At 45.8% G+C, this 143,203-nt stretch overlaps 5 protein-coding genes, 5 long non-coding RNA genes and 2 pseudogenes across 47 annotated transcripts in view; all 12 read left to right on the top strand.

Moving 5' to 3' along the window:
- Positions 1-243, top strand: part of LOC123136473 (probable glutathione S-transferase GSTU6) — a 1,102-nt gene extending 859 nt beyond the window's left edge. The window contains exon 2 of the mRNA XM_044555841.1: positions 1-243. This exon is cut by the window's left edge and continues 257 nt beyond it. Within this exon, the coding sequence (XP_044411776.1) occupies positions 1-112 (112 nt within the window). The 3' untranslated portion in view covers positions 113-243.
- Positions 244-1,079: 836 nt separating this feature from the next.
- On the top strand, positions 1,080-8,846 carry LOC123136471 (uncharacterized). 8 transcript variants are annotated; one of them, XR_006467008.1, is made up of 8 exons: positions 1,080-1,564; positions 1,895-2,052; positions 2,165-2,324; positions 2,679-2,822; positions 2,907-3,014; positions 3,136-3,227; positions 4,993-5,065; positions 7,126-8,846. It is a non-coding gene; the product is annotated as an uncharacterized lncRNA (long non-coding RNA). The 8 variants fall into 8 exon arrangements; XR_006467009.1 differs by having other exon boundaries at positions 3,136-5,065; positions 7,126-7,207; positions 7,295-8,846; XR_006467005.1 differs by having other exon boundaries at positions 4,993-8,846.
- A 14,223-nt stretch (positions 8,847-23,069) lies between these two features.
- On the top strand, positions 23,070-24,180 carry LOC123136468 (probable glutathione S-transferase GSTU6; annotated as a pseudogene). The gene is made up of 2 exons (XR_006466986.1): positions 23,070-23,478; positions 23,578-24,180. The product of XR_006466986.1 is annotated as a probable glutathione S-transferase GSTU6 (transcript).
- A 773-nt stretch (positions 24,181-24,953) lies between these two features.
- LOC123136470 (uncharacterized) lies at positions 24,954-31,487 on the top strand. Of its 7 annotated transcripts, none has more exons than XR_006466999.1 (6): positions 24,954-25,397; positions 25,728-25,885; positions 25,998-26,157; positions 26,513-26,656; positions 26,741-26,848; positions 26,970-31,487. It is a non-coding gene; the product is annotated as an uncharacterized lncRNA (long non-coding RNA). The 7 variants fall into 7 exon arrangements; XR_006467001.1 differs by having other exon boundaries at positions 26,513-26,848; positions 26,970-27,061; positions 28,823-31,487; XR_006466998.1 differs by having other exon boundaries at positions 26,741-31,487.
- An 8,257-nt stretch (positions 31,488-39,744) lies between these two features.
- Positions 39,745-40,765, top strand: LOC123136466 (probable glutathione S-transferase GSTU6). Its single transcript, XM_044555839.1, has 2 exons — positions 39,745-40,166; positions 40,266-40,765. The coding sequence occupies exons 1-2, from the start codon at positions 39,843-39,845 to the stop codon at positions 40,632-40,634; spliced, it is 693 nt and encodes a 230-aa protein (XP_044411774.1). The 5' UTR covers positions 39,745-39,842; the 3' UTR covers positions 40,635-40,765.
- An 864-nt stretch (positions 40,766-41,629) lies between these two features.
- LOC123136469 (uncharacterized) lies at positions 41,630-49,342 on the top strand. 8 transcript variants are annotated; one of them, XR_006466993.1, is made up of 8 exons: positions 41,647-42,086; positions 42,417-42,574; positions 42,687-42,846; positions 43,201-43,344; positions 43,429-43,536; positions 43,658-43,749; positions 45,513-45,585; positions 47,085-49,342. It is a non-coding gene; the product is annotated as an uncharacterized lncRNA (long non-coding RNA). The 8 variants fall into 8 exon arrangements; XR_006466992.1 differs by having other exon boundaries at positions 41,630-42,086; positions 43,201-43,749; positions 47,085-47,696; positions 47,784-49,342; XR_006466991.1 differs by having other exon boundaries at positions 41,640-42,086; positions 43,429-43,749.
- Positions 49,343-77,046: 27,704 nt separating this feature from the next.
- Positions 77,047-78,067, top strand: LOC123136465 (probable glutathione S-transferase GSTU6). Its single transcript, XM_044555838.1, has 2 exons — positions 77,047-77,468; positions 77,568-78,067. The coding sequence occupies exons 1-2, from the start codon at positions 77,145-77,147 to the stop codon at positions 77,934-77,936; spliced, it is 693 nt and encodes a 230-aa protein (XP_044411773.1). The 5' UTR covers positions 77,047-77,144; the 3' UTR covers positions 77,937-78,067.
- An 872-nt stretch (positions 78,068-78,939) lies between these two features.
- On the top strand, positions 78,940-86,363 carry LOC123136464 (uncharacterized). 5 transcript variants are annotated; one of them, XR_006466985.1, is made up of 8 exons: positions 78,955-79,388; positions 79,719-79,876; positions 79,989-80,148; positions 80,503-80,646; positions 80,731-80,838; positions 80,960-81,051; positions 82,817-82,889; positions 86,135-86,363. It is a non-coding gene; the product is annotated as an uncharacterized lncRNA (long non-coding RNA). The 5 variants fall into 5 exon arrangements; XR_006466984.1 differs by having other exon boundaries at positions 78,948-79,388; positions 80,731-81,051; XR_006466983.1 differs by having other exon boundaries at positions 78,952-79,388; positions 80,503-80,838.
- Positions 86,364-100,905: 14,542 nt separating this feature from the next.
- LOC123136463 (probable glutathione S-transferase GSTU6) lies at positions 100,906-101,911 on the top strand. Its single transcript, XM_044555837.1, has 2 exons — positions 100,906-101,312; positions 101,412-101,911. Exons 1-2 carry the CDS (start codon positions 100,989-100,991, stop codon positions 101,778-101,780), a joined length of 693 nt encoding a protein of 230 aa, XP_044411772.1. The 5' UTR covers positions 100,906-100,988; the 3' UTR covers positions 101,781-101,911.
- An 849-nt stretch (positions 101,912-102,760) lies between these two features.
- On the top strand, positions 102,761-110,520 carry LOC123136462 (uncharacterized). Of its 9 annotated transcripts, none has more exons than XR_006466974.1 (8): positions 102,761-103,232; positions 103,563-103,720; positions 103,833-103,992; positions 104,347-104,490; positions 104,575-104,682; positions 104,804-106,732; positions 108,263-108,874; positions 108,962-110,520. It is a non-coding gene; the product is annotated as an uncharacterized lncRNA (long non-coding RNA). The 9 variants fall into 9 exon arrangements; XR_006466979.1 differs by adding an exon at positions 103,811-103,832 and having other exon boundaries at positions 103,919-103,992; positions 108,263-110,520; XR_006466976.1 differs by having other exon boundaries at positions 102,763-103,232; positions 104,804-104,895; positions 105,771-106,732; positions 108,263-110,520.
- A 14,485-nt stretch (positions 110,521-125,005) lies between these two features.
- Positions 125,006-133,320, top strand: LOC123136460 (probable glutathione S-transferase GSTU6). Of its 4 annotated transcripts, none has more exons than XM_044555835.1 (3): positions 125,006-125,085; positions 132,069-132,402; positions 132,502-133,320. In XM_044555835.1, the coding sequence occupies exons 2-3, from the start codon at positions 132,079-132,081 to the stop codon at positions 133,018-133,020; spliced, it is 843 nt and encodes a 280-aa protein (XP_044411770.1). In that variant the 5' UTR covers positions 125,006-125,085; positions 132,069-132,078; the 3' UTR covers positions 133,021-133,320. The 4 variants fall into 4 exon arrangements, with proteins under 4 accessions (XP_044411770.1, XP_044411769.1, XP_044411771.1 ...); XM_044555834.1 differs by having other exon boundaries at positions 125,010-125,043; positions 132,029-132,402; XM_044555836.1 differs by lacking the exon at positions 125,006-125,085 and having other exon boundaries at positions 131,980-132,402; positions 132,502-132,705; positions 132,919-133,320.
- Positions 125,017-126,041, top strand: LOC123136461 (probable glutathione S-transferase GSTU6; annotated as a pseudogene). Its single transcript, XR_006466969.1, has 2 exons — positions 125,017-125,419; positions 125,519-126,041. The product of XR_006466969.1 is annotated as a probable glutathione S-transferase GSTU6 (transcript).
- Positions 133,321-143,203: the final 9,883 nt, after the last annotated feature.

Genomic DNA, 143,203 nt, shown 5'->3' with positions numbered 1-143,203 from the left:
ATGGGTGGAGCGCTTCAGCGAGCTCGACGCGGCCAAGGTGGCCCTGCCAGACGTGGGCAGGCTGCTTGAGTTCGCCAAGGCACGAGAGGCTGCCGCTGCACCGTCTAACTGAGCCAGCACACATCCAGAATAACTAAAATTTGCTATTTTTAAATGTTGTTTGTTTGGCTGCTTGATGTAATAATGTAGCAGTAACTCATGTCATCCATTTATTCAGTATTGATTATGTCCTTGAGTTTTTAATATTTTGCTTTTGTGTGGAGTTCCCAAATTTTATAATGCGTGCATGTATTAGCTGAGGTTCTCTTTCTGATTCAAGAGATGAGTTCGACAGTTTTTTTAATCTACCAGCAAAATGCTTACAAATTGAACTTTATGGTAAATTTGGTCTGAATTTATATATATTCATTCATCGTTGTGATACTTGAGCTAGACCAAGTAAAGGAGAAATAGTCAATATTTCTTCGCACCTTTGCTATGGAAATGCAGATATATTTGAGTGACCGTTTGTTGATCAATCATGCTGTTGTAGTTCATAAGAAGTTTCAAAAGAGGCACGCAAAACCCCTCAGATTAGCCTCAATCCAGCAAAAATGATTTCTTGAAAGACTTCTCAATCGAGGTAATTTGGTCAGCCACCTCAAAAATTGAATATATAAACCCTCCTAGAATACCCGCCATTCCAGCATCCTCGCACTTTCAAATTCATCCTGTATGTTCGGTTCGCACTGCTGTCCATTGACATCGTACTTTTTATCGCCGTGGTAAACATCTGGAGCTCGTTCTTTTGAACGCCGCAGAATCGGGCTAGAGTGACTGATGCATGGGCCAACTTTGCGCGCGGGCCAGCCTGGCAGCGACACGGTGTGTGCGTGGCTGTGTCCGGGTGAAAGCGGGGGCGATCGATGGTGGGTTGCCAGTGGCGTTCGTGGGTTGGCAGGGCGTTTTTTTACCGTCCTCGTTTGCACCCAGTGGCGGCGCCTCCGCTCCAGCCGTGGCGGGCCCATCTGTCATTCTCGTGGGTGCGCGGCTCAGAGAGAGCAGCGAGCGAGCGGGCGGCCTGGAGAGCAGGCACGAGACAAAAGAAAAGGAGAAGCGGCAGCGAGAGAAAAGAGGAAAAGCAGTCAGACCTAGCCCGCGCCCCCGTAGCCGCCTCCTCTCCTGCCGCCGCCGCCTCGGCCTTGTTCGCCTCCTCTCCTGCCGCCGCCACCGCCTTGGCCTCGGCGCCCGTGCTCTCCCGGCGCCCGTCGGCCTCGATCCGGCCTCAGCAGGAGGAGCTCGGCCTCGAGACTCGGGAGGAGGAGCTCGCCCTCGAGTAGGACTCAACAGGAGGAGGGGAGCAGCAGCTGCGCCCCATGCTCTCTCGCCACCCTCGAGGTGAAGGTAATGGATGAAATCCCATGGACGAGCTCGAGCTGGAAGGACGCGGACGGCAGCGGCTTGGACCAACATCGTCCTGCCGGTGCCTTGCCGGTGAGCGCCACACATGGTGCAGCAGGCGGCAGGCACGACTTTGGGAGCTGCGCATCGAGCGACGACTACTGCATCTGCCGCCAGCACCAAGGTGAGCTTCCTCTCTCCGTGCGGCCACCTCCCCTGGCACCGATTTGTTGGTGAGGTGTTCCATGGTGAGGTATGAAGAGACGATGTCCCATCTTCTGCATAAAAATAGTTTTTCTTTCCTCATGTGATTATTTTGGGATCTAGCTCTATGTAACCACTTTTCTAGATTAACTTCACAAAATGGCGGCAGCAGTTAGTTGAATGGTTGAAGTAGTAGTCAATTTGGTTCATATGCTTTGAATAAAATTGTGTTCATAGATCATGTTATGCACTTTGAATGAAATTGTGTTCAGTATACCAAGGATATTAAGAATTCGATTCATAAATGCAGCCAAGATGTAGAGCGGTGGTCGACGGCGGCAACCTGCTCCCAAGTTGCAAGTGATGTTGCCAGATAGCAGTATACCAAGGGTTCTAAGAATTTGATTCATAAATGTAGCCAAGATGCAGCGCGGTGGTCGACGGCGGCGGCCTGCTCCCAAGTTGCAGGTGAGAAAGTGATGCGGCAGTTGTTGGTTTGCATACATATTGATCTATTCTGTGAATATTTTGTGAGGTATCCTGATTGGCGTATCACAGGTTGCTAATGCTGTTCAAACAGGTGCGTGCATGGACATCTTCATGATTACTGATTATAAGATCTTCATGATTACTGATTATAAGTGAACACACGTATCTTCTCTCGAGGTTCTGAGTGTTGAGAGTGGTTGCTCATTGTTTCTGTATTCAAATACTGATGAATCAACACTTCGAAAAGATATGTAAGTTCAGTCATCATCTCTGACTCTGTGCTGTGTAATTTTTTTTATTCAGCAGTCCAACTGCATCTCAACAACTAAAATACAGTATATCATAAAGTGTTTCATCTCTCAAGCCACTGTTTGGCATGGGTACAATATTTGCTTCCTCTTTCTAGGGTAGTCAAATTGATAGGATAATGCATGATCATGCTTTGTACAGAGCGGACCTCACATGGAACGTCCTACCCATCTTAAACTTCACCCAGCCTTGTTACACTTGACCCTTTAATTTCCTAGAAAATTTCGTCTTTGTTTGTTCAAATATTGTTTTATTTGTCATACTCTTATACATTGAAGTTACATTTTGTCCTACAGACTGATGGCCAAAGAAGATTGGGGAAGTTCCACTATGTTCCTACAGACTGTTGGCCAAAAAAGATTGGGGGAAAATAGCTCTGGAGAAGGATTGAGATGAAAATGGGATTGTGATCTCACTTCGCAATGCATTGAAGAATCATGGTAGAACTTTTTATATTGCTGACTGAGATGGCGATTAGGATTTATTGCTTTTTACTAATTTTTTATTTTTTCTACTTTGCTCAGATAATTTTTACAGGCTGTTCTTTCTTTAGTACCAATGAATAACTTGGTTACACAATATACTTGAAGATTGCATTAGGAACAAAATGCTTAGCAGACCAAACTAATTAGGTAAGCTGAGAACTGATTGGTCTAACCCTAGAATAATTGGTTGCCAGTCATAGAATCATCTTGTACTGTTGTACATAACTAATTTTGACTTGAACTTTGGTGTGGTCGTGTATCTTTGAAGTTTTCTGGAGACAGACTACTCTTGCATCATTATGTGCAACCCACAGGTATCTCACTCGGCGAGACATGCACACCTATGCCACATCTTTACATGTAAGTTTGTTTTGCTTAGCCATGGACAGTGAGGTCCCCCTTCTCTTCATTCCCAGTTCATTTATTTAATATCAATATCTTTACTCTAGGATTTATGTCCTTGCCAACTCTACAATTGTTCATTGCACACTCAGAGTCTAGATATTGAATTAGCTACTTTTGCGATCCCTGGACTATACGAGTCAAGTATTTCTGGATTGCCCATTTTTCAGCTGAGTTAAGGCTTTTTCTATTGTTTGCAAATGAAAATTATTTGATGTACCCCTGGTATGATACAAGAAGAGTTTGCTCTTTCCCTTTGTAAAATTTTCTGCACACGATGTTGTCGAGGATGATTTCAGAATTTATATGCTCATTGCTTCCATTGCTTCTTTCCCCATTAACTGATATTAGACAGTGGTCTATAAATGTTGCACCTGACTCTGTTTTCCAAGGAAATACGAATGAAGTTATAGTACTTGCAAACTGCGACTCTTCGCTGAACAAGAAAAGTAAAAATGATAACATATCAGGCAGTAAAATTACATGGCTGATCTCTGTTTTGTGCATGTCAGGTGAGCATTATGAGTTGTTCTACTTCCCTTAAGAGAGTGTACTTTCCTCTCATCAGATGCTCACTCTGGAATAAACAAATCTTTTGGGATGTAACCTGTTCTTAGTTTTGATGCCTTACCGTCTGCCTTCTCCTCTCCTTTATGTTGTTTTTTGTAAATTATTTGTCTAGGCTACTACCATAACTTGTTGGTTTAGTTTAGGTGTGTAGGAAAAATTTGCAGATGAATCACGCTATCAGGTTTAGGCGTGCACATGGCCACTAATAATAATAAAAATTGATATTTGATGAAGCCATCATCATGTCATGTAATTACTTGCAGAACAACTATATTATTTTTTGGGGCGGTAAAGCGGAAACGATAGGACTCTGCAACTCATGTGAGTGTTGTTTGATTATTTACTTTTTCAAGCGTGTGGATGTCGTTGGCATGTTTAGTATACGCACGAAGATATGCAAAGTGTAAAAATGGTTTCCTGGGAACGTCATATTTTTTTCTCCGGGGAACGAATGAACTGTTCGTCAGGGAGCGATCACTCCACCGAACGTTTTTGTTCGATCTGGGGGAGGAGCTGGAGCGGACGATTCACCCCAGGCCCCCATGCAAACAGTTGCCCATGCAGGCAAAAACAGAACCCTGACTGGGCCTTTACGACCTCCAATTAGGCCAAAAAATGGCCCAGTTTTTTGTGACGCCTCAACACTTGGGTCATCACTCGAGGTTATCGCTTTTGAGTTTCAGGTGATATTTTTTTAATTGATTTTTAGGAAATCATGATGCTAAATATATGGATTGTGTCAGTTAGCTAATCTATTGGCTCTTTGATGTGTATGATGACATGATGGCAATGAAAATACATTTTCGAACTGAAAGTATTTGTGTAGTTTAATTTTGACAGAGTATAGGAGCATACTCAATGTCTTCCGCTTTGTGTATGATGGCGGCTTTTCTTGCTTATAGTAATCAGCTAAATAAATATGTGGGCATTTAAAAATATCTTTGCAATTAGGCCAGGCGTGAGAAAAAAATATTCAAAGACGACGATCTCTTTTGGTGTATTTCTATTCTCCCTGTTCCAAATCTTTTTGTTTGGATGCCACCGGCACACCACATGTTGTTCTGAAGATATCATGCTATGGGACTTTTCAGCAGAATAAAAACAAAAGGAAGCTATGGTGTTACTTGCATCTCAGTTTTCACATTCTTCTCAGGTTTCACAAAAACATAAACATGATCGGATGGGCGTCCTTGCCGGCGACCTCGCTATCTCCAACCCATCCACAGGTATTGCAGCTCCTTCTCATCCAATTTATTCACTTTTCGTCCTCTTTGCTGTGATTTGGTGGTTGAAATTAATTCGTCTGGATAGGGAGGAGCAATTCACTAATCATTTACACCATGTATACTTCATTTTATTTCATGTATAATCTGTATAAGAAAGAAAAGTGGGGTAGCTCCTCCGTTTCAGTGCTTTAGCCTGAAAAATATTGAGTTTCCCTTCAGATAATTTGAGTGATGTTGATATGATAGTTAATCATATAACCTCCATTTCATGTATAACATTACTTGAAAATTTATAGCATGTGGATCACCACAAAGAATAATCTCCCTTTAGATAATTTGAGTGGATACCCATTTGATAGTTAATCAATTATGCTAATAACGAGGGCGTCCGGACCAATCTGCCTGCCTCCAAGAGCGCCTTTTTTAGGGGTATCATGACAACCTGTGTATTTCCTGTGATAGGTTGATGTAGTAGATCTGAATTTATGGGATTGGTTCTGAAATTTGGGATTCGGTGACTCTGCATTTTAGAGTAGCGGCATAAAGCTATAAGAATACCCATGTTCTGAATTTATCTTTAGCCTATGCTTCAGTTCAGGTGCATTCTTCTTGATTGTAGTCGGTGTTGTGTTGCTCCTGCGATAAGTTGTTATTTGGATTTACGGTATTAAGTTACCTCTTTCTCTATTTGTTTTGTTTGGTGCTTGTCTTGCCATAGAAATTGCGCACCTGAACATGCCCTTTTTTGTACCATTTTTGCAATATTCATCAAAAGAACATATGCAATTTACTGATTCTGTATACCTTGTTCGATCAGTGTTGTCATGGTTCGCCTTCTCCTTCAAATAAGTTTATCATGCCCTATTAGTTTGCATCTCGTGCTGGTTTGTGCTTAGATAATCCCTTTAGGTGTGTAAGTTCTACACAATCATATGACTTATAGAATGCCAAAATCTTCAGACCTTTTCTTCCGTAGTTTCGCCAAAATGTACTATGGTAACTGCAGGCATAAATCCATGGTTTGCATACTTCAATGGCCCATCTGCTTGTTATTTTAATGCATCCTCTCTTGATTCATTTTCGTTTGACTGGATCTCCTCGCCTTGTCATCTGATTGCTCTTCGTTTGCTGATCTGCTTACCAAGGTTGGTGTTTGCTCTTTAGAATTCCCTATTACTCCCGGTCTTTCGTATTGGGTGCCTATTTCAATTTCACTTTATGAAGTATTTCACTGATTACATATATATCGCCTATCTCACAACGAGTTCACCTTCTGTACCTACTTTGGTGAACACATGTATTTCATCTATCTCACTCATTGTCGTGCCTACTTCAGTTTCACATATCTAAATATGTGTGATCTGGTCACCTTAGGTTGAGTTACATGCATTCTGTTGCACACTCTTTTTTCGATCTATTTCGCCCTATAGGATGCATTTGTTTTTCTTGTTCTCCTTTTGTTCTTGTGCCATTTTCATAACTGGGATCATAACACTCACTCTTTTTTGGGTGTAATATATGGTCACCCAGAAAATACCAAAGGAAGTAGCTCGTCGTTTGAATATCCCAAGCACGGACTGGTGGGACTACAGTTTGGCAAACAACGCTTCACTAGCTAGGACCGAGTATGACGAACAATCACATGATGTCTGCATCTTGATTAACATGGATACAATAAATTTCTCCTAAAAACAGGACTTGAGGTTGGTATGGATGTCCTGCTTACATTCAAGATGAACGTTGGCAATGATCTGTACATGATAGTTTGCTTCGATGACATCTGAGAGGTTTATAGGTCCTAATTGAGGTTGTCTTCAGTTCATTAGTTTTTATCTCTGCTATGTTAGCTCTTTTGTGAGGGTCCAGTTTGCTGACCACCTTAGAAGAAACACGCACTTAGATCAAAAGATTTTCTTATGTTAGGAGGTTTCCATCCAATCTTCTGAAGATAGTTTGTTAATATATGTGATCATGTACCATGTGTTCCATTGCATATGACAACTTTGTATTGGACATATGTGGCCAAAGATCTATACTGAAACATCTTGAGAAATCATCAGGGAGAATACTATGAATGAGAATGGACTAAGAGATTGTGATACACCTTCCTTTAGGTGCATTTTCATTCAGATGGTGATCCAGGTTTGTTGGAGCAGTACATGCTAACCACCAATTTGTTTTCTGATCTTTTTAGTACAAGGCTTTACCAAACTATCAATTGAAGTGCAGGTCAACCAAGACTTCATATACATAGGCTGAAAGATGAAAACTAAAGACCATGGAGAAGATCACACCATCTTTATCCCAGGAAAAACAACTGCATGGTCACTTGACTTTATAGACAACACGCTGCACTATTAACTTTGGTTTAATTGATCGACAATGCGTCTTTGTTATTAGTTATATACTAAGGAACATGCCTATGAGTATATACTTAGGCTATGTGTGAGACCAGATTGTTAACATAATACTCTTAGTGAACCCCTAATTTATGTTGTCCCTATGCTTTGGGAGGTTGCAGCTGACATCCTCGACAAAATACCTCCTTAACAATCGTTCCCGCTTTTCTTTACTTGAAATTGTTTCTCTGCTCTAGGTGCAAGGATCTGGGATAGGTGTATTTAGTTCTGCAATGGCGATGACACATGTAAATTAAACCATTTGTTGTTTGTATGTTGGATCTTCCTAAAAACCAGAGGATGTATTTTTCACAGGAAATAAACTTTGTATTGTCAAACTTAGTTGAATAACTCCCAGATTTTATCTACTTCACTGTTTTTGTGACACTCATAGGCTGTTTGATAATAGGCCTAAAAACCTAGATGTCTGATAATAGGCCTAAAAACCAAGATGTTTGATAATAGGCCTAAAAACCAAGATAAACTGATGTTTTCACACCTTTGCTTTGCATCTGTTTTGACCAGAAGAAATTGCTTACAGAGTACCTTTCTTACAAAACCTTTCCTCTGCAATTGTATTAAGTTACTTTTGATACCAAACTTTTGTTCTAACCTCATTAGCAAACCTGATGACCTGATCCAATTACTTACCTGTGTAAAGTGCAAACTTGTGTGCTCACTACCTATTCTTCTCTTACTGGAGATGCATTCACCTGCGTTCCATTCAAGAAACAGATAGATGTTACTAATTCTATCCATGGTGATTGCAGGCATAGTTAACTTATCCTTTGTGTAGTATGATTATTATACACACTCTTTTCATTTCTGTTTTCTCCTCCTAAGCCATTTATTCTGTCTACCGCAGGTTGCTTGGTGTCCTCTCATCGTGTCTATTGGTGCAGTATCACATATCCTCTCTCGAAGAGATGAGATAAGGATTACAGGGCTACCAACAACCCACCTCACCTATAATGGAAGACATCCTGATTCATTGTTGCAAGCTAGAGAACAATAACTATCATGTTGGTGATTTCCTTGATATATGGTTCTACACGTGTGTCATATGGACCAATGAAAGCAAAGATATTCCGGAGATAATAACTATATGGGCTACTCCAAATGGAGTGGCAGTGGAACCAACACCTTTTATAGGCCTTCAAGTACCTGTGTGGAAGTCTACCATGCAAGCATTATCCGACGACTAACACTTTCCTTATGTGTACATATCCTCTGAAGACCACAACCAGACTAAGAAGATGTCTAAATAAGCTGTGAGGCTGCCTATATATAAGTCTATTTCTGTAAATTGATATCAGTTATTCTACTATCTGTAAACCAATTTAAGTCATTCTACTGTCTGCAATACAATCCACATTGCATTATCTTTCCATCTACATCTCTTACTCTCCACTAACATTGCTTCTAATTGGCTTCTTGCGCCATTGGCGCAACCGGGTCATCTAGTAAAATAAAAATAGCACCAACACCTCCAACTTTTGGCAAGACCCCAAACCTCTCAATGCAGAGTAGAAAACAAGTTGGGGCCTTAAATTTTGTAGCAGTCGAAAGTCTAGGAAAATATATTTTGGTGTAATTCGCTAAAGAGAACCAAATGCCTCTCAACCATACATCGATGATTAGATGACAGACATACGGGAAACAATCCATCATACTACTACCTAGCATGGTTGTGGTAGGTCTGTAGAAAATTTCCAATCTCTTAGAGCAACTCCAATGCGACGACCCATTTGGTCCGGCCGCATCCGTTTATGTCCGCCCGGACAAAAAAGATGCCCAAGCGGACATCCATTTCCATTTTATGTTCATTCTGTTTGCGTTTGGACGCATTTTCGTTGCAAATTGGGTCAGATTTGGGTCCGAAGCGGACACAACCGGACTTATTCTGCGTCCTCCTTGTCCGAATGTCCGCTGCATCTTGAGTAAGACAAGGGCTATGGGCCGGATTAGGAACGGTTTGTTCCTTCCCTTTGGAGGTTTTGGTAACAATGGTTTTTGGTTTCTCGGCAATGGTTTGATCGACATACCCATATAGCCCTGTCCCCATGGTCTGGGAGCGAGCTTGGGCTCGCGATATAATATAGTTGGTTCTTGTGAGAGGCTCGGAGATGGTATTGTTCAGGCCGGTGGAGATAGTTTGGCTGGAGAAAGAAATAGTGGGTGTGATGGGAAGATGGGAGGCTGGATGATGCGATTGAGAAGATGGTTGCTAGATGCAGTGGAAGAGGGAGGCTTTGATTACCATGTGAAGATTGTGGAAGCATCTCAACTCTCAAATAGAGGACTCGCATTGGTTTATATTGATCTGATCGAGAGATGTCTCTCGTAGGTTACAGTATTCGGCAGCCAGGCTAACCGCAGGAGGACTACAAGGGGAGATAGAGACAAGAGATTAGCTTAAACAGAATATCACTAACTATCTGTCGTGGTTGTAAGTCTGACAGTAAGAGTAGGGGGTACGTATGAGGAGGCAAGGCCCTAGTTACGGCGAGATTGTACGCACAAGTTTACGAGTTCAGGCCCCTCTTGAAGGAGGTAAAAGCCCTACGTCTCGGTGCCCTAAGACGGTCGACTGGAATATGGGTGTGTGTTACAAGGGGTGCGAACCCTTGTCCCAGAGGAGGGGGTGGCTTATATAGAGTGCGCCAGGACCCCAGGCGTCCTCCGTTACAGGGGTTCAATGTACATTAAGATAGAGCGTTACTGGTAACGCCGGCTATAAAATGCTATTAATGATCTTTAAGACTACAGAGTGAATGCCTGACCGTTGCCATCATGAGTGACTCTAGGTCTTTTGTACTCTGAGTGGTTTCCTGTATGGTCAAATGACTCCATCCAGGTCGAGTGAAATTGGTGTTGGGGAACGTAGTAATTTCAAAATTTTCCTACGCACATGCAAGATCATGGTGATGATATAGCAACGAGGGGAGAGTGTTGTCTACGTACCCTCATAGACCGAAGTGGAAGCGTTGACGCAACGTAGAGGAAGTAGTCGTACGTCCTCCGGTTCAACCGATCCAAGTACCGTTACTCCGGCACCTCCGAGTTCTTGACACGCGTACAGCTCGATGACGCACCCTCGATCTCCGATCCAGCAGAGGCGCCGAGGGGGAGTTCCGTCAGCACGACGGCGTGGTGACGATCTTGATGTTCTCCTGTTGCAGGGCTTCGCCTAAGCACCGCTACAATATGACCGAGGTGTAATATCGTGGAGGGGGGCACCTCACACGGCTAAGGAACGATCAATGATCAACTTGTGTGTCCTAGGGTGCCCCCTACCCCCGTATATAAAGGAGGGAGGGAGGAGGTGGCCGGCCCTAGGGGGGGCGCGCCATGAGGAGGGGGAAACCTACTCCAAGTAGGTTTCCCTCTCTTTTCCTTATCTTATTTGGAGGGGGAAGGAAAGAGTACTAGTATTAGGAAGTAGTACTAGTAGTAGTAATAGGAAGAGGGGGAAGGAGAAAGGAAAGGGGGGGCCGGCCCCCTCCCCAATTCGGATTGGGCTTGGGGGGGCACGCCCCCTCCCTTGCTCCTTCTCTCTTCCTCCTACATGGGCCCAATAAGGCCCATATACCTCCCGGGGGGTTCCGGTAACCTCCCGGGGCTCCAAACTTCTCCGGAACCTTTCCGGTGTCCAAATATATCCGTCCAATATATCAATCTTTATGTCTCGACCATTTCGAGACTCCTCGTCATGTCCGTAATCATATCCGGGACTCCGAACAACCTTCGGTACATCAAAATACATAAACTCATAATATAACTGTCATCTAAAACTTTAAGCGTGCGGACCCTACGGTTCGAGAACGATGTAGACATGACGGAGACACATCTCTGGTCAATAACCAATAGCGGGACCTGGATGCCCATATTGGTTCCTACATATTCTACGAAGATCTTTATCGGTCAAACCGCATAACAACATACGTTGTTCCCTTTGTCATCGGTATGTTACTTGTCCGAGATTCGATCGTCGGTATCCAATACCTAGTTCAATCTCGTTACCGGCAAGTCTCTTTACTCGTTCCGTAATACATCATCTCACAACTAACATATTAGTTGCAGTGCTTGCAAGGCTTATGTGATGTGCATTACCGAGAGGGCCCAGAGATACCTCTCCGACAATCGGAGTGACAAATCCTAATCTCGAAATACGCCAACCCAACATCTACCTTTGGTGACACCTGTAATGCTCCTTTATAATCACCCAGTTACGTTGTGAAGTTTGGTAGCACCCAAAGTGTTCCTCCGGTAAACGGGAGTTGCATAATCTCATAGTTATAGGAACATGTATAAGTTATGAAGAAAGCAATAGCAACATACTAAACGATCGGGTGCTAAGCTAATGGAATGGGTCATGTCAATCAGATCATTCAACTAATGATGTGACCTCGTTAATCAAATAACAACTCATTGTTCATGGTCAGGAAACATAACCATCTTTGATTAACGAGCTAGTCAAGTAGAGGCATACTAGTGACACTTTGTTTGTCTATGTATTCACACATGTATTATGTTTCCGGTTAATACAATTCTAGTATGAATAATAAACATTTATCATGATTATAAGGAAATAATAACTTTATTATTGCCTCTAGGGCATATTTCCTTCAGTCTCCCACTTGCACTAGAGTCAATAATCTAGATCACCATGTGATTAACATCGATAGTTCACATCATCATGTGATTAACACCCATAGTTCACATCGCCATGTGACCAACACCCAAAGGGTTTACTAGATTCGGTAATCTAGTTCATATCGCTATGCGATTAACACCCAAAGAGTACTAAGGTGTGATCATGTTTTGCTTGTGGGAGAATCTTAGTCAACAGTCTTTCATATTCAGATCCGTTATGTATTTTGCAATTTTGTATGTCTACAATGCTCTGCACGGAGCTACTCTAGCTAATTTCTCCCACTTTCAATATGTATCTAGATCGAGACTTGGAGTCATCCAGATCAGTGTCAAAACTTGCATCGACATAACCCTTTACAGCGAACCTTTTTTTTTCACGTCCATAATCGAGAAATATATCCTTATTTCACTAAGGATAATTCTGACCGATGTCCAGTGATCTACTCCTAGATCACTATTGTACTCCCTTGCCAAATCAGTGGTAGGGCATACAATAGATCTGGTATACAGCATGTCATACTTTATAGAACCTATGACCGAGGCATAGGGAATGACTTTCATTCTCTTTCTATCTTCTGCCGTGGTCGGGCTTTGAGTCTTACTCAACTTCACACCTTGTAATACAGGCAAGAACTCTTTCTTTGTCTGCTCCATTTTGAACTACTTCAAAATCTTGTCAAGGTATGTACTCATTGAAAAAACTTATCAAGCGTCTTGATCTATCTCTATAGATCTTGAAGCTCAATATGTAAGTAGCTTCACCAAAGTCTTTCTTTGAAAAACTCCTTTCAAACACTCCTTTATGCTTTGCAGAATAATTCTACATTATTTCCGATCAACAATATGTCATTCACATATACTTATCAGAAATGCTGTAGTGCTCCCACTCACTTTCTTGTAAATACAGACTTCACCGCAAGTCTGTATAAAACTATATGCTTTGATCAACTTATCAAAGCATATATTCCAACTCTGAGATGCTTACACCAGTCCATAGATGGATCGCTGGAGTTTGCATATTTTGTTAACACCTTGACAAAAACTTTTGGTTGCATTATATACAACTCTTCTTTAATAAATCTATTAAGGAATGTAGTTTTGTTTATCCATTTGCCAGATTTCATAAAATGCGGCAATTGCTAACATGATTCGGACAAACTTAAGCATAGATACGAGTGAGAAACTCTCATCGTAGTCAACACCTTGAACTTGTCAAAAACCTTTTGCGACAATTCTAGCTTTGTAGATAGTAACACTACTATCAGCGTCCGTCTTCCTCTTGAAGATCCATTTATTCTCAATTGCTTGCCGATCATCGGGCAAGTCAACCAAAGTCCATACTTTGTTCTCATACATGGATCCCATCTCAGATTTCATGGCCTCAAGCCATTTTGCGGAATCTGGGCTTACCATCGCTTCTTCATAGTTCGTAGGTTCATCATGATCTAGTAGCATGACTTCCAGGACAGGATTACCGTACCACTCTGGCGCGGATCTTACTCTGGTTGATCTACGAGGTTCAGTAGTATCTTGTTCTGAAGTTTCATGATTATCATCATTAGCTTCGTCACTAACTGGTGTAGGTGTCACAGAAACAGTTTTCTGTGATGTACTACTTTCCAATAAGGGAGCAGGTACAGTTACCTCGTCAAGTTCTACTTTCCTCCCACTCACTTCTTTCGAGAGAAACTCCTTCTCCAGAAAGTTTCCGAATTTAGCAACAAAAGTCTTGCCTTCGGATCTGTGATAGAAGGTGTATCCAATAGTTTCCTTTGGATATCCTATGAAGACGCACTTCTCCGATTTGAGTTTGAGCTTATCAGGATGAAACTTTTTCATATAAGCATCGCAACCCCAAATTTAAGAAACGACAGCTTAGGTTTCTTGCCAAACCATAGTTCACACGGTGTCGTCTCAACGGATTTAGATGGTGCCCTATTTAACGTGAATGCAGCTGTCTCTAATGCATAACCCCAAAACGATAGTGGTAGATCGGTAAGAGACATCATAGATCGCACCATATCTAATAAAGTACGGCTATGACGTTCGGACACACCATTACATTGTGGTGTTCTAGGTGGCATGAGTAGTGAAACTATTTCACATTGTTTTTAACTGAAGGCCAAACTCGTAACTCAAATACTCTTCTCTACGATCAGATCGTAGAAACTTTATTTTCTTGTTACGATGATTTTTCACTTCACTCTGAAATTCGTTGAACTTTTCAAATGTTTCAGACTTATGTTTCATCAAGTAGATATACTCATATCTTCTCAAATCATCTGTGAAGATCAGAAAATAATGATACCTGTCGCGAGCCTTAATATTCATCGGACCACATACATCAGTATGTATGATTTCCAACAAATCTATTGCTCGCTTCATTGTTCCGAAGAACAGAGTCTTAGTCATCTTGCCCATGAGGCATGGTTCGCAAGCATCAACTGATTCATAATCAAGTGATTCCAAAAGCCCATCAGTATGGAGTTTCTTCATGCGCTTTACACCAATATGACCTAAACGGCAGTGCTACAAACAAGTTGCACTTATCATTATTAACTTTGCATCTTTTGGTTTCAATATTATGATTATGTGTATCACTACGATCGAGATCCAACGAACTATTTTCATTGGGTGTGTAACCATATAAGGTTTCATTCATGTAAACAGAACAACAATTTATTCTCTTACTTAAATGAATAACCGTATTACAATAAACATGATCAAATCATATTCATGCTCAACGCAAACACCAAATAACACTTATTCAGGTTCAACACTAATCCCGAAAGTATAGGGAGTGTGCGACGATGATCATATCAATCTTGGAACCACTTCCAACACACATCGTCACTTCACCCTTAACTAGTCTCTGTTTATTCTGCAACTCTCGTTTCGAGTTACTAATCTTAGCAACTGAACTAGTATCAAATACTGAGGGTTTGCTATAAACACTAGTAAAGTACACATCAATAACATGTATATCAAATATACTTATGTTCACTTTGCCATCCTTCTTTTCCGCCAATCACTTGGGGTAGATCCGCTTCCAGTGACCAGTCCCTTTGCAGTAGAAGCACTTAGTCTCAGGCTTAGGACCAGATTTGGGCTTCTTCACTTGAGCAGCAACTTGCTTGATGTTCTTCTTGAAGTTCCCCTTCTCCCTCTGCCCTTTTCTTGAAACTAGTGATCTTGTCAACCATCAACACTTGATGTTTTTCTTGATTTCTACCTTCGTTGATTTCAGCATCACGAAGAGCTTGGGAGTTGTTTTTGTTATCCCTTTGCATATTATAGTTCATCACGAAGTTTTACTAACTTGGTGATGGTGACTAGAGAATTCTGTCAATCACTATCTTATCTGGAAGATTAACTCCCACTTGATTAAAGCGATTGTAGTACCCAGACAATCTGAGCACATGCTCACTAGTTGAGCGATTCTCCTCCATCTTTTAGCTATAGAACTTGTTGGAGATTTCATATCTCTCAACTCGGGTATTTGCTTGAAACATTAACTTCAACTCCTGGAACATCTCATATGGTCCATGACGTTCAAAACGTCTTTGAAGTCCCGATTCTAAGACGTTAAGCATGGTGCACTTAAACTATCAAGTAGTCATCATATTGAGCTAGCCAAACGTTCATAACGTCTGCATCTGCTCCTGCAATAGGTCTGTCGCCTAGCGGTGCATCAAGGACATAATTCTTCTGTGCAGCAATGAGGATAAACCTCAGATCACGGATCCAATCCGCATCATTGCTACTAACATCTTTCAACACAATTTTCTCTAGGAACATATCAAAATAAGCATATGAAAGCAACAACGCAAGCTATTGATCTACAACATAGATATGCTAATACTACCAGGACTAAGTTCATGATAAATTAAAGTTCAATTAATCATATTACTTAAGAACTCCCACTTAGATAGACATCCCTCTAATCATCTAAGTGATCACGTGATCCAAATCAACTAAACCATGTCCGATCATCACGTGAGATGGAGCAGTTTCATTGGTGAACATCACTATGTTGATCATATCTACTATATGATTCACGCTCGACCTTTCGGTCTCCATGTTCCGAGGCCATATCTGTATATGCTTGGCTCGTCAAGTATAACCTGAGTATTCCGCGTGCGCAACTGTTTTGCACCCGTTGTATTTGAACGTAGAGCCTATCACACCCGATCATCACGTGGTGTCTCAGCACGAAGAACTTTCGCAACGGTGCATACTCAGGGAGAACACTTCTTGATAATTTAGTGAGAGATCATCTTATAATGCTACCGTCAAACAAAGCAAGATAAGATGCATAAAAAGATAAACATCATATGCAATCAATATAAGTGATATGATATGGCCATCATCATCTTGTGCTTGTGATCTCCATCTCCGAAGCACCGTCATGATCACCATCGTCACCGGCGCGACACCTTGATCTCCATCGTAGCATCGTTGTCGTCTCGCCAATCTTATGCTTCCACGACTATCACTACCGTTTAGTAATAAAGTAAAGCATTACATCGCGATTGCATTGCATACAATAAAGCGACAACCATATGGCTCCTGCCAGTTGCCGATAACTTGGTTACAAAACATGATCATCTCATACAATAAAATTCAGCATCATGCCTTGACCATATCACATCACAACATGCCCTGCAAAAACAAGTTAGACGTCCTCTACTTTGTTGTTGCATGTTTTACGTGGCTGCTACAGGCTTAAGTAAGAACCAATCTCACCTACGCATCAAAACCACAACGATAGTTTGTCAAATAGACTCCGTTTTAACCTTCACAAGGACCGGGCGTAGTCACACTCGGTTCAACTAAAGTTGGAGAGACAGTCGCCCGCAAGCCATCTATGTGCAAAGCACGTCGAGGGAACCGGTCTCGCGTAAGCGTACGCGTAAGGTTGGTCCGGGTCGTCTCGTCCAACAATACCGCCGAACCAAAGTATGACATGCTGATAGGCAGTATGACTTGTATCGTCCACAACTCACTTGTGTTCTACTCGTGCATATAACATCAACATAAATAACCTAGGCTCTGATACCACTGTTGGGGAACGTAGTAATTTCAAAATTTTCCTACGCACATGCAAGATCATGGTGATGATATAGCAACGAGGGGAGAGTGTTGTCTACGTACCCTCGTAGACCGAAGCGGAAGCGTTGACGCAACATAGAGGAAGTAGTCGTACGTCCTCCGGTTCAACCGATCCAAGTACCGTTACTCCGGCACCTCCGAGTTCTTGACACGCGTACAGCTCGATGACGCACCCTCGATCTCCGATCCAGCAGAGGCGCCGAGGGGGAGTTCTGTCAGTACGACGACGTGGTGACGATCTTGATGTTCTCCTGTTGCAGGGCTTCGCCTAAGCACCGCTACAATATGACCGAGGTGTAATATCGTGGAGGGGGGCACCGCACACGGCTAAGGAACGATCAATGATCAACTTGTGTGTCCTAGGGTGCCCCCGTACCCCCGTATATAAAGGAGGGAGGGAGGAGGTGGCCGGCCCTAGGGGGGCGCGCCATGAGGAGGGGGAAACCTACTCCAAGTAGGTTTCCCTCTCTTTTCCTTATCTTATTTGGAGGGGGAAGGAAAGAGTACTAGTATTAGGAAGTAGTACTAGTAGTAGTAATAGGAAGAGGGGGAAGGAGAAAGGAAAGGGGGGGCCGGCCCCCCTCCCCAATTCGGATTGGGCTTGGGGGGGCGCGCCCCCCTCCCTTGCTCCTTCTCTCTTCCTCCTACATGGGCCCAATAAGGCCCATATACCTCCCGGGGGGTTCCGGTAACCTCCCGGGGCTCCAAACTTCTCCGGAACCTTTCCGGTGTCCAAATATATCCGTCCAATATATCAATCTTTATGTCTCGACTATTTCGAGACTCCTCGTCATGTCCGTAATCATATCCGGGACTCCGAACAACCTTCGGTACATCAAAATACATAAACTCATAATATAACTGTCATCTAAAACTTTAAGCGTGCGGACCCTACGGTTCGAGAACGATGTAGACATGACTGAGACACATCTCTGGTCAATAACCAATAGCGGGACCTGGATGCCCATATTGGTTCCTACATATTCTACGAAGATCTTTATCGGTCAAACCGCATAACAACATACGTTGTTCCCTTTGTCATCGGTATGTTACTTGTCCGAGATTCGATCGTCGGTATCCAATACCTAGTTCAATCTCGTTACCGGCAAGTCTCTTTACTCGTTCCGTAATACATCATCTCACAACTAACATATTAGTTGTAGTGCTTGCAAGGCTTATGTGATGTGCATTACCGAGAGGGCCCAGAGATACCTCTCCGACAATCGGAGTGACAAATCCTAATCTCGAAATACACCAACCCAACATCTACTTTTGGAGACACCTGTAATGCTCCTTTATAATCACCCAGTTACGTTGTGACGTTTGGTAGCACCCAAAGTGTTCCTCCGGTAAACGGGAGTTGCATAATCTCATAGTTATAGGAACATGTATAAGTTATGAAGAAAGCAATAGCAACATACTAAACGATCGGGTGCTAAGCTAATGGAATGGGTCATGTCAATCAGATCATTCAACTAATGATGTGACCTCGTTAATCAAATAACAACTCATTGTTCATGGTCAGGAAACATAACCATCTTTGATTAACGAGCTAGTCAAGTAGATGCATACTAGTGACACTTTGTTTGTCTATGTATTCACACATGTATTATGTTTCCGGTTAATACAATTCTAGTATGAATAATAAACATTTATCATGATTATAAGGAAATAATAACTATATTATTGCCTCTAGGGCATATTTCCTTCAATTGGGGTATCCGGGTGAGGTGACTGGTCGAGTGGATTGCACTCGACGGCTTCAGTCAGTACTTCTTGCTATACTTTGAATGTCCTTGACTCTAGGGTAGTGACCTTGGGTAGGGCGTATAGGTCAGACCTATGACCCTATCGTAGGTTCATGGCATCGTCATTAGCCCCCGAATGGATTGAGGTCCGATAGCGAGTTGAAGTTGACCTTGACTTGACTCTTATGCTTTATAGGCATTCTTGTTGAGCTCGAGGTTCATGCTGAAACTTCGACTTCATTTCAGTCGCCTTGATCGATTCAGAGGTTGTCGAGTGAACTTATGCTGGCAACCTTCGAGTGTTGATATGGTGTGAAATCTTCGGCACGATTGGTTACTGCGGTTCCCGGATCTCACGGGATCTGAAAATTTGGGGAAGCGCGCGAGGTGGAGCGCGCCACAGTAAACGGGACGGATAGACATGGGCGCCTTGATTTCTGTGCCACCTTTTTCGCCACGTATTCGGTGCGTGACTATTGCGGGATTTGACAAGATCGCTCGGGCCCACTCGTCAGCCACTCGGAAGTAGGCCCATAAAAGGTGTCAAGGCCGATGCATTTGCACAGTGCACTCCCATTCCCCTTCTTCTTCCTCTGCTTCTCCACCACATCCTCTTTCGCCCTTGACGCCATCGCTCCGCCCGTGCGCAGCCCGCCACAGTGGTGAAGGATAAGACGGCGGCACTGGAGTGCGCGAAGAAAGCGACGGCGACAGCGAAGGGCAAGAAAACGAGTCGGGGATCATCGTCAAGGTCTGGGATGCCGCCTGGTTGGATCCAGGGGGACTGGATCCGATCCACGCTCCGGCCAGAGGATCTGGAAGATCTGGCCTCCATGGGCTTGATTGCCGACGGGACTTCGAGGCTGCCGGGGGACGAGATAGAGCCTCAGCCGCGGGCGGGTGAGTGCGTCCTCCTTGCCACCCATGTCGACCGTGGGTTCTCCCTTGCCCCGCATCCTTTCTTACGGGGTTTTCAGAACTTTTTCGGTGCTCAGCTTCACCATTTCTCTCCCAACACCATCACATACCTTGCTGCATTCGTTTCTATGTGCGAAAACTTCTTGGGCTGTAGACCGCACTGGGGTCTCTTCAAACATATTTTCACAGTTCGTTCCCAAACCGTGAAGAAGGAAAATCCGACTGACGAGAGGATGCATGTGATTCAAATGTGCGGGGGTTTAGGGATTCAAATGAGGAAGAGGAGCACTTTTCCCCCTTTGACCCTTCCTGAGTCGGTTAGGGGCTGGCAGTTGACCTTGTTCTACCGCCAGACATTCCGACCCCCGGTCAGTCGACCGATCTTCCTCCCTTTACCCTAGATCGAGTCCAGCAACCTTGTTCACTGATTGTGACCAAAGCGGAGAGAGTAGAGACAAACATGTTAGTCGAGAGGGTAGTTCAGTTGGTCCGTCAGGGCGTAACTGACATGGATTTATTGGAAGTGTTTCTCAGTCGATGCATCTAGCTGCTACAAGCCCGTGATCATTCGATGTGGATGTACTTGGGCTCCAATGACACCGCTCGGGTCCACCCAGAGGAGGTCCCCGACGAGATGGTGGCCCTGTGGCTGAAGAGCATTACCGAAAACAAAGATAACCCTAGGGGGGCCAGGAAAGTCGATCCATTCGACGCTGACAACCAGCCGGACAAGGTCCGATCCTTATTACCGAGTGTACTTCATTCTGTCTTGCAACCGTCTTTGAATATGACTGATGTTTGATTAACTTCTTGCCTTGCAGGTCTATACTAAGATGTATTCGATGTCGAACAGGGAGCAAGCCCAGGAGCAAGTCCAGGAGGAAGCGGATAGCGCAGAGGAGAGCGCCGACTGGCAATCTTCTGATGATGATGATGAGGAAGAGAGTGATGAGTCAGACGACGAAGAAGAGGAGGTCGACTCACCACCTCGCACAGAGCGCCGATCCAAGCAGTCTCATGATCCAGCGGGTGGCCGCAACAAGGTTGTGGCTCTGAGCACGCAAGTGCATAAGCGCACTCGGACCGGAGCCGTCAGAAAAGGTCACCAAGCAGCCCAAGGTTGCCCCTTCAAAGCCTCAGAAGACCTTACCCAGGATCAAGATGGATGTTCCCGTCGCTTCTGCGTGAGTGTTCTGTCTCTGTGTTCTCCTACTGACTCATACTTCTGCTATGACCGAGTGGGCTATGAATTTTTCAGTGCTGCAACTTCCGGGACTTCCATGGATATTGACAAGGCTTAAGATGATGAGGAGACTGAAGATGCGGCTACTTCCAAAGCTGGTACGATCCTGTAATCTTGTGCTTGTTTTGTCGACTGAATTGCTGGTCAATTGAGCCTCTATGGTTGCATTTTGTGTAGCCCCACGGGACGTCATTGAACTTCCAGACGACGATGAAGAAGCGCCTTAGAAGAATACAGGAAGGAGGGGCAGGGCTTCGAGCGGGAGGACGGTTGTAGGCCAGGAGCCTCAGTCGACATCGGCACCAGAGACGGTGGTCCAGTGATTCGGAGATCCGACTCGGGCCACTGTTTCTTTTGCCAATCTTGTGTCGACTGACCGTCCCTCGGCGTTGATTGCTCAAGTCTCTGCTTCTCCTACACAGCTCCATGCTTCAGATCCTGTGATTGCTCTGACTGTACTGCCATCGTCGCTCTTTGCTGCACATCACACTCCAAATGACCCGGCGGGTGCCGCCAAGGAAGCCATACTCCAAGCAAACGTTATGATGGAGCAGATGAAGGTGGTGCACGAGGCCAGCCAGGCTGCCCACAACGCCAGCTCTGCTCTGCATGTTAATGTCAAGGTCAGTTGATTTCGGACTGATCTCTCAATTTGATCCCGAAGACCGCCGTCAGATGTTTGATTCGACGGGGGTCTTTGTCGAATGTCACTTCATTGTTCTTTCACTCGGTTGAATAGCTTGTTTCGAGTGGAATCCAGACCAGCGGGGGCACGCAGAGTGCACCAACTAGGTGTAGTCCCGGAGACCACGGTCGACTGCTGGTAGTCGGCTGTGGTCTTTGAATCCCTCTATTTTTTTGCATACTCATGCTTGGCAGACCATGCTGAGTGGTAAACTGGACCAGTGGGGGCACGCCAAGTGCATCCACTTGGCGTAGTCCGCGAGACTACTGTTGAATATTTTGATTCAGCGGTAGTCTTAGAACACTTTTTTTTGCTGAGATTAACCTTTGTTTCTGTAGACTGACGTGCCTTGTTTGCTGACCGCAGAAATCTTGTGAGCTCGGGGCCCGGTTTGCTGAGTTGGAGAAGAAACAGATCAGCCTCAACCTTGATCTGGAGCTGGCCAAGAAGAATCTTCAGAAGGTTTGGATTGAGCGAAATCGACGAAAAGCAACAAAAAAAGGCAACCGTTGAATAGGTGGTCTCTTTAAATTATGTCATTGAAATTTTAAGGTTTTGTCTGCCCTAATTATTGCACATCTAAGCGAGTCAATTAAACTAGAAAGAAAGGAAAAAGACAAAAGAAATGCTTGCATGAGTCTTAGATAAAATCAATGACATAGTACTAAGATGTGCAATCCTTAGAGCACATCTAGATGTGCTTTAGCAGAACTGAAATTTTAATTCAGATACAACCTCCACATTCAGTGACAAATGAGGCGAATTTTATTGTAAATACTCTCTCCATTGGGAGATACTTGACGAAGAAATGATTGTTTCTGAACGTATTTTAGTTCTAAATATATTTATTTTATATCTATTTTTATGACAAGTAATTCCGAACGAGGGTAGCTACGGTATTTTTAATCATCTGCTCGCAGCAAAGTCGAAAAATTGACATCTGGATGGACGGTGTGCTGACGGAAGGGCTTGCGCGAAGGGAGGCAGCAGCAGGTGGTGCATAAAAAATACTAGTAATTAAGACAGACTCATCTCCAGTCAAGCATGATTGAAGGAAACTGATTTTTAGTAAAAGTTTTAAAAATTCATAGCCGGACTAGTAGGCACATGCTCATATGCTCATCGCCCAGGCATCACGGATGACACTGTGCTCGAAGTAGCATCAGGGATGACGCATACATATGTTGTCCATAGACACTATATAAACAGTTTATCCACCTGTGAAACATCCATCGAAAATAAGCACAAGCACAAGCAGCTAAAGCAATCTCAGTGGTCTTCAAAACACACACACACACACACACAAAACATCGATCGAGGTAGTTAGAGATGGCCGGACGAGATGACCTGAAGCTGCTCGGCACATGGCCAAGCCCGTTTGTTACCAGGGTGAAGCTGGCACTCGCCCTGAAGGGCCTGAGCTACGAGGACGTGGAGGAGGACCTGTACAAGAAGAGCGAGCTTCTCCTCAAGTCCAACCCGGTGCACAAGAAGATACCAGGCTCATCCACAACGGCGCCCCGGTCTGCGAGTCCATGATCATTCTGCAGTACATCGACGAAGTGTTCGCCGGCACCGGCCCGTCCCTTCTCCCAGCGGACCCCTACGAGCGCGCCATTGCTCGCTTCTGGATGGCCTACGTTGACGACAAGGTTTAAATTATCTTCACTTACTTGAACTACTTGTCTCCGTTCCTTTACTTTTAGATATCCAACGAGCAACTTTGACCATTATTTTTCTCCGTGTTTCAGCTGGTAGCCCCATGGAGGCAGTGGTTGAGGGGCAAGACAGAGGAGGAGAAATCCGAGGGAAAGAAGCAGGCGTTCGCGGCGGTGGAGATTCTTGAAGGGGCCCTGAGGGAATGCTCCAAGGGAGGGGCTTCTTCGGCGGCGACGGCCTCGGGCTCGTCGACGTTGCGCTGGGAGGCGTTCTGTCGTGGATGAAGGTGACCGAGGTGTTGTCCGGTGACAAGATCTTCGATGCCGCCAAGACCCCGCTCCTGGCCGCATGGGTGGAGCGCTTCAGCGAGCTCGACGCGGCCAAGGTGGCCCTGCCAGACGTGGGCAGGCTGCTTGAGTTCGCCAAGGCACGAGAGGCTGCCGCTGCACCGTCTAACTGAGCCAGCACACATCCAGAATAACTAAAATTTGCTATTTTTAAATGTTGTTTGTTTGGCTGCTTGATGTAATAATGTAGCAGTAACTCATGTCATCCATTTATTCAGTATTGATTATGTCCTTGAGTTTTTAATATTTTGCTTTTGTGTGGAGTTCCCAAATTTTATAATGCGTGCATGTATTAGCTGAGGTTCTCTTTCTGATTCAAGAGATGAGTTCGACAGTTTTTTTAATCTACCAGCAAAATGCTTACAAATTGAACTTTATGGTAAATTTGGTCTGAATTTATATATATTCATTCATCGTTGTGATACTTGAGCTAGACCAAGTAAAGGAGAAATAGTCAATATTTCTTCGCACCTTTGCTATGGAAATGCAGATATATTTGAGTGACCGTTTGTTGATCAATCATGCTGTTGTAGTTCATAAGAAGTTTCAAAAGAGGCACGCAAAACCCCTCAGATTAGCCTCAATCCAGCAAAAATGATTTCTTGAAAGACTTCTCAATCGAGGTAATTTGGTCAGCCACCTCAAAAATTGAATATATAAACCCTCCTAGAATACCCGCCATTCCAGCATCCTCGCACTTTCAAATTCATCCTGTATGTTCGGTTCGCACTGCTGTCCATTGACATCGTACTTTTTATCGCCGTGGTAAACATCTGGAGCTCGTTCTTTTGAACGCCGCAGAATCGGGCTAGAGCGACTGATGCATGGGCCAACTTTGCGCGCGGGCCAGCCTGGCAGCGACACGGTGTGTGCGTGGCTGTGTCCGGGTGAAAGCGGGGGCGATCGATGGTGGGTTGCCAGTGGCGTTCGTGGGTTGGCAGGGCGTTTTTTTACCGTCCTCGTTTGCACCCAGTGGCGGCGCCTCCGCTCCAGCCGTGGCGGGCCCATCTGTCATTCTCGTGGGTGCGCGGCTCAGAGAGAGCAGCGAGCGAGCGGGCGGCCTGGAGAGCGGGCACGAGACAAAAGAAAAGGAGAAGAGGCAACGAGAGAAAAGAGGAAAAGCAGTCAGACCTAGCCCGCGCCCCCGTAGCCGCCTCCTCTCCTGCCGCCGCCGCCTCGGCCTTGTTCGCCTCCTCTCCTGCCGCCGCCACCGCCTTGGCCTCGGCGCCCATGCTCTCCCGGCGCCCGTCGGCCTCGACCCGGCCTCAGTAGGAGGAGCTCGGCCTCGAGACTCGGCAGGAGGAGCTCGCCCTCGAGTAGGACTCAACAGGAGGAGGGGAGCAGCAGCTGCGCCCCATGCTCTCTCGCCACCCTCGAGGTGAAGGTAACGGATGAAATCCCATGGACGAGCTCGAGCTGGAAGGACGCGGACGGCAGCGGCTTGGACCAACATCGTCCTGCCGGTGCCTTGCCGGTGAGCGCCACGCATGGTGCAGCAGGCGGCAGGCACGACTTTGGGAGCTGCGCATCGAGCGACGACTACTGCATCTGCCTCCAGCACCAAGGTGAGCTTCCTCTTTCTGTGCGGCCACCTCCCCTGGCACCGATTTGTTGGTGAGGTGTTCCATGGTGAGGTATGAAGAGACGATGTCCCATCTTCTGCATAAAAATAGTTTTTCTTTCCTCATGTGATTATTTTGGGATCTAGCTCTATGTAACCACTTTTCTAGATTAACTTCACAAAATGGCGGCAGCAGTTAGTTGAATGGTTGAAGTAGTAGTCAATTTGGTTCATATGCTTTGAATAAAATTGTGTTCATAGATCATGTTATGCACTTTGAATGAAATTGTGTTCAGTATACCAAGGATATTAAGAATTCGATTCATAAATGCAGCCAAGATGTAGAGCGGTGGTCGACGGCGGCAACCTGCTCCCAAGTTGCAAGTGATGTTGCCAGATAGCAGTATACCAAGGGTTCTAAGAATTTGATTCATAAATGTAGCCAAGATGCAGCGCGGTGGTCGACGGCGGCGGCCTGCTCCCAAGTTGCAGGTGAGAAAGTGATGCGGCAGTTATTGGTTTGCATACATATTGATCTATTCTGTGAATATTTTGTGAGGTATCCTGATTGGCATATCACAGGTTGCTAATGCTGTTCAAACAGGTGCGTGCATGGACATCTTCATGATTACTGATTATAAGATCTTCATGATTACTGATTATAAGTGAACACACGTATCTTCTCTCGAGGTTCTGAGTGTTGAGAGTGGTTGCTCATTGTTTCTGTATTCAAATACTGATGAATCAACACTTCCAAAAGATATGTAAGTTCAGTCATCATCTCTGACTCTGTGCTGTGTAATTTTTTTTTATTCAGCAGTCCAACTGCATCTCAACAACTAAAATACAGTATATCATAAAGTGTTTCATCTCTCAAGCCACTGTTTGGCATGGGTACAATATTTGCTTCCTCTTTCTAGGGTAGTCAAATTGATAGGATAATGCATGATCATGCTTTGTACAGAGCGGACCTCACATGGAATGTCCTACCCATCTTAAACTTCACTCAGCCTTGTTACACTTGACCCTTTAATTTCCTAGAAAATTTCGTCTTTGTTTGTGCAAATATTGTTTTATTTGTCATACTCTTATACATTGAAGTTACATTTTGTCCTACAGACTGATGGCCAAAGAAGATTGGGGAAGTTCCACTATGTTCCTACAGACTGTTGGCCAAAAAAGATTGGGGGAAAATAGCTCTGGAGAAGGATTGAGATGAAAATGGGATTGGGATCTCACTTCGCAATGCATTGAAGAATCATGGTAGAACTTTTTATATTGCTGACTGAGATGGCAATTAGGATTTATTGCTTTTTACTAATTTTTTATTTTTTCTACTTTGCTCAGATAATTTATACAGCCTGTTCTTTCTTTAGTACCAATGAATAACTTGGTTACACAATATACTTGAAGATTGCATTAGGAACAAAATGCTTAGCAGACCAAACTAATTAGGTAAGCTGAGAGCTGATTGGTCTAACCCTAGAATAATTGGTTGCCAGTCATAGAATCATCTTGTACTGTTGTACATAACTAATTTTGACTTGAACTTTGGTGTGGTCGTGTATCTTTGAAGTTTTCTGGAGACAGACTACTCTTGCATCATTATGTGCAACCCACATGTATCTCACTCGGCGAGACATGCACACCTATGCCACATCTTTACATGTAAGTTTGTTTTGCTTAGCCATGGACAGTGAGGTCCCCCTTCTCTTCATTCCCAGTTCATTTATTTAATATCAATATCTTTACTCTAGGATTTATGTCCTTGCCAACTCTACAATTGTTCATTGCACACTCAGAGTCTAGATATTGAATTAGCTACTTTTGCGATCCCTGGACTATACGAGTCAAGTATTTCTGGATTGCCCATTTTTCAGCTGAGTTAAGGCTTTTTCTATTGTTTGCAAATGAAAATTATTTGATGTACCCCTGGTATGATACAAGAAGAGTTTGCTCTTTCCCTTTGTAAAATTTTCTGCACACGATGTTGTCGAGGATGATTTCAGAATTTATATGCTCATTGCTTCCATTGCTTCTTTCCCCATTAACTGATATTAGACAGTGGTCTATAAATGTTGCACCTAACTCTGTTTTCCAAGGAAATACGAATGAAGTTATAGTACTTGCAAACTGCGACTCTTCGCTGAACAAGAAAAGTAAAAATGATAACATATCAGGCAGTAAAATTACATGGCTGATCTCTGTTTTGTGCATGTCAGGTGAGCATTATGAGTTGTTCTACTTCTCTTAAGAGAGTGTACTTTCCTCTCATCAGATGCTCACTCTGGAATAAACAAATCTTTTGGGATGTAACCTGTTCTTAGTTTTGATGCCTTACCGTCTGCCTTCTCCTCTCCTTTATGTTGTTTTTTGTAAATTATTTGTCTAGGCTACTACCATAACTTGTTGGTTTAGTTTAGGTGTGTAGGAAAAATTTGCAGATGAATCACGCTATCAGGTTTAGGCATGCACATGGCCACTAATAATAATAAAAATTGATATTTGATGAAGCCATCATCATGTCATGTAATTACTTGCAGAACAACTATATTATTTTTTGGGGCGGTAAAGCGGAAACGATAGGACTCTGCAACTCATGTGAGTGTTGTTTGATTATTTACTTTTTCAAGCGTGTGGATGTCGTTGGCATGTTTAGTATACGCACGAAGATATGCAAACTGTAAAAGTGGTTTCCTGGCGTCATATTTTTTTCTCCTGGGAACGAATGAACTGTTCGTCAGGGAGCGATCACCCCACCGAACGTTTTTGTTCGATCTGGGGGAGGAGCTGGAGCGAACGATTCACCCCAGGCCCCCATGCAAACAGTTGCCCATGCAGGCAAAAATAGAACCCTGATTGGGCCTTTACGACCTCCAATTAGGCCAAAAAATGGCCCAGTTTTTTGTGACGCCTCAACACTTGGGTCATCACTCAAGGTTATCGCTTTTGAGTTTCAGGTGATATTTTTTTAATTGATTTTTAGGAAATCATGATGCTAAATATATGGATTGTGTCAGTTAGCTAATCTATTGGCTCTTTGATGTGTATGATGACATGATGGCAATGAAAATACATTTTCGAACTGAAAGTATTTGTGTAGTTTAATTTTGACAGAGTATAGGAGCATACTCAATGTCTTCCGCTTTGTGTATGATGGCGGCTTTTCTTGCTTATAGTAATCAGCTAAATAAATATGTGGGCATTTAAAAATATCTTTGCAATTAGGCCAGGCGTGAGAAAAAAAATTCAAAGACGACGATCTCTTTTGGTGTATTTCTATTCTCCCTGTTCCAAATCTTTTTGTTTGGATGCCACCGGCACACCACATGTTGTTCTGAAGATATCATGCTATGGGACTTTTCAGCAGAATCAAAACAAAAGGAAGCTATGGTGTTACTTGCATCTCAGTTTTCACATTCTTCTCAGGTTTCACAAAAACATAAACATGATTGGATGGGCGTCCTTGCCGGCGACCTCGCTATCTCCAACCCATCCACAGGTATTGCAGCTCCTTCTCATCCAATTTATTCACTTTTCGTCCTCTTTGCTGTGATTTGGTGGTTGAAATTAATTCGTCTGGATAGGGAGGAGCAATTCACTAATCATTTACACCATGTATACTTCATTTTATTTCATGTATAATCTGTATAAGAAAGAAAAGTGGGGTAGCTCCTCCGTTTCAGTGCTTTAGCCTGAAAAATATTGAGTTTCCCTTCAGATAATTTGAGTGATGTTGATATGATAGTTAATCATATAACCTCCATTTCATGTATAACATTACTTGAAAATTTATAGCATGTGGATCACCACAAAGAATAATCTCCCTTTAGATAATTTGAGTGGATACCCATTTGATAGTTAATCAATTATGCTAATAACGAGGGCGTCCGGACCAATCTGCCTGCCTCCAAGAGCGCCTTTTTTAGGGGTATCATGACAACCTGTGTATTTCCTGTGATAGGTTGATGTAGTAGATCTGAATTTATGGGATTGGTTCTGAAATTTGGGATTCGGTGACTCTGCATTTTAGAGTAGCGGCATAAAGCTATAAGAATACCCATGTTCTGAATTTATCTTTAGCCTATGCTTCAGTTCAGGTGCATTCTTCTTGATTGTAGTCGGTGTTGTGTTGCTCCTGCGATAAGTTGTTATTTGGATTTACGGTATTAAGTTACCTCTTTCTCTATTTGTTTTGTTTGGTGCTTGTCTTGCCATAGAAATTGCGCACCTGAACATGCCCTTTTTTGTACCATTTTTGCAATATTCATCAAAAGAACATATGCAATTTACTGATTCTGTATACCTTGTTCGATCAGTGTTGTCATGGTTCGCCTTCTCCTTCAAATAAGTTTATCATGCCCTATTAGTTTGCATCTCGTGCTGGTTTGTGCTTAGATAATCCCTTTAGGTGTGTAAGTTCTACACAATCATATGACTTATAGAATGCCAAAATCTTCAGACCTTTTCTTCCGTAGTTTCTCCAAAATGTACTATGGTAACTGCAGGCATAAATCCATGGTTTGCATACTTCAATGGCCCATCTGCTTGTTATTTTAATGCATCCTCTCTTGATTCATTTTCGTTTGACTGGATCTCCTCGCCTTGTCATCTGATTGCTCTTCGTTTGCTGATCTGCTTACCAAGGTTGGTGTTTGCTCTTTAAAATTCCCTATTACTCCCGGTCTTTCGTATTGGGTGCCTATTTCAATTTCACTTTATGAAGTATTTCACTGATTACATATATATCGCCTATCTCACAACGAGTTCACCTTCTGTACCTACTTTGGTGAACACATGTATTTCATCTATCTCACTCATTGTCATGCCTACTTCAGTTTCACATATCTAAATATGTGTGATCTGGTCACCTTAGGTTGAGTTACATGCATTTTGTTGCACACTCTTTTTTCGATCTATTTCGCCCTATAGGATGCATTTGTTTTTCTTGTTCTCCTTTTGTTCTTGTGCCATTTTCATAACTGGGATCATAACACTCACTCTTTTTTGGGTGTAATATATGGTCACCCAGAAAATACCAAAGGAAGTAGCTTGTCGTTTGAATATCCCAAGCATGGACTGGTGGGACTACAGTTTGGCAAACAACGCTTCACTAGCTAGGACCGAGTATGACGAACAATCACATGATGTCTGCATCTTGATTAACATGGATACAATAAATTTCTCCTAAAAACAGGACTTGAGGTTGGTATGGATGTCCTGCTTACATTCAAGATGAACGTTGGCAATGATCTGTACATGATAGTTTGCTTCGATGACATCTGAGAGGTTTATAGGTCCTAATTGAGGTTGTCTTCAGTTCATTAGTTTTTATCTCTGCTATGTTAGCTCTTTTGTGAGGGTCCAGTTTGCTGACCACCTTAGAAGAAACACGCACTTAGATCAAAAGATTTTTTTATGTTAGGAGGTTTCCATCCAATCTTCTGAAGATAGTTTGTTAATATATGTGATCATGTACCATGTGTTCCATTGCATATGACAACATTGTATTGGACATATGTGGCCAAAGATCTATACTGAAACATCTTGAGAAATCATCAGGGAGAATACTATGAATGAGAATGGACTAAGAAATTGTGATACACCTTCCTTTAGGTGCATTTTCATTCAGATGGTGATCCAGGTTTGTTGGAGCAGTACATGCTAACCACCAATTTGTTTTCTGATCTTTTTAGTACAAGGCTTTACCAAACTATCAATTGAAGTGCAGGTCAACCAAGACTTCATATACATATGCTGAAAGATGAAAACTAAAGACCATGGAGAAGATCACACCATCTTTATCCCAGGAAAAACAACTGCATGGTCACTTGACTTTATAGACAACACGCTGCACTATTAACTTTGGTTTAATTGATCGACAATGCGTCTTTGTTATTAGTTATATACTAAGGAACATGCCTATGAGTATATACTTAGGCTATGTGTGAGACCAGATTGTTAACATAATACTCTTAGTGAACCCCTAATTTATGTTGTCCCTATGCTTTGGGAGGTTGCAGCTGACATCCTCGACAAAAATACCTCCTTAACAATCGTTCCCGCTTTTCTTTACTTGAAATTGTTTCTCTGCTCTAGGTGCAAGGATCTGGGATAGGTGTATTTAGTTCTGCAATGGCGATGACACATGTAAATTAAACCATTTGTTGTTTGTATGTTGGATCTTCCTAAAAACCAGAGGATGTATTTTTCACAGGAAATAAACTTTGTATTGTCAAACTTAGTTGAATAACTCCCAGATTTTATCTACTTCACTGTTTTTGTGACACTCATAGGCTGTTTGATAATAGGCCTAAAAACCTAGATGTCTGATAATAGGCCTAAAAACCAAGATGTTTGATAATAGGCCTAAAAACCAAGATAAACTGATGTTTTCACACCAAATATACTTATGTTCACTTTGCCATCCTTCTTTTCCGCCAATCACTTGGGGTAGATCCGCTTCCAGTGACCAGTCCCTTTGCAGTAGAAGCACTTAGTCTCAGGCTTAGGACCAGATTTGGGCTTCTTCACTTGAGCAGCAACTTGCTTGATGTTCTTCTTGAAGTTCCCCTTCTCCCTCTGCCCTTTTCTTGAAACTAGTGATCTTGTCAACCATCAACACTTGATGTTTTTCTTGATTTCTACCTTCGTTGATTTCAGCATCACGAAGAGCTTGGGAGTTGTTTTTGTTATCCCTTTGCATATTATAGTTCATCACGAAGTTTTACTAACTTGGTGATGGTGACTAGAGAATTCTGTCAATCACTATCTTATCTGGAAGATTAACTCCCACTTGATTCAAGCGATTGTAGTACCCAGACAATCTGAGCACATGCTCACTAGTTGAGCGATTCTCCTCCATCTTTTAGCTATAGAACTTGTTGGAGATTTCATATCTCTCAACTCGGGTATTTGCTTGAAACATTAACTTCAACTCCTGGAACATCTCATATGGTCCATGACGTTCAAAACATCTTTGAAGTCCCGATTCTAAGCCGTTAAGCATGGTGCACTTAAACTATCAAGTAGTCATCATATTGAGCTAGCCAAACGTTCATAACGTCTGCATCTGCTCCTGCAATAGGTCTGTCGCCTAGCGGTGCATCAAGGACATAATTCTTCTGTGCAGCAATGAGGATAAACCTCAGATCACGGATCCAATCCGCATCATTGCTACTAACATCTTTCAACACAATTTTCTCTAGGAACATATCAAAATAAGCATATGAAAGCAACAACGCAAGCTATTGATCTACAACATAGATATGCTAATACTACCAGAACTAAGTTCATGATAAATTAAAGTTCAATTAATCATATTACTTAAGAACTCCCACTTAGATAGACATCCCTCTAATCATCTAAGTGATCACGTGATCCAAATCAACTAAACCATGTCCGATCATCACGTGAGATGGAGCAGTTTCATTGGTGAACATCACTATGTTGATCATATCTACTATATGATTCACGCTCAACCTTTCGGTCTCCGTGTTCCGAGGCCATATCTGTATATGCTTGGCTCGTCAAGTATAACTTGAGTATTCCGCGTGCGCAACTATTTTGCACCCGTTGTATTTGAACGTAGAGCCTATCACACCCGATCATCACGTGGTGTCTCAGCACGAAGAACTTTCGCAATGGTGCATACTCAGGGAGAACACTTCTTGATAATTTAGTGAGAGATCATCTTATAATGCTACCGTCAAACAAAGCAAGATAAGATGCATAAAAAGATAAACATCATATGCAATCAATATAAGTGATATGATATGGCCATCATCATCTTGTGCTTGTGATCTCCATCTCCGAAGCACCGTCATGATCACCATCGTCACCGGCGCGACACCTTGATCTCCATCGTAGCATCGTTGTCGTCTCGCCAATCTTATGCTTCCACGACTATCACTACCGTTTAGTAATAAAGTAAAGCATTACATCGCGATTGCATTGCATACAATAAAGCGACAACCATATGGCTCCTGCCAGTTGCCGATAACTTGGTTACAAAACATGATCATCTCATACAATAAAATTCAGCATCATGCCTTGACCATATCACATCACAACATGCCCTGCAAAAACAAGTTAGACGTCCTCTACTTTGTTGTTGCATGTTTTACGTGGCTGCTACAGGCTTAAGTAAGAACCAATCTCACCTACGCATCAAAACCACAACGATAGTTTGTCAAATAGACTCCGTTTTAACCTTCACAAGGACCGGGCGTAGTCACACTCGGTTCAACTAAAGTTGGAGAGACAGTCGCCCGCAAGCCATCTATGTGCAAAGCACGTCGAGGGAACCGGTCTCGCGTAAGCGTACGCGTAAGGTTGGTCCGGGTCGTCTCGTCCAACAATACCGCCGAACCAAAGTATGACATGCTGATAGGCAGTATGACTTGTATCGTCCACAACTCACTTGTGTTCTACTCGTGCATATAACATCAACATAAATAACCTAGGCTCTGATACCACTGTTGGGGAACGTAGTAATTTCAAAATTTTCCTACGCACATGCAAGATCATGGTGATGATATAGCAACGAGGGGAGAGTGTTGTCTACGTACCCTCGTAGACCGAAGCGGAAGCGTTGACGCAACGTAGAGGAAGTAGTCGTACGTCCTCCGGTTCAACCGATCCAAGTACCGTTACTCCGGCACCTTCAAGTTCTTGACACGCGTACAGCTCGATGACGCACCCTCGATCTCCGATCCAGCAGAGGCGCCGAGGGGGAGTTCCGTCAGCACGACGGCGTGGTGACGATCTTGATGTTCTCCTGTTGCAGGGCTTCGCCTAAGCACCGCTACAATATGACCGAGGTGTAATATCGTGGAGGGGGGCACCGCACACGGCTAAGGAACGATCAATGATCAACTTGTGTGTCCTAGGGTGCCCCCGTACCCCCATATATAAAGGAGGGAGGGAGGAGGTGGCCGGCCCTAGGGGGGCGCGCCATGAGGAGGGGGAAACCTACTCCAAGTAGGTTTCCCTCTCTTTTCCTTATCTTATTTGGAGGGGGAAGGAAAGAGTACTAGTATTAGGAAGTAGTACTAGTAGTAGTAATAGGAAGAGGGGGAAGGAGAAAGGAAAGGGGGGGCCGGCCCCCCTCCCCAATTCGGATTGGGCTTGGGGGGGCGCGCCCCCCTCCCTTGCTCCTTCTCTCTTCCTCCTACATGGGCCCAATAAGGCCCATATACCTCCCGGGGGGTTCCGGTAACCTCCCGGGGCTCCAAACTTCTCCGGAACCTTTCCGGTGTCCAAATATATCCGTCCAATATATCAATCTTTATGTCTCGACCATTTCGAGACTCCTCGTCATGTCCGTAATCATATCCGGGACTCCGAACAACCTTCGGTACATCAAAATACATAAACTCATAATATAACTGTCATCTAAAACTTTAAGCGTGCGGACCCTACGGTTCGAGAACGATGTAGACATGACTGAGACACATCTCTGGTCAATAACCAATAGCGGGACCTGGATGCCCATATTGGTTCCTACATATTCTACGAAGATCTTTATTGGTCAAACCGCATAACAACATACGTTGTTCCCTTTGTCATCGGTATGTTACTTGTCCGAGATTCGATCGTCGGTATCCAATACCTAGTTCAATCTCGTTACCGGCAAGTCTCTTTACTCGTTCCGTAATACATCATCTCACAACTAACATATTAGTTATAGTGCTTGCAAGGCTTATGTGATGTGCATTACCGAGAGGGCCCAGAGATACCTCTCCGACAATCGGAGTGACAAATCCTAATCTCGAAATACGCCAACCCAACATCTACCTTTGGTGACACCTGTAATGCTCCTTTATAATCACCCAGTTACGTTGTGACGTTTGGTAGCACCCAAAGTGTTCCTCCGGTAAACGGGAGTTGCATAATCTCATAGTTATAGGAACATGTATAAGTTATGAAGAAAGCAATAGCAACATACTAAACGATCGGGTGCCAAGCTAATGGAATGGGTCATGTCAATCAGATCATTCAACTAATGATGTGACCTCGTTAATCAAATAACAACTCATTGTTCATGGTCAGGAAACATAACCATCTTTGATTAACGAGCTAGTCAAGTAGAGGCATACTAGTGACACTTTGTTTGTCTATGTATTCACACATGTATTATGTTTCCGGTTAATACAATTCTAGTATGAATAATAAACATTTATCATGATTATAAGGAAATAATAACTTTATTATTGCCTCTAGGGCATATTTCCTTCAATTGGGGTATCCGGGTGAGGTGACTGGTCGAGTGGATTGCACTCGACGGCTTCAGTCAGTACTTCTTGCTATACTTTGAATGTCCTTGACTCTAGGGTAGTGACCTTGGGTAGGGCGTATAGGTCAGACCTATGACCCTATCGTAGGTTCATGGCATCGTCATTAGCCCCCGAATGGATTGAGGTCCGATAGCGAGTTGAAGTTGACCTTGACTTGACTCTTATGCTTTATAGGCATTCTTGTTGAGCTCGAGGTTCATGCTGAAACTTCGACTTCATTTCAGTCGCCTTGATCGATTCAGAGGTCGTCGAGTGAACTTATGCTGGCAACCTTCGAGTGTTGATATGGTGTGAAATCTTCGGCACGATTGGTTACTGCGGTTCCCGGATCTCACGGGATCTGAAAATTTGGGGAAGCGCGCGAGGTGGAGCGCGCCACAGTAAACGGGGCGGATAGACATGGGCGCCTTGATTTCTGTGCCACCTTTTTCGCCACGTATTCGGTGCGTGACTATTGCGGGATTTGACAGGATCGCTCGGGCCCACTCGTCAGCCACTCGGAAGTAGGCCCATAAAAGGTGTCAAGGCCGATGCATTTGCACAGTGCACTCCCATTCCCCTTCTTCTTCCTCTGCTTCTCCACCACGTCCTCTTTCGCCCTTGACGCCATCGCTCCGCCCGTGCGCAGCCCGCCACAGTGGTGAAGGATAAGACGGCGGCACTGGAGTGCGCGAAGAAAGCGACGGCGACAGCGAAGGGTAAGAAAACGAGTCGGGGATCATCGTCAAGGTCTGGGATGCCGCCTGGTTGGATCCAGGGGGACTGGATCCGATCCACGCTCCGGCCAGAGGATCTGGAAGATCTGGCCTCCATGGGCTTGATTGCCGACGGGACTTCGAGGCTGCCGGGGGACGAGATAGAGCCTCAGCCGCGGGCGGGTGAGTGCGTCCTCCTTGCCACCCATGTCGACCGTGGGTTCTCCCTTGCCCCGCATCCTTTCTTACGGGGTTTTCAGAACTTTTTCGGTGCTCAGCTTCACCATTTCTCTCCCAACACCATCACATACCTTGCTGCATTCGTTTCTATGTGCGAAAACTTCTTGGGCTGTAGACCGCACTGGGGTCTCTTCAAACATATTTTCACAGTTCGTTCCCAAACCGTGAAGAAGGAAAATCCGACTGACGAGAGGATGCATGTGATTCAAATGTGCGGGGGTTTAGGGATTCAAATGAGGAAGAGGAGCACTTTTCCCCCTTTGACCCTTCCTGAGTCGGTTAGGGGCTGGCAGTTGACCTTGTTCTACCGCCAGACATTCCGACCCCCGGTCAGTCGACCGATCTTCCTCCCTTTACCCTAGATCGAGTCCAGCAACCTTGTTCACTGATTGTGACCAAAGCGGAGAGAGTAGAGACAAACATGTTAGTCGAGAGGGTAGTTCAGTTGGTCCGTCAGGGCGTAACTGACATGGATTTATTGGAAGTGTTTCTCAGTCGATGCATCTAGCTGCTACAAGCCCGTGATCATTCGATGTGGATGTACTTGGGCTCCAATGACACCGCTCGGGTCCACCCAGAGGAGGTCCCCGACGAGATGGTGGCCCTGTGGCTGAAGAGCATTACCGAAAACAAAGATAACCCTAGGGGGGCCAGGAAAGTCGATCCATTCGACGCTGACAACCAGCCGGACAAGGTCCGATCCTTATTACCGAGTGTACTTCATTCTGTCTTGCAACCGTCTTTGAATATGACTGATGTTTGATTAACTTCTTGCCTTGCAGGTCTATACTAAGATGTATTCGATGTCGAACAGGGAGCAAGCCCAGGAGCAAGTCCAGGAGGAAGCGGATAGCGCAGAGGAGAGCGCCGACTGGCAATCTTCTGATGATGATGATGAGGAAGAGAGTGATGAGTCAGACGACGAAGAAGAGGAGGTCGACTCACCACCTCGCACAGAGCGCCGATCCAAGCAGTCTCATGATCCAGCGGGTGGCCGCAACAAGGTTGTGGCTCTGAGCACGCAAGTGCATAAGCGCACTCGGACCGGAGCCGTCAGAAAAGGTCACCAAGCAGCCCAAGGTTGCCCCTTCAAAGCCTCAGAAGACCTTACCCAGGATCAAGATGGATGTTCCCGTCGCTTCTGCGTGAGTGTTCTGTCTCTGTGTTCTCCTACTGACTCATACTTCTGCTATGACCGAGTGGGCTATGAATTTTTCAGTGCTGCAACTTCCGGGACTTCCATGGATATTGACAAGGCTTAAGATGATGAGGAGACTGAAGATGCGGCTACTTCCAAAGCTGGTACGATCCTGTAATCTTGTGCTTGTTTTGTCGACTGAATTGCTGGTCAATTGAGCCTCTATGGTTGCATTTTGTGTAGCCCCACGGGACGTCATTGAACTTCCAGACGACGATGAAGAAGCGCCTTAGAAGAATACAGGAAGGAGGGGCAGGGCTTCGAGCGGGAGGACGGTTGTAGGCCAGGAGCCTCAGTCGACATCGGCACCAGAGACGGTGGTCCAGTGATTCGGAGATCCGACTCGGGCCACTGTTTCTTTTGCCAATCTTGTGTCGACTGACCGTCCCTCGGCGTTGATTGCTCAAGTCTCTGCTTCTCCTACACAGCTCCATGCTTCAGATCCTGTGATTGCTCTGACTGTACTGCCATCGTCGCTCTTTGCTGCACATCACACTCCAAATGACCCGGCGGGTGCCGCCAAGGAAGCCATACTCCAAGCAAACGTTATGATGGAGCAGATGAAGGTGGTGCACGAGGCCAGCCAGGCTGCCCACAACGCCAGCTCTGCTCTGCATGTTAATGTCAAGGTCAGTTGATTTCGGACTGATCTCTCAATTTGATCCCGAAGACCGCCGTCAGATGTTTGATTCGACGGGGGTCTTTGTCGAATGTCACTTCATTGTTCTTTCACTCGGTTGAATAGCTTGTTTCGAGTGGAATCCAGACCAGCGGGGGCACGCAGAGTGCACCAACTAGGTGTAGTCCCGGAGACCACGGTCGACTGCTGGTAGTCGGCTGTGGTCTTTGAATCCCTCTATTTTTTGCATACTCATGCTTGGCAGACCATGCTGAGTGGTAAACTGGACCAGTGGGGGCACGCCAAGTGCATCCACTTGGCGTAGTCTGCGAGACTACTGTTGAATATTTTGATTCAGCGGTAGTCTTAGAACACTTTTTTTGCTGAGATTAACCTTTGTTTCTGTAGACTGACGTGCCTTGTTTGCTGACCGCAGAAATCTTGTGAGCTCGGGGCCCGGTTTGCTGAGTTGGAGAAGAAACAGATCAGCCTCAACCTTGATCTGGAGCTGGCCAAGAAGAATCTTCAGAAGGTTTGGATTGAGCGAAATCGACGAAAAGCAACAAAAAAAGGCAACCGTTGAATAGGTGGTCTCTTTAAATTATGTCATTGAAATTTTAAGGTTTTGTCTGCCCTAATTATTGCACATCTAAGCGAGTCAATTAAACTAGAAAGAAAGGAAAAAGACAAAAGAAATGCTTGCATGAGTCTTAGATAAAATCAATGACATAGTACTAAGATGTGCAATCCTTAGAGCACATCTAGATGTGCTTTAGCAGAACTGAAATTTTAATTCAGATACAACCTCCACATTCAGTGACAAATGAGGCGAATTTTATTGTAAATACTCTCTCCATCGGGAGATACTTGACGAAGAAATGATTGTTTCTGAACGTATTTTAGTTCTAAATATATTTATTTTATATCTATTTTTATGACAAGTAATTCCGAACGAGGGTAGCTACGGTATTTTTAATCATCTGCTCGCAGCAAAGTCGAAAAATTGACATCTGGATGGACGGTGTGCTGACGGAAGGGCTTGCGCGATGGGAGGCAGCAGCAGGTGGTGCATAAAAAATACTAGTAATTAAGACAGACTCATCTCCAGTCAAGCATGATTGAAGGAAACTGATTTTTAGTAAAAGTTTTAAAAATTCATAGCCGGACTAGTAGACACATGCTCATATGCTCATCGCCCAGGCATCACGGATGACACTGTGCTCGAAGTAGCATCAGGGATGACGCATACATATGTTGTCCATAGACACTATATAAACAGTTTATCCACCTGTGAAACATCCATCGAAAATAAGCACAAGCACAAGCAGCTAAAGCAATCTCAGTGGTCTTCAAAACACACACACACACACACACAAAACATCGATCGAGGTAGTTAGAGATGGCCGGACGAGATGACCTGAAGCTGCTCGGCACATGGCCAAGCCCGTTTGTTACCAGGGTGAAGCTGGCACTCGCCCTGAAGGGCCTGAGCTACGAGGACGTGGAGGAGGACCTGTACAAGAAGAGCGAGCTTCTCCTCAAGTCCAACCCGGTGCACAAGAAGATACCAGTGCTCATCCACAACGGCGCCCCGGTCTGCGAGTCCATGATCATTCTGCAGTACATCGACGAAGTGTTCGCCGGCACCGGCCCGTCCCTTCTCCCAGCGGACCCCTACGAGCGCGCCATTGCTCGCTTCTGGATGGCCTACGTTGACGACAAGGTTTAAATTATCTTCACTTACTTGAACTACTTGTCTCCGTTCCTTTACTTTTAGATATCCAACGAGCAACTTTGACCATTATTTTTCTCCGTGTTTCAGCTGGTAGCCCCATGGAGGCAGTGGTTGAGGGGCAAGACAGAGGAGGAGAAATCCGAGGGAAAGAAGCAGGCGTTCGCGGCGGTGGAGATTCTTGAAGGGGCCCTGAGGGAATGCTCCAAGGGAAGGGGCTTCTTCGGCGGCGACGGCCTCGGGCTCGTCGACGTTGCGCTGGGAGGCGTTCTGTCGTGGATGAAGGTGACCGAGGTGTTGTCCGGTGACAAGATCTTCGATGCCGCCAAGACCCCGCTCCTGGCCGCATGGGTGGAGCGCTTCAGCGAGCTCGACGCGGCCAAGGTGGCCCTGCCAGACGTGGGCAGGCTGCTTGAGTTCGCCAAGGCACGAGAGGCTGCCGCTGCACCGTCTAACTGAGCCAGCACACATCCAGAATAACTAAAATTTGCTATTTTTAAATGTTGTTTGTTTGGCTGCTTGATGTAATAATGTAGCAGTAACTCATGTCATCCATTTATTCAGTATTGATTATGTCCTTGAGTTTTTAATATTTTGCTTTTGTGTGGAGTTCCCAAATTTTATAATGCGTGCATGTATTAGCTGAGGTTCTCTTTCTGATTCAAGAGATGAGTTCGACAGTTTTTTTAATCTACCAGCAAAATGCTTACAAATTGAACTTTATGGTAAATTTGGTCTGAATTTATATATATTCATTCATCGTTGTGATACTTGAGCTAGACCAAGTAAAGGAGAAATAGTCAATATTTCTTCGCACCTTTGCTATGGAAATGCAGATATATTTGAGTGACCGTTTGTTGATCAATCATGCTGTTGTAGTTCATAAGAAGTTTCAAAAGAGGCACGCAAAACCCCTCAGATTAGCCTCAATCCAGCAAAAATGATTTCTTGAAAGACTTCTCAATCGAGGTAATTTGGTCAGCCACCTCAAAAATTGAATATATAAACCCTCCTAGAATACCCGCCATTCCAGCATCCTCGCACTTTCAAATTCATCCTGTATGTTCGGTTCGCACTGCTGTCCATTGACATCGTACTTTTTATCGCCGTGGTAAACATCTGGAGCTCGTTCTTTTGAACGCCGCAGAATCGGGCTAGAGCGACTGATGCATGGGCCAACTTTGCGCGCGGGCCAGCCTGGCAGCGACACGGTGTGTGCGTGGCTGTGTCCGGGTGAAAGCGGGGGCGATCGATGGTGGGTTGCCAGTGGCGTTCGTGGGTTGGCAGGGCGTTTTTTTACCGTCCTCGTTTGCACCCAGTGGCGGCGCCTCCGCTCCAGCCGTGGCGGGCCCATCTGTCATTCTCGTGGGTGCGCGGCTCAGAGAGAGCAGCGAGCGAGCGGGCGGCCTGGAGAGCGGGCACGAGACAAAAGAAAAGGAGAAGCGGCAGCGAGAGAAAAGAGGAAAAGCAGTCAGACCTAGCCCGCGCCCCCGTAGCCGCCTCCTCTCCTGCCGCCGCCGCCTCGGCCTTGTTCGCCTCCTCTCCTGCCGCCGCCACCGCCTTGGCCTCGGCGCCCATGCTCTCCCGGCGCCCGTCGGCCTCGATCCGGCCTCAGTAGGAGGAGCTCGGCCTCGAGACTCGGCAGGAGGAGCTCGCCCTCGAGTAGGACTCAACAGGAGGAGGGGAGCAGCAGCTGCGCCCCATGCTCTCTCGCCACCCTCGAGGTGAAGGTAACGGATGAAATCCCATGGACGAGCTCGAGCTGGAAGGACGCGGACGGCAGCGGCTTGGACCAACATCGTCCTGCCGGTGCCTTGCCGGTGAGCGCCACGCATGGTGCAGCAGGCGGCAGGCACGACTTTGGGAGCTGCGCATCGAGCGACGACTACTGCATCTGCCGCCAGCACCAAGGTGAGCTTCCTCTTTCTGTGCGGCCACCTCCCCTGGCACCGATTTGTTGGTGAGGTGTTCCATGGTGAGGTATGAAGAGACGATGTCCCATCTTCTGCATAAAAATAGTTTTTCTTTCCTCATGTGATTATTTTGGGATCTAGCTCTATGTAACCACTTTTCTAGATTAACTTCACAAAATGGCGGCAGCAGTTAGTTGAATGGTTGAAGTAGTAGTCAATTTGGTTCATATGCTTTGAATAAAATTGTGTTCATAGATCATGTTATGCACTTTGAATGAAATTGTGTTCAGTATACCAAGGATATTAAGAATTCGATTCATAAATGCAGCCAAGATGTAGAGCGGTGGTCGACGGCGGCAACCTGCTCCCAAGTTGCAAGTGATGTTGCCAGATAGCAGTATACCAAGGGTTCTAAGAATTTGATTCATAAATGTAGCCAAGATGCAGCGCGGTGGTCGACGGCGGCGGCCTGCTCCCAAGTTGCAGGTGAGAAAGTGATGCGGCAGTTGTTGGTTTGCATACATATTGATCTATTCTGTGAATATTTTGTGAGGTATCCTGATTGGCATATCACAGGTTGCTAATGCTGTTCAAACAGGTGCGTGCATGGACATCTTCATGATTACTGATTATAAGATCTTCATGATTACTGATTATAAGTGAACACACGTATCTTCTCTCGAGGTTCTGAGTGTTGAGAGTGGTTGCTCATTGTTTCTGTATTCAAATACTGATGAATCAACACTTCCAAAAGATATGTAAGTTCAGTCATCATCTCTGACTCTGTGCTGTGTAATTTTTTTTATTCAGCAGTCCAACTGCATCTCAACAACTAAAATACAGTATATCATAAAGTGTTTCATCTCTCAAGCCACTGTTTGGCATGGGTACAATATTTGCTTCCTCTTTCTAGGGTAGTCAAATTGATAGGATAATGCATGATCATGCTTTGTACAGAGCGGACCTCACATGGAACGTCCTACCCATCTTAAACTTCACCCAGCCTTGTTACACTTGACCCTTTAATTTCCTAGAAAATTTCGTCTTTGTTTGTGCAAATATTGTTTTATTTGTCATACTCTTATACATTGAAGTTACATTTTGTCCTACAGACTGATGGCCAAAGAAGATTGGGGAAGTTCCACTATGTTCCTACAGACTGTTGGCCAAAAAAGATTGGGGGAAAATAGCTCTGGAGAAGGATTGAGATGAAAATGGGATTGGGATCTCACTTCGCAATGCATTGAAGAATCATGGTAGAACTTTTTATATTGCTGACTGAGATGGCGATTAGGATTTATTGCTTTTTACTAATTTTTTATTTTTTCTACTTTGCTCAGATAATTTATACAGCCTGTTCTTTCTTTAGTACCAATGAATAACTTGGTTACACAATATACTTGAAGATTGCATTAGGAACAAAATGCTTAGCAGACCAAACTAATTAGGTAAGCTGAGAGCTGATTGGTCTAACCCTAGAATAATTGGTTGCCAGTCATAGAATCATCTTGTACTGTTGTACATAACTAATTTTGACTTGAACTTTGGTGTGGTCGTGTATCTTTGAAGTTTTCTGGAGACAGACTACTCTTGCATCATTATGTGCAACCCACATGTATCTCACTCGGCGAGACATGCACACCTATGCCACATCTTTACATGTAAGTTTGTTTTGCTTAGCCATGGACAGTGAGGTCCCCCTTCTCTTCATTCCCAGTTCATTTATTTAATATCAATATCTTTACTCTAGGATTTATGTCCTTGCCAACTCTACAATTGTTCATTGCACACTCAGAGTCTAGATATTGAATTAGCTACTTTTGCGATCCCTGGACTATACGAGTCAAGTATTTCTGGATTGCCCATTTTTCAGCCGAGTTAAGGCTTTTTCTATTGTTTGCAAATGAAAATTATTTGATGTACCCCTGGTATGATACAAGAAGAGTTTGCTCTTTCCCTTTGTAAAATTTTCTGCACACGATGTTGTCGAGGATGATTTCAGAATTTATATGCTCATTGCTTCCATTGCTTCTTTCCCCATTAACTGATATTAGACAGTGGTCTATAAATGTTGCACCTGACTCTGTTTTCCAAGGAAATACGAATGAAGTTATAGTACTTGCAAACTGCGACTCTTCGCTGAACAAGAAAAGTAAATATGATAACATATTAGGCAGTAAAATTACATGGCTGATCTCTGTTTTGTGCATGTCAGGTGAGCATTATGAGTTGTTCTACTTCCCTTAAGAGAGTGTACTTTCCTCTCATCAGATGCTCACTCTGGAATAAACAAATTTTTGGGATGTAACCTGTTCTTAGTTTTGATGCCTTACCGTCTGCCTTCTCCTCTCCTTTATGTTGTTTTTTGTAAATTATTTGTCTAGGCTACTACCATAACTTGTTGGTTTAGTTTAGGTGTGTAGGAAGAATTTGCAGATGAATCACGCTATCAGGTTTAGGCGTGCACATGGCCACTAATAATAATAAAAATTGATATTTGATGAAGCCATCATCATGTCATGTAATTACTTGCAGAACAACTATATTGTTTTTTGGGGCGGTAAAGCGGAAATGATAGGACTCTGCAACTCATGTGAGTGTTGTTTGATTATTTACTTTTTCAAGCGTGTGGATGTCGTTGGCATGTTTAGTATACGCACGAAGATATGCAAAGTGTAAAAGTGGTTTCCTGGGAACGTCATATTTTTTTCTCCTGGGAACGAATGAACTGTTCGTCAGGGAGCGATCACCCCACCGAACGTTTTTGTTCGATCTGGGGGAGGAGCTGGAGCGAACGATTCACCCCAGGCCCCCATGCAAACAGTTGCCCATGCAGGCAAAAACAGAACCCTGACTGGGCCTTTACGACCTCCAATTAGGCCAAAAAATGGCCCAGTTTTTTGTGACGCCTCAACACTTGGGTCATCACTCGAGGTTATTGCTTTTGAGTTTCAGGTGATATTTTTTTAATTGATTTTTGGGAAATCATGATGCTAAATATATGGATTGTGTCAGTTAGCTAATCTATTGGCTCTTTGATGTGTATGATGACATGATGGCAATGAAAATACATTTTCGAACTGAAAGTATTTGTGTAGTTTAATTTTGACAGAGTATAGGAGCATACTCAATGTCTTCCGCTTTGTGTATGATGGCGGCTTTTCTTGCTTATAGTAATCAGCTAAATAAATATGTGGGCATTTAAAAATATCTTTGCAATTAGGCCAGGCGTGAGAAAAAAAATTCAAAGACGACGATCTCTTTTGGTGTATTTCTATTCTCCCTGTTCCAAATCTTTTTGTTTGGATGCCACCGGCACACCACATGTTGTTCTGAAGATATCATGCTATGGGACTTTTCAGCAGAATCAAAACAAAAGGAAGCTATGGTGTTACTTGCATCTCAGTTTTCACATTCTTCTCAGGTTTCACAAAAACATAAACATGATTGGATGGGCGTCCTTGCCGGCGACCTCGCTATCTCCAACCCATCCACAGGTATTGCAGCTCCTTCTCATCCAATTTATTCACTTTTCGTCCTCTTTGCTGTGATTTGGTGGTTGAAATTAATTCGTCTGGATAGGGAGGAGCAATTCACTAATCATTTACACCATGTATACTTCATTTTATTTCATGTATAATCTGTATAAGAAAGAAAAGTGGGGTAGCTCCTCCGTTTCAGTGCTTTAGCCTGAAAAATATTGAGTTTCCCTTCAGATAATTTGAGTGATGTTGATATGATAGTTAATCATATAACCTCCATTTCATGTATAACATTACCTGAAAATTTATAGCATGTGGAATTTGAGTGGATACCCATTTGATAGTTAATCAATTATGCTAATAACGAGGGCGTCCGGACCAATCTGCCTGCCTCCAAGAGCGCCTTTTTAGGGGTATCATGACAACCTGTGTATTTCCTGTGATAGGTTGATGTAGTAGATCTGAATTTATGGGATTGGTTCTGAAATTTGGGATTCGGTGACTCTGCATTTTAGAGTAGCGGCATAAAGCTATAAGAATACCCATGTTCTGAATTTATCTTTAGCCTATGCTTCAGTTCAGGTGCATTCTTCTTGATTGTAGTCGGTGTTGTGTTGCTCCTGCGATAAGTTGTTATTTGGATTTACGGTATTAAGTTACCTCTTTCTCTATTTGTTTTGTTTGGTGCTTGTCTTGCCATAGAAATTGCGCACCTGAACATGCCCTTTTTTGTACCATTTTTGCAATATTCATCAAAAGAACATATGCAATTTACTGATTCTGTATACCTTGTTCGATCAGTGTTGTCATGGTTCGCCTTCTCCTTCAAATAAGTTTATCATGCCCTATTAGTTTGCATCTCGTGCTGGTTTGTGCTTAGATAATCCCTTTAGGTGTGTAAGTTCTACACAATCATATGACTTATAGATTGCCAAAATCTTCAGACCTTTTCTTCCGTAGTTTCGCCAAAATGTACTATGGTAACTGCAGGCATAAATCCATGGTTTGCATACTTCAATGGCCCATCTGCTTGTTATTTTAATGCATCCTCTCTTGATTCATTTTCGTTTGACTGGATCTCCTCGCCTTGTCATCTGATTGCTCTTCGTTTGCTGATCTGCTTACCAAGGTTGGTGTTTGCTCTTTAGAATTCCCTATTACTCCCGGTCTTTCGTATTGGGTGCCTATTTCAATTTCACTTTATGAAGTATTTCACTGATTACATATATATCGCGTATCTCACAACGAGTTCACCTTCTGTACCTACTTCGGTGAACACATGTATTTCATCTATCTCACTCATTGTCGTGCCTACTTCAGTTTCACATATCTAAATATGTGTGATCTGGTCACCTTAGGTTGAGTTACATGCATTCTGTTGCACACTCTTTTTTCGATCTATTTCGCCCTATAGGATGCATTTGTTTTTCTTGTTCTCCTTTTGTTCTTGTGCCATTTTCATAACTGGGATCATAACACTCACTCTTTTTTGGGTGTAATATATGGTCGCCCAGAAAATACCAAAGGAAGTAGCTTGTCGTTTGAATATCCCAAGCACGGACTGGTGGGACTACAGTTTGGCAAACAACGCTTCACTATCTAGGACCGAGTATGACGAACAATCACATGATGTCTGCATCTTGATTAACATGGATACAATAAATTTCTCCTAAAAACAGGACTTGAGGTTGGTATGGATGTCCTGCTTACATTCAAGATGAACGTTGGCAATGATCTGTACATGATAGTTTGCTTCGATGACATCTGAGAGGTTTATAGGTCCTAATTGAGGTTGTCTTCAGTTCATTAGTTTTTATCTCTGCTATGTTAGCTCTTTTGTGAGGGTCCAGTTTGCTGACCACCTTAGAAGAAACACGCACTTAGATCAAAAGATTTTCTTATGTTAGGAGGTTTCCATCCAATCTTCTGAAGATAGTTTGTTAATATATGTGATCATGTACCATGTGTTCCATTGCATATGACAACTTTGTATTGGACATATGTGGCCAAAGATCTATACTGAAACATCTTGAGAAATCATCAGGGAGAATACTATGAATGAGAATGGACTAAGAAATTGTGATACACCTTCCTTTAGGTGCATTTTCATTCAGATGGTGATCCAGGTTTCTTGGAGCAGTACATGCTAATCACCAATTTGTTTTCTGATCTTTTTAGTACAAGGCTTTACCAAACTATCAATTGAAGTGCAGGTCAACCAAGACTTCATATACATAGGCTGAAAGATGAAAACTAAAGACCATGGAGAAGATCACACCATATTTATCCTAGGAAAAACAACTGCATGGTCACTTGACTTTACAGACAACACGCTGCACTATTAATTTTGGTTTAATTGATCGACAATGCGTCTTTGTTATTAGTTATATACTAAGGAACATGCCTATGAGTATATACTTAGGCTATGTGTGAGACCAGATTGTTAACATAATACTCTTAGTGAACCCCTAATTTATGTTGTCCCTATGCTTTGGGAGGTTGCAGCTGACATCCTCGACAAAAATACCTCCTTAACAATCGTTCCCGCTTTTCTTTACTTGAAATTGTTTCTCTGCTCTAGGTGCAAGGATCTGGGATAGGTGTATTTAGTTCTGCAATGGCGATGACACATGTAAATTAAACCATTTGTTGTTTGTATGTTGGATCTTCCTAAAAACCAGATGATGTATTTTTCACAGGAAATAAACTTTGTATTGTCAAACTTAGTTGAATAACTCCCAGATTTTATCTACTTCACTGTTTTTGTGACACTCATAGGCTGTTTGATAATAGGCCTAAAAACCTAGATGTCTGATAATAGGCCTAAAAACCAAGATGTTTGATAATAGGCCTAAAAACCAAGATAAACTGATGTTTTCACACCTTTGCTTTGCATCTGTTTTGACCAGAAGAAATTGCTTACAGAGTACCTTTCTTACAAAACCTTTCCTCTGCAATTGTATTAAGTTACTTTTGATACCAAACTTTTGTTCTAACCTCATTAGCAAACCTGATGACCTGATCCAATTACTTACCTGTGTAAAGTGCAAACTTGTGTGCTCACTACCTATTCTTCTCTTACTGGAGATGCATTCACCTGCGTTCCATTCAAGAAACAGATAGATGTTACTAATTCTATCCATGGTGATTGCAGGCATAGTTAACTTATCCTTTGTGTAGTATGATTATTATACACACTCTTTTCATTTCTGTTTTCCCCTCCTAAGCCATTTATTCTGTCTACCGCAGGTTGCTTGGTGTCCTCTCATCGTGTCTATTGGTGCAGTATCACATATCCTCTCTCGAAGAGATGAGATAAGGATTACAGGGCTACCAACAACCCACCTCACCTATAATGGAAGACATCCTGATTCATTGTTGCAAGCTAGAGAACAATAACTATCATGTTGGTGATTTCCTTGATATATGGTTCTACACGTGTGTCATATGGACCAATGAAAGCAAAGATATTGCGGAGATAATAACTATATGGGCTACTCCAAATGGAGTGGCAGTGGAACCAACACCTTTTATAGGCCTTCAAGTACCTGTGTGGAAGTCTACCATGCAAGCATTATCCGACGACTAACACTTTGCTTATGTGTACATATCCTCTGAAGACCACAACCGGACTAAGAAGATGTCTAAATAAGCTGTGAGGCTGCCTATATATAAGTCTATTTCTGTAAATTGATATCAGTTATTCTACTATCTGTAAACCAATTTAAGTCATTCTATTGTCTGCAATACAATCCACATTGCATTATCTTTCCATCTACATCTCTTACTCTCCACTAACATTGCTTCGAATTGGCTTCTTGCGCCATTGGCGCAACCGGGTCATCTAGTAAAATAAAAATAGCACCAACACCTCCAACTTTTGGCAAGACCCCAAACCTCTCAATGCAGAGTAGAAAACAAGTTGGGGCCTTAAATTTTGTAGCAGTCGAAAGTCTAGGAAAATATATTTTGGTGTAATTCGCTAAAGAGAACCAAATGCCTCTCAACCATACATCGATGATTAGATGACAGACATATGGGAAACAATCCATCATACTACTACCTAGCATGGTTGTGGTAGGTCCGTAGAAAATTTCCAATCTCTTAGAGCAACTCCAATGCGACGACCCATTTGGTCCGGCCGCATCCGTTTATGTCCGCCCAGACAAAAAAGATGCCCAAGCGGACATCCATTTCCATTTTATGTTCATTCTGTTTGCGTTTGGACGCATTTTCGTTGCAAATTGGGTCAGATTTGGGTCCGAAGCGGACACAACCGGACTTATTCTGCGTCCTCCTTGTCCGAATGTCCGCTGCATCTTGAGTAAGACAAGGGCTATGGGCCGGATTAGGAACGGTTTGTTCCTTCCCTTTGGAGGTTTTGGTAACAATGGTTTTTGGTTTCTCGGCAATGGTCTGATCGACATACCCATATAGCCCTGTCCCCATGGTCTGGGAGCGAGCTTGGGCTCGCGATATAATATAGTTGGTTCTTGTGAGAGGCTCGGAGATGGTATTGTTCAGGCCGGTGGAGATAGTTTGGCTGGAGAAAGAAATAGTGGGTGTGATGGGAAGATGGGAGGCTGGATGATGCGTTTGAGAAGATGGTTGCTAGATGCAGTGGAAGAGGGAGGCTTTGATTACCATGTGAAGATTGTGGAATCATCTCAACTCTCAAATAGAGGACTCGCATTGGTTTATATTGATCTGATCGAGAGATGTCTCTCATAGGTTACAGTATTCGGCAGCCAGGCTAACGCAGGAGGACTACAAGGGGAGATAGAGATAAGAGATTAGCTTAAACAGAATATCACTAACTATCTGTCGTGGTTGTAAGTCTGACAGTAAGAGTAGGGGGTACATATGAGGAGGCAAGGCCCTAGCTACGGCGAGATTGTACGCACAAGTTTACGAGTTCAGGCCCCTCTCGAAGGAGGTAAAAGCTGTTGGGGAACATTGCAGAAAATAAAAATTTTCTATGCTTCACCAAGATCAATCTATGAAGTTCATCTAGCAACGAGAGATAGGAGTGCAGCTACATACCCTTGTAGATCGCGAGCGGAAGCGTTCAAGAGAACGAGGTTGAGAGAGTCGTACTCGTCTTGATCCAAATCACCGAAGGTCCTAGTGCTGAACGGACACCAACTCCGCGTTCAACACACGTACGGTTGGGGAAGACGTCTCCTCCTTCTTGATCCAGCAAGGGGGAAGGAGAGGTTGATGGAGATCCAGCAGCACGACGGCGTGGTGGTGGATGCAGCAGCGATCTCGGCAGGGCTTCGCCAAGCACTACGAGAGGGAGAGGTGTTGCGGAGGGAGAGGGAGGCACCAAGAGCATGGGTGCGGCTGCCCCCTCCCCCCTCTTTATATAGGGCCCCTAGGGGGGGCGCCGTCCCTAGGAGATGCAATCTCCAAGGGGGGGCGGCGGCCAGGGGGGAAACTTGCACCCCAAGCCAGGTGGAGGCGCCCCCACCCCTAGAATTTCCAACCCTAGGCGCAGGGGGGCCCAAGGGGGAGGGGGCGCACTAGCCCACCAGGGGTTGGTTCCCCTCCCACTTCAGCCCATGGGGCCCTCCGGGATAGGTGGCCCCACCCAGTGGACCCCGGGACCCTTCCGGTGGTCCCAGTACAATACCGGTGACCCCCGAAACTTTCCCGATGGCCGAAACTTGACTTTCTATATATAATTTTTCACCTCCGGACCATTTTGGAACTCCTCGTGACGTCCGGGATCTCATGCCGGACTCCGAACAACTTTTGGGTTACTGCATACTAATATCTCTACAACCCTAGCGTCACCGAACCTTAAGTGTGTAGACCCTACGGGTTCGGGAGACACGCAGACATGACCGAGACGACTCTCCGGTCAATAACCAACAGCGGGATCTGGATACCCATGTTGGCTCCCACATGCTCCTCGATGATCTCATCGGATGAACCACGATGTCGAGGATTCATGTAACCCCGTATACAATTTCCTTTGTCAATCGGTACATTACTTGCCCGAGATTCGATCGTCGGTATCCCAATACCTCGTTCAATCTCGTTACCGACAAGTCACTTTACTCGTACCGTAATGCATGATCCCGTGACCAAACACTTGGTCACTTTGAGCTCATTTTGATGATGCATTACCGAGTGGGCCCAGAGATACCTCTCCGTCATACGGAGTGACAAATCCCAGTCTCGATCCATGTCAACCCAACAGATACTTTCGGGGATACCCGTAGTATACCTTTATAATCACCCAGTTACATTATGACGTTTGGTACACCCAAAGCACTCCTACGGTATCCGGGAGTTACACGATCTCATGGTCTAAGGAAAATATACTTGACATTGGAAAAGCTCTAGCAAACGAACTACACGATCTTGTGCTATGCTTAGGATTGGGTCTTGTCCATCACATCATTCTCCTAATGATGTGATCCCGTTATCAACGACATCCAATGTCCATAGTCAGGAAACCATGACTATCTGTTGATCAACGAGCTAGTCAACTAAAGGCTTACTAGGGACATGTTGTGGTCTCTGTATTCACACATGTATTACGATTTCCGGATAACACAATTATAGCATGAATAAAAGACAATTATCATGAACAAGGAAATATAATAATAATCATTTTATTATTGCCTCTAGGGCATATTTCCAACAGTATCCCACTTGCACTAGAGTCAATAATCTAGTTACATTGTGATGAATCGAACACCCATAGAGTTCTGGTGTTGATCATGTTTTGCTCGCGGAAGAGGTTTAGTCAACGGATCTGCGACATTCAGATCCGTATGCACTTTGCAAATATCTATGTCTCCATCTTGAATGTTTTCAAGAATGGAGTTGAAGCGACGCTTGATGTGCCTGGTCTTCTTGTGAAACCTGGGCTCCTTGGCAAGGGCAATAGCTCCAGTGTTGTCACAGAAGAGAGTGATCGGCCCCGACACATTGGGTATGACTCCTAGGTCGGTGATGAACTCCTTCATCCAGATTTCTTCATGCGCTGCCTCCGAGGCTGCCATGTACTCCGCTTCACATGTAGATCCCGCCACGACGCTCTGCTTGCAACTGCACCAGCTTACTGCCCCTCCATTCAAAATATACACGTATCCGGTTTGTGACTTAGAGTCATCCAGATCTGTGTTGAAGCTAGCATCGACGTAACCCTTTACGACAAGCTCTTCGTCACCTCCATAAACAAGAAACATATCCTTAGTCCTCTTCAGGTACTTCAGGATATTCTTGACCGCTGTCCAGTGTTCCTTGCCGGGATTACTTTGGTACTTGCCTACCAAACTTACGACGAGGTTTACATCAGGTCTGGTACACAGCATGGCATACATAATAGACCCTATGGCTGAGGCATATGGGATGACACTCATCTCTTCTATATCTTCTGCCGTGGTTGGGCATTGAGCCGAGCTCAATCTCACACCTTGCAATACAGGCAAGAACCCTTTCTTGGACTGATCCATATTGAACTTCTTCAATATCTTATCAAGGTATGTGCTTTGTGAAAGACCTATGAGGCGTCTCGATCTATCCCTATAGATCTTGATGCCTAATATGTAAGCAGCTTCTCCAAGGTCCTTTATTGAAAAACACTTGTTCAAGTAGGCCTTAATGCTGTCCAAAAGTTCTATATCATTTCCCATCAAAAGTATGTCATCTACATATAATATGAGAAATGCTACAGAGCTCCCACTCACTTTCTTGTAAACGCAGGCTTCTCCATAAGTCTGCATAAACCCAAACGCTTTGATCATCTCATCAAAGCGAATGTTCCAACTCCGAGATTCTTGCACCAGCCCATAAATGGATCGCTGGAGCTTGCATACCTTGTTAGCATTTTCGGGATCGACAAAACCTTCCGGCTGCATCATATACAGTTCTTCCTTAAGATAGCCGTTAAGGAATGCCGTTTTGACGTCCATTTGCCATATCTCATAATCATAGTATGCGGCAATTGCTAACATGATTCGGACGAACTTCAGCTTCGCTACGGGAGAGAAAGTCTCATCGTAGTCCACCCCTTGAACTTGCCGATAACCCTTAGCGCCAAGTCGAGCTTTATAGATGGTAACATTACCATCCGCGTCCGTCTTCTTCTTAAAGATCCATTTATTTTCTATCGCTCGCCGATCATCGGGCAAGTCTGTCAAAGTCCATACTTCGTTTTCATACATGGATTCTATCTCGGATTGAATGGCTTCAAGCCATTTGTTGGAATCTGGGCCCGCCATCGCTTCTTCATAGTTCGAAGGTTCACCGTTGTCTAACAACATGATTTCCAGGACAGGGTTGCCATACCACTCTGGTGTGGAACGTGTCCTTGTGGACCTACGAAGTTCAGTAGCAACTTGATCCGAAGTACTTTGATCATTACCATTAATTTCCTCTCCAATCGGTGTAGGCACCACAGGAACATTTTCCTGAGCTGCACTACTTTCCTGTTCAAGAGGTAGTACTTCATCGAGTTCTACTTTCCTCCCACTTACTTCTTTCGAGAGAAACTCTTTCTTCAGAAAGGACCCGTTCTTGGCAACAAAGATCTTGCCTTCGGATCTAAGGTATAAGGTATACCCAATGGTTTCCTTAGGATATCCTATGAAGACGCATTTTTCTGACTTGGGTTCGAGCTTTTCAGGTTGAAGTTTCTTAATATAAGCATCGCATCCCCAAACTTTTAGAAACGACAGCTTAGGTTTCTTCCCAAACCATAATTCATACGGTGTCGTCTCAATGGATTTAGACGGTGCCCTATTTAAAGTGAATGTAGCTGTCTCTAGAGCGTATCCCCAAAATGATAGCGATAAATCGGTAAGAGACATCATAGATCGCACCATATCCAATAGAGTGCGATTACGACGTTCGGACACACCGTTATGCTGAGGTGTTCCAGGCGGCATGAGTTGTGAAACAATTCTACATTTCCTTAAGTGCGTACCAAATTCGTGACTTAAATATTCTCCTCCACAATCTGATCGTAAAAACTTTATTTTTCGGTCACGTTGATTCTCTACCTCATTCTGAAATTCCTTGAACTTTTCAAAGGTCTCAGACTTGTGTTTCATCAAGTAGACATACCCATATCTACTTAAGTCATCAGTGAGAGTGAGAACATAACGATAGCCTCCGCGAGCCTCAACGCTCATTGGATCGCACACATCAGTATGTATGATTTCCAATAAGTTGGTTGCTCGCTGCATTGTTCCGGAGAACAGAGTCTTGGTCATTTTGCCCATGAGGCATGGTTCGCATGTGTCAAATGATTCATAATCGAGAGACTCTAAAAGCCCATCAGCATGCAGCTTCTTCATGCGCTTGACACCAATGTGACCAAGGCGGCAGTGCCACAAGTATGTGGGACTATCATTATCAACCTTATATCTTTTGGTATTCACACTATGAATATGTGTAACATTACGTTCGAGATTCATTAAGAATAAACCATTGACCAGCGGGGAATGACCATAAAACATATCTCTCATATAAATAGAACAACCATTATTTTCGGATTTAAATGAGTAGCCATCTCGCATTAAACGAGATCTAGATACAATGTTCATGCTCAAAGCTGGCACTAAATAACAACTATTGAGGTTTAAAACTAATCCCGTAGGTAAATGTAGAGGTAGCGTGCCGACGGCGATCACATCGACCTTGGAACCATTCCTGACGCGCATCGTCACCTCGTCCTTCGCCAGTCTTCGCTTATTCCGCAGCTCCTGCTTTGAGTTACAAATATGAGCAACCGCACAGGTATCAAATACCCAGGAGATACTACGAGTACTGGTAAGGTACACATCAGTTACATGTATATCACATATACCTTTAGTCTTGCCGACCTTCTTGTCCGCTAAGTATTTGGGGCAATTCCGCTTCCAGTGACCCTTCCCTTTGCAATAAAAGCACTCAGTCTCAGGCTTGGGTCCATTCTTTGACTTCTTCCCGGTAACTGACTTACCAGACGCGGCAACTTCCTTGCCGTCCTTCTAGAAGTTCTTCTTACCCTTGCCTTTCTTGAACTTAGTGGTTTTATTGACCATCAACACTTGATGTTCCTTTTTGATTTCCACCTCCGCTGACTTCAGCATTGAAAATACTTCAGGAATAGTTTTCACCATCCCCTGCATATTGTAGTTCATTACAAAGCTCTTGTAGCTAGGTGGGAGTGACTGAAGGATTCTGTCAATGACCGCCTCATCCGGGAGGTTAATGTCCAGCTAGGAAAAGCGGTTGTGCAACCCAGACATTTTGAGTATATGCTCACTGACAGAACTATTTTCCTCCATCTTACAACTATAGAACTTTTCGGAGACTTCATATCTCTCGACTCAGGCACGATCTTGAAAAACCATTTTCAGCTCCTCGAACATCTCATATGCTCCGTGTTGCTCAAAACACTTTTGGAGCCCCGGTTCTAAGCTGTAAAGCATGCCGCACTGAACGAGGGAGTAATCATCAGCACGTGACTGCCAAGCGTTCATAACGTCTTGGTTCTCTGGGATGGGTGCTTCACCTAGCAGTCCTTCTAGGACATATGCTTTCTTGGCAGCTATGAGGATGATCCTCAGGTTCCGGACCCAGTCCGTATAGTTGCTGCCATCATCTTTCAGCTTGGTTTTCTCTAGGAACGCGTTGAAGTTGAGGTTGACATGAGTGTTGGCCATTTGATCTACAAGACATTTTTTGCAAAGGTTTTTAGACTAAGTTCATGATAATTAAGTTCATCTAATCAAATTATTTAATGAACTCCCACTCAGATTAGACATCCCTCTAGTCATCTAAGTGTTACATGATCCGAGTCGACTAGGTCGTGTCCAATCATCACGTGAGACGGACTAGTCATCATCGGTGAACATCTCCATGGTGATCGTATCTTCCATACGACTCATGTTCGACCATTCGGTCTCATGTGTTCCGAGGCCATGTCTGTACATGCTAGGCTCGTCAAGTTAACCTAAGTGTTTATGCATGTGTAAATTTGTCTTACACCCGTTGTATGTGAACGTTAGAATCTATCACACCCGATCATCACATGGTGCTTCGAAACAACGAACTTTCGCAACGGCGCACAGTTAGGGGAAACACTTTCTTGAAATTATTATGAGGGATCATCTTATTTACTACCGTTGTTCTAAGTAAACAAGATGCAAAAACATGATAAACATCACATGCAATCAAATAGTGACATGATATGGCCAATATCATATAGCTCCTTTGATCTCCATCTTCGGGGCGCCATGATCATCTTCGTCACCGGCATGACACCATGATCTCCATCATCGTGTCTCCATGAAGTTGCTTGCCAACTATTACTTCTACTACTATGGCTAACGGTTTAGCAATAAAGTAAAGTAATTACATGGCGTTTGATCATTGACACGCAGGTCATACAATAATTAAGACAACTCCTATGGCTCCTGCCGGTTGTCATACTCATCGACATGCAAGTCGTGATTCCTATTACAAGAACATGATTGTGACACTCCAAAATTTTTATTTGGTTTTTATCAAAAACTTTGTGGTTTTAATTTGTTTTTTTAGTGAAGCTCTATGAAAATTTGGGATTTTCTTATCTTTGAGGCCACCCTTGGCTTTGTATTTTTGCCCATGAGATAAAACCCCTCAAAAACCTCCCCTCCCCCTTGTGATCAACCTAAATTCTCTGTCCCAACTAATCCAAACTGGTTTTGGATTCTATTCTAATTATTTTTCCCCCTCAATTCAATTCTGAAAATTATTTGGAGCCTGAGGGATTTTCAAAGCAAGTACACTCTTTCATTTGAGTTTCGACCTCAAACCAATTCTCCTGGATTGTCCTTCGAACCCACGACCCAGAACCATCTTGATCCACTCCTCCTCTGTTCAAATTTTTCAAAATACAGTCTCTGCAAGTTTGGACCAGTTTTGCCAAATTTGGTGAAATTCATATCCACACTGCTCCAAAAATTCCACCAAAAATCATGCAGCCTACTTGAGCAAGGAGAAGCCACTCCACCAAAAATCAGCTCAAGGAAAAATCACCAGAGGCCAATTTCATTCGGTCGAACACCTTGTGGGCACTGTTACTGTTCAAAGTTCAGAAAATTCAGTTTCAGTGTCATCTTCCGTCCGTCAGTTTCAGTCACGCGGCCACAGTGCCCTTGGCACGTTCCTCGCCGCCTCTTCCTCTTGTCCGAAGCTTCACACGCGTGCGTGGAGCCTTCCTGGCGTCGGTAGCGCGCTGGCTCGCCCTCGCCGGCGTCTTCTGCGGCGTCGGGACCTCCCGTGGCGGCCGACAGGAGGCACACCACGGCAGAACGCCGTTCCGTGCCGCCCATCGCTCCCTGGCTCTCCGCGTGGCCTCATGCACGCCAGCGCACGACCGTAGCACAGCCACCGTGGCCGGCAAGCACGGAACGCGCTCTTCGCCGCCGACGGGCCCGCGCCATCACCGTTCCGTCGAGCTCGCCCTTAACACCCAAACCCCGGCCAGTTTAACACCAAAACGGACCCATTGAACCTCCGTGATGACGCTCGACCCCCTAACCACCCTGACCGAGCACTGCGCCACCGTAATCGCTCGCCGGTGATCCTCGTTCACGGCAACCGCCTCGGACCGCCTATATAAAGGGGTCCCGAGCTCACTCTCGTGCACGCAGCACCTCCACTACTCACCAACACCCCGCCAGGCCACTAGGGAGACCTCGAGGAGGTCTCCTCCCCCAGCTCCGGCCGCCTCGCCCCGCCTCGGCCTCCAGCCCGATTCGTTCTGGTGAGGCCATCTCCGGCGCTCAAACCCCGTTCGTTACCCTCTCTAGCTGCCAGGAGCATGACCCCCTCTTCAATTTAACCTTTGCAGCAAAGCTCGCCGTCGACGTGGTGCTCGCCGACCGACTCCACCACCATCAACTGACGCGGAAGGGTGCCCTGGGCATGGAGGTACTCTCCGATCCCTCTGCCTCGCCTGGATCGCCGCCGGCGACCACCGCGGCTCTCGGGCGCCGGCGAACTCTGCCGCCCCGTTTGAACATTTGAACCTGACAGGTGGGACCCCACCGTCAGCCTCTCTGCTCTCTCTTTCGAATCGTTTTCTGGAAGCGCCTTCGGGCAGAATGCGTTTTCTCTTCGGGCTGGCGTAGTCGCTACCGAAGCGTTTTCTGTTTTTATAAACTAGCCCCTGGAAATCTTCTGTTTCATTACAGATAAGTCCCTGGACAAAAACCCTTATAACTTTTAATCAGAAAAGTATTTTTGATTGATTTTTTTTCTGTTCTCTTTAAAATTTTGTCTAGTTTTTTTATCAGATTTATTTGAAAAATATTTGGTTCACCTTCTGTGCACTCCTTGGTATTTACGTTAGCGCATATATTTTCTTTAAACCGTAGATACCGAAGGGGTGACGGAGCCGCGAACTTCACCGAGCTAGGCTCCGACTACTCCGAACCAGGCAAGCATGTTTGAACTTTTGATATGATGAGTGTCTTGGCATGTTTTGCATTTAGTTAGTTTCATGGCATGTTGGAGAGCATACCGATGAACGTTATTTTATGTGATAATAAGGTGAGTGAGTTCGATGATCCATACGTGGATGAATGTGAATATGAATGGCCATGTGTTGGCATGAGGATGGGTACGATGGCAGTGTTGTAGCATGCCAGTCTTACGCCAGACTATGTGACTTCAGTGTCAAACCATATCGGTCCAGTACCTATCATTTCCTTCCTTGTACTACCACATGTTTTCCGCAAGGAATATGGTTTAGTAAGTTGCAAACCGCTTTCATGGTACACACCAAAGAGGAGAGGCCGTGATGATGGTTCCATGGCCCTGGATTAAAGTCAGTCATCCGGTCAGGGGGCATGGGTGTTTCCGGTTGGGACCGAGAGGGGGGCACCCCTTAGAGCGCACGTATATAAATTTGATCCCATGCTATTCGAGATTGTGATCTCCCCGTCTCAAAAGTTTTTCTTGGACGATGACTAGGGTGATTCCTAGCATCGAGAGGTAGGATGGGTGTGTACCGGTTAGCTGTGTTTTCTTCCGAAATACCATAAACGGAACTAGTCTTTCGTGACTACGGAAATCCGTTGGCTATGGGAAAAATTTTGTACAAACTCTGCAGAGTCATATATTCCTCCAAATCATCTCTTCCATGTCAAGTTTCGTTCCATCTTATCCTAATCAATTGTCAGCTTTGATGACAGAGACTCCGGTGAATCGCATAAGTGATAAGTCCGGTTGAATGATTATCTCTGTGGATGGACTAACCCGTTTATTCTCATGGATTGAATGTTTATTATGAGTATTATTTACTGGTGAATTTAAAGCCCTTTCTGCGATGTCGCTCAGACGTCCGACTGTGGCATTTCATTTAAAGCCCTTTCTGCGATGTCGCTCAGACGTCCGACTGTGGCATTTCTTTTAAAGCCCTTTCTGCGATGTCGCTCAGACGTCCGACTGTGGCATTTCTTTTAAAGCCCTTTCTGCGATGTCGCTCAGACGTCCGACTGTGGCATTTCTTTTAAAGCCCTTTCTGCGATGTCGCTCAGACGTCCGACCGTGGCATTTCTTTTAAAGCCCTTTATGTGGTGGCGCTAAGATGCCCGACTGTGGCATCATTTCCTTATTCTTATTTGTTCACCTTTCGAGGCGTCGCTTCAGACACCCGATCGGTCCTTATTTATGCTCTGTGGAATTTCAGGCGGACTACCGCCGTTTCCCTTTTTACTTACCTGTTATGCCAATTTTATTTATTGTGCATTAAGGAATTAATCATGTTGCATCCATGCACGCATTTGTTATATCTTACGTCTGAACTGTCTTGCGAGTACTTTCAAAGTACTCACTGGCTTGTTGATTTGGCCAGATGCTGACGAAGGCGATCTCATGGATGAAGAGTTCGATAGCGAGTCCGACACTTAGAGGAGTCCCAGTCAGTCTCGTGCGACCCTGGATTTGGTCACTGTTTTATATCCGCTTCCGCTACCAAATAAATTTATCGAGCCTCACCTCGACGTTCGATGAAATGATATTCTTAGAGTCTTGTATTTCCCTTCCCGCTGTGCTTTTCCACCACCAACCTATCCATGAGTCAGTAGTATGTCTCCACACCACTGTGTCCTGTCCGCCATTATGTATGATTATTGGCGTGCTTGTAATAATTTGGTTGAGCGACCGCAGTTCAACCCTGTAATATATTTTATGCTACTGGCTTATTGTATCAAGAAATTGTCTACCAGTGAGGAGGATTTCTCTCATACTGGACTCAAAAGACTGGTTTATCAATAAATATTTTTATTGGAAAACCGGCCGTGACAAGCTTGGTACCAGAGCCAGGCTGACTGTAGGAAGCCACTAGGTGCGATCGCTAATTAGTTATTAGCATGACAGGGCTATTTTATGCTTTTGCAATTGTAGTCATTTTCTGTCAGTCAGCATAAATTTATGATCTGACCCTGCAGAATTTTGCCTACTTTTGTAGATGGCCGACGTCAGCTGCGAGTCTCAGACCTTCGCCAACGTGCCCGATGGGTTCGTCAAGCTTCTTTCTTCCATCGTTCAGGTCGCGATGGGGCCATCCGTGCGCCCAGTCTTCACACTCTACCAGCACCGAGTCAACGACAGTCTGACCATGCACCAGGCCGCGGTGCAGTTCAGGGGAGGGCGTGGTGAGTTACGCCGCTTCCGGTTCGTGGGAAGAGCCATGCCTACAGAGAGGCATGCTATGCAGATGGCAGCCTGCGAGGTGATAGCTCGTCTCAGGGATGTCCTTCCCGTGATGAAGACTCGTTGTTACCGTTATCTTCCGTGCCATGTGCCTTACACCTGTCACTACGCATACTCCTGCCCCAGAGGAGAACGAGACGAGGCTTTTGAGATGCTCATTGAGTATCTCCGGGCCCTGGAGGCAGCCTTCGACAACCTGGTGGACGACTTCGTAGCTACCCGCATGGACTCAGTCCATGGCTGTGCTGCCAACAGGAGGGAGCTCCTACCCATCGCTCCGCCACCGACTTTTGTCTCGTCATCAACATCTTTTACGCCTACTCGTCGCCTGCCTTCTACCGAAGAATTTAACCAAGTCATTGCACCCACTCCAGCGCGCACTACACCAACCTTCGCGCCCACTCCTGTACGTGTTGCTCCGCCCCTGGCAACCGCTCCGTCCGCTCTGCGCAACACTACACATATGGAGCCCATTAGCGAGGAGGAAGTCGAGTCCCCAACCTCGCTACGCCTCGCCCTCGGCAGGGCAAAGGAGGTCGTCAACGTCTCTGCCTGAGTACGCTTAGCTGCCATGTATTGTACCGCTTTGTAAGATATGTGCATAGGTTGTGAGAAGTAGCCTGTTTGCGCATCATGTAGGATCTGGAGAAGTGCACTAGCCTTAATAACATGTCAGGATTATGTACGCATATCCTGAGTGATGTACTGTATAATTACCGCCCGCGTGTAAGATATGTAATGAGCAGTCCTTCTCCGTGCGCAAGTCGATTTGTTTTTCTTAAGTAAGCTTGGGTATTTAATAATATCTGCCAGCTTTATGCATTTATGGTTTATTTTTGCGACTCTTTCCGCTTTTCTTAAGAGTTTTACAAAAATATTTTTTTCCCAGAGTGAAAAATGTCTCGTCCTTGGACACGTTCCATGCCAACTCCACCAGAGGAAATTCATGATACTCAACCCAACAATGAGTTCACTCAGGGACAGTCAAGCCAACAAGGCAGTGAATCGGCACTTTCACAAATGTGCCGCCTTTATGAACAGAGTCAGCAACAACATCGCGAGATGATGAACCAAGTCATCAACATGGGGAATCATCATGGACAGTATCAGCAACATTCCAAGTTATCTGAGCTACAGAAGACACGTCCTCAAACATTTTCTCACACTGACAAGCCTCTTGAAGCCAAGGACTGGCTTCGAGATATGGAGAGAAAATTAATTATTGCAAAGTGTTCAGATCTCGAGAAAGTACTATATGCTCCACACTATCTCACAGGAGCAGCCGCATCGTGGTGGGAAAATTTTCTGCACATGCATCCCAACGAAAATGACATAACCTGGGATGATTTCAAGGAAGGTTTCCGTGGTGCACATATTCCTAAGAGTATTATGAAAATCAAGAAGGGAGAATTTGATGACCTCAAACAAAGGAACATGACAGTGTCAGATTACAACAGTCAATTTACCCTATTATCCCGCTACGCCAATGAGGAGCGTATGACTGAAATCAAGAAGATGGAGAAATTCCTTGACGGTCTGGCGCCCGCGCTTAAATGCCAACTGGTCATGCACACTTTTCCTGATTTTAAAACGCTGGTGGACAAGGCCATTACTCTGGAAAATGAGAGACGCAATCTGGAAGATATCCGCAAGCGAAAAAGGGACCAGACTAATCACACTCGCAATCACCGAAGCAAGATAGATTTTAAAAAGGGTGGGACACCCAAATTCTCATCCAATGTCTCACGCCCAATCAAGAATTTTCATGCAAGGGACAAGGAATTCACCTATCGCCCCGGCGTTACTTGTTACGCTTGTGGAGAAGAAGGGCATTATGCCAAACAGTGCCCCAAGCCAAGGAACTCAACCCCAAAGCCGAACAACGGCGGCAATAATTCAGCGCCCAAACAAAACAATTTCAATCCCAACAATAACCACAGGAAGGGTCATCTGAACCACGTAACCAAAGAGGAGGCACAAAATGCTCCGGATATCGTACTCAGTATGTTTCCTGTCAACACAATACCTGCAATGGTTTTGTTTGATTCTGGAGCTTCTCACTCTTTCATCTCGAAAAGTTTTGCTTTGCAAAATAATTTTTCGATGCTTCCTTTGGAGAAATCCATAATAATCAAGTCCCCCGGGATTCAGCAAGTCTCTCAGAATTACTGTCAGAATGTGGTCATTGAGTTTGAAGGATTGGAGTTTTACGCAAATCTTATTGTATTGGAAAATAAAGGACTGGATGTCATCCTAGGGATGGATTGGCTAACCACCAATAAAGGTTTTATCGACTGTTTCAACAGGACCGTGATTCTCACACACCACCAAGGGAAGACAATAAGAGTATCAGCCAAGGAAGGAAAAAGACCCCGGCAACCGAGATTAAATAAGGTGGACGTTTCTGAGCTAAACAAGGTTCCAGTAGTGTGTGAATTTCCAGATGTATTCCCTGAAGAGCTGCCAGGCATGCCACCAGATCGAGAAATAGAATTCCGCATTGAGCTAGCACCAGGAACCACCCCGATATACAAGAAACCATACAAAATGGCACCATCCGAGTTGATCGAATTGAAGAAGCAAATAAAGGAATTACTGGAAAAAGGATACATTCGAGCCAGCTCCTCACCTTGGGGATCACCAATTTTATTTGCCAAGAAGAAGGATGGAACGCTGAGATTGTGTATCGACTATCGAGCACTTAACATGGTCACAGTCAAAAACAAATACCCGATGCCAAGGATAAACGATTTGTTTGATCAACTTGCTCAGGCCAAGGTATTCTCAAAAATTGACTTAAGGTCAGGATACCATCAATTGAAGGTACGAATGGAAGATATCCCCAAAACAGCCTTCACCTCCAGATATGGACTGTACGAGTTCACAGTGATGCCATTTGGATTAACTAACGCCCCGGCATATTTTGTTCACCTCATGAACAAAGTATTTATGAAGTTTATGGACAAATTCGTCGTAGTATTCATCGACGATATTCTGGTATACTCCAAAACACCAGAAGAGCACGCAGAACATCTCAGGATTGTACTAGGAGAGCTAAGGAAACACCAATTGTATGCCAAGTTCAGCAAGTGCGAATTTTGGCTAAGACAAGTAGGTTTCCTAGGCCACGTGCTGACTCAAGACGGTATAGCAGTGGACCCAGAGAAAGTCAAGGCCGTACTTGACTGGAAGTCACCAGCCAGCGCAACAGACATACGAAGTTTCTTGGGAATGGCAGGATATTACCGCAGATTTATTGAAGGATTTTCCACCATATCCAAGCCTATGACACAGTTACTCAAGAAAGATAAGAAGTTTGAATGGACAGAAGCCTGCGAGAAAAGTTTCCAAGAGCTAAAGCGGAAATTAACAACAGCACCGGTATTAATTGTACCCGATATACACAAGAATTTTGAAGTATTTTTTTGTGACGCATCCAGAAAGGGTCTCGGATGCGTGTTGATGCAAGAAGGCAAGGTTGTCGCCTACGCTTCAAGGCAACTTCGCAAACACGAGGAAAATTATCCCACTCATGATTTAGAAATGGCAGCAGTTATTCATGCACTCAAGGAATGAAGGCATTTCCTACTTGGGAATCGATGTGAGATATATACGGATCACAAAAGCCTCAAATACATTTTTACGCAGCCAGAACTAAATTTACGGCAACGCCGCTGGTTGGAATTGGTAAAGGATTATGATGTTGGTATCCATTACCATCCAGGGAAAGCAAACGTAGTGGCCGATGCCCTGAGTCGGAACCCCAGCTCCGACGGGAACTATCTGCACAGCTTGAGGCCCGAATTCCATCAAGAATTTGTCAAGCTCAACTTGATAATGGTAGCAGAAGGCACCATATCAAACTTGGAAATACAACCACACCTTGTGGAGAAAATTAAAGAGGCTCAGTCCGGTCACCCCAGCATTGAAGGAATTAAAAGGAAGTTGAGTATGGGCAAGGCCTCGGAATTCGTCATAGACAATGAAGGAATATTACGGTACGGAGAAAGGCTATGCGTGCCAAACATAGAAGACCTTAAACAGCAAGTTTTAACTGAAGCACACACCACTCCATATTCGATCCACCCTGGAGGAACCAAAATGTATAAGGATATTCAGGAAAGATTTTGGTGGCACGGTATGAAGAGGGACATAGCCGCCTTCATTGCATGTTGCGACTCATGTCAACGCATAAAAGCTGAACATCAGAGACCAGCCGGACTACTGCAACCTAACAAAATACCTGAGTGGAAATGGGATGAAATAGGGATGGATTTTATTGTCGGATTACCTCGGTCACGACACGGGAATGATGCCATATGGGTCATCACTGACAGGTTGACCAAAGTGGCACACTTTATTCCAGTGAAGACAACCTACACCACTCAGAGGCTTGCCAGGATTTATCTTTCCCGCATAGTCTGTCTGCACGGTGTCCCAAAAACTATAATTTCCGACAGAGGCACTCAGTTCGTCTCAAGATTTTGGGAGCAATTACAACAGGCTCTGGGAACCCAACTAGCCTTCAGTACCGCATACCATCCACAGACTGATGGACAAACAGAACGCGTAAACCAAGTTTTAGAAGACATGCTGAGAGCATGTGTCCTCACCTATGGAACCAGTTGGGAGGACAGCCTGCCATATGCCGAGTTCGCATACAACAACAGTTTCCAGGCCAGCATGCAAATGGCTCCTTTCGAAGCCCTATACGGAAGGAGATGTCGTACCCCGTTAAATTGGTCAGAGACCGGAGACAGCCGCATCTTCGGACCAGATATGCTCAGAGAAGCCGAGGAAAAAGTCAAGCTAATCAGGGACCGACTTAAGACCGCTCAAAGTCGACAGAAAAGTTATTATGATCAGAAACATCATAGGGTCAGCTTCGAACCCGGTGAATTCGTATACTTGAGAGTATCCCCGATGAGAGGATTGCAACGGTTTAAGATTAAAGGAAAATTAGCACCAAGATTCATTGGACCATTTTGCATAGTGGCACGAAGAGGCACTGTAGCCTACCAGCTAGACTTACCCGAAGACTTGTCCGACATTCACGACGTGTTCCACGTCTCTCAATTAAGGAAGTGCGTAAGCAACCCAGAGAAACAAGTATCTCATGAGAACATTGACGTACAGCCAGACCTCACTTATCGAGAACGTCCCATAAGAATATTAGAGGAGTCTGAAAGGAGGACCCGACAGAAAACCATCAAGTTTTTCAAAGTCCAGTGGAGCAATCACACCGACAGTGAAGCAACTTGGGAAAGCGAGGATTTTCTTCAGACAGAGCATCCACACTTATTTAAGGATCAGCTGAAATCTCGGGGACGAGATTTTTCCTAAGGGGGTAGGTGTTGTGACACTCCAAAATTTTTATTTGGTTTTTATCAAAAACTTTGTGGTTTTAATTTGTTTTTTTAGTGAAGCTCTATGAAAATTTGGGATTTTCTTATCTTTGAAGCCACCCTTGGCTTTGTATTTTTGCCCATGAGATAAAACCCCTCCAAAACCTCCCCTCCCCCTTGTGATCAACCTAAATTCTCTGTCCCAACTAATCCAAACTGGTTTTGGATTCTATTCTAATTATTTTTCCCCCTCAATTCAATTCTGAAAATTATTTGGAGCCTGAGGGATTTTCAAAGCAAGTACACTCTTTCATTTGAGTTTCGACCTCAAACCAATTCTCCTGGATTGTCCTTTGAACCCACAACCCAGAACCATCTTGATCCACTCCTCCTCTGTTCAAATTTTTCAAAATACAGTCTCTGCAAGTTTGGACCAGTTTTGCCAAATTTGGTGAAATTCATATCCACACTGCTCCAAAAATTCCACCAAAAATCATGCAGCCTACTTGAGCAAGGAGAAGCCACTCCACCAAAAATCAGCTCAAGGAAAAATCACCAGAGGCCAATTTCATTCGGTCGAACACCTTGTGGGCACTGTTACTGTTTAAAGTTCAGAAAATTCAGTTTCAGTGTCATCTTCCGTCCGTCAGTTTCAGTCACGCGGCCACAGTGCCCTTGGCACGTTCCTCGCCGCCTCTTCCTCTTGTCCGAAGCTTCACACGCGTGCGTGGAGCCTTCCTGGCATCGGTAGCGCGCTGGCTCGCCCTCGCCGGCGTCTTCTGCGGCGTCGGGACCTCCCGTGGCGGCCGACAGGAGGCACACCACGGCAGAACGCCGTTCCGCGCCGCCCATCGCTCCCTGGCTCTCCGCGTGGCCTCATGCACGCCAGCGCACGACCGTAGCACAGCCACCGTGGCCGGCAAGCACGGAACGCGCTCTCCGCCGCCGACGGGCCCGCGCCATCACCGTTCCATCGAGCTCGCCCTTAACACCCAAACCCCGGCCAGTTTAACACCAAAACGGACCCATTGAACCTCCGTGATGACGCTCGACCCCCTAACCACCCCGACCGAGCACTGCGCCACCGTAATCGCTCGCCGGTGATCCTCGTTCACGGCAACCGCCTCGGACCGCCTATATAAAGGGGTCCCGAGCTCACTCTCGTGCACGCAGCACCTCCACTACTCACCAACACCCCGCCAGGCCACTAGGGAGACCTCGAGGAGGTCTCCTCCCCCAGCTCCGGCCGCCTCGCCCCGCCTCGGCCTCCAGCCCGATTCGTTCTGGTGAGGCCATCTCCGGCGCTCAAACCCCGTTCGTTACCCTCTCTAGCTGACAGGAGCATGACCCCCTCTTCAATTTAACCTTTGCAGCCCTCTCCGACGAGCCCCTCGACCACCCGAGCCGCCGTCCGCCGGAGCAAAGCTCGCCGTCGACGTGGTGCTCGCCGAGCGACTCCACCACCATCAACTGACGCGGAAGGGTGCCCTGAGCACGGAGGTACTCTCCGATCCCTCTGCCTCGCCGTGGATCGCCGCCGGCGACCACCGCGGCTCTCGGGCGCCGGCGAACTCTGCCGCCCCGTTTGAACATTTGAACCTGACGGGTGGGACCCCACCGTCAGCCTCTCTGCTCTCTCTTTCGAATCGTTTTCTGGAAGCGCCTTCGGGCAGAATGCGTTTTCTCTTCGGGCTGGCGTAGTCGCTACCGAAGCGTTTTCTGTTTTTATAAACTAGCCCCTGGAAATCTTCTGTTTCATTACAGATAAGTCCCTGGACAAAAACCCTTATAACTTTTAATCAGAAAAGTATTTTTGATTGATTCTTTTTCTGTTCTCTTTAAAATTTTGTCTAGTTTTTTTATCAGATTTATTTGAAAAATATTTGGTTTACCTTCTGTGCACTCCTTGGTATTTACGTTAGCGCATATATTTTCTTTAAACCGTAGATACCGAAGGAGGTGACGGAGCCGCGAACTTCACCGAGCTAGGCTCCGACTACTCCGAACCAGGCAAGCATGTTTGAACTTTTGATATGATGAGTGTCTTGGCATGTTTTGCATTTAGTTAGTTTCATGGCATGTTGGAGAGCATACCGATGAACATTATTTTATGTGATAATAAGGTGAGTGAGTTCGATGATCCATACGTGGATGAATGTGAATATGAATGGCCATGTGTTGGCATGAGGATGGGTACGATGGCAGTGTTGTAGCATGCCAGTCTTACGCCAGACTATGTGACTTCAGTGTCAAACCATATCGGTCCAGTACCTATCATTTCCTTCCTTGTACTACCACATGTTTTCCGCAAGGAATATGGTTTAGTAAGTTGCAAACCGCTTTCATGGTACACACCAAAGAGGAGAGGCCGTGATGATGGTTCCATGGCCCTGGATTAAAGCCAGTCATCCGGTCAGGGGGCATGGGTGTTTCCGGTTGGGACCGAGAGGGGGGCACCCCTTAGAGCGCGCGTATATAAATTTGATCCCATGCTATTCGAGATTGTGATCTCCCCGTCTCAAAAGTTTTTCTTGGACGATGACTAGGGTGATTCCTAGCATCGAGAGGTAGGATGGGTGTGTACCGGTTAGCTGTGTTTTCTTCCGAAATACCATAAACGGAACTAGTCTTTCGTGACTACGGAAATCCATTGGCTGTGGGAAAAATTTTGTACAAACTCTGCAGAGTCATATATTCCTCCAAATCATCTCTTCCATGTCAATTTTCGTTCCATCTTATCCTAATCAATTGTCAGCTTTGATGACAGAGACTCCGGTGAATCGCATGAGTGATAAGTCCGGTTGAATGATTATCTCTGTGGATGGACTAACCCGTTTATTCTCATGGATTGAATGTTTATTATGAGTATTATTTACTGGTGAATTTAAAGCCCTTTCTGCGATGTCGCTCAGACGTCCGACTGTGGCATTTCATTTAAAGCCCTTTCTGCGATGTCGCTCAGACGTCCGACTGTGGCATTTCTTTTAAAGCCCTTTCTGCGATGTCGCTCAGACGTCCGACTGTGGCATTTCTTTTAAAGCCCTTTCTGCGATGTCGCTCAGACGTCCGACTGTGGCATTTCTTTTAAAGCCCTTTCTGCGATGTCGCTCAGACGTCCGACCGTGGCATTTCTTTTAAAGCCCTTTATGTGGTGGCGCTAAGATGCCCGACTGTGGCATCATTTCCTTATTCTTATTTGTTCACCTTTCGAGGCGTCGCTTCAGACACCCGATCGGTCCTTATTTATGCTCTGTGGAATTTCAGGCGGACTACCGCCGTTTCCCTTTTTACTTACCCGTTATACCAATTTTATTTATTGTGCATTAAGGAATTAATCATGTTGCATCCATGCACGCATTTGTTATATCTTACGTCTGAACTGTCTTGCGAGTACTTTCAAAGTACTCACTGGCTTGTTGATTTGGCCAGATGCTGACGAAGGCGATCTCATGGATGAAGAGTTCGATAGCGAGTCCGACACTTAGAGGAGTACCAGTCAGTCTCGTGCGACCCTGGATTTGGTCACTGTTTTATATCCGCTTCCGCTACCAAATAAATTTATCGAGCCTCACCTCGACGTTCGATGAAATGATATTCTTAGAGTCTTGTATTTCCCTTCCCGCTGTGCTTTTCCACCACCAACCTATCCATGAGTCAGTAGTATGTCTCCACACCACTGTGTCCTGTCCGCCATTATGTATGATTATTGGCGTGCTTGTAATAATTTGGTTGAGCGACCGCAGTTCAACCCTGTAATATATTTTATGCTACTGGCTTATTGTATCAAGAAATTGTCTACCAGTGAGGAGGATTTCTCTCATACTGGACTCAAAAGACTGGTTTATCAATAAATATTTTTATTGGAAAACCGGCCGTGACAATGATCTCATACATCACATATATATCATTCATCACAACTTTTGGCCATATCACATCACAAGGCATATGCTGCAAAAACAAGTTAGACGTCCTCTAATTGTTGTTGCATGTTTTACGTGGCTGCAATAGGGTTCTAGCAAAAACGTTTTCTTACCTACGTGAAAGCCACAACATGATATGCCAATTTCTATTTACCCTTCATAAGGACCCTTTTCATCGAATCCGCTCCAACTAAAGTGGGAGAGACAGACACCCGCTAGCCACCTTATGCAACTAGTGCATGTCAGTCGGTGGAACCTGTCTCATGTAAGCGTACGTGTAAGGTCTGTCCGGGACGCTTCATCCCACGATGCCGCCGAAGCAAAATAAGACTAGTAGTGGCAAGAAAATTGACAACATCTACTCCCACAACAAATTTGTGTTCTACTCGTGCAAAGAAACTACGCATAGACCTAGCTCTGATACCACTGTTGGGGAACGTTGCAGAAAATAAAAATTTTCTATGCTTCACCAAGATCAATCTATGGAGTTCATCTAGCAACGAGAGAGAGGAGTGCATCTACATACCCTTGTAGATCGCGAGCAGAAGCGTTCAAGAGAACGGGGTTGAGTGAGTCATACTCGTCATGATCCAAATCACCGAAGGTCCTAGTGCTGAACGGACAGCACCTCTGCGTTCAACACACATACTGTTGGGAAAGACGTCTCCTCCTTATTGATCCAGCAAGGGGGAAGGAGAGGTTGATGGAGATCCAGCAGCACGACGGCGTGGTGGTGGATGCAGCAGCGATCTTGGCAGGGCTTCGCCAAGCACTACGAGAGGGAGAGGTGTTGTGGAGGGAGAGGGAGGCGCCAAGAGCATGGGTGCGGCTGCCCTCCCTCCCCCCTCTTTATATAGGGCCCCTAGGGGGGGCGCCGGCCCTAGGAGATGCAATCTCCAAGGGGGGCGGCGGCCAGGGGGGAAACTTGCCCCCTAAGGGGGGGGGGGCGCAACAGCCCACCAGGGGCTGGTTCCCCTCCCACTTCAGCCCATGGGGCCCTCTGGGATAGGTGGCCCCACCCGGTGGACCCCCGGGACCCTTCCGGTGGTCCCGGTACAATACCGGTGACCCTCAAAACTTTCCTGATGGCCGAAACCTGACTTCCTATATATAATTCTTTACCTCCGGACCATTCCGGAACTCCTCGTGACGTCCGGGATCTCATCCGGGACTCCGAACAACTTTGGCATACTAATATCTCTACAACCCTAGCGTCACCGAACCTTAAGTGTGTAGACCCTACGGGTTCGGAAGACACGCAGACATGAGCGAGACGACTCTCCGGTCAATAACCAACAGCGGGATCTAGATACCCATGTTGGCTCCCACATGCTCCTCGATGTTCTCATCGGATGAACCACGATGTCGAGGATTCAAGTAACCCCGTATACAATTCCCTTTGTCAATCGGTATGTTACTTGCCCGAGATTCGATCGTCGGTATCCCAATACCTCGTTAAATATCGTTACTGGCAAGTCACTTTATTCGTACCGTAATGCATGATCCCGTGACCAAACACTTGGTCACTTTGAGCTCATTATGATGATGCATTACCGAGTGGGCCCAGAGATACCTCTTCGTCATACGGAGTGACAAATCCCAGTGTCGATCCGTGTCAACCCAACAGATACTTTTGGGGATACCCGTAGTATACCTTTATAGTCACCCAGTTACGTTGTGACGTTTGGTACACCCAAAGCACTCCTACGGTATCCGGGAGTTACACGATCTCATGGTCTAAGGAAAAGATACTTGACATTGTAAAAGCTCTAGCAAACAAACTACACGATCTTGTGCTATGCTTGGGATTGGGTCTGGTCCATCACATCATTCTCCTAATGATGTGATCCCGTTATCAACGACATCCAATGTCCATAGTCAGGAAACCATGACTATCTGTTGATCAACGAGCTAGTCAACTAGAGGCTTACTAGGGACATGTTGTGGTCTATGTATTCACACATGCATTACGATTTCCGGATAACACAACTATAGCATGAATAAAAGACAATTATCATGAACAAGGAAATATAATAATAATCATTTTATTATTGCCTCTGGGACATATTTCCAACAAAAGCCCTACATCTCGGTGCCCTGAGGCGGTCCACTGGAATATGGGTGTGTGTTACAAGGGGTGCGAACCCTTGTCCCAGAGGAGGGGGGTGGCTTATATAGAGTGCGCCAGGACCCCATGCGTCCTCCGTTACAGGGGTTCAATGTACATTAAGACAGAGCATTACTGGTAACGCCAGCTATAAAGTGCTATTAATGATCTTAAGACTACAGAGTGAACGCCTGACCGTTGCCATCCTGAGTGACTCTAGGTCTTCTGTACTCCGAGTGGTTTCCTGTATGGTCAAATGACTCCATCCAGGTCGAGTGAAATTGGGGTATCCGGGTGAGGTGACTGGTCGAGTGGATTGCACTCGACGGCTTCAGTCAGTACTTCTTGCTATACTTTGAATGTCCTTGACTCTAGGGTAGTGACCTTGGGTAGGGCGTATAGGTCAGACCTATGACCCTATCATAGGTTCATGGCATCGTCATTAGCCCCTGAATGGATTGAGGTCCGATAGCGAGTTGAAGTTGACCTTGACTTGACTCTTATGCTTCATAGGCATTCTTGTTGAGCTCGAGGTTCATGCTGAAACTTCGACTTCATTTCAGTCGCCTTGATCGATTCAGAGGTCGTCGAGTGAACTTATGCTGGCAATCTTCGAGTGTTGATATGGTGTGAAATCTTCGGCACGATTGGTTACTGCGGTTCCCGGATCTCACGGGATCCGAAAATTTGGGGAAGCGCGCGAGGTGGAGCGCGCCGCAGTAAACGGGACGGATAGACATGGGCGCCTCGATTTCTATGCCACCTTTTTCGCCACGTATTCGGTGCGTGACTATTGCGGGATTTGACAGGATCGCTCGGGCCCACTCGTCAGCCACTCGGAAGTAGGCCCATAAAAGGTGTCAAGGCCGATGCATTTGCACAGTGCACTCCCATTCCCCTTCTTCTTCCTCTGCTTCTCCACCGCGTCCTCTTTCGCCCTTGACGCCGTCGCTCCGCCCATGCGCAGCCTGCCACAGTGGTGAAGGATAAGACGGCGGCACTGGAGTGCGCGAAGAAAGCGACGACGACAGCGAAGGGCAAGAAAACGAGTCGGGGATCATCGTCAAGGTCTGGGATGCCGCCTGGTTGGATCCAGGGGGACTGGATCCGATCCACGCTCCGGCCAGAGGATCTGGAAGATCTGGCCTCCATGGGCTTGATTGCCGATGGGACTTCGAGGCTGCCGGGGGACGAGATAGAGCCTCAGCCGCGGGCGGGTGAGTGCGTCCTCCTTGCCACCCATGTCGACCGTGGGTTCTCCCTTGCCCCGCATCCTTTCTTACGGGGTTTTCAGAACTTTTTCGGTGCTCAGCTTCACCATTTCTCTCCCAACACCATCACATACCTTGCTGCATTCGTTTCTATGTGCGAAAACTTCTTGGGCTGTAGACCGCACTGGGTTCTCTTCAAACATATTTTCATAGTTCGTTCCCAAACCGTGAAGAAGGAAAATCCGACTGACGAGAGGATGCATGTGATTCAAATGTGCGGGGGTTTAGGGATTCAAATGAGGAAGAGGAGCACTTTTCCCCCTTTGACCCTTCCTGAGTCGGTTAGGGGCTGGCAGTTGACCTTGTTCTACTGCCAGACATTCCGACCCCCGGTCAGTCGACCGATCTTCCTCCCTTTACCCTAGATCGAGTCCAGCAACCTTGTTCACTGATTGTGACCAAAGCGGAGAGAGTAGAGACAAACATGTTAGTCGAGAGGGTAGTTCAGTTGGTCCGTCAGGGCGTAACTGACATGGATTTATTGGAAGTGTTTCTCAGTCGATGCATCCAGCTGCTACAAGCCCGTGATCATTCGATGTGGATGTACTTGGGCTCCAATGACACCGCTCGGGTCCACCCAGAGGAGGTCCCCGACGAGATGGTGGCCCTGTGGCTGAAGAGCATTACCGAAAACAAAGATAACCCTAGGGGGGCCAGGAAAGTCGATCCATTCGACGCTGACAACCAGCCGGACAAGGTCCGATCCTTATTACCGAGTGTACTTCATTCTGTCTTGCAACCGTCTTTGAATATGACTGATGTTTGATTAACTTCTTGCCTTGCAGGTCTATACTAAGATGTATTCGATGTCGAACAGGGAGCAAGCCCAGGAGCAAGTCCAGGAGGAAGCAGATAGCGCAGAGGAGAGCGCCGACTGGCAATCTTCTGATGATGATGATGAGGAAGAGAGTGATGAGTCAGACGGCGTAGAAGAGGAGGTCGACTCACCACCTCGCACAGAGCGCCGATCCAAGCAGTCTCATGATCCAGCGGGTGGCCGCAACAAGGCTGTGGCTCCGAGCACGCAAGTGCATAAGCGCACACGGACCGGAGCCGTCAGAAAAGGTCACCAAGCAGCCCAAGGTTGCCCCTTCAAAGCCTCAGAAGACCTTGCCCAGGATCAAGATGGACGTTCCCGTCGCTTCTGCGTGAGTGTTCTGTCTCTGTGTTCTCCTACTGACTCATACTTCTGCTATGACCGAGTGGGCTATGAATTTTTCAGTGCTGCAACTTCCGGGACTTCCATGGATATTGACAAGGCTTAAGATGATGAGGAGACTGAAGATGCGGCTACTTCCAAAGCTGGTACGATCCTGTAATCTTGTGCTTGTTTTGTCGACTGAATTGCTGGTCAATTGAGCCTCTATGGTTGCATTTTGTGTAGCCCCACGGGACGTCATTGAACTTCCAGACGACGATGAAGAAGCGCCTTAGAAGAATACAGGAAGGAGGGGCAGGGCTTCGAGCGGGAGGACGGTTGTAGGCCAGGAGCCTCAGTCGACATCGGCACCAGAGACGGTGGTCCAGTGATTCGGAGATCCGACTCGGGCCACTGTTTCTTTTGCCAATCTTGTGTCGACTGACCGTCCCTCGGCGTTGATTGCTCAAGTCTCTGCTTCTCCTACACAGCTCCATGCTTCAGATCCTGTGATTGCTCTGACTGTACTGCCATCGTCGCTCTTTGCTGCACATCACACTCCAAATGACCCGGCGGGTGCCGCCAAGGAAGCCATACTCCAAGCAAACGTTATGATGGAGCAGATGAAGGTGGTGCACGAGGCCAGCCAGGCTGCCCACAACGCCAGCTCTGCTCTGCATGTTAATGTCAAGGTCAGTTAATTTCGGACTGATCTCTCAATTTGATCCCGAAGACCGCCGTCAGATGTTTGATTCGACGGGGGTCTTTGTCGAATGTCACTTCATTGTTCTTTCACTCGGTTGAATAGCTTGTTTCGAGTGGAATCCAGACCAGCGGGGGCACGCAGAGTGCACCAACTAGGTGTAGTCCCGGAGACCACGGTCGACTGCTGGTAGTCGGCTGTGGTCTTTGAATCCCTCTATTTTTTGCATACTCATGCTTGGCAGACCATGCTGAGTGGTAAACTGGACCAGTGGGGGCACGCCAAGTGCATCCACTTGGCGTAGTCTGCGAGACTACTGTTGAATATTTTGATTCAGCGGTAGTCTTAGAACACTTTTTTTTGCTAAGATTAACCTTTGTTTCTGTAGACTGACGTGCCTTGTTTGCTGACCGCAGAAATCTTGTGAGCTCGGGGCCCGGTTTGCTGAGTTGGAGAAGAAACAGATCAGCCTCAACCTTGATCTGGAGCTGGCCAAGAAGAATCTTCAGAAGGTTTGGATTGAGCGAAATCGACGAAAAGCAACAAAAAAAGGCAACCGTTGAATAGGTGGTCTCTTTAAATTATGTCATTGAAATTTTAAGGTTTTGTCTGCCCTAATTATTGCACATCTAAGCGAGTCAATTAAACTAGAAAGAAAGGAAAAAGACAAAAGAAATGCTTGCATGAGTCTTAGATAAAATCAATGACATAGTACTAAGATGTGCAATCCTTAGAGCACATCTAGATGTGCTTTAGCAGAACTGAAATTTTAATTCAGATACAACCTCCACATTCAGTGACAAATGAGGCGAATTTTATTGTAAATACTCTCTCCATCGGGAGATACTTGACGAAGAAATGATTGTTTCTGAACGTATTTTAGTTCTAAATATATTTATTTTATATCTATTTTTATGACAAGTAATTCCGAACGAGGGTAGCTACGGTATTTTTAATCATCTGCTCGCAGCAAAGTCGAAAAATTGACATCTGGATGGACGGTGTGCTGACGGAAGGGCTTGCGCGAAGGGAGGCAGCAGCAGGTGGTGCATAAAAAATACTAGTAATTAAGACAGACTCATCTCCAGTCAAGCATGATTGAAGGAAACTGATTTTTAGTAAAAGTTTTAAAAATTCATAGCCGGACTAGTAGACACATGCTCATATGCTCATCGCCCAGGCATCACGGATGACACTGTGCTCGAAGTAGCATCAGGGATGACGCATACATATGTTGTCCATAGACACTATATAAACAGTTTATCCACCTGTGAAACATCCATCGAAAATAAGCACAAGCACAAGCAGCTAAAGCAATCTCAGTGGTCTTCAAAACACACACACACACACACACAAAACATCGATCGAGGTAGTTAGAGATGGCCGGACGAGATGACCTGAAGCTGCTCGGCACATGGCCAAGCCCGTTTGTTACCAGGGTGAAGCTGGCACTCGCCCTGAAGGGCCTGAGCTACGAGGACGTGGAGGAGGACCTGTACAAGAAGAGCGAGCTTCTCCTCAAGTCCAACCCGGTGCACAAGAAGATACCAGTGCTCATCCACAACGGCGCCCCGGTCTGCGAGTCCATGATCATTCTGCAGTACATCGACGAAGTGTTCGCCGGCACCGGCCCGTCCCTTCTCCCAGCGGACCCCTACGAGCGCGCCATTGCTCGCTTCTGGATGGCCTACGTTGACGACAAGGTTTAAATTATCTTCACTTACTTGAACTACTTGTCTCCGTTCCTTTACTTTTAGATATCCAACGAGCAACTTTGACCATTATTTTTCTCCGTGTTTCAGCTGGTAGCCCCATGGAGGCAGTGGTTGAGGGGCAAGACAGAGGAGGAGAAATCCGAGGGAAAGAAGCAGGCGTTCGCGGCGGTGGAGATTCTTGAAGGGGCCCTGAGGGAATGCTCCAAGGGAAGGGGCTTCTTCGGCGGCGACGGCCTCGGGCTCGTCGACGTTGCGCTGGGAGGCGTTCTGTCGTGGATGAAGGTGACCGAGGTGTTGTCCGGTGACAAGATCTTCGATGCCGCCAAGACCCCGCTCCTGGCCGCATGGGTGGAGCGCTTCAGCGAGCTCGACGCGGCCAAGGTGGCCCTGCCAGACGTGGGCAGGCTGCTTGAGTTCGCCAAGGCACGAGAGGCTGCCGCTGCACCGTCTAACTGAGCCAGCACACATCCAGAATAACTAAAATTTGCTATTTTTAAATGTTGTTTGTTTGGCTGCTTGATGTAATAATGTAGCAGTAACTCATGTCATCCATTTATTCAGTATTGATTATGTCCTTGAGTTTTTAATATTTTGCTTTTGTGTGGAGTTCCCAAATTTTATAATGCGTGCATGTATTAGCTGAGGTTCTCTTTCTGATTCAAGAGATGAGTTCGACAGTTTTTTTAATCTACCAGCAAAATGCTTACAAATTGAACTTTATGGTAAATTTGGTCTGAATTTATATATATTCATTCATCGTTGTGATACTTGAGCTAGACCAAGTAAAGGAGAAATAGTCAATATTTCTTCGCACCTTTGCTATGGAAATGCAGATATATTTGAGTGACCGTTTGTTGATCAATCATGCTGTTGTAGTTCATAAGAAGTTTCAAAAGAGGCACGCAAAACCCCTCAGATTAGCCTCAATCCAGCAAAAATGATTTCTTGAAAGACTTCTCAATCGAGGTAATTTGGTCAGCCACCTCAAAAATTGAATATATAAACCCTCCTAGAATACCCGCCATTCCAGCATCCTCGCACTTTCAAATTCATCCTGTATGTTCGGTTCGCACTGCTGTCCATTGACATCGTACTTTTTATCGCCGTGGTAAACATCTGGAGCTCGTTCTTTTGAACGCCGCAGAATCGGGCTAGAGCGACTGATGCATGGGCCAACTTTGCGCGCGGGCCAGCCTGGCAGCGACACGGTGTGTGCGTGGCTGTGTCCGGGTGAAAGCGGGGGCGATCGATGGTGGGTTGCCAGTGGCGTTCGTGGGTTGGCAGGGCGTTTTTTTACCGTCCTCGTTTGCACCCAGTGGCGGCGCCTCCGCTCCAGCCGTGGCGGGCCCATCTGTCATTCTCGTGGGTGCGCGGCTCAGAGAGAGCAGCGAGCGAGCGGGCGGCCTGGAGAGCGGGCACGAGACAAAAGAAAAGGAGAAGCGGCAGCGAGAGAAAAGAGGAAAAGCAGTCAGACCTAGCCCGCGCCCCCGTAGCCGCCTCCTCTCCTGCCGCCGCCGCCTCGGCCTTGTTCGCCTCCTCTCCTGCCGCCGCCACCGCCTTGGCCTCGGCGCCCATGCTCTCCCGGCGCCCGTCGGCCTCGATCCGGCCTCAGTAGGAGGAGCTCGGCCTCGAGACTCGGCAGGAGGAGCTCGCCCTCGAGTAGGACTCAACAGGAGGAGGGGAGCAGCAGCTGCGCCCCATGCTCTCTCGCCACCCTCGAGGTGAAGGTAACGGATGAAATCCCATGGACGAGCTCGAGCTGGAAGGACGCGGACGGCAGCGGCTTGGACCAACATCGTCCTGCCGGTGCCTTGCCGGTGAGCGCCACGCATGGTGCAGCAGGCGGCAGGCACGACTTTGGGAGCTGCGCATCGAGCGACGACTACTGCATCTGCCGCCAGCACCAAGGTGAGCTTCCTCTTTCTGTGCGGCCACCTCCCCTGGCACCGATTTGTTGGTGAGGTGTTCCATGGTGAGGTATGAAGAGACGATGTCCCATCTTCTGCATAAAAATAGTTTTTCTTTCCTCATGTGATTATTTTGGGATCTAGCTCTATGTAACCACTTTTCTAGATTAACTTCACAAAATGGCGGCAGCAGTTAGTTGAATGGTTGAAGTAGTAGTCAATTTGGTTCATATGCTTTGAATAAAATTGTGTTCATAGATCATGTTATGCACTTTGAATGAAATTGTGTTCAGTATACCAAGGATATTAAGAATTCGATTCATAAATGCAGCCAAGATGTAGAGCGGTGGTCGACGGCGGCAACCTGCTCCCAAGTTGCAAGTGATGTTGCCAGATAGCAGTATACCAAGGGTTCTAAGAATTTGATTCATAAATGTAGCCAAGATGCAGCGCGGTGGTCGACGGCGGCGGCCTGCTCCCAAGTTGCAGGTGAGAAAGTGATGCGGCAGTTGTTGGTTTGCATACATATTGATCTATTCTGTGAATATTTTGTGAGGTATCCTGATTGGCATATCACAGGTTGCTAATGCTGTTCAAACAGGTGCGTGCATGGACATCTTCATGATTACTGATTATAAGATCTTCATGATTACTGATTATAAGTGAACACACGTATCTTCTCTCGAGGTTCTGAGTGTTGAGAGTGGTTGCTCATTGTTTCTGTATTCAAATACTGATGAATCAACACTTCCAAAAGATATGTAAGTTCAGTCATCATCTCTGACTCTGTGCTGTGTAATTTTTTTTATTCAGCAGTCCAACTGCATCTCAACAACTAAAATACAGTATATCATAAAGTGTTTCATCTCTCAAGCCACTGTTTGGCATGGGTACAATATTTGCTTCCTCTTTCTAGGGTAGTCAAATTGATAGGATAATGCATGATCATGCTTTGTACAGAGCGGACCTCACATGGAATGTCCTACCCATCTTAAACTTCACTCAGCCTTGTTACACTTGACCCTTTAATTTCCTAGAAAATTTCGTCTTTGTTTGTGCAAATATTGTTTTATTTGTCATACTCTTATACATTGAAGTTACATTTTGTCCTACAGACTGATGGCCAAAGAAGATTGGGGAAGTTCCACTATGTTCCTACAGACTGTTGGCCAAAAAAGATTGGGGGAAAATAGCTCTGGAGAAGGATTGAGATGAAAATGGGATTGGGATCTCACTTCGCAATGCATTGAAGAATCATGGTAGAACTTTTTATATTGCTGACTGAGATGGCAATTAGGATTTATTGCTTTTTACTAATTTTTTATTTTTTCTACTTTGCTCAGATAATTTATACAGCCTGTTCTTTCTTTAGTACCAATGAATAACTTGGTTACACAATATACTTGAAGATTGCATTAGGAACAAAATGCTTAGCAGACCAAACTAATTAGGTAAGCTGAGAGCTGATTGGTCTAACCCTAGAATAATTGGTTGCCAGTCATAGAATCATCTTGTACTGTTGTACATAACTAATTTTGACTTGAACTTTGGTGTGGTCGTGTATCTTTGAAGTTTTCTGGAGACAGACTACTCTTGCATCATTATGTGCAACCCACATGTATCTCACTCGGCGAGACATGCACACCTATGCCACATCTTTACATGTAAGTTTGTTTTGCTTAGCCATGGACAGTGAGGTCCCCCTTCTCTTCATTCCCAGTTCATTTATTTAATATCAATATCTTTACTCTAGGATTTATGTCCTTGCCAACTCTACAATTGTTCATTGCACACTCAGAGTCTAGATATTGAATTAGCTACTTTTGCGATCCCTGGACTATACGAGTCAAGTATTTCTGGATTGCCCATTTTTCAGCTGAGTTAAGGCTTTTTCTATTGTTTGCAAATGAAAATTATTTGATGTACCCCTGGTATGATACAAGAAGAGTTTGCTCTTTCCCTTTGTAAAATTTTCTGCACACGATGTTGTCGAGGATGATTTCAGAATTTATATGCTCATTGCTTCCATTGCTTCTTTCCCCATTAACTGATATTAGACAGTGGTCTATAAATGTTGCACCTAACTCTGTTTTCCAAGGAAATACGAATGAAGTTATAGTACTTGCAAACTGCGACTCTTCGCTGAACAAGAAAAGTAAAAATGATAACATATCAGGCAGTAAAATTACATGGCTGATCTCTGTTTTGTGCATGTCAGGTGAGCATTATGAGTTGTTCTACTTCCCTTAAGAGAGTGTACTTTCCTCTCATCAGATGCTCACTCTGGAATTAACAAATTTTTTGTGATGTAACCTGTTCTTAGTTTTGATGCCTTACCGTCTGCCTTCTCCTCTCCTTTATGTTGTTTTTTGTAAATTATTTGTCTAGGCTACTACCATAACTTGTTGGTTTAGTTTAGGTGTGTAGGAAGAATTTGCAGATGAATCACGCTATCAGGTTTAGGCGTGCACATGGCCACTAATAATAATAAAAATTGATATTTGATGAAGCCATCATCATGTCATGTAATTACTTGCAGAACAACTATATTGTTTTTTGGGGCGGTAAAGCGGAAACGATAGGACTCTGCAACTCATGTGAGTGTTGTTTGATTATTTACTTTTTCAAGCGTGTGGATGTCGTTGGCATGTTTAGTATACGCACGAAGATATGCAAAGTGTAAAAGTGGTTTCCTGGGAACGTCATATTTTTTTCTCCTGGGAACGAATGAACTGTTCGTCAGGGAGCGATCACCCCACCGAACGTTTTTGTTCGATCTGGGGGAGGAGCTGGAGCGAACGATTCACCCCAGGCCCCCATGCAAACAGTTGCCCATGCAGGCAAAAACAGAACCCTGATTGGGCCTTTACGACCTCCAATTAGGCTAAAAAATGGCCCAGTTTTTTGTGACGCCTCAACACTTGGATCATCGCTCGAGGTTATCGCTTTTGAGTTTCAGGTGATAGGTTCTTTTTAATTGATTTTTTGGAAATCATGATGCTAAATATATGGATTGTGTCAGTTAGCTAATCTATTGGCTCTTTGATGTGAATGGTGACATGATGCCAATGAAAATACATTTTGAACTGATAGTATTTGTATAGTTTAATTTTGACAGAGTATAGGAGCATACTCAATGTCTTCCGCTTTTGTATGAGGTCGGCTTATCTTGCTTATAGTAATTAGCTAAATAAATATATGGGCATTTAAGAATATCTTTGCAATTAGGCCAGGCGTGAGAAAAAATTTCAAAGACGATGATTCTCTTTTGGTGTATTTCTATTCTCCCTGTTCCAAATCTTTTTGTTTGGATGCCACTGGCACACCACATGTTGTTCTGAAGATATCATGCTATGGGACTTTTCAGCAGAATCAAAACAAAAGGAAGCTATGGTGTTACTTGCATCTCAGTTTTCACATCCTTCTCAGGTTTCACAAAAACATAAACATGATTGGATGGGCGTCCTTGCCGGCGACCTCGCTATCTCCAACCCATCCACAGGTATTGCAGCTCCTTCTCATCCAATTTATTCACTTTCGTCCTCTTTGCTGTGATTTGGTGGTTGAAATTAATTCGTCTGGATAGGGAGGAGCAATTCACTAATCATTTACACCATGTATACTTCATTTTATTTCATGTATAATCTGTATAAGAAAGAAAAGTGGGGTAGCTCCTCCGTTTCAGTGCTTTAGCCTGAAAAATATTGAGTTTCCCTTCAGATAATTTGAGTGATGTTGATATGATAGTTAATCATATAACCTCCATTTCATGTATAACATTACTTGAAAATTTATAGCATGTGGTCCCAAGAATTCCTTGATTGGTGGATACCCATTTGATAGTTAATCAATTATGCTAATAACGAGGGCGTCCGGACCAATCTGCCTGCCTCCAAGAGCGCCTTTTTAGGGGTATCATGACAACCTGTGTATTTCCTGTGATAGGTTGATGTAGTAGATCTGAATTTATGGGATTGGTTCTGAAATTTGGGATTCGGTGACTCTGCATTTTAGAGTAGCGGCATAAAGCTATAAGAATACCCATGTTCTGAATTTATCTTTAGCCTATGCTTCAGTTCAGGTGCATTCTTCTTGATTGTAGTCGGTGTTGTGTTGCTCCTGCGATAAGTTGTTATTTGGATTTACGGTATTAAGTTACCTCTTTCTCTATTTGTTTTGTTTGGTGCTTGTCTTGCCATAGAAATTGCGCACCTGAACATGCCCTTTTTTGTACCATTTTTGCAATATTCATCAAAAGAACATATGCAATTTACTGATTCTGTATACCTTGTTCGATCAGTGTTGTCATGGTTCGCCTTCTCCTTCAAATAAGTTTATCATGCCCTATTAGTTGCATTCTCGTGCTGGTTTGTGCTTAGATAATCCCTTTAGGTGTGTAAGTTCTACACAATCATATGACTTATAGAATGCCAAAATCTTCAGACCTTTTCTTCCGTAGTTTCTCCAAAATGTACTATGGTAACTGCAGGCATAAATCCATGGTTTGCATACTTCAATGGCCCATCTGCTTGTTATTTTAATGCATCCTCTCTTGATTCATTTTCGTTTGACTGGATCTCCTCGCCTTGTCATCTGATTGCTCTTCGTTTGCTGATCTGCTTACCAAGGTTGGTGTTTGCTCTTTAGAATTCCCTATTACTCCCGGTCTTTCGTATTGGGTGCCTATTTCAATTTCACTTTATGAAGTATTTCACTGATTACATATATATCGCCTATCTCACAACGAGTTCACCTTCTGTACCTACTTTGGTGAACACATGTATTTCATCTATCTCACTCATTGTCGTGCCTACTTCAGTTTCACATATCTAAATATGTGTGATCTGGTCACCTTAGGTTGAGTTACATGCATTTTGTTGCACACTCTTTTTTCGATCTATTTCGCCCTATAGGATGCATTTGTTTTCTTGTTCTCCTTTTGTTCTTGTGCCATTTTCATAACTGGGATCATAACACTCACTCTTTTTGGGTGTAATATATGGTCACCCAGAAAATACCAAAGGAAGTAGCTTGTCGTTTGAATATCCCAAGCATCGGACTGGTGGGACTACAGTTTGGCAAACAACGCTTCACTAGCTAGGACCGAGTATGACGAACAATCACATGATGTCTGCATCTTGATTAACATGGATACAATAAATTTCTCCTAAAAACAGGACTTGAGGTTGGTATGGATGTCCTGCTTACATTCAAGATGAACGTTGGCAATGATCTGTACATGATAGTTTGCTTCGATGACATCTGAGAGGTTTATAGGTCCTAATTGAGGTTGTCTTCAGTTCATTAGTTTTTATCTCTGCTATGTTAGCTCTTTTGTGAGGGTCCAGTTTGCTGACCACCTTAGAAGAAACACGCACTTAGATCAAAAGATTTTTTATGTTAGGAGGTTTCCATCCAATCTTCTGAAGATAGTTTGTTAATATATGTGATCATGTACCATGTGTTCCATTGCATATGACAACATTGTATTGGACATATGTGGCCAAAGATCTATACTGGAAACATCTTGAGAAATCATCAGGGAGAATACTATGAATGAGAATGGACTAAGAAATTGTGATACACCTTCCTTAGGTGCATTTTCATTCAGATGGTGATCCAGGTTTGTTGGAGCAGTACATGCTAACCACCAATTGTTTTCTGATCTTTTTAGTACAAGCTTTACCAAACTATCAATTGAAGTGCAGGTCAACCAAGACTTCATATACATATGCTGAAAGATGAAAACTAAAGACCATGGAGAAGATCACACCATCTTTATCCAGGAAAAACAACTGCATGGTCCACTTGACTTTATAGACAACACGCTGCACTATTAACTTTGGTTTAATTGAATCGACAATGCGTCTTTGTTATTAGTTATATACTAAGGAACATGCCTATGAGTATATACTTAGGCTATGTGTGAGACCAGATTGTTAACATAATACTCTTAGTGAACCCCTAATTTATGTTGTCCCTATGCTTTGGGAGGTTGCAGCTGACATCCTCGACAAAAATACCTCCTTAACAATCGTTTCCCGCTTTTCTTTACTTGAAAATTGTTTCTCTGCTCTAGGTGCAAGGATCTGGGATAGGTGTATTTAGTTCTGCAATGGCGATGACACATGTAAATTAAACCATTTGTTGTTTGTATGTTGGATCTTCCTAAAAACCAGAGGATGTATTTTTCACAGGAAATAAACTTTGTATTGTCAACTAGTTGAATAACTCCCAGATTTTATCTACTTCACTGTTTTTGTGACACTCATAGGCTGTTTGATAATAGGCCTAAAAACCTAGATGTCTGATAATAGGCCTAAAAACCAAGATGTTTGATAATAGGCCTAAAAACCAAGATAAACTGATGTTTTCACACCTTTGCTTTGCATCTGTTTTGACCAGAAGAAATTGCTTACAGAGTACCTTTCTTACAAAACCTTTCCTCTGCAATTGTATTAAGTTACTTTTGATACCAAACTTTTGTTCTAACCTCATTAGCAAACCTGATGACCTGATCCAATTACTTACCTGTGTAAAGTGCAAACTTGTGTGCTCCACTACCTATTCTTCTCTTACTGGAGATGCATTCACCTGCGTTCCATTCAAGAAACAGATAGAATTTACTAATTCTATCCATGGTGATTGCAGGCATAGTTAACTTATCCTTTGTGTAGTATGATTATTATACACACTTCTTTTCATTCTGTTTTCCCCTCCTAAGCCATTTATTCTGTTCTACCGCAGGTTGCTTGGTGTCCTCTCATCGTGTCTATTGGTGCAGTATCACATATCCTCTCTCGAAGAGATGAGATAAGGATTACAGGGCTACCAACAACCCACCTCACCTATAATGGAAGACATCCTGATTCATTGTTGCAAGCTAGAGAACAATAACTATCATGTTGGTGATTTCCTTGATATATGGTTCTACACGTGTGTCATATGGACCAATGAAGCAAAGATATTGCGGAGATAATAACTATATGGGCTACTCCAAATGGAGTGGCAGTGAACCAACACCTTTTATAGGCCTTCAAGTACCTGTGTGGAAGTCTACCATGCAAGCATTATCCGACGACTAACACTTTGCTTATGTGTACATATCCTCTGAAGACCACAACCAGGACTAAGAAGATGTCTAAATAAGCTGTGAGGCTGCCTATATATAAGTCTATTTTCTGTAAATTGATATCAGTTATTCTACTATCTGTAAACCAATTTAAGTCATTCTATTGTCTGCAATACAATCCACATTGCATTATCTTTCCATCTACATCTCTTACTCTCCACTAACATTGCTTCTAATTGGCTTCTTGCGCCATTGGCGCAACCGGGTCATCTAGTAAAATAAAAATAGCACCAACACCTCCAACTTTTGGCAAGACCCCAACCTCTCAATGCAGAGTAGAAACAAGTTGGGGCCTTAAATTTTGTAGCAGTCGAAAGTCTAGGAAAATATATTTTGGTGTAATTCGCTAAAGAGAACCAAATGCCTCTCAACATACATCGATGATTAGATGACAGACATACTGGGAAACAATCCATCATACTACTACCTAGCATGGTTGTGGTAGGTCTGTAGAAAATTTCCAATCTCTTAGAGCAACTCCAATGCGACGACCCATTTGGTCCGGCCGCATCCGTTTATGTCCGCCCGGACAAAAAAGATGCCCAAGCGGACATCCATTTCCATTTTATGTTCATTCTGTTTGCGTTTGGACGCATTTTCGTTGCAAATTGGGTCAGATTTGGGTCCGAAGCGGACACAACCGGACTTATTCTGCGTCCTCCTTGTCCGAATGTCCGCTGCATCTTGAGTAAGACAAGGGCTATGGGCCGGATTAGGAACGGTTTGTTCCTTCCCTTTGGAGGTTTTGGTAACAATGGTTTTTGGTTTCTCGGCAATGGTTTGATCGACATACCCATATAGCCCTGTCCCATGGTCTGGGAGCGAGCTTGGGCTCGCGATATAATATAGTTGGTTCTTGTGAGAGGCTCGGAGATGGTATTGTTCAGGCCGGTGGAGATAGTTTGGCTGGAGAAAGAAATAGTGGGTGTGATGGGAAGATGGGAGGCTGGATGATGCGATTGAGAAGATGGTTGCTAGATGCAGTGGAAGAGGGAGGCTTTGATTACCATGTGAAGATTGTGGAAGCATCTCAACTCTCAAATAGAGGACTCGCATTGGTTTATATTGATCTGATCGAGAGATGTCTCTCGTAGGTTTACAGTATTCGGCAGCCAGGCTAACCGCAGGAGGACTCCAAGGGGAGATAGAGACAAGAGATTAGCTTAAACAGAATATCACTAACTATCTGTCGTGGTTGTAAGTCTGACAGTAAGAGTAGGGGGTACGTATGAGGAGGCAAGGCCCTAGCTACGGCGAGATTGTACGCACAAGTTTACGAGTTCAAGCCCCTCTCGAAGGAGGTAAAAGCTGTTGGGACCGTTGCAGAAAAATAAAAATTTCTATGCTTCACCAAGATCAATCTATGAAGTTCATCTAGCAACGAGAGATAGGAGTGCAGCTACATACCCTTGTAGATCGCGAGCGGAAGCGTTCAAGAGAACGAGGTTGAGAGAGTCGTACTTGTCTTGATCCAAATCACCGAAGGTCCTAGTGCTGAACGGGACACCACCTCCGCGTTCAACACACGTACGGTTGGGGAAGACGTCTCTCTTCTTGATCCAGCAAGGGGGAAGGAGAGGTTGATGGAGATCCAGCAGCACGACGGCGTGATGGTGGATGCAGCAGCGATCTCTGGCAGGGCTCGCCAAGCACTACGAGAGGGAGAGGTGTTGCGGAGGGAGAGGGAGGCACCAAGAGCATGGGTGCGGCTGCCCCCTCCCCCCTTTTATATAGGGCCCCCTAGGGGGGGCGCCGTCCCTAGGAGATCCAATCTCCAAGGGGGGGCGCCGCCAAGGGGGGACTTGCCCCCAAGCCAGGTGGAGGCGCCCCCACCCCTAGGGTTTCCAACCCTAGGCGCAGGGGGGCCCAAGGGGGGGGCGCACCAGCCCACCAGGGGCTGGTTCCCTCCCACTTCAGCCCATGGGGCCCTCCGGGATAGGTGGCCCCACCCGGTGGACCCCCGGGACCCTTCCGGTGGTCCCGGTACAATACCGGTGACCCCCGAAACTTTCCCGATGGCCGAAACCTGACTTCCTATATATAATTCTTCACCTCGGACCATTCCGGAACTCCTCGTGACATCCGGGATCTCATCCGGGACTCCGAACAACTTTCGGGTTACTGCATACTAATATCTCTACAACCCTAGCGTCACCGAACCTTAAGTGTGTAGACCCTACGGGTTCGGGAGACACGCAGACATGACCGAGACGACTCTCGGTCAATAACCAACAGCGGGATCTGGATACCCATGTTGGCTCCCACATGCTCCTCGATGATCTCATCGGATGAACCACGATGTCGAGGATTCAGTAACCCCGTATACAATTCCCTTTGTCAATCGGTACGTTACTTGCCCGAGATTCGATCGTCGGTATCCCAATACCTCGTTCAATCTCGTTACTGGCAAGTCACTTTACTCGTACCGTAATGCATGATCCCGTGACCAAACACTTGGTCACTTTGAGATCATTATGATGATGCATTACCGAGTGGGCCCAGAGATACCTCTCCGTCATACGGAGTGACAAATCCGAGTCTCGATCTGTGTCAACCCAACAGATACTTTCGGGGATACCCGTAGTATACCTTTATAGTCACCCAGTTATGTTGTGACATTTGGTACACCCAAAGCACTCCTACGGTATCCGGGAGTTACACGATCTCATGGTCTAAGGAAAAGATACTTGACATTGGAAAAGCTCTAGCAAACGAACTACACGATCTTGTGCTATGCTTAGGATTGGGTCTTGTCCATCACATCATTCTCCTAATGATGTGATCCCGTTATCAACGACATCCAATGTCCATAGTCAGGAAACCATGACTATCTGTTGATCAACGAGCTAGTCAACTAGAGGCTCACTAGGGACATGTTGTGGTCTATGTATTCACACATGTATTACGATTTCCGGATAACACAATTATAGCATGAATAAAGACAATTATCATGAACAAGGAAATATAATAATAATCATTTTATTATTGCCTCTAGGGCATATTTCCAACAGTCTCCCACTTGCACTAGAGTCAATAATCTAGTTACATTGTGATGAATCGAACACCCATAGAGTTCTGGTGTTGATCATGTTTTGCTCGCGGAAGAGGTTTAGTCAACGGACCTGCGACATTCAGATCCGTATGCACTTTGCAAATATCTATGTCTCCATCTTGAACATTTTCACGAATGGAGTTGAAGCGACGCTTGATGTGCCTGGTCTTCTTGTGAAACCTGGGCTCCTTGGCAAGGGCAATAGCTCCAGTGTTGTCACAGAAGAGAGTGATCGGCCCCGACGCATTGGGTATGACTCCTAGGTCGGTGATGAACTCCTTCATCCATATTGCTTCATGCGCTGCCTCCGAGGCTGCCATGTACTCCGCTTCACATGTAGATCCCGCCACGACGCTCTGCTTGCAACTGCACCAGCTTACTGCCCCTCCATTCAAATATACACGTATCCGGTTTGTGACTTAGAGTCATCCAGATCTGTGTCGAAGCTAGCGTCGACGTAACCCTTTACGATGAGCTCTTCGTCACCTCCATAAACGAGAAACATATCCTTAGTCCTCTTCAGGTACTTCAGGATATTCTTGACCGCTGTCCAGTGTTCCTTGCCGGGATTACTTTGGTACCTTCCTACCAAACTTACGGCAAGGTTTACATCAGGTCTGGTACACAGCATGGCATACATAATAGACCCTATGGCTGAGGCATAGGGGATGACACTCATCTCTTCTATATCTTCTGCCGTGGTCGGGCATTGAGCCGAGCTCAATCTCACACCTTGCAATACATGCAAGAACCCTTTCTTGGACTGATCCATATTGAACTTCTTCAATATCTTATCAAGGTATGTGCTTTGTGAAAGACCTATGAGGCGTCTCGATCTATCCCTATAGATCTTGATGCCTAATATGTAAGCAGCTTCTCCAAGGTCCTTCATTGAAAAACACTTGTTCAAGTAGGCCTTAATGCTGTCCAAAAGTTCTATATCATTTCCCATCAAAAGTATGTCATCTACATATAATATGAGAAATGCTACAGAGCTCCCACTCACTTTCTTGTAAACGCAGGCTTCTCCATAAGTCTGCATAAACCCAAACGCTTTGATCATCTCATCAAAGCGAATGTTCCAACTCCGAGATGCTTGCACCAGCCCATAAATGGATCGCTGGAGCTTGCATACCTTGTTAGCATTCTCGGGATCGACAAAACCTTCCGGCTGCATCATATACAGTTCTTCCTTAAGATAGCCGTTAAGGAATGCCGTTTTGACGTCCATTTGCCATATCTCATAATCATAGTATGCGGCAATTGCTAACATGATTCGGACGGACTTCAGCTTCGCTACGGGAGAGAAAGTCTCATCGTAGTCAACCCCTTGAACTTGCCGATAACCCTTAGCGACAAGTCGAGCTTTATAGATGGTAACATTACCATCCGCGTCCGTCTTCTTCTTAAAGATCCATTTGTTTTCTATCGCTCGCCGATCATCGGGCAAGTCTGTCAAAGTCCATACTTTGTTTTCATACATGGATTCCTATCTCGGATTGCATGGCTTCAAGCCATTTGTTGGAATCTGGGCCCGCCATCGCTTCTTCATAGTTCGAAGGTTCACCGTTGTCTAACAACATGATTTCCAGGACAGGGTTGCCATACCACTCTGGTGTGGAACGTGTCCTTGTGGACCTACAAAGTTCAGTAGCAACTTGATCCGAAGTACCTTGATCATTACCATTAATTTCCTCTCCAGTCGGTGTAGGCACCACAGGAACATTTTCCTGAGCTGCACTACTTTCCGGTTCAAGAGGTAGTACTTCATCGAGTTCTACTTTCCTCCCACTTACTCTTTCGAGAGAAACTCTTTCTCCAGAAAGGACCCGTTCTTGGCAACAAAGATCTTGCCTTCGGATCTAAGGTAGAAGGTATACCCAATGGTTTCCTTAGGGTATCCTATGAAGACGCATTTTTCCGACTTGGGTTCGAGCTTTTCAGGTTGAAGTTTCTTGACATAAGCATCGCATCCCCAAACTTTTAGAAACGACAGCTTAGGTTTCTTCCCAAACCATAATTCATACGGTGTCGTCTCAATGGATTTAGACGGTGCCCTATTTAAAGTGAATGTAGCTGTCTCTAGAGCGTATCCCCAAAATGATAGCGGTAAATCGATAAGAGACATCATAGATCGCACCATATCCAATAGAGTGCGATTACGACGTTCGGACACACCGTTACGCTGAGGTGTTCCAGGCGGTGTGAGTTGTGAAACAATTCCACATTTCCTGAAGTGCGTACCAAATTCGTGACTTATATATTCTCCTCCACGATCTGATTGTAAGAACTTTATTTTTCGGTCACGTTGATTCTCTACCTCATTCTAAAATTCCTTGAACTTTTCAAAGGTCTCAGACTTGTGTTTCATCAAGTAGACATACCCATATCTACTTAAGTCATCAGTGAGAGTGAGAACATAACAATAGCCTCCGCGAGCCTCAACGCTCATTGGACCGCACACATCAGTATGTATGATTTCCAATAAGTTGGTTGCTCGCTCCATTGTTCCGGAGAACGGAGTCTTGGTCATTTTGCCCATGAGGCATGGTTCGCATGTGTCAAATGATTCATAATCGAGAGACTCTAAAAGTCCATCAGCATGGAGCTTCTTCATGCGCTTGACACCAATGTGACCAAGGCGGCAGTGCCACAAGTATGTGGGACTATCGTTATCAACCTTACATCTTTTGGTATTCACACTATGAATATGTGTAACATTACGTTCGAGATTCATTAAGAATAAACCATTGACCAGCGGGGCATGACCATAAAACATATCTCTCATATAAATAGAACAACCATTATTCTCGGATTTAAATGAGTATCCATCTCGCATTAAACGAGATCTAGATACAATGTTCATGCTCAAAGCTGGCACTAAATAACAACTATTGAGGTTTAAAACTAATCCCGTAGGTAAATGTAGAGGAAGCGTGCCGACGGCGATCACATCGACCTTGGAACCATTCCCGACGCACATCGTCACCTCGTCCTTCACCAGTCTCCGCTTATTCCGCAGCTCCTGCTTTGAGTTACAAATATGAGCAACCGCACAGGTATCAAATACCCAGGAGATACTACGAGTACTGGTAAGGTACACATCAGTTACATGTATATCACATATACCTTTAGTGTTGCCGACCTTCTTGTCCGCTAAGTATTTGGGGCAGTTCCGCTTCCAGTGACCCTTCCCTTTGCAATAAAAGCACTCAGTCTCAGGCTTGGGTCCATTCTTTGACTTCTTCCCGGTAACTGACTTACCAGACGCGGCAACTTCCTTGCCGTCCTTCTAGAAGTTCTTCTTACCCTTGCCTTTCTTGAACTTAGTGGTTTTATTGACCATCAACACTTGATGTTCCTTTTTGATTTCCACCTCCGCTGACTTCAGCATTGAAAATACTTCAGGAATAGTTTTCACCATCCCCTGCATATTGTAGTTCATTACAAAGCTCTTGTAGCTAGGTGGGAGTGACTGAAGGATTCTGTCAATGACCGCCTCATCCGGGAGGTTAATGTCCAGCTGGGAAAAGCGGTTGTGCAACCCAGACATTTTGAGTATGTGCTCACTGACAGAACTATTTTCCTCCATCTTACAACTATAGAACTTTTCGGAGACTACATATCTCTCGACTCGGGCACGATCTTGAAAAACCATTTTCAGCTCCTCGAACATCTCATATGCTCTGTGTTGCTCAAAACACTTTTGGAGCCCCGGTTCTAAGCTGTAAAGCATGCCGCACTGAACGAGGGAGTAATCATCAGCACGTGACTGCCAAGCGTTCATAACGTCTTGGTTCTCTGGGATGGGTGCTTCACCTAGCGGTCCTTCTAGGACATATGCTTTCTTGGCAGCTATGAGGATGATCCTCAGGTTCCGGACCCAGTCCGTATAGTTGCTACCATCATCTTTCAGCTTGGTTTTCTCTAGGAACGCGTTGAAGTTGAGGTTGACATGAGTGTTGGCCATTTGATCTACAAGACATTTTTTGCAAAGGTTTTTAGACTAAGTTCATGATAATTAAGTTCATCTAATCAAATTATTTAATGAACTCCCACTCAGATTAGACATCCCTCTAGTCATCTAAGTGTTACATGATCCGAGTCGACTAGGTCGTGTCCGATCATCACGTGAGACGGACTAGTCATCATCGGTGAACATCTCCATGTTGATCGTATCTTCCATACGACTCATGTTCGACCTTTCGGTCTCATGTGTTCCGAGGCCATGTCTGTACATGCTAGGCTCGTCAAGTTAACCTAAGTGTTTATGCATGTGTAAATTTGTCTTACACCCGTTGTATGTGAACGTTGGAATGTATCACACCCGATCATCACGTGGTGCTTCGAAACAACGAACTTTCGCAACGGCGCACAGTTAGGGGGAACACTTTCTTGAAATTATTATGAGGGATCATCTTATTTACTACCGTCGTTCTAAGTAAACAAGATGCAAAAACATGATAAACATCACATGCAATCAAATAGTGACATGATATGGCCAATATCATATAGCTCCTTTGATCTCCATCTTCGGGGTGCCATGATCATCTTCGGCACCGGCATGACACCATGATCTCCATCATCGTGTCTCCATGAAGTTGCTTGCCAACTATTACTTCTACTACTATGGCTAACGGTTTAGCAATAAAGTAAAGTAATTACATGGCGTTTGATCATTGACACGCAGGTCATACAATAATTAAGACAACTCCTATGGCTCCTGCCGGTTGTCATACTCACCGACATGCAAGTCGTGATTCCTATTACAAGAACATGATCTCATACATCACATATATATCATTCATCACAACTTTTGGCCATATCACATCACAAGGCATATGCTGCAAAAACAAGTTAGACATCCTCTAATTGTTGTTGCATGTTTTACGTGGCTGCAATAGGGTTCTAGCAAAAACGTTTTCTTACCTACGTGAAAGCCACAATGTGATATGCCAATTTCTATTTACCCTTCATAAGGACCCTTTTCATCGAATCCGCTCCAACTAAAGTGGGAGAGACAGACACCCGCTAGCCACCTTATGCAACTAGTGCATGTCAGTCGGTGGAACCTGTCTCATGTAAGCGTACGTGTAAGGTCGGTCCGGGACGCTTCATCCCACGATGCCGCCGAAGCAAAATAAGACTAGTAGTGGCAAGAAAATTGACAACATCTACTCCCACAACAAATTTGTGTTATACTCGTGCAAAGAAACTATGCATAGGCCTAGCTCTGATACCACTGTTGGGGAACGTTGCAGAAAATAAAAATTTTCTATGCTTCACCAAGATCAATCTATGGAGTTCATCTAGCAACGAGAGAGAGGAGTGCATCTACATACCCTTGTAGATCGCGAGCAGAAGCGTTCAAGAGAACGGGGTTGAGGGAGTCGTACTCGTCATGATCCAAATCACCGAAGGTCCTAGTGCTGAACGGCCAGCACCTCTGCGTTCAACACACATACTGTTGGGAAAGACGTCTCCTCCTTATTGATCCAGCAAGGGGGAAGGAGAGGTTGATGGAGATCCAGCAGCACGACGGCGTGGTGGTGGATGCAGCAGCGATCTTGGCAGGGCTTCGCCAAGCACTACGAGAGGGAGAGGTGTTGTGGAGGGAGAGGGAGGCGCCAAGAGCACGGGTGCGGCTGCCCTCCCTCCCCCCTCTTTATATAGCGCCCCTAGGGGGAGCGCCGGCCCTAGGAGATGCAATCTCCAAGGGGGGCGGCGGCCAGGGGGGAAACTTGCCCCCTAAGGGGGGGGGGGGCGCAACAGCCCACCAGGGGCTGGTTCCCCTCCCACTTCAGCCCATGGGGCCCTCTGGGATAGGTGGCCCCACCCGGTGGACCCCCGGGACCCTTCCGGTGGTCCCGGTACAATACCAGTGACCCTCAAAACTTTCCTGATGGCGGAAACCTGACTTCCTATATATAATTCTTTACCTCCGGACCATTCTGGAACTCCTCGTGACGTCCGGGATCTCATCCGGGACTCCGAACAACTTTCGCATACTAATATCTCTACAACCCTAGCGTCACCGAACCTTAAGTGTGTAGACCCTACGGGTTCGGAAGACATGCAGACATGACCGAGACGACTCTCCGGTCAATAACCAACAGCGGGATCTAGATACCCATATTGGCTCCCACATGCTCCTCGATGTTCTCATCGGATGAACCACGATGTCGAGGATTCAAGTAACCCCGTGTACAATTCCCTTTGTCAATCGGTATGTTACTTGCCCGAGATTCGATCGTCGGTATCCCAATACCTCGTTCAATATCGTTACCGGCAAGTCACTTTATTCGTACCGTAATGCATGATCCCGTGACCAAACACTTGGTCACTTTGAGCTCATTATGATGATGCATTACCGAGTGGGCCCAGAGATACCTCTCCGTCATACGGAGTGACAAATCCCAATGTCGATCTGTGTCAACCCAACAGATACTTTTGGGGATACCCGTAGTATGCCTTTATAGTCACCCAGTTACGTTGTGACGTTTGGTACACCCAAAGCACTCCTACGGTATCCGGGAGTTACACGATCTCATGGTCTAAGGAAAAGATACTTGACATTGTAAAAGCTCTAGCAAACAAACTACACGATCTTGTGCTATGCTTAGGATTGGGTCTGGTCCATCACATCATTCTCCTAATGATGTGATCCCGTTATCAACGACATCCAATGTCCATAGTCAGGAAACCATGACTATCTGTTGATCAACGAGCTAGTCAACTAGAGGCTTACTAGGGACATGTTGTGGTCTATGTATTCACACATGCATTACGATTTCCGGATAACACAATTATAGCATGAATAAAAGACAATTATCATGAACAAGGAAATATAATAATAATCATTTTATTATTGCCTCTAGGGCATATTTCCAATAAAAGCCCTATGTCTCGGTGCCCTGAGGCGGTCGACTGGAATATGGGTGTGTGTTACAAGGGGTGCGAACCCTTGTCCCAGAGGAGGGGGGTGGCTTGTATAGAGTGCGCCAGGACCCCATGCGTCCTCCGTTACAGGGGTTCAATGTACATTAAGACAGAGCATTACTGGTAACGCCAGCTATAAAGTGCTATTAATGATCTTTAAGACTACAGAGTGAACGCCTGACCGTTGCCATCCTGAGTGACTCTAGGTCTTCTGTACTCCGAGTGGTTTCCTGTATGGTCAAATGACTCCATACAGGTCGAGTGAAATTGGGGTATCCGGGTGAGGTGACTGGTCGAGTGGATTGCACTCGACGGCTTCAGTCAGTACTTCTTGCTATACTTTGAATGTCCTTGACTCTAGGGTAGTGACCTTGGGTAGGGCGTATAGGTCAGACCTATGACCCTATCATAGGTTCATGGCATCGTCATTAGCCCCTGAATGGATTGAGGTCCGATAGCGAGTTGAAGTTGACCTTGACTTGACTCTTATGCTTCATAGGCATTCTTGTTGAGCTCGAGGTTCATGCTGAAACTTCGACTTCATTTCAGTCGCCTTGATCGATTCAGAGGTCGTCGAGTGAACTTATGCTGGCAATCTTCGAGTGTTGATATGGTGTGAAATCTTCGGCACGATTGGTTACTGCGGTTCCCGGATCTCACGGGATCCGAAAATTTGGGGAAGCGCGCGAGGTGGAGCGCGCCGCAGTAAACGGGACGGATAGACATGGGCGCCTCGATTTCTATGCCACCTTTTTCGCCACGTATTCGGTGCGTGACTATTGCGGGATTTGACAGGATCGCTCGGGCCCACTCGTCAGCCACTCGGAAGTAGGCCCATAAAAGGTGTCAAGGCCGATGCATTTGCACAGTGCACTCCCATTCCCCTTCTTCTTCCTCTGCTTCTCCACCGCGTCCTCTTTCGCCCTTGACGCCGTCGCTCCGCCCATGCGCAGCCTGCCACAGTGGTGAAGGATAAGACGGCGGCACTGGAGTGCGCGAAGAAAGCGACGACGACAGCGAAGGGCAAGAAAACGAGTCGGGGATCATCGTCAAGGTCTGGGATGCCGCCTGGTTGGATCCAGGGGGACTGGATCCGATCCACGCTCCGGCCAGAGGATCTGGAAGATCTGGCCTCCATGGGCTTGATTGCCGACGGGACTTCGAGGCTGCCGGGGGACGAGATAGAGCCTCAGTCGCGGGCGGGTGAGTGCGTCCTCCTTGCCACCCATGTCGACCGTGGGTTCTCCCTTGCCCCGCATCCTTTCTTACGGGGTTTTCAGAACTTTTTCGGTGCTCAGCTTCACCATTTCTCTCCCAACACCATCACATACCTTGCTGCATTCGTTTCTATGTGCGAAAACTTCTTGGGCTGTAGACCGCACTGGGGTCTCTTCAAACATATTTTCATAGTTCGTTCCCAAACCGTGAAGAAGGAAAATCCGACTGACGAGAGGATGCATGTGATTCAAATGTGCGGGGGTTTAGGGATTCAAATGAGGAAGAGGAGCACTTTTCCCCCTTTGACCCTTCCTGAGTCGGTTAGGGGCTGGCAGTTGACCTTGTTCTACTGCCAGACATTCCGACCCCCGGTCAGTCGACCGATCTTCCTCCCTTTACCCTAGATCGAGTCCAGCAACCTTGTTCACTGATTGTGACCAAAGCGGAGAGAGTAGAGACAAACATGTTAGTCGAGAGGGTAGTTCAGTTGGTCCGTCAGGGCGTAACTGACATGGATTTATTGGAAGTGTTTCTCAGTCGATGCATCCAGCTGCTACAAGCCCGTGATCATTCGATGTGGATGTACTTGGGCTCCAATGACACCGCTCGGGTCCACCCAGAGGAGGTCCCCGACGAGATGGTGGCCCTGTGGCTGAAGAGCATTACCGAAAACAAAGATAACCCTAGGGGGGCCAGGAAAGTCGATCCATTCGACGCTGACAACCAGCCGGACAAGGTCCGATCCTTATTACCGAGTGTACTTCATTCTGTCTTGCAACCGTCTTTGAATATGACTGATGTTTGATTAACTTCTTGCCTTGCAGGTCTATACTAAGATGTATTCGATGTCGAACAGGGAGCAAGCCCAGGAGCAAGTCCAGGAGGAAGCAGATAGCGCAGAGGAGAGCGCCGACTGGCAATCTTCTGATGATGATGATGAGGAAGAGAGTGATGAGTCAGACGACTAAGAAGAGGAGGTCGACTCACCACCTCGCACAGAGCGCCGATCCAAGCAGTCTCATGATCCAGCGGGTGGCCGCAACAAGGCTGTGGCTCCGAGCACGCAAGTGCATAAGCGCACACGGACCGGAGCCGTCAGAAAAGGTCACCAAGCAGCCCAAGGTTGCCCCTTCAAAGCCTCAGAAGACCTTGCCCAGGATCAAGATGGACGTTCCCGTCGCTTCTGCGTGAGTGTTCTGTCTCTGTGTTCTCCTACTGACTCATACTTCTGCTATGACCGAGTGGGCTATGAATTTTTCAGTGCTGCAACTTCCGGGACTTCCATGGATATTGACAAGGCTTAAGATGATGAGGAGACTGAAGATGCGGCTACTTCCAAAGCTGGTACGATCCTGTAATCTTGTGCTTGTTTTGTCGACTGAATTGCTGGTCAATTGAGCCTCTATGGTTGCATTTTGTGTAGCCCCACGGGACGTCATTAAACTTCCAGACGACGATGAAGAAGCGCCTTAGAAGAATACATGAAGGAGGGGCAGGGCTTCGAGCGGGAGGACGGTTGTAGGCCAGGAGCCTCAGTCGACATCGGCACCAGAGACGGTGGTCCAGTGATTCGGAGATCCGACTCGGGCCACTGTTTCTTTTGCCAATCTTGTGTCGACTGACCGTCCCTCGGCGTCGATTGCTCAAGTCTCTGCTTCTCCTACACAGCTCCATGCTTTAGATCCTGTGATTGCTCTGACTGTACTGCCATCGTCGCTCTTTGCTGCACATCACACTCCAAATGACCCGGCGGGTGCCGCCAAGGAAGCCATACTCCAAGCAAACGTTATGATGGAGCAGATGAAGGTGGTGCACGAGGCCAGCCAGGCTGCCCACAACGCCAGCTCTGCTCTGCATGTTAATGTCAAGGTCAGTTGATTTCGGACTGATCTCTCAATTTGATCCCGAAGACCGCCGTCGGATGTTTGATTCGACGGGGGTCTTTGTCGAATGTCACTTCATTGTTCTTTCACTCGGTTGAATAGCTTGTTTCGAGTGGAATCCAGACCAGCGGGGGCACGTAGAGTGCACCAACTAGGTGTAGTCCCGGAGACCACGGTCGACTGCTGGTAGTCGGCTGTGGTCTTTGAATCCCTCTATTTTTTTGCATACTCATGCTTGGCAGACCATGCTGAGTGGTAAACTGGACCAGTGGGGGCACGCCAAGTGCATCCACTTGGCGTAGTCCGCGAGACTACTGTTGAATATTTTGATTCAGCGGTAGTCTTAGAACACTTTTTTTGCTGAGATTAACCTTTGTTTCTGTAGACTGACGTGCCTTGTTTGCTGACCGCAGAAATCTTGTGAGCTCGGGGCCCGGTTTGCTGAGTTGGAGAAGAAACAGATCAGCCTCAACCTTGATCTGGAGCTGGCCAAGAAGAATCTTCGGAAGGTTTGGATTGAGCGAAATCGACGAAAAGCAACAAAAAAAAGGCAACCGTTGAATAGGTGGTCTCTTTAAATTATGTCATTGAAATTTTAAGGTTTTGTCTGCCCTAATTATTGCACATCTAAGCAAGTCAATTAAACTAGAAAGAAAGGAAAAAGACAAAAGAAATGCTTGCATGAGTCTTAGATAAAATCAATGACATAGTACTAAGATGTGCAATCCTTAGAGCACATCTAGATGTGCTTTAGCAGAACTGAAATTTTAATTCAGATACAACCTCCACATTTAGTGACAAATGAGGCGAATTTTATTGTAAATACTCTCTCCATCGGGAGATACTTGGCGAAGAAATGATTGTTTCTGAACGTATTTTAGTTCTAAATATATTTATTTTATATCTATTTTTATGACAAGTAATTCCGAACGAGGGTAGCTACGGTATTTTTAATCATCTGCTCGCAGCAAAGTCGAAAAATTGACATCTGGATGGACGGTGTGCTGACGGAAGGGCTTGCGCGATGGGAGGCAGCAGCAGGTGGTGCATAAAAAATACTAGTAATTAAGACAGGCTCATCTCCAGTCAAGCATGATTGAAGGAAACTGATTTTTAGTAAAAGTTTTAAAAATTCATAGCCGGACTAGTAGACACATGCTCATATGCTCATCGCCCAGGCATCACGGATGACACTGTGCTCGAAGTAGCATCAGGGATGACGCATACATATGTTGTCCATAGACACTATATAAACAGTTTATCCACCTGTGAAACATCCATCGAAAATAAGCACAAGCACAAGCAGCTAAAGCAATCTCAGTGGTCTTCAAAACACACACACACACACACAAAAAACATCGATCGAGGTAGTTAGAGATGGCCGGACGAGATGACCTGAAGCTGCTCGGCACATGGCCAAGCCCGTTTGTTACCAGGGTGAAGCTGGCACTCGCCCTGAAGGGCCTGAGCTACGAGGACGTGGAGGAGGACCTGTACAAGAAGAGCGAGCTTCTCCTCAAGTCCAACCCGGTGCACAAGAAGATACCAGTGCTCATCCACAACGGCGCCCCGGTCTGCGAGTCCATGATCATTCTGCAGTACATCGACGAAGTGTTCGCCGGCACCGGCCCGTCCCTTCTCCCAGCGGACCCCTACGAGCGCGCCATTGCTCGCTTCTGGATGGCCTACGTTGACGACAAGGTTTAAATTATCTTCACTTACTTGAACTACTTGTCTCCGTTCCTTTACTTTTAGATATCCAACGAGCAACTTTGACCATTATTTTTCTCCGTGTTTCAGCTGGTAGCCCCATGGAGGCAGTGGTTGAGGGGCAAGACAGAGGAGGAGAAATCCGAGGGAAAGAAGCAGGCGTTCGCGGCGGTGGAGATTCTTGAAGGGGCCCTGAGGGAATGCTCCAAGGGAGGGGGCTTCTTCGGCGGCGACGGCCTCGGGCTCGTCGACGTTGCGCTGGGAGGCGTTCTGTCGTGGATGAAGGTGACCGAGGTGTTGTCCGGTGACAAGATCTTCGATGCCGCCAAGACCCCGCTCCTGGCCGCATGGGTGGAGCGCTTCAGCGAGCTCGACGCGGCCAAGATGGCCCTGCCAGACGTGGGCAGGCTGCTTGAGTTCGCCAAGGCACGAGAGGCTGCCGCTGCACCGTCTAACTGAGCCAGCACACATCCAGAATAACTAAAATTTGCTATTTTTAAATGTTGTTTGTTTGGCTGCTTGATGTAATAATGTAGCAGTAACTCATGTCATCCATTTATTCAGTATTGATTATGTCCTTGAGTTTTTAATATTTTGCTTTTGTGTGGAGTTCCCAAATTTTATAATGCGTGCATGTATTAGCTGAGGTTCTCTTTCTGATTCAAGAGATGAGTTCGACAGTTTTTTTAATCTACCAGCAAAATGCTTACAAATTGAACTTTATGGTAAATTTGGTCTGAATTTATATATATTCATTCATCGTTGTGATACTTGAGCTAGACCAAGTAAAGGAGAAATAGTCAATATTTCTTCGCACCTTTGCTATGGAAATGCAGATATATTTGAGTGACCGTTTGTTGATCAATCATGCTGTTGTAGTTCATAAGAAGTTTCAAAAGAGGCACGCAAAACCCCTCAGATTAGCCTCAATCCAGCAAAAATGATTTCTTGAAAGACTTCTCAATCGAGGTAATTTGGTCAGCCACCTCAAAAATTGAATATATAAACCCTCCTAGAATATCCGCCATTCCAGCATCCTCGCACTTTCAAATTCATCCTGTATGTTCGGTTCGCACTGCTGTCCATTGACATCGTACTTTTCATCGCCGTGGTAAACATCTGGAGCTCGTTCTTTTGAACGCCGCAGAATCGGGCTAGAGCGACTGATGCATGGGCCAACTTTGCGCGCGGGCCAGCCTGGCAGCGACACGGTGTGTGCGTGGCTGTGTCCGGGTGAAAGCGGGGGCGATCGATGGTGGGTTGCCAGTGGCGTTCGTGGGTTGGCAGGGCGTTTTTTTACCGTCCTCGTTTGCACCCAGTGGCGGCGCCTCCGCTCCAGCCGTGGTGGGCCCATCTGTCATTCTCGTGGGTGCGCGGCTCAGAGAGAGCAGCGAGCGAGCGGGCGGCCTAGAGAGCGGGCACGAGACAAAAGAAAAGGAGAAGCGGCAGCGAGAGAAAAGAGGAAAAGCAGTCAGACCTAGCCCGCGCCCCCGTAGCCGCCTCCTCTCCTGCCGCCGCCGCCTTGGCATTGTTCGCCTCCTCTCCTGCCGCCGCCACCGCCTTGGCCTCGGCGCCCGTGCTCTCCCGGCGCCCGTCGGCCTCGATCCGGCCTCAGCAGGAGGAGCTCGGCCTCGAGACTCGGCAGGAGGAGCTCGCCCTCGAGTAGGACTCAACAGGAGGAGGGGAGCAGCAGCTGCGCCCCATGCTCTCTCGCCACCCTCGAGGTGAAGGTAACGGATGAAATCCCATGGACGAGCTCGAGCTGGAAGGACGCGGACGGCAGCGACTTGGACCAACATCGTCCTGCCGGTGCCTTGCCGGTGAGCGCCACGCATGGTGCAGCAGGCGGCAGGCACGACTTTGGGAGCTGCGCATCGAGCGACGACTACTGCATCTGCCGCCAGCACCAAGGTGAGCTTCCTCTTTCCGTGCGGCCACCTCCCCTGGCACCGATTTGTTGGTGAGGTGTTCCATGGTGAGGTATGAAGAGACGATGTCCCATCTTCTGCATAAAAATAGTTTTTCTTTCCTCATGTGATTATTTTGGGATCTAGCTCTATGTAACCACTTTTCTAGATTAACTTCACAAAATGGCGGCAGCAGTTAGTTGAATGGTTGAAGTAGTAGTCAATTTGGTTCATATGCTTTGAATAAAATTGTGTTCATAGATCATGTTATGCACTTTGAATGAAATTGTGTTCAGTATACCAAGGATATTAAGAATTCGATTCATAAATGCAGCCAAGATGTAGAGCGGTGGTCGACGGCGGCAACCTGCTCCCAAGTTGCAAGTGATGTTGCCAGATAGCAGTATACCAAGGGTTCTAAGAATTTGATTCATAAATGTAGCCAAGATGCAGCGCGGTGGTCGACGGCGGCGGCCTGCTCCCAAGTTGCAGGTGAGAAAGTGATGCGGCAGTTGTTGGTTTGCATACATATTGATCTATTCTGTGAATATTTTGTGAGGTATCCTGATTGGCATATCACAGGTTGCTAATGCTGTTCAAACAGGTGCGTGCATGGACATCTTCATGATTACTGATTATAAGATCTTCATGATTACTGATTATAAGTGAACACACATATCTTCTCTCGAGGTTCTGAGTGTTGAGAGTGGTTGCTCATTGTTTCTGTATTCAAATACTGATGAATCAACACTTCCAAAAGATATGTAAGTTCAGTCATCATCTCTGACTCTGTGCTGTGTAATTTTTTTTATTCAGCAGTCCAACTGCATCTCAACAACTAAAATACAGTATATCATAAAGTGTTTCATCTCTCAAGCCACTGTTTGGCATGGGTACAATATTTGCTTCCTCTTTCTAGGGTAGTCAAATTGATAGGATAATGCATGATCATGCTTTGTACAGAGCGGACCTCACATGGAACGTCCTACCCATCTTAAACTTCACCCAGCCTTGTTACACTTGACCCTTTAATTTCCTAGAAAATTTCGTCTTTGTTTGTGCAAATATTGTTTTATTTGTCATACTCTTATACATTGAAGTTACATTTTGTCCTACAGACTGATGGCCAAAGAAGATTGGGGAAGTTCCACTATGTTCCTACAGACTGTTGGCCAAAAAAGATTGGGGGAAAATAGCTCTGGAGAAGGATTGAGATGAAAATGGGATTGGGATCTCACTTCGCAATGCATTGAAGAATCATGGTAGAACTTTTTATATTGCTGACTGAGATGGCGATTAGGATTTATTGCTTTTTACTAATTTTTTATTTTTTCTACTTTGCTCAGATAATTTTTACAGGCTGTTCTTTCTTTAGTACCAATGAATAACTTGGTTACACAATATACTTGAAGATTGCATTAGGAACAAAATGCTTAGCAGACCAAACTAATTAGGTAAGCTGAGAACTGATTGGTCTAACCCTAGAATAATTGGTTGCCAGTCATAGAATCATCTTGTACTGTTGTACATAACTAATTTTGACTTGAACTTTGGTGTGGTCGTGTATCTTTGAAGTTTTCTGGAGACAGACTACTCTTGCATCATTATGTGCAACCCACAGGTATCTCACTCGGCGAGACATGCACACCTATGCCACATCTTTACATGTAAGTTTGTTTTGCTTAGCCATGGACAGTGAGGTCCCCCTTCTCTTCATTCCCAGTTCATTTATTTAATATCAATATCTTTACTCTAGGATTTATGTCCTTGCCAACTCTACAATTGTTCATTGCACACTCAGAGTCTAGATATTGAATTAGCTACTTTTGCGATCCCTGGACTATACGAGTCAAGTATTTCTGGATTGCCCATTTTTCAGCTGGTTAAGGCTTTTTCTATTGTTTGCAAATGAAAATTATTTGATGTACCCCTGGTATGATACAAGAAGAGTTTGCTCTTTCCCTTTGTAAAATTTTCTGCACACGATGTTGTCGAGGATGATTTCAGAATTTATATGCTCATTGCTTCCATTGCTTCTTTCCCCATTAACTGATATTAGACAGTGGTCTATAAATGTTGCACCTGACTCTGTTTTCCAAGGAAATACGAATGAAGTTATAGTACTTGCAAACTGCGACTCTTCGCTGAACAAGAAAAGTAAATATGATAACATATTAGGCAGTAAAATTACATGGCTGATCTCTGTTTTGTGCATGTCAGGTGAGCATTATGAGTTGTTCTACTTCCCTTAAGAGAGTGTACTTTCCTCTCATCAGATGCTCACTCTGGAATAAACAAATCTTTTGGGATGTAACCTGTTCTTAGTTTTGATGCCTTACCGTCTGCCTTCTCCTCTCCTTTATGTTGTTTTTTTGTAAATTATTTGTCTAGGCTACTACCATAACTTGTTGGTTTAGTTTAGGTGTGTAGGAAGAATTTGCAGATGAATCACGCTATCAGGTTTAGGCGTGCACATGGCCACTAATAATAATAAAAATTGATATTTGATGAAGCCATCATCATGTCATGTAATTACTTGCAGAACAACTATATTGTTTTTTGGGGCGGTAAAGCGGAAATGATAGGACTCTGCAACTCATGTGAGTGTTGTTTGATTATTTACTTTTTCAAGCGTGTGGATGTCGTTGGCATGTTTAGTATACGCACGAAGATATGCAAAGTGTAAAAGTGGTTTCCTGGGAACGTCATATTTTTTTCTCCTGGGAACGAATGAACTGTTCGTCAGGGAGCGATCACCCCACCGAACGTTTTTGTTCGATCTGGGGGAGGAGCTGGAGCGAACGATTCACCCCAGGCCCCCATGCAAACAGTTGCCCATGCAGGCAAAAACAGAACCCTGACTGGGCCTTTACGACCTCCAATTAGGCCAAAAAATGGCCCAGTTTTTTGTGACGCCTCAACACTTGGGTCATCACTCGAGGTTATTGCTTTTGAGTTTCAGGTGATATTTTTTTAATTGATTTTTGGGAAATCATGATGCTAAATATATGGATTGTGTCAGTTAGCTAATCTATTGGCTCTTTGATGTGTATGATGACATGATGGCAATGAAAATACATTTTCGAACTGAAAGTATTTGTGTAGTTTAATTTTGACAGAGTATAGGAGCATACTCAATGTCTTCCGCTTTGTGTATGATGGCGGCTTTTCTTGCTTATAGTAATCAGCTAAATAAATATGTGGGCATTTAAAAATATCTTTGCAATTAGGCCAGGCGTGAGAAAAAAAATTCAAAGACGACGATCTCTTTTGGTGTATTTCTATTCTCCCTGTTCCAAATCTTTTTGTTTGGATGCCACCGGCACACCACATGTTGTTCTGAAGATATCATGCTATGGGACTTTTCAGCAGAATCAAAACAAAAGGAAGCTATGGTGTTACTTGCATCTCAGTTTTCACATTCTTCTCAGGTTTCACAAAAACATAAACATGATTGGATGGGCGTCCTTGCCGGCGACCTCGCTATCTCCAACCCATCCACAGGTATTGCAGCTCCTTCTCATCCAATTTATTCACTTTTCGTCCTCTTTGCTGTGATTTGGTGGTTGAAATTAATTCGTCTGGATAGGGAGGAGCAATTCACTAATCATTTACACCATGTATACTTCATTTTATTTCATGTATAATCTGTATAAGAAAGAAAAGTGGGGTAGCTCCTCCGTTTCAGTGCTTTAGCCTGAAAAATATTGAGTTTCCCTTCAGATAATTTGAGTGATGTTGATATGATAGTTAATCATATAACCTCCATTTCATGTATAACATTACTTGAAAATTTATAGCATGTGGATCACCACAAAGAATAATCTCCCTTTAGATAATCTGAGTGGATACTCATTTGATAGTTAATCAATTATGCTAATAACGAGGGCGTCCGAACCAATCTGCCTGCCTCCAAGAGCGCCTTTTTTAGGGGTATCATGACAACCTGTGTATTTCCTGTGATAGGTTGATGTAGTAGATCTGAATTTATGGGATTGGTTCTGAAATTTGGGATTCGGTGACTCTGCATTTTAGAGTAGCGGCATAAAGCTATAAGAATACCCATGTTCTGAATTTATCTTTAGCCTATGCTTCAGTTCAGGTGCATTCTTCTTGATTGTAGTCGGTGTTGTGTTGCTCCTGCGATAAGTTGTTATTTGGATTTACGGTATTAAGTTACCTCTTTCTCTATTTGTTTTGTTTGGTGCTTGTCTTGCCATAGAAATTGCGCACCTGAACATGCCCTTTTTTGTACCATTTTTGCAATATTCATCAAAAGAACATATGCAATTTACTGATTCTGTATACCTTGTTCGATCAGTGTTGTCATGGTTCGCCTTCTCCTTCAAATAAGTTTATCATGCCCTATTAGTTTGCATCTCGTGCTGGTTTGTGCTTAGATAATCCCTTTAGGTGTGTAAGTTCTACACAATCATATGACTTATAGATTGCCAAAATCTTCAGACCTTTTCTTCCGTAGTTTCGCCAAAATGTACTATGGTAACTGCAGGCATAAATCCATGGTTTGCATACTTCAATGGCCCATCTGCTTGTTATTTTAATGCATCCTCTCTTGATTCATTTTCGTTTGACTGGATCTCCTCGCCTTGTCATCTGATTGCTCTTCGTTTGCTGATCTGCTTACCAAGGTTGGTGTTTGCTCTTTAGAATTCCCTATTACTCCCGGTCTTTCGTATTGGGTGCCTATTTCAATTTCACTTTATGAAGTATTTCACTGATTACATATATATCGCGTATCTCACAACGAGTTCACCTTCTGTACCTACTTCGGTGAACACATGTATTTCATCTATCTCACTCATTGTCGTGCCTACTTCAGTTTCACATATCTAAATATGTGTGATCTGGTCACCTTAGGTTGAGTTACATGCATTCTGTTGCACACTCTTTTTTCGATCTATTTCGCCCTATAGGATGCATTTGTTTTTCTTGTTCTCCTTTTGTTCTTGTGCCATTTTCATAACTGGGATCATAACACTCACTCTTTTTTGGGTGTAATATATGGTCGCCCAGAAAATACCAAAGGAAGTAGCTTGTCGTTTGAATATCCCAAGCACGGACTGGTGGGACTACAGTTTGGCAAACAACGCTTCACTATCTAGGACCGAGTATGACGAACAATCACATGATGTCTGCATCTTGATTAACATGGATACAATAAATTTCTCCTAAAAACAGGACTTGAGGTTGGTATGGATGTCCTGCTTACATTCAAGATGAACGTTGGCAATGATCTGTACATGATAGTTTGCTTCGATGACATCTGAGAGGTTTATAGGTCCTAATTGAGGTTGTCTTCAGTTCATTAGTTTTTATCTCTGCTATGTTAGCTCTTTTGTGAGGGTCCAGTTTGCTGACCACCTTAGAAGAAACACGCACTTAGATCAAAAGATTTTCTTATGTTAGGAGGTTTCCATCCAATCTTCTGAAGATAGTTTGTTAATATATGTGATCATGTACCATGTGTTCCATTGCATATGACAACTTTGTATTGGACATATGTGGCCAAAGATCTATACTGAAACATCTTGAGAAATCATCAGGGAGAATACTATGAATGAGAATGGACTAAGAAATTGTGATACACCTTCCTTTAGGTGCATTTTCATTCAGATGGTGATCCAGGTTTCTTGGAGCAGTACATGCTAATCACCAATTTGTTTTCTGATCTTTTTAGTACAAGGCTTTACCAAACTATCAATTGAAGTGCAGGTCAACCAAGACTTCATATACATAGGCTGAAAGATGAAAACTAAAGACCATGGAGAAGATCACACCATCTTTATCCCAGGAAAAACAACTGCATGGTCACTTGACTTTACAGACAACACGCTGCACTATTAACTTTGGTTTAATTGATCGACAATGCGTCTTTGTTATTAGTTATATACTAAGGAACATGCCTATGAGTATATACTTAGGCTATGTGTGAGACCAGATTGTTAACATAATACTCTTAGTGAACCCCTAATTTATGTTGTCCCTATGCTTTGGGAGGTTGCAGCTGACATCCTCGACAAAAATACCTCCTTAACAATCGTTCCCGCTTTTCTTTACTTGAAATTATTTCTCTGCTCTAGGTGCAAGGATCTGGGATAGGTGTATTTAGTTCTGCAATGGCGATGACACATGTAAATTAAACCATTTGTTGTTTGTATATTGGATCTTCCTAAAAACCAGATGATGTATTTTTCACAGGAAATAAACTTTGTATTGTCAAACTTAGTTGAATAACTCCCAGATTTTATCTACTTCACTGTTTTTGTGACACTCATAGGCTGTTTGATAATAGGCCTAAAAACCTAGATGTCTGATAATAGGCCTAAAAACCAAGATGTTTGATAATAGGCCTAAAAACCAAGATAAACTGATGTTTTCACACCTTTGCTTTGCATCTGTTTTGACCAGAAGAAATTGCTTACAGAGTACCTTTCTTACAAAACCTTTCCTCTGCAATTGTATTAAGTTACTTTTGATACCAAACTTTTGTTCTAACCTCATTAGCAAACCTGATGACCTGATCCAATTACTTACCTGTGTAAAGTGCAAACTTGTGTGCTCACTACCTATTCTTCTCTTACTGGAGATGCATTCACCTGCGTTCCATTCAAGAAACAGATAGATGTTACTAATTCTATCCATGGTGATTGCAGGCATAGTTAACTTATCCTTTGTGTAGTATGATTATTATACACACTCTTTTCATTTCTGTTTTCCCCTCCTAAGCCATTTATTCTGTCTACCGCAGGTTGCTTGGTGTCCTCTCATCGTGTCTATTGGTGCAGTATCACATATCCTCTCTCGAAGAGATGAGATAAGGATTACAGGGCTACCAACAACCCACCTCACCTATAATGGAAGACATCCTGATTCATTGTTGCAAGCTAGAGAACAATAACTATCATGTTGGTGATTTCCTTGATATATGGTTCTACACGTGTGTCATATGGACCAATGAAAGCAAAGATATTGCGGAGATAATAACTATATGGGCTACTCCAAATGGAGTGGCAGTGGAACCAACACCTTTTATAGGCCTTCAAGTACCTGTGTGGAAGTCTACCATGCAAGCATTATCCGACGACTAACACTTTGCTTATGTGTACATATCCTCTGAAGACCACAACCGGACTAAGAAGATGTCTAAATAAGCTGTGAGGCTGCCTATATATAAGTCTATTTCTGTAAATTGATATCAGTTATTCTACTATCTGTAAACCAATTTAAGTCATTCTATTGTCTGCAATACAATCCACATTGCATTATCTTTCCATCTACATCTCTTACTCTCCACTAACATTGCTTCGAATTGGCTTCTTGCGCCATTGGCGCAACCGGGTCATCTAGTAAAATAAAAATAGCACCAACACCTCCAACTTTTGGCAAGACCCCAAACCTCTCAATGCAGAGTAGAAAACAAGTTGGGGCCTTAAATTTTGTAGCAGTCGAAAGTCTAGGAAAATATATTTTGGTGTAATTCGCTAAAGAGAACCAAATGCCTCTCAACCATACATCGATGATTAGATGACAGACATATGGGAAACAATCCATCATACTACTACCTAGCATGGTTGTGGTAGGTCCGTAGAAAATTTCCAATCTCTTAGAGCAACTCCAATGCGACGACCCATTTGGTCCGGCCGCATCCGTTTATGTCCGCCCAGACAAAAAAGATGCCCAAGCGGACATCCATTTCCATTTTATGTTCATTCTGTTTGCGTTTGGACGCATTTTCGTTGCAAATTGGGTCAGATTTGGGTCCGAAGCGGACACAACCGGACTTATTCTGCGTCCTCCTTGTCCGAATGTCCGCTGCATCTTGAGTAAGACAAGGGCTATGGGCCGGATTAGGAACGGTTTGTTCCTTCCCTTTGGAGGTTTTGGTAACAATGGTTTTTGGTTTCTCGGCAATGGTCTGATCGACATACCCATATAGCCCTGTCCCCATGGTCTGGGAGCGAGCTTGGGCTCGCGATATAATATAGTTGGTTCTTGTGAGAGGCTCGGAGATGGTATTGTTCAGGCCGGTGGAGATAGTTTGGCTGGAGAAAGAAATAGTGGGTGTGATGGGAAGATGGGAGGCTGGATGATGCGATTGAGAAGATGGTTGCTAGATGCAGTGGAAGAGGGAGGCTTTGATTACCATGTGAAGATTGTGGAAGCATCTCAACTCTCAAATAGAGGACTCGCATTGGTTTATATTGATCTGATCGAGAGATGTCTCTGATAGGTTACAGTATTCGGCAGCCAGGCTAACCGCAGGAGGACTCCAAGGGGAGATAGAGATAAGAGATTAGCTTAAACAGAATATCACTAACTATCTGTCGTGGTTGTAAGTCTGACAGTAAGAGTAGGGGGTACGTATGAGGAGGCAAGGCCCTAGCTACGACGAGATTGTACGCACAAGTTTACGAGTTCAAGCCCCTCTCGAAGGAGGTAAAAGCTGTTGGGAACGTTGCAGAAAATAAAAATTTTCTATGCTTCACCAAGATCAATCTATGAAGTTCATCTAGCAACGAGAGATAGGAGTGCAGCTACATACCCTTGTAGATCGCGAGCGGAAGCGTTCAAGAGAACGAGGTTGAGAGAGTCGTACTTGTCTTGATCCAAATCACCGAAGGTCCTAGTGCTGAACGGACACCACCTCCGCGTTCAACACACGTACGGTTGGGGAAGACGTCTCCTCCTTCTTGATCCAGCAAGGGGGAAGGAGAGGTTGATGGAGATCCAGCAGCACGACGGCGTGATGGTGGATGCAGCAGCGATCTCGGCAGGGCTTCGCCAAGCACTACGAGAGGGAGAGGTGTTGCGGAGGGAGAGGGAGGCACCAAGAGCATGGGTGCGGCTGCCCCCTCCCCCCTCTTTATATAGGGCCCCTAGGGGGGGCGCCGTCCCTAGGAGATGCAATCTCCAAGGGGGGGCGCCGGCCAGGGGGGAAACTTGCCCCCCAAGCCAGGTGGAGGCGCCCCCACCCCTAGAATTTCCAACCCTAGGCGCAGGGGGGCCCAAGGGGGAGGGGGCGCACCAGCCCACCAGGGGTTGGTTCCCCTCCCACTTCAGCCCATGGGGCCCTCCGGGATAGGTGGCCCCACCCAGTGGACCCCGGGACCCTCCCGGTGGTCCCGGTACAATACCGGTGACCCCCGAAACTTTCCCGATGGCCGAAACCTGACTTTCTATATATAATTTTTCACCTCCGGACCATTTCGGAACTCCTCGTGACGTCCGGGATCTCATGCCAGACTCCGAACAACTTTTGGGTTACTGCATACTAATATCTCTACAACCCTAGCGTCACCGAACCTTAAGTGTGTAGACCCTACGGGTTCGGGAGACACGCAGACATGACCGAGACGACTCTCCGGTCAATAACCAACAGCGGGATCTGGATACCCATGTTGGCTCCCACATGCTCCTCGATGATCTCATCGGATGAACCACGATGTCGAGGATTCATGTAACCCTGTATACAATTTCCTTTGTCAATCGGTACATTACTTGCCCGAGATTCGATCGTCGGTATCCCAATACCTCGTTCAATCTCGTTACCGGCAAGTCACTTTACTCGTACCGTAATGCATGATCCCGTGACCAAACACTTGGTCACTTTGAGCTCATTTTGATGATGCATTACCGAGTGGGCCCAGAGATACCTCTCCGTCATACGGAGTGACAAATCCCAGTCTCGATCCATGTCAACCCAACAGATACTTTCGGGGATACCCGTAGTATACCTTTATAGTCACCCAGTTACATTATGCCGTTTGGTACACCCAAAGCACTCCTACGGTATCCGGGAGTTACACGATCTCATGGTCTAAGGAAAAGATACTTGACATTGGAAAAGCTCTAGCAAACGAACTACACGATCTTGTGCTATGCTTAGGATTGGGTCTTGTCCATCACATCATTCTCTTAATGATGTGATCCCGTTATCAACGACATCCAATGTCCATAGTCAGGAAACCATGACTATCTGTTGATCAACGAGCTAGTCAACTAAAGGCTTACTAGGGACATGTTGTGGTCTCTGTATTCACACATGTATTACGATTTCCGGATAACACAATTATAGCATGAATAAAAGACAATTATCATGAACAAGGAAATATAATAATAATCATTTTATTATTGCCTCTAGGGAATATTTCCAACAGTATCCCACTTGCACTAGAGTCAATAATCTAGTTACATTGTGATGAATCGAACACCCATAGAGTTCTGGCGTTGATCATGTTTTGCTCGCGGAAGAGGTTTAGTCAACGGATCTACGACATTCAGATCCGTATGCACTTTGCAAATATCTATGTCTCCATCTTGAACGTTTTCACGAATGGAGTTGAAGCGACGCTTGATGTGCCTGGTCTTCTTGTGAAACATGGGCTCCTTGGCAAGGGCAATAGCTCCAGTGTTGTCACAGAAGAGATTGATCGGCTCCAGGGTATGACTCCTAGGTCGGTGATGAACTCCTTCATCCAAATTGCTTCATGCGCTGCCTCCGAGGCTGCCATGTACTCCGCTTCACATGTAGATCCCGCCACGACGCTCTGCTTGCAACTGCACCAGCTTACTGCCCCTCCATTCAAAATATACACGTATCCGGTTTGTGACTTAGAGTCATCCAGATCTGTGTTGAAGCTAGCGTCGACGTAACCCTTTACAACAAGCTCTTCGTCACCTCCATAAACAAGAAACATATCCTTAGTCCTCTTCAGGTACTTCAGGATATTCTTGACCGCTGTCCAGTGTTCCTTGCCGGGATTACTTTGGTACCTTCCTACCAAACTTACGACGAGGTTTACATCAGGTCTGGTACACAGCATGGCATACATAATAGACCCTATGGCTGAGGCATATGGGATGACACTCATCTCTTCTATATCTTCTGCCGTGGTTGGGCATTGAGCCGAGCTCAATCTCACACCTTGCAATACAGGCAAGAACCCTTTCTTGGACTGATCCATATTGAACTTCTTCAATATCTTATCAAGGTATGTGCTTTGTGAAAGACCTATGAGGCATCTCGATCTATCCCTATAGATCTTGATGCCTAATATGTAAGCAGCTTCTCCAAGGTCCTTTATTGAAAAACACTTGTTCAAGTAGGCCTTAATGCTGTCCAAAAGTTCTATATCATTTCCCATCAAAAGTATGTCATCTACATATAATATGAGAAATGCTACAGAGCTCCCACTCACTTTCTTGTAAACGCAGGCTTCTCCATAAGTCTGCATAAACCCAAACGCTTTGATCATCTCATCAAAGCGAATGTTCCAACTCCGAGATGCTTGCACCAGCCCATAAATGGATCGCTGGAGCTTGCATACCTTGTTAGCATTCTCGGGATCGACAAAACCTTCCGGCTGCATCATATACAGTTCTTCCTTAAGATAGCCGTTAAGGAATGCCGTTTTGACGTCCATTTGCCATATCTCATAATCATAGTATGCGGCAATTGCTAACATGATTCGGACGGACTTCAGCTTCGCTACGGGAGAGAAAGTCTCATCGTAGTCAACCCCTTGAACTTGCCGATAACCCTTAGCGACAAGTCGAGCTTTATAGATGGTAACATTACCATCCGCGTCCGTCTTCTTCTTAAAGATCCATTTATTTTCTATCGCTCGCCGATCATCGGGCAAGTCTGTCAAAGTCCATACTTTGTTTTCATACATGGATTCTATCTCGGATTGAATGGCTTCAAGCCATTTGTTGGAATCTGGGCCCGCCATCGCTTCTTCATAGTTCGAAGGTTCACCGTTGTCTAACAACATGATTTCCAGGACAGGGTTGCCATACCACTCTGGTGTGGAACGTGTCCTTGTGGACCTACAAAGTTCAGTAGCAACTTGATCCGAAGTACTTTGATCATTACCATTAATTTCCTCTCCAATCAGTGTAGGCACCACAGGAACATTTTCCTGAGCTGCACTACTTTCCTGTTCAAGAGGTAGTACTTCATCGAGTTCTACTTTCCTCCCACTTACTTCTTTCGAGAGAAACTCTTTCTTCAGAAAGGACCCGTTCTTGGCAACAAAGATCTTGCCTTCGGATCTAAGGTAGAAGGTATACCCAATGGTTTCCTTAGGATATCCTATGAAGACGCATTTTTCCGACTTGGGTTCGAGCTTTTCAGGTTGAAGTTTCTTAATATAAGCATCGCATCCCCAAACTTTTAGAAACGACAGCTTAGGTTTCTTCCCAAACCATAATTCATACGGTGTCGTCTCAATGGATTTAGACGGTGCCCTATTTAAAGTGAATGTAGCTGTCTCTAGAGCGTATCCCCAAAATGATAGCGATAAATCGGTAAGAGACATCATAGATCGCACCATATCCAATAGAGTGCGATTACGACGTTCGGACACACCGTTATGCTGAGGTGTTCCAGGCGGCGTGAGTTGTGAAACAATTCTACATTTCCTTAAGTGCGTACCAAATTCGTGACTAAAATATTCTCCTCCATGATCTGATCGTAAAAACTTTATTTTTCGGTCACGTTGATTCTCTACCTCATTCTGAAATTCCTTGAACTTTTCAAAGGTCTCAGACTTGTGTTTCATCAAGTAGACATACCCATATCTACTTAAGTCATCAGTGAGAGTGAGAACATAACAATAGCCTCCGCGAGCCTCAACGCTCATTGGATCGCACACATCAGTATGTATGATTTCCAATAAGTTGGTTGCTCGCTCCATTGTTCCGGAGAACGGAGTCTTGGTCATTTTGCCCATGAGGCATGGTTCGCATGTGTCAAATGATTCATAATCGAGAGACTCTAAAAGCCCATCAGCATGCAGCTTCTTCATGCGCTTGACACCAATGTGACCAAGGCGGCAGTGCCACAAGTATGTGGGACTATCGTTATCAACCTTATATCTTTTGGTATTCACACTATGAATATGTGTAACATTACGTTCGAGATTCATTAAGAATAAACCATTGACCAGCGGGGAATGACCATAAAACATATCTCTCATATAAATAGAACAACCATTATTCTCAGATTTAAATGAGTATCCATCTCGCATTAAACGAGATCTAGATACAATGTTCATGCTCAAAGCTGGCACTAAATAACAACTATTGAGGTTTAAAACTAATCCCGTAGGTAAATGTAGAGGAAGCGTGCCGACGGCGATCACATCGACCTTGGAACCATTCCTGACGCGCATCGTCACCTCGTCCTTCACCAGTCTTCGCTTATTCCGCAGCTCCTGCTTTGAGTTACAAATATGAGCAACCGCACAGGTATCAAATACCCAGGAGATACTACGAGTACTGGTAAGGTACACATCAGTTACATGTATATCACATATACCTTTAGTCTTGCCGACCTTCTTGTCCGCTAAGTATTTGGGGCAATTCCGCTTCCAGTGACCCTTCCCTTTGCAATAAAAGCACTCAGTCTCAGGCTTGGGTCCATTCTTTGACTTCTTCCCGGTAACTGACTTACCAGACGCGGCAACTTCCTTGCCGTCCTTCTAGAAGTTCTTCTTACCCTTGCCTTTCTTGAACTTAGTGGTTTTATTGACCATCAACACTTGATGTTCCTTTTTGATTTCCACCTCCGCTGACTTCAGCATTGAAAATACTTCAGGAATAGTTTTCACCATCCCCTGCATATTGTAGTTCATTACAAAGCTCTTGTAGCTAGGTGGGAGTGACTGAAGGATTCTGTCAATGACCGCCTCATCCGGGAGGTTAATGTCCAGCTGGGAAAAGCGGTTGTGCAACCCAGACATTTTGAGTATGTGCTCACTGACAGAACTATTTTCCTCCATCTTACAACTATAGAACTTTTCGGAGACTTCATATCTCTCGACTCGGGCACGATCTTGAAAAACCATTTTCAGCTCCTCGAACATCTCATATGCTCTGTGTTGCTCAAAACACTTTTGGAGCCCCGGTTCTAAGCTGTAAAGCATGCCGCACTGAACGAGGGAGTAATCATCAGCACGTGACTGCCAAGCGTTCATAACGTCTTGGTTCTCTGGGATGGGTGCTTCACCTAGCGGTCCTTCTAGGACATATGCTTTCTTGGCAGCTATGAGGATGATCCTCAGGTTCCGGACCCAGTCCGTATAGTTGCTGCCATCATCTTTCAGCTTGGTTTTCTCTAGGAACGCGTTGAAGTTGAGGTTGACATGAGTGTTGGCCATTTGATCTACAAGACATTTTTTGCAAAGGTTTTTAGACTAAGTTCATGATAATTAAGTTCATCTAATCAAATTATTTAATGAACTCCCACTCAGATTAGACATCCCTCTAGTCATCTAAGTGTTACATGATCCGAGTCGACTAGGTCGTGTCCGATCATCACGTGAGACGGACTAGTCATCATCGGTGAACATCTCCATGTTGATCGTATCTTCCATACGACTCATGTTCGACCTTTCGGTCTCATGTGTTCCGAGGCCATGTCTGTACATGCTAGGCTCGTCAAGTTAACCTAAGTGTTTATGCATGTGTAAATTTGTCTTACACCCGTTGTATGTGAACGTTGGAATCTATCACACCCGATCATCACGTGGTGCTTCGAAACAACGAACTTTCGCAACGGCGCACAGTTAGGGGGAACACTTTCTTGAAATTATTATGAGGGATCATCTTATTTACTACCGTCGTTCTAAGTAAACAAGATGCAAAAACATGATAAACATCACATGCAATCAAATAGTGACATGATATGGCCAATATCATATAGCTCCTTTGATCTCCGTCTTCGGGGTGCCATGATCATCTTCGTCACCGGCATGACACCATGATCTCCATCATCGTGTCTCCATGAAGTTGCTTGCCAACTATTACTTCTACTACTATGGCTAACGGTTTAGCAATAAAGTAAAGTAATTACATGGCGTTTGATCATTGACACGCAGGTCATACAATAATTAAGACAACTCCTATGGCTCCTGCCGGTTGTCATACTCATCGACATGCAAGTCGTGATTCCTATTACAAGAACATGATCTCATACATCACATATATATCATTCATCACAACTTTTGGCCATATCACATCACAAGGCATATGCTGCAAAAACAAGTTAGACGTCCTCTAATTGTTGTTGCATGTTTTACGTGGCTGCAATAGGGTTCTAGCAAAAACGTTTTCTTACCTACGTGAAAGCCACAATGTGATATGCCAATTTCTATTTACCCTTCATAAGGACCCTTTTCATCGAATCCGCTCCAACTAAAGTGGGAGAGACAGACACCCGCTAGCCACCTTATGCAACTAGTGCATGTCAGTCGGTGGAACCTGTCTCATGTAAGCGTACGTGTAAGGTCGGTCCGGGACGCTTCATCCCACGATGCCGCCGAAGCAAAATAAGACTAGTAGTGGCAAGAAAATTGACAACATCTACTCCCACAACAAATTTGTGTTATACTCGTGCAAAGAAACTACGCATAGACCTAGCTCTGATACCACTGTTGGGGAACGTTGCAGAAAATAAAAATTTTCTATGCTTCACCAAGATCAATCTATGGAGTTCATCTAGCAACGAGAGAGAGGAGTGCATCTACATACCCTTGTAGATCGCGAGCAGAAGCGTTCAAGAGAACGGGGTTGAGGGAGTCGTACTCGTCATGATCCAAATCACCGAAGGTCCTAGTGCTGAACGGCCAGCACCTCTGCGTTCAACACACATACTGTTGGGAAAGACGTCTCCTCCTTATTGATCCAGCAAGGGGGAAGGAGAGGTTGATGGAGATCCAGCAGCACGACGGCGTGGTGGTGGATGCAGCAGCGATCTTGGCAGGGCTTCGCCAAGCACTACGAAAGGGAGAGGTGTTGTGGAGGGAGAGGGAGGCGCCAAGAGCACGGGTGCGGCTGCCCTCCCTCCCCCTTCTTTATATAGCGCCCCTAGGGGGAGCGCCGGCCCTAGGAGATGCAATCTCCAAGGGGGGCGGCGGCCAGGGGGGAAACTTGCCCCCTAAGGGGGGGGGGGGCGCAACAGCCCACCAGGGGCTGGTTCCCCTCCCACTTCAGCCCATGGGGCCCTCTGGGATAGGTGGCCCCACCCGGTGGACCCCCGGGACCCTTCCGGTGGTCCCGGTACAATACCAGTGACCCTCAAAACTTTCCTGATGGCCGAAACCTGACTTCCTATATATAATTCTTTACCTCCGGACCATTCTGGAACTCCTCGTGACGTCCGGGATCTCATCCGGGACTCCGAACAACTTTCGCATACTAATATCTCTACAACCCTAGCGTCACCGAACCTTAAGTGTGTAGACCCTACGGGTTCGGAAGACATGCAGACATGACCGAGACGACTCTCCGGTCAATAACCAACAGCGGGATCTAGATACCCATATTGGCTCCCACATGCTCCTCGATGTTCTCATCGGATGAACCACGATGTCGAGGATTCAAGTAACCCCGTGTACAATTCCCTTTGTCAATCGGTATGTTACTTGCCCGAGATTCGATCGTCGGTATCCCAATACCTCGTTCAATATCGTTACCGGCAAGTCACTTTATTCGTACCGTAATGCATGATCCCGTGACCAAACACTTGGTCACTCTGAGCTCATTATGATGATGCATTACCGAGTGGGCCCAGAGATACCTCTCCGTCATACGGAGTGACAAATCCCAGTGTCGATCTGTGTCAACCCAACAGATACTTTTGGGGATACCCGTAGTATACCTTTATAGTCACCCAGTTACGTTGTGACGTTTGGTACACCCAAAGCACTCCTACGGTATCCGGGAGTTACACGATCTCATGGTCTAAGGAAAAGATACTTGACATTGTAAAAGCTCTAGCAAACAAACTACACGATCTTGTGCTATGCTTAGGATTGGGTCTGGTCCATCACATCATTCTCCTAATGATGTGATCCCGTTATCAACGACATCCAATGTCCATAGTCAGGAAACCATGACTATCTGTTGATCAACAAGCTAGTCAACTAGAGGCTTACTAGGGACATGTTGTGGTCTATGTATTCACACATGCATTACGATTTCCGGATAACACAATTATAGCATGAATAAAAGACAATTATCATGAACAAGGAAATATAATAATAATCATTTTATTATTGCCTCTAGGGCATATTTCCAATAAAAGCCCTACGTCTCGGTGCCCTGAGGCGGTCGACTGGAATATGGGTGTGTGTTACAAGGGGTGCGAACCCTTGTCCCAGAGGAGGGGGGTGGCTTGTATAGAGTGCGCCAGGACCCCATGCGTCCTCCGTTACAGGGGTTCAATGTACATTAAGACAGAGCATTACTGGTAACGCCAGCTATAAAGTGCTATTAATGATCTTTAAGACTACAGAGTGAATGCCTGACCGTTGCCATCCTGAGTGACTCTAGGTCTTCTGTACTCCGAGTGGTTTCCTGTATGGTCAAATGACTCCATACAGGTCGAGTGAAATTGGGGTATCCGGGTGAGGTGACTGGTCGAGGGGATTGCACTCGACGGCTTCAGTCAGTACTTCTTGCTATACTTTGAATGTCCTTGACTCTAGGGTAGTGACCTTGGGTAGGGCGTATAGGTCAGACCTATGACCCTATCATAGGTTCATGGCATCGTCATTAGCCCCTGAATGGATTGAGGTCCGATAGAGAGTTGAAGTTGACCTTGACTTGACTCTTATGCTTCATAGGCATTCTTGTTGAGCTCGAGGTTCATGCTGAAACTTCGACTTCATTTCAGTCGCCTTGATCGATTCAGAGGTCGTCGAGTGAACTTATGCTGGCAATCTTCGAGTGTTGATATGGTGTGAAATCTTCGGCACGATTGGTTACTGCGGTTCCCGGATCTCACGGGATCCGAAAATTTGGGGAAGCGCGTGAGGTGGAGCGCGCCGCAGTAAACGGGACGGATAGACATGGGCGCCTCGATTTCTGTGCCACCTTTTTCGCCATGTATTCGGTGCACGACTATTGCAAGATTTGACAGGATCGCTCGGGCCCACATGTCAGCCACTCGGAAGTAGGCCCATAAAAGGCGTCGAGGCCGATGCATATGCATAGTGCACTCCCATTCCCCTTCTTCTTCCTCTGCTTCTCCACCGCGTCCTCTTTCGCCCTTGATGCCGCCGCTCCGCCCGTGCAGCCCGCCACAATGGTGAAGGATAAGACGGCGGCTCTGGACTGTGCGAAGAAAGCAACGGCGACGGCGAAGGGCAAGAAGACGAGTCGGGGATCATCGTCAAGGTCCGGGATGCCGCCTAGTTGGATCCAGGGGGACTGGATCCGATCCATGCTCCGGCCAGAGGATCTGGAAGATCTGGCCTCCATGGGCTTGATTGCCGACGGGACTTTGAGGCTGCCCGGGGACGAGATAGAGCCTCAGCCGCGGGCGGGTGAGTGCGTCTTCCTTGCCACCCATGTCGACCGTGGGTTCTCCCTTTCCCCGCATCCTTTCTTACGGGGTTTTCAGAACTTTTTCGGTGCTCAGCTTCACCATTTCTCTCCCAACACCATCTCATACCTTGCTGCATTCATTTCTATGTGCAAAAGCTTCTTGGGCTGTAGAACGCACTGGGTCTCTTCAAACATATTTTCATAGTTCGTTCCCAAACCGTGAAGAAGGCAACTCCGACTGACGAGAGGACGCATGTGATTCAAATGTGCGGGGGTTTAGGGATTCAGATGAGGAAAAAAAGCACTTTTCTCCCTATGACCCTTCCTGAGTCGGTTAGGGGCTGGCAGTTGACCTTGTTCTACTGCCAGACATTCCGACCCCCGGTCAGTCGACCGGTCTTCCTCCCTTTACCCTAGATCGAGTCCAGCAACCTTCTTCACTGATTGTGACCGAAGCGGAGAGAGTAGAGACGAACATGTTAGTCGAGAGGGTAGTTCAGTTGGTCCATCAAGGGTAACTGACATGGATTTATTGGAAGTGTTTCTCAGTCGATGCATCCAGCTGCTACAAGCCCGTGATCATTCGATGTGGATGTACTCGGGCTCCAATGACACCACTCGGGTCCACCCAGAGGAGGTCCCCGATGAGACGGTGTCCCTGTGGCTGAAGAGCATTAGCAGAAACAAAGATAACCCTAGGAGGGCCAGGAGAGTGGATCCATTCGACGCTGACAACCAGCCGGACAAGGTCCGATCCTTATTACCGAGTGTACTTCATTTTGTCTTGCAACCGTCTTTGAATTTGACTGATGTTTGATTAACTTCTTGCCTTGCAGGTCTATACTAAGATGTATTCGATGTCGAACGGGGAGCAAGCCCAGGAGCAAGTCCAGGAGGAAGCGGATAGCACAGAGGAGAGCGCCGACTGGCAATCTCCTGATGATGATGATGATGAGGAAGAGAGTGATGAGTCGGATGACGAAGAAGAGGAGGTCGACTCACCACCTCGCACAGAGCACCGATCCAAGCAGTCTCATGATCCAGCGGGTGGGCGCAACAAGGCTGTGGCTCCAAGCACGCAAGTGCATAAGCGCACTCGGACCGGAGCCGTCAGAAAAGGTCACCAAGCAGCCCAAGGTTGCCCCTTCAAAGCCTCGGAAGACCTTGCCCAGGATCAAGATGGACGTTCCCGTCGCTTTTGTGTGAGTGTTCTGTCTCTCTTTGTTTTCCTACTGACTCATACTTCTGCTATGACCGAGTGGGCTATGAATTTTTCAGTTCTGCAACTTCCGGGACTTCCATGGATATTGACAAGGCTTAAGATGGTGAGGAGACTGAAGATGCGGCTACTTCCAAAGCTGGTACGATCCTGTAATCTTGTGCTTGTTTTGTCGACTGAATTGTTGGTCAATTGAGTCTCTATGGTTGCATTTTGTGTAGCCTCACGGGACGTCATTGAACTTCCAAACGACGATGAAGAAGCGCCTTAGAAGAATACAAGAAGGAGGGGCAGGTCTTTGAGCGGGAGGACGGTTGTAGGCCAGGAGCCTCAGTCGACATCGGCACCAGAGACGGTGGTCCAGTGATTCGGAGATCCGACTTAGGCCACTGTTTCTTTTGCCAATCTTGTGCCGACTGACCGTCCCTCGGCGTCGGTTGCTCAAGTCTCTGCTTCTCCTGCACAACTCCATGCTTCAGATCCTGTGATTGCTCCGACTGTACTGCCATCATCGCTCTTTGCTGCACATCACACTCCAGATGACCCGACGGGTGCCGCCAAGGAAGCCATACTCCAAGAAAATGTTATGATGGAGCAGATGAAGGTGGTGCATGAGGCCTGCCAGGCTGCCTACAACACCAGCTCTGCTCTGCATGTTAATGTCAAGGTCAGTTGATTTCGGACTTATCTCTCAATTTGATTTTTGCCTTGCTATGATATAGTAGCTGTAGCTGCTGCTTCACTGTCCGTAAGATGTCTCTGGATGAGCGTTTTGGAACCTTTTATGTGCATCTATCATGAGTCTGCATTTTTCATTTAATCACCCACTGGGTGTTTTAACTTGGTGTTGAATAACTCTTCTACTTGGGTCGACCAAATTGAGTCGAGTGTATCTCTGAACCAGTGGGGGCACACAAAGTGCACCCACTGGGTGTAGTCCACGAGACCGCCGTCGGATGTTTGATTCGACGGGGGTCTTTGTCGAATGTCACTTCATTGTTCTTTCACTCGGTTGAATAGCTTGTTTCGAGTGGAATCCAGACCAGCGGGGGCACGCAGAGTGCACCAATTAGGTGTAGTCCCCGAGACCACGGTCGACTGCTGGCAGTCGGCTGGCGTCTGAGAATCCCTCTATTTTTTTTGCATACTCATGCTTGGCAGACCATGCTGAGTGGTAAACTGGACCAGTGGGGACACGCTAAGTGCACCCACTGGGCGTAGTCCGCGAGACTACTGTTGAATATTTTGATTCAGCGGTAGTCTTAGAACACTTTTTTTTGCTGAGATTAATCATTGTTTCTGTCGACTGACGTGCCTTGTTTCCTGACCGCAGAAATCTTTTGAGCTCGGGGCCCGGTTTGCTGAGTTGGAGAAGAAACAGATCAGCCTCAACCTTGATCTGGAACTGGCCAAGAAGAATCTTCAGAAGGTTTGGATTGAGCGAAATCGACGAAAGCAACAAAAAAAAGGCAACAGTTGAATAGGTGGTCTCTTTAAATTATGTCATTGAAATTTTAAGGTTTTGTCTGCCCTAGTTATTGCACATCTAAGCGAGTCAATTAAACTAGAAAGAAAGGAAAAAGACAAAAGAAATGCTTGCATGAGTCTTAGATAAAATCAATGACATAGTACTAAGATGTGCAATCCTTAGAGCACATCTAGATGTGCTTTAGCAGAACTGAAATTTTAATTCAGATACAACCTCCACATTCAGTGACAAATGAGGCGAATTTTATTGTAAATACTCTCTCCATTGGGAGATACTTGACGAAGAAATGATTGTTTCTGAACGTATTTTACTTCTAAATATATTTATTTTATATCTATTTTTATGACAAGTAATTTCAAACGAGGGTAGCTACGGTATTTTTAATCATCTGCTCGCAGCAAAGTCGAAAAATTGACATCTGGATGGACGGTGTGCTGACGGAAGGGCTTGCCCGATGGGGGGCAGCAGCAGGTAGTGCATAAAAAATACTAGTAATTAAGACAGACTCATCTCCAGTCAAGCATGATTGAAGGAAACTGATTTTTAGTAAAAGTTTTAAAAATTCATAGCCGGACTAGTAGACACAGGCTCATATGCTCATCGCCCAGGCATCACGGATGACACTGTCCTCGAAGTAGCATCAGGGATGACGCATACATATGTTGTCCATAGACACTATATAAACAGTTTATCCACCTGTGAAACATCCATCAAAAATAAGCACAAGCACAAGCAGCTAAAGCAATCTCAGTGGTCTTCAAAACACACACACACACACACACAACATCGATCGAGGTAGTTAGAGATGGCCGGACGAGATGACCTGAAGCTGCTCGGCACATGGCCAAGCCCGTTTGTTACCAGGGTGAAGCTGGCACTCGCCCTGAAGGGCCTGAGCTACGAGGACGTGGAGGAGGACCTGTACGAGAAGAGCGAGCTTCTCCTCAAGTCCAACCCGGTGCACAAGAAGATACCAGTGCTCATCCACAACGGCGCCCCGGTCTGCGAGTCCATGATCATTCTGCAGTACATTGACGAAGTCTTCGCCGGCACCGGCCCGTCCCTTCTCCCAGCGGACCCCTACGAGCGCGCCATTGCTCGCTTCTGGATGGCCTACGTTGACGACAAAGTTTAAATTATCTTCACTTACTTGCACTACTTGTCTCCGTTCCTTTACTTTTAGATATCGAACGAGCAACTTTGACCATTATTTTTCTCCGTGTTTCAGCTGGTAGCCCCATGAAGGCAGTGGTTGAGTGGCAAGACAGAGGAGGAGAAATCCGAGGGAAAGAAGCAGGCGTTCGCGGCGGTGGAGATTCTTGAAGGGGCCCTGAGGGAATGCTCCAAGGGAGGGGGCTTCTTCGGCGGCGACGGCCTCGGGCTCGTCGACGTTGCGCTGGGAGGCGTGCTGTCGTGGATGAAGGTGACCGAGGTGTTGTCCGGTGACAAGATCTTCGATGCCGCCAAGACCCCGCTCCTGGCCGCATGGGTGGAGCGCTTCAGCGAGCTCGACGCGGCCAAGGTGGCCCTGCCAGACGTGGGCAGGCTGCTTGAGTTCGCCAAGGCACGAGAGGCTGCCGCTGCACCGTCTAACTGAGCCAGCACACATCCAGAATAACTAAAATTTGCTATTTTTAAATGTTGTTTGTTTGGCTGCTTGATGTAATAATGTAGCAGTAACTCATGTCGTCCATTTATTCAGTGTTGATTATGTCCTTGAGTTTTTAATATTTTGCTTTTGTGTGGAGTTCGCAAATTTTATAATGCGTGCATGTATTAGCTGAGGTTCTCTTTCTGATTCAAGAGATGAGTTCGACAGTTTTTTTAATCTACCAGCAAAATGCTTACAAATTGCTTTATGGTAAATTTGGTCTGAATTTATATATATTTCATTCATCGTTGTGATACTTGGGCTAGACCAAGTAAAGGAGAAATAGTCAATATTTCTTCGCACCTTTGCTATGGAAATGCAGATATATTTGAGTGACCGTTTGTTGATCAATCATGCTGTTGTAGTTCATAAGACGTTTCAAAAGAGGCACGCAAAACCCCTCGGATTAGCCTCAATCCAGCAAAAATGATTTCTTGAAAGACTTCTCAATCGAGGTAATTTGGTCAGCCACCTCAAAAATAAAATATATATTTTTGAAAAATAAAATAAAATAAAAATAGCACCAACACCTCCAACTTTTGGCAAGACCCCAAACCTCTCAATGCAGAGTAGAAAACAAGTTGGGGGCTTAAATTTTGTAGCAGTCGAAAGTCTAGGAAAATATATTTTGGTGTAATTCGCTAAAGAGAACCAAATGCCTCTCAACCATACATCGATGATCAGATGACAGACATACCGAAAACAATCCATCATACTACTACCTAGCATGGTTGCGGGTAGGTCCATAGAAAATTTCCAATCTCTTAGAGCATCTCCAATGCGGCGACCCATTTGGTCCGGCCGCATCCGTTTATGTCCGCCCGGACGAAAAAGATGCCCAAGCGGACACCCATTCCCATTTTCTGTTCGTTTTGTTTGCGTTTGGACCCATTTTCGTTGCAAATTGGGTCAGATTTGGGTCCGAAGCGGACACAACCGGACTTATTCTGCGTCCTCCTTGTCCGAATGTCCGCTGCATCTTGAGTAAGACAAGGGCTATGGGCCGGATTAGGAACGGTTTGTTCCTTCCCTTCGGAGGTTTTGGTAACAATGGTTTTTGGTGTCTCGGCAATGGTTTGATCGACATACCCATATAGCCCTGTCCCCATGATCTGGGAGCGAGCTTGGGCTCACGATAGAATATAGTTGGTTCTTGTGAGAGGCTCGGAGATGGTATTGTTCAGGCTGGTGGAGATAGTTTGGCTGGAGAAAGAAATAGTGGGTGTGATGGGAAGATGGGAGGCTGGATGATGCGATTGAGAAGATGGTTGCTAGATGCAGTGGAAGAGGGAGGCTTTGATTACCATGTGAAGATTGTGGAAGCATCTCAACTCTCAAATAGAGGACTCACATTGGTTTATATTGATCTGATCGAGAGATGTCTCTCGTAGGTTACAGTATTCGGCAGCCAGGCTAACCGCAGGAGGACTACAAGGGGAGATAGAGACAAGAGATTAGCTTAAATAGAATATCACTAACTATCTGTCGTGGTTGTAAGTCTGACAGTAAGAGTAGGGGGTACGTATGAGGAGGCAAGGCCCTAGTTACGGCGAGATTGTACGCACAAGTTTACGAGTTCAGGCCCCTCTTGAAGGAGGTAAAAGCCCTACGTCTCGGTGCCCTAAGACGGTCGACTGGAATATGGGTGTGTTACAAGGGGTGCGAACCCTTGTCCCAGAGGAGGGGGTGGCTTATATACACTGCGCCAGGACCCCATGCGTCCTCCGTTACAGGGGTTCAATGTACATTAAGACAGAGCGTTAGTGGTAACGCCGGCTATAAAATGCTATTAATGATCTTTAAGACTACAGAGTGAACGCCTGACCGTTGCCATCATGAGTGACTCTAGGTCTTCTGTACTCCGAGTGGTTTCCTGTATGGTCAAATGACTCCATCCAGGTCGAGTGAAATTGGGGTATCCGGGTGAGGTGACTGGTCGAGTGGATTGCACTCGACGGCTTCAGTCAGTACTTCTTGCTATACTTTGAATGTCCTTGACTCTAGGGTACTGACCTTGGGTAGGGCGTATAGGTCAGACCTATGACCCTATCATAGGTTCATGGCATCGTCATTAGCCCCCGAATGGATTGAGGTCCGATAGCGAGTTGAAGTTGACCTTGACTTGACTCTTATGCTTCATAGGCATTCTTGTTGAGCTCGAGGTTCATGCTGAAACTTCGACTTCATTTCAGTCACCTTGATCGATTCAGAGGTCGTCGACTGAACTTATGCTGGCAACCTTCGAGTGTTGATATGGTGTGAAATCTTCGGCACGATTGGTTACTGCGGTTCCCGGATCTCACGGGATCTGAAAATTTGGGGAAGCGCGCGAGGTGGAGCGCGCCACAGTAAACGGGACGGATAGACATGGGCGCCTCGATTTCTATGCCACCTTTTTCGCCGCGTGTTCGGTGCGTGACTATTGCGGGATTTGACAGGATCGCTCGGGCCCACTCGTCAGCCACTCGGAAGTAGGCCCATAAAAGGTGTCAAGGCCGATGCATTTGCACAGTGCACTCCCATTCCCCTTCTTCTTCCTCTGCTTCTCCACCGCGTCCTCTTTCGCCCTTGACGCCGTCGCTCCGCCCGTGCGCAGCCTGCCACAGTGGTGAAGGATAAGACGGCGGCACTGGAGTGAGCGAAGAAAGCGACGACGACAGCGAAGGGCAAGAAAACGAGTCGGGGATCATCGTCAAGGTCTGGGATGCCGCCTGGTTGGATCCAGGGGGACTGGATCCGATCCACGCTCCGGCCAGAGGATCTGGAAGATCTGGCCTCCATGGGCTTGATTGCTGACGGGACTTCGAGGCTGCCGGGGGACGAGATAGAGCCTCAGCCGCGGGCGGGTGAGTGCGTCCTCCTTGCCACCCATGTCGACCGTGGGTTCTCCCTTGCCCCGCATCCTTTCTTACAGGGTTTCAGAACTTTTTCGGTGCTCAGCTTCACCATTTCTCTCCCAACACCATCACATACCTTGCTGCATTCGTTTCTATGTGCGAAAACTTCTTGGGCTGTAGACCGCACTGGGGTCTCTTCAAACATATTTTCACAGTTCGTTCCCAAACCGTGAAGAAGGAAAATCCGACTGACGAGAGGATGCATGTGATTCAAATGTGCGGGGGTTTAGGGATTCAGATGAGGAAGAGGAGCACTTTTCCCCCTTTGACCCTTCCTGAGTCGGTTAGGGGCTGGCAGTTGACCTTGTTCTACTGCGAGACATTCCGACCCCCGGTCAGTCGACCGATCTTCCTCCCTTTACCCTAGATCGAGTCCAGCAACCTTGTTCACTGATTGTGACCAAAGCGGAGAGAGTAGAGACAAACATGTTAGTCGAGAGGGTAGTTCAGTTGGTCCCTCAGGGCGTAACTGACATGGATTTATTGGAAGTGTTTCTCAGTCGATGCATCCAGCTGCTACAAGCCCGTGATCATTCGATGTGGATGTACTTGGGCTCCAATGACACCGCTCGGGTCCACCCAGAGGAGGTCCCCGACGAGATGGTGGCCCTGTGGCTGAAGAGCATTACCGAAAACAAAGATAACCCTAGGGGGGCCAGGAAAGTCGATCCATTCAACGTTGACAACCAGCCGGACAAGGTCCGATCCTTATTACCGAGTGTACTTCATTCTGTCTTGCAACCGTCTTTGAATATGACTGATGTTTGATTAACTTCTTGCCTTGCAGGTCTATACTAAGATGTATTCGATGTCGAACAGGGAGCAAGCCCAGGAGCAAGTCCAGGAGGAAGCAGATAGCGCAGAGGAGAGCGCCGACTGGCAATCTTCTGATGATGATGATGAGGAAGAGAGTGATGAGTCAGACGACGAAGAAGAGGAGGTCGACTCACCACCTCGCACAGAGCGCCGATCCAAGCAGTCTCATGATCCAGCGGGAGGCCGCAACAAGGCTGTGGCTCCGAGCACGCAAGTGCATAAGCGCACTCGGACCGGAGCCGTCAGAAAAGGTCACCAAGCAGCCCAAGGTTTCCCCTTCAAAGCCTCAGAAGACCTTGCCCAGGATCAAGATGGACGTTCCCGTCGCTTCTGCGTGAGTGTTCTGTCTCTGTGTTCTCCTACTGACTCATACTTCAGCTATGACCGAGTGGGCTATGAATTTTTCAGTGCTGCAACTTCCGGGACTTCCATGGATATTGACAAGGCTTAAGATGATGAGGAGACTGAAGATGCGGCAACTTCCAAAGCTGGTACGATCCTGTAATCTTGTGCTTGTTTTGTCGACTGAATTGCTGGTCAATTGAGCCTCTATGGTTGCATTTTGTGTAGCCCCACGGGACGTCATTAAACTTCCAGACGACGATGAAGAAGCGCCTTAGAAGAATACAGGAAGGAGGGGCAGGGCTTCGAGCGGGAGGACGGTTGTAGGCCAGGAGCCTCAGTCGACATCGGCACCAGAGACGGTGGTCCAGTGATTCGGAGATCCGACTCGGGCCACTATTTCTTTTGCCAATCTTGTGTCGACTGACCATCCCTCGGCGTCGATTGCTCAAGTCTCTGCTTCTCCTACACAGTTCCATGCTTCAGATCCTGTGATTGCTCTGACTGTACTGCCATCGTCGCTCTTTGCTGCACATCACACTCCAAATGACCCGGCGGGTGCCGCCAAGGAAGCCATACTCCAAGCAAACGTTATGATGGAGCAGATGAAGGTGGTGCACGAGGCCAGCCAGGCTGCCCACAACGCCAGCTCTGCTCTGCGTGTTAATGTCAAGGTCAGTTGATTTCAGACTGATCTCTCAATTTGATCCCGAAGTCCGCCGTCGGATGTTTGATTCGACGGGGGTCTTTGTCGAATGTCACTTCATTGTTCTTTCACTCGGTTGAATAGCTTGTTTCGAGTGGAATCCAGACCAGCGGGGGCACGCAGAGTGCACCAACTAGGTGTAGTCCCGGAGACCACGGTCGACTGCTGGTAGTCGGCTGTGGTCTTTGAATCCCTCTATTTTTTTGCATACTCATGCTTGGCAGACCATGCTGAGTGGTAAACTGGACCAGTAGGGGCACGCCAAGTGCATCCACTTGGCGTAGTCCGCGAGACTACTGTTGAATATTTTGATTCAGCGGTAGTCTTAGAACACTTTTTTTGCTGAGATTAACCTTTGTTTCTGTAGACTGACGTGCCTTGTTTGCTGACCGCAGAAATCTTGTGAGCTCGGGGCCCGGTTTGCTGAGTTGGAGAAGAAACAGATCAGCCTCAACCTTGATCTGGAGCTGGCCAAGAAGAATCTTCAGAAGGTTTGGATTGAGCGAAATCGACGAAAAGCAACAAAAAAAAGGCAACCGTTGAATAGGTGGTCTCTTTAAATTATGTCATTGAAATTTTAAGGTTTTGTCTGCCCTAATTATTGCACATCTAAGCGAGTCAATTAAACTAGAAAGAAAGGAAAAAGACAAAAGAAATGCTTGCATGAGTCTTAGATAAAATCAATGACATAGTACTAAGATGTGCAATCCTTAGAGCACATCTAGATGTGCTTTAGCAGAACTGAAATTTTAATTCAGATACAACCTCCACATTTAGTGACAAATGAGGCGAATTTTATTGTAAATACTCTCTCCATCGGGAGATACTTGACGAAGAAATGATTGTTTCTGAACGTATTTTAGTTCTAAATATATTTATTTTATATCTATTTTTATGACAAGTAATTCCGAACGAGGGTAGCTACGGTATTTTTAATCATCTGCTCGCAGCAAAGTCGAAAAATTGACATCTGGATGGACGGTGTGCTGACGGAAGGGCTTGCGCGATGGGAGGCATCAGCAGGTGGTGCATAAAAAATACTAGTAATTAAGACAGGCTCATCTCCAGTCAAGCATGATTGAAGGAAACTGATTTTTAGTAAAAGTTTTAAAAATTCATAGCCGGACTAGTAGACACAGGCTCATATGCTCATCGCCCAGGCATCACGGATGACACTGTCCTCGAAGTAGCATCAGGGATGACGCATACATATGTTGTCCATAGACACTATATAAACAGTTTATCCACCTGTGAAACATCCATCGAAAATAAGCACAAGCACAAGGTCTTCAAAACACATCCATCGAAAATAAGCACAAGCACAAGGTCTTCAAAACACACACACACACACACAACATCGATCGAGGTAGTTAGAGATGGCCGGACGAGATGACCTGAAGCTGCTCGGCACATGGCCAAGCCCGTTTGTTACCAGGGTGAAGCTGGCACTCGCCCTGAAGGGCCTGAGCTACGAGGACGTGGAGGAGGACCTGTACAAGAAGAGCGAGCTTCTCCTCAAGTCCAACCCGGTGCACAAGAAGATACCAGTGCTCATCCACAACGGCGCCCCGGTCTGCGAGTCCATGATCATTCTGCAGTACATCGACGAAGTGTTCGCCGGCACCGGCCCGTCCCTTCTCCCAGCGGACCCCTACGAGCGCGCCATTGCTCGCTTCTGGATGGCCTACGTTGACGACAAGGTTTAAATTATCTTCACTTACTTGAACTACTTGTCTCCGTTCCTTTACTTTTAGATATCCAACGAGCAACTTTGACCATTATTTTTCTCTGTGTTTCAGCTGGTAGCCCCATGGAGGCAGTGGTTGAGGGGCAAGACAGAGGAGGAGAAATCCAAGGGAAAGAAGCAGGCGTTCGCGGCGGTGGAGATTCTTGAAGGAGCCCTGAGGGAATGCTCCAAGGGAGGGGGCTTCTTCGGCGGCGACGGCGTAGGGCTCGTCGACGTAGCGCTGGGAGGCGTGCTGTCGTGGATGAAAGTGACCGAGGTGCTGTCCGGTGACAAGATTTTCGAGGCCGCCATTGCTTTTAACATTACTCCTTCAAATTCTGTTAGTACGTTATTTGGAACGTGTCTTGTTGGGATAGAGTCCGAAACAGCTAGACACATTCTTGTAGGAGTATGTGCTTTTTTGAGGGCAATTTGGAACTGCAGAAATGATTCGGTTTTTAACAGAACAACAAATATTTATTTTTTGCAGGTTTTATTCCGAGCCACTGCGCTGATCCGTATGTGGTCGTTACTCACTCCGACGGAGGCCAACGAGCGTTTGTTACTGGATCTATCTGGTGGGAGATGGTAGCACGGGATATCTTCAACCGGTTTGGATGACGGTCATGTAATAGGATAGGCGATTAGTTGTCCTATCTTTGTTATGCTAGCCGGTTGTGGCCTCTTGGCTTTTGTGTTTTTGGCATTGTGGCTCTTTGTGAGCTTGCCGTTACTTTTGTTTGAAACTGTAAGACCTTATTTGAACCTATTTGCTTATTTATTAAGGTGGCCGTATGCATCGTTCTGATGCAGAGGCCGGGGAGTCCTCCTTTTCGAAAAAAAGTGAGCCGCTAGCACATATCTAGAATAATTAAAATTTGTTACTTTTAAATGTTGTTTGTTCGGCTGCTTGATGTAATAATGTAGTAGCTGATGTCGTCCATTTATTCGGTGTTGATTATGTCAGCTGCTAGAAGCCTTGTTCTCTCTGCCTGAAGATGAAAAGTTAGTGTATTTGCTTACTATGTGTTGGAAATATGAGCAATTTACCGAATGATTTTATTAAAAAAATACTAGATAAAGCATGACTAGTATAGCAATGATAAAATAGGTCATGTGATTTGACAAAGAGAAGGTAAATAGCATCTTCATATATGAACTGTAACTGAACATATCTAGAGCAGACAGTATAGCAAGTTGCATATATGAAATAGAGCCTAACATATCTAGGGCAAACACTAGAACAAGGAACTGTAGCAGGGCCTCCAATAGAAAGAGCAAGAACATGTACGGGACAACATCAACAGAAGCACCGGACTTGGGGTCGACATTGTCGCCAACCATGTCGTTGAGGAGGTTGTCGATGTTGGGGAAGAAGTCATCGTCGGGGAAGTAGTCGTCAGAGTCCGGGGCGTCCGTGACGAAGGAGTCAGTAGTCCACAGAGCGCTCCCCAAAAACCTTATCACCCTTCTCCCATACAGGACTCAAAGAGGTGCAGTTTCGAAGGCCTACTGTCCCGACTCGCAGTGCACGCCACAAGCCGGGATGAGGAAGACAGCAGTAGCTCAGCGACAGGAACTGGTGGCGAGAGAAAGAAGTAGTTCTGGTGCATCTCTCTGAGAGGAGCCACCTCCCTTTTATAGGCGCAACTGAAGGAGGCGAGAGGCTGCGCGGAGAGCTGAAGGAACGAGGGAGACGAAACGAACAGACTTCAGCCGAAGAGGCGAGCCTTTCGAATTCAGTGTCCACTACAGAAAAACGTTTCAGCTCCCGCGTGACCTTTCGTATAGCCATCGTGCGTGGCAAAAATTTTAGACATCGACTCGGCTCATTCCCGCAACCCGCGACGCGGCGCGTCATGACGAGGCGTGGCAGACGGCAGAGGAGGAGCGCGCATGGATGCCCCTCTTGTTCTCATCCCCATACATGTAGGGAAAGAACCTCCCTTGTAAAGAGGTCCAACTCCGTCTAAACTAGCAATGTGAGACTAAACTTTAGTTTCACCTCTTGCCTTGCACGAATGGGCTGCGTGGGCCTCTAGGATTTATTAGGAATTTCTGAAACTGCTATTGGGCTTGGCCCAAAATAAACAAAATTCCAGCAATCCCCCACCAGATCCCAGAGGTACACAAAATTTGCCTCTGGTTCTTGAACTTTGTTTTATATATCGGTACTGCAATGGAGGTTGTTAAGTTAAACTTCCACCTAGAACTCTATGCTACACTAGTAAGCAACTTGAACAGTCGACTGGGCCTTGAACTACAAGTTTTCTGCGAATCTAGCTTCACATAAAGCCTTGACCGATACGTGGCTACTGTTGGTGTCAAAACCGGTGGATCTCGGGTAGGGGGTCCCGAACTGTGTGTCTAGGCGGATGGTAATAGGAGACAAGGGACACGATGTTTTACCCAGGTTCGGGCCCTCTTGATGGAGGTAAAACCCTACATCCTTCTTGATTGATATTGATATTGTAGATGTTTACAAGAGTGGATCTACCACGAGATCAAGGAGGCTAAACCCTAGAAGCTAGCCTATGGTATGATTGTAATGATTGTTGTTGTGTCCTACGGACTAGAGCCATCCGGTTTATATAGACACCGGAGAGGGCTAGGGTTACATAGAGTCGGTTACAATGGTAGGAGATCTACGTATCCGTATCGCCAAGCTTGCCTTCCACGCCAAGGAAAGTCCCATCCGGACACGGGACGAGGTCTTCAATCTTGCATCTTCATAGTCTTGGAGTCCGGTCGATGATGATAGTCCGGCCGATGATAGTTCGGCTGATGATGGTAATCCGGCTATCCGGACACCCCCTAATCCAGGACTCCCTCAGTAGCCCCTGAACCAGGCTTCAATGACGATAAGTTCGGTGCGTATATTGCTTGCCATTGCAAGGCGGGTTCCTCCTCCGAATAATAGAAGATTGTGAACACCAGGATAGTGTCCGGCTCTGCAAAATAAATTCCACATTCCACCGTAGAGAGAATAATATATACACAAGTTCAATCTGCTGACGTTTTTTGCGGCATGACGCCACGCCACTACCAAGCCATTACTTGAATCGTTTTTTACTCTACCACCTCAGCGCATTTAGCGAAGCGGTTTCCTTGGCACGTCTTGTCGAAGCAGAGATCGTGTTCCCCCTTAATCCGGAATTCTCATCAATACGGACGTGGGTAACCCAACCGCGCCCGTCGCCCCGCCCCCTCTATCGAAGGCGAGTCCCAAATGGTCACGGAGACGGCTCTTGGTATTCTCCCTCTTTATAACGGGACCAAGGCTCGTTTCTTTTCTTCAATCCTCCATCGAATCCTCTCCCCGCTCCAAGTTCCAGCACCTAGAGCTCCAGATTCGAGTGCTTCGGACCTTCAACGATGTCCGGTTCCGACCTCCAGGGCCGGTGGATGCCCTCCTCCGTCACGAAGGAGGACGTGCTAAAGCTGCGGGAGGCAAAGTACCTGGCTTATGAGATTTCGCACAGGTTGCCTGCCGAAGGGCAGGCCATCCCCACCCCGAGCCCGGCGAGTATGTCGTTTTTGTATCCCACCTCCGTCGGGGTTTAGGCTTCCCGATGGATCCTTTTGTGAGAGGGCTCATGTTTTACTATGGGTTGGAATTCCACGATTTGGCTCCGGAGTCCATCCTCCATATTTCTGCATTTATTGTTGTCTACGAAGCCTTCCTCCGCGTCACCCCTCACTTCGGCCTGTGGCTGAAGACCTTCAATGTGGCACCGAAGATGATCGGGGGGCGTCAAGCGGAGTGCGGCGGGGCGGCCATAAGTAGGAGGGCCGATGCCCCGTGGCCCGCTGGCTCCTTCCAAGAGGATCTCGGCCCGTGGCAGCAAGAGTGGTTCTATATCACCGTTCCGAGGGGCCGCAGACAAAAGCCGCCGCCCTTATTCCGCCCGGGACCTCCACGACGGTTGATGTCGTGGGTCAACCAAGGGCTCAACTGAGGGCCGTCAAAGGACGTGCCCCTACTGCAGGGCCGGATTCGAGATCTCCAAATGAGGGAGGTCGATATGGTGGTGGTAATGTAGGTTATGCTGATTAGGCGTCTCCCACCCTGCAAACGCCGCCCTCTCCGGCTATGGGAGTTCAATCCGGAGGGCCCACGGATTCTTCAACACTTCATGGGTATGACACCCCTGGAGATGTACAAATTATTCTTCGGATCGCAAGAGGCGCATCCGGAATTGACCGAGGATGCTGGCCTAAGCTGCAATCGCCCGGATACTCAAGTAAGTAGTTCCAAGTCCGGACATACCGTGTGTTTGCCTTTCAATAATTCGCCTTATGACCAACTTCCTTCTAAACAGGAGTGGATAGTGGAAGCAAAATTGATATGGTGTCCGGCCCCCCTCCCCGAGACCGCGCCGGATTCCGTGCTGGTTCGGATGCTTGAGGTTGCGCCTTCAGAGGAAGGCGAAGGGGAAAGCAGGAAAGCTACTGCCTCGCCTAAGGAGGCTCTTGAAAGAGGGGGGATCGAGAATTCCTCCCTCCAAGGGGAGAAGAGGACTGCCTCCGAGGACCCGGGGGAAAAAGCCCCTAAACGGGGGAAGAAATCTTCGCCAGAGGGTCCTGCGTCCGGGGAGGCCCCGGGCGCACAATCTCCCTTAAAGAGTCAGCCCTCCAACGAGCCGTAAGTAGAAAGAAAGGAGTTTTATAATAAGGGACATCCCTATTTGCGCTTCTGAGGATAACTAAAGTTTTTACCTTGTAGTTCGGATCTCCGTCCTTCGCAAATGAGGTCGTCTTCAGGGGACCTTCGTCCGGAGATGATGGAGAGCGAGACGCCTCCGTCCGGGGCGCCGTCGGATAGGGCGGACGAGCCTGAAGTGTCGTCACGGAGGGAGCCCCCGGGTTCGGCAAAGCCGGATAGTTCGGCGCCAACTGGTGTACGGCTGAAGGATCTGCTTGAGAAGGCGTCTATCTCAGAAGATCACCACGCATTGATGAGCATGGTGATTGAAAGGGTTTCGTCCGCCGAAGGCGGGTTGCATAATGCCGTCAGGAGTTTGCTGGGTGGGTTTGAGGTGCGTAAAAATGACACACCTTTTAACAGTTTAGCATATAGAATGCGCCCTGTATAGATAGTAGCCCCTGAGACTCGGTAGGTTGTCGAAATCGATAGCGTGCCGAGGATCAAAATCGCAGGTTTAAATTTCCGCCGTGCCGATTCAGGTGGCGGGTCGTCCGGGGGCCAGCCGGACTGATGGAGTTGCTGAACTAAAGCGGCAACTCGCTGTTGCAGATGCGGACATCACGCTGGTCAACAAGCGACTTGATGAGTCGCAAGCTAAGTGTTTCTGTGCGGTCACTTGGTAAGGGGGCCGAAGCCAGCTCCTTACAACATGTGCGTGAAATGCAGATAGTGCCGCTGCTGTGGAGAGCCTTCGGGCCGAACTTTCTCAAGCCAAGGAGCAGGCCAGAAGGAGTAATGCGGCCGCCTCAAGGGCGGCCGAGGAGTTAGCGGCTGAAAGGACCGCAGACTGCCGGAGCAGGGAAGAGATGGCCAAAATGGCCGTGAAGTTGAAAGATGCTACCGACCGCAATGAGGCTCTTGGGAAGGAGCGCCTAGCGGGGCAAGAAGACCTGGAGAAGGCCACCGCTGAAGCCAAGGATGCCCGCTCTGCAATGCGGGCTATAAAGGAAGAGCTGCGCCAGGCCGGAAAAATTGTAGCTGGCAAGCCTTTTCTTCTGCGCCGAAGGTTTACGGATCCAAAGTATGCTCAGCTGGGCCAACTGTGGGGTCCAGAGGACCCTTATATGGACTTAGCAGCGAGTGCGGCGGAAGCCATTGTGCATTTTCAAAGCCAGAAGGATCACAAGACGGAAGAGCTGTTTTGGTCTCAATTCCATAGTCCGGAGTGTTCACTTCCGCTGACCGACCGTTTGGCCGAGTGGTCTGAGCTAAATAGGTTGTCCGGGCTTGCTATGACGGATATAGTGACCCATGTCTGGCCGGATAGGCCCGAGCCGAAGAGTTACTTTGGCTTATTGCAGCAATTTCTTGGAGCGGTGCCGCATATCAAGGCGATGAAGCGGTCGGCCTGCATAGAGGGTGCGCGGATGGCACTCGCCCGTGTGAAGACACATTGGACAGAGATGGATGCCACCGCTGTTGCGACCCCGGGTTTGGACGATAACCGGTTACCCGCCGAGCACTATTTTGGCGAAGTGCTGCGTGGTGCTCGTGTAATAGAGTCGCAGTGCTCAAAAAATGTTACGTTCGAATGAATGTTTTTATGATGTAAAACAATATTTATGATGGAAGCGCCTTTTATACTTGTGCGTTCAAGTAATAGAATATCTCCTATGCGGCCGTTCATGTATACGTGTGTATAACCTGAAAGATGGCAGTCGTCGGCTTCAGCCCCTACGCACATGGTGCGGGGGTGTTCGCAAAAAATAGCGTGTTTTCACACTTAATCCGACGTCTTGATCCTGTAAAGGAGGTGGTAGAGTAGCAAACGAGGCAACCGGACTATAATGCTTTATCACTTTCACTTAGCCATGGAGTTCGAGGGTGGGGCTACGACATAGCCCCTGGGGGCACCGCGCTCTCCGAATTTGGGGCGCGTATGTGCCTGACCTAGAAACGGCCCTTCGTCAAAGCGGAGGAATTCTAAACATTCCCATGGTCGATCGAGTGGTTGACCAGTCTCTCGCTGTATCAGGACAGTCAGTTTTCGGCTTTCTCTACTGAGGTGCTCGCCCAGCCGAACTGGGGCACAATCGCAGTAGTTCTCCTGGTGCCGCGTTAGCCGATGATATGGAACGTAAGGCAGCAAAACACAGGAGCCGGGCAAACCCAACATTTGACAAAAGACATGATTCGGAGCTGATGCATATAAGGCCTAACTCGAGATGCCGAACACTCCCGAAGGTGTTCGGTCTTTACCATAGCGGGCAAAACAATGCCCTAAGCCCCTTGTGTCCAGGTACGGGCAGGTTCTTCTGGCACAGCCGATGCCAAAACGCCAGTCTCCACTCTGGTTACAATGAGAAACCAGGGGATTATAGCAACAAGAGACAGTAAGAAAGGTTTACGTAGGGTCTTAGTCTGAAAAGAGTCCTTGCAACGGGTCCCTACTGCACGTCTGCGCCTGTGTCTCCGTTGTGCCATATCCTGGACGGGTGTGCACGCTGTTCGTCTGTAAAAAGAGAGGAACTTAGTTTGAAAAGAAATCGTGCGAGAAAGTGCATAAAAAATTGAAATATAGATTAATAAAGCTGAGCCTATGCTAGCTCATCATGGCTTATATGTACAAACCCTTGTGAAGGGGTGTGTGGCTAGGTAGCCCCTAGCTTATTTATTCCGGACTCGTCCAGCCGTGTCCGGGGTCTCAGGAAACCTTTTAATGAAATGATGCCACGTGGACCGGGCATTTTAAGCGTAAGAGACGTGTAATGTGGTATTACATTGAAGCGGACGAAAGCTTCCCGTCCCAGTGATGCTTGATAGCTACTTTTAAATGGGGCGACATGAAAGGTTAGCTTTTCTCGTTGGAAGTTGTCAGGTGACCCGAACACAACTTCTAGTAATAATGAAACTGTGCGCCTGGCGTAAGGGCCTGGTGCCACTCCTTTGAAGGAAGTGCGGCTATGCCGAATTGTAGTAGGGTCTATCCCAACTTGCGGATTGTGTCCGAATATAGCAGGTTTAAGTCACTGCCGCCGTCCATCAAAACCTGCGTGAATTGCAGTCCGTCTATTATGGGATCCAATATTAGGGCAGTCTATCCTGCGTTCCGGATACTTCTGGATTAATCCAGATGGTCAAAAGTGATTGGTTTTGACATCCAATCTCGGTGTTCCGCTGGGGTGGACCGTGCAACACTTGTCTTAGCGAGTGCCGTGTTGGTTTTCCGTACTATCACATGAAGTGAGTTTACTGTTTTGACTTCTTGTGGGAAAGTATTTTGACTTCCGGTGCTCTGGTGGTGGGGTTCGTCATCGTCCTCGCTTGGCGCATCGAGCCCCTTGTGTCCGGCGTTGAGTCTGCCGGACTATTTAAAAACCCAACAATTTCGGTTGGTATGGTTTGCAGGCCTTCCGGAGGTACTGTGGATTTGACATATCTGATCTAAAATTTTGTTTAAATTTGATAGCTCGTCGCTGTTGTCCTTAAGAGGCAGTGTTATATTGTTTGGCCGCGAGCTTTTGAATCCGGCGTTGACCGCCGTGCCCTTTGGGCTTTTTTCTTTATTCCGGCGCTGATCTTTCCTGCGCCGTGATTTTCCATTTCCATCTCTGATCTCGGATGTACTCAGGTCGTTGGTGCTGCATCTTGCTAGCCAGCTGTCTTCTCCTGCGCAAAAGCGCGTCATGAGGCTTGTTAGCGCGGCCATTGTTCTTGGCTTCTCTTGGCCGAGGTGTCTGGCGAGCCATTCGTCTCGGACGTTGTGTTTAAAAGCTGCTAAGGCTTCCGCGTCCGGACAGTCGACTATTTGGTTCTTTTTGGTAAGAAACCTATTCCAGAATTTGCGCGCTGACTCTCCGGGCTGTTGGGTTATATGACTCAAATCGTCTGCATACGGAGGGCGGACATAAGTCCCTTGAAAATTTGCTCTAAACGCGTCCTCAAGCTCTTCCCAACTTCCAATAGTGTTTTCTGGGAGGCTTTTGAGCCAATGCCGAGCTGGCCCTTTGAGCTTGAGGGGTAGGTATTTTATGGCGTGGAGATCATCTCCTCTAGCCATGTGTATGTGTAGTATGTAATCTTCTATCCAGACTCCTGGGTCTGTTGTTCCGTCGTATGCCTCTATGTTTATGGGTTTGAACCCTGCTGGAAATTCATGATCCAGCACCTCATCGGTAAAACATAGAGGGTGTGCGGCGCCCCTGTATTTGGGTGTGCCGCTATCTTCGAACACTTATCGTGTTGTGTTACTTCCTGGGGCCCTCCTTTTTGGCCCGTAGATGGACCTAGTTGGGCCGTCCGTTTTCCCAGGATCATAAGTCGGCTTGTGTGCGGTGCCGCTTGTCGCTTTTGGCCTGTCATCTGGCCGTCTATCCGGCTGGGCGGCCTCTTTATTTTTTGACTGTGAGGGCTCTATGGCTTCCTCGTCAAATTCTGGCAGCAGCTTGCACTTCGGGTAGCTCTTTGTTTGATGGCCATTGCCATATTTGTCTGCGGACTTGAGTATTTTGCTCCACTTCATTCTGAGTATGTCTTCCGCTGTTTTGAGCTTCCTTTTTTCCTTCTTTAAACTTCTTGCAGTGGCGACGAGTCTTTTGTGAAGGTTCTTATGCTCTGGTGGTGTGTCCGGACTGTTGATTGCTCCGTGAAGGGGTTGATTTTCCGGTTCGTCCTGTTCGGATGGTTGCTTGGTTGTATGTCCGTCGTCCGCTGGTTTGCCCTGCTCTATCGCTGGGTCGTTAGGAATGTTGCTTTGATCGAGGCGGGACTTAGGGCGGCGTCTACGTTGCCGTTTGGGTTGTTTATCGGCGGGATTATCCTCTGCCGCGTCCCGTTGTTCCTCGGTATCGCTTCCCCTTGGGGTGTCCACCATATGTATGTCATGTGACGAGGTGGCCTTCCAGTGCCCTGTAGGCGCTGGTTCTTGATCGTCTCCGACATCGTCGTCCATACCGTTGATGTCTTCGGAGTCGTAGTTTAGCATATCGGTTAGATCGTCGATGGTGGCTACGAAGTGGGTGGTGGGTGGGCTCTGAATTTCTCCATTGTCCGCGTCCCGACCATCCTGGCCGTAGTTCGGCCAGGGCTCTCCGAATAGTGAGAGACGCTTCAGCGAATTTAAGATATCGCCGAAGGGTGAGTGCTGAAAGGTGTCCACAGCAGTGAATTCCATGATCGGCGCCCAATCGGATTCGACTAGCAGGGGCGCAGGAGGTTCGGAGTCCGGCAGAGAGTCCGGCACCTCGGAGTCATGAGCTTTATGCGGGACAAGGTAAGTGTTCGGCTCCATCGCCGTAGAAGTTGCAGCTCCCGAGGCGGTGTCCAGCCATCCGTCCTCGATCTGAGCGATCGGCTCCGGACTATGGGTCGGAGCGGATTCGTGTGCGGCCTCCAAGGTGCTGCTCGGCGGCAGAGTTAGGTCGTGCCCATCGTGACAGCGCGGCACGCTCGGCTGTGGCTCAGATCCATCGAAGATCAAGTCCCCGCGGATATTGGCTGTGAAGTTTAGGCTTCAAAACCTGACCTGACGGCCAGGGGCGTAGCTTTCGATCTGCTCCAGATGGCCAAGTGAATTGGCCCGCAGTGCGAAGCTGCCGAATACGAATATCTGTCCGGGGAGAAAAGTCTCACCTAGGACTGCATCGTTGTCGATTGAAGAGGCCATCAAGCCTATCGGTGACGACACAGAGGAACTCTCAATGAAAGCACCAATGTCGGTGTCAAAACCGGTGGATCTCGGGTAGGGGGTCCCGAACTGTGCGTCTAGGCGGATGGTAACAGGAGACAAGGGACACGATGTTTTACCTAGGTTCGGGCCCTCTTGATGGAGGTAAAACCCTACGTCCTGCTTGATTGATATTGATATTGTAGATGTTTACAAGAGTGGATCTACCACGAGATCAAGGAGGCTAAACCCTAGAAGCTAGCCTATGGTATGATTGTAATGATTGTTGTTGTCTCCTACGGACTAGAGCCATCCGGTTTATATAGACACCGGAGAGGGCTAGGGTTACATAGAGTCGGTTACAATGGTAGGAGATCTACGTATCCGTATCGCCAAGCTTGCCTTCCACGCCAAGGAAAGTCCCATCCGGACACGGGACGAGGTCTTCAATCTTGTATCTTC

This window comes from Triticum aestivum, chromosome 6B (assembly GCF_018294505.1).
Source record: "Triticum aestivum cultivar Chinese Spring chromosome 6B, IWGSC CS RefSeq v2.1, whole genome shotgun sequence".
NCBI classification, from domain to species: domain Eukaryota; kingdom Viridiplantae; phylum Streptophyta; class Magnoliopsida; order Poales; family Poaceae; genus Triticum; species Triticum aestivum.
The sequence above is the reverse complement of the archived record's forward strand: the minus strand, read 5'-3'. Positions and strand labels throughout refer to the sequence as shown.

Excerpts from the sequence above, each read along its gene's own strand:
- LOC123136460 (XM_044555835.1), top strand. The coding sequence starts at position 132,079 with ATGGCCGGACGAGATGACCTGAAGCTGCTCGGCACATGGCCAAGCCCG. Across the intron at positions 132,403-132,501 it reads TGGCCTACGTTGACGACAAG|CTGGTAGCCCCATGGAGGCA; the intron begins GTTTAAATTATC and ends TCTGTGTTTCAG.
- LOC123136466 (XM_044555839.1), top strand. The coding sequence starts at position 39,843 with ATGGCCGGACGAGATGACCTGAAGCTGCTCGGCACATGGCCAAGCCCG. Across the intron at positions 40,167-40,265 it reads TGGCCTACGTTGACGACAAG|CTGGTAGCCCCATGGAGGCA; the intron begins GTTTAAATTATC and ends TCCGTGTTTCAG.
- LOC123136463 (XM_044555837.1), top strand. The coding sequence starts at position 100,989 with ATGGCCGGACGAGATGACCTGAAGCTGCTCGGCACATGGCCAAGCCCG. Across the intron at positions 101,313-101,411 it reads TGGCCTACGTTGACGACAAG|CTGGTAGCCCCATGGAGGCA; the intron begins GTTTAAATTATC and ends TCCGTGTTTCAG.
- LOC123136465 (XM_044555838.1), top strand. The coding sequence starts at position 77,145 with ATGGCCGGACGAGATGACCTGAAGCTGCTCGGCACATGGCCAAGCCCG. Across the intron at positions 77,469-77,567 it reads TGGCCTACGTTGACGACAAG|CTGGTAGCCCCATGGAGGCA; the intron begins GTTTAAATTATC and ends TCCGTGTTTCAG.